The sequence below is a fragment of the Heteronotia binoei genome, chromosome 1, assembly GCF_032191835.1.
Source record: "Heteronotia binoei isolate CCM8104 ecotype False Entrance Well chromosome 1, APGP_CSIRO_Hbin_v1, whole genome shotgun sequence".
NCBI classification, from domain to species: Eukaryota; Metazoa; Chordata; class Lepidosauria; order Squamata; family Gekkonidae; genus Heteronotia; species Heteronotia binoei.
Genome location: NC_083223.1, coordinates 283,178,934 through 283,321,536, shown reverse-complemented (window position 1 = coordinate 283,321,536; position 142,603 = coordinate 283,178,934). Strand labels below are relative to the sequence as shown.

Sequence of the window (142,603 nt, the reverse complement as noted above, 5' to 3'; positions counted from 1 at the left end):
GTGGGGAATCCAACCCGGTTCTCCCAGATAAGAGAGCTCTGGCTGACCCAAGGCCATTCCAGCAGCTGCAAGTGGAGGAGTGGGGAATCAAACCCGGTTCTCCCAGATAAGAGATCTCTGGCTGACCCAAGGCCATTCCAGCAGCTGCAAGTGGAGGAGTGGGGAATCCAACCCGGTTCTCCCAGATAAGAGAGCTCTGGCTGACCCAAGGCCATTCCAGCAGCTGCAAGTGGAGGAGGGGGGAATCCAACCCGGTTCTCCCAGATAAGAGAGCTGTGGCTGACCCTAGGCCATTCCAGCAGCTGCAAGTGGAGGAGTGGGGAATCAAACCTGATTTTCCCAGATAAGAGAGCTCTGGCTGACCCAAGGCCATTCCAGCAGCTGCAAGTGGAGGAGTGGGGAATCAAACCCGGTTCTCCCAGATAAGAGAGCTCTGGCTGACCGAAGGCCATTCCAGCAGCTGCAAGTGGAGGAGTGGGGAATCAAACCCGGTTCTCCCAGATAAGAGAGCTATGGCTAACCCAAGGCCATTCCAGCAGCTGCAAGTGGAGGAGTGGGGAATCAAACCCGGTTCTCCCAGATAAGAGAGCTATGGCTGACCCAAGGCCATTCCAGCAGCTGCAAGTGGAGGAGTGGGGAATCAAACCCGGTTCTCCCAGATAAGAGAGCTCTGGCTGACCCAAGGCCATTCCAGCAGCTGCAAGTGGAGGAGTGGGGAATCAAACCCGGTTCTCCCTGACAAGAGAGCTTTGGCTGACCCAAGGCCATTCCAGGAGGTGCAAGTGGAGGAGTGGGGAATCAAACCCACTTCTCCCAGACAAGAGAGCTCTGGCTGACCCAAGGCCATTCCAGCAGCTGCAAGTGGAGGAGTGGGGAATCAATCCCGGTTCTCCCAGACAAGAGAGCTCTGGCTGACCCAAGGCCATTCCAGCAGCTGCAAGTGGAGGAGTGGGGAATCAAACCCGGTTTTCCCAGATAAGAAAGCTCTGGCTGACCCAAGACCATTCCAACAGGTGCAAGTGGAGGTGTGGGGAATCAAACCCGGTTCTCCCAGATAAGAGAGCTCTGGCTGACCTAAGGCCATCCCAGCAGGTGCAAGTGGAGGAGTGGGGAATCCAACCCGGTTCTCCCAGATAAGAGAGCTCTGGCTGACCCAAGGCCATTCCAGCAGGTGCAAGTGAAGGAGTGGGGAATCCAACCCGGTTCTCCCAGACAAGAGAGCTCTGGCTGACCCAAGGCCATTCCGGCAGGTGCAAGTGGAGGAGTGGGGAATCAAACCCGGTTCTCCCAGACAAGAGAGCTCTGGCTGACCCAATGCCATTCCAGCAGGTGCAAGTGGAGGAGTGGGGAATCAAACCCGGTTCTCCCAGATAAGAGAGCTCTGGCTGACCCAAGGCCATTCCAGCAGCTGCAAGTGGAGGAGTGGGGAATCAAACCCGGTTCTCCCAGACAAGAGAGGTCTGGTGACCCAAGGCTATTCCAGCAGCTGCAAGTGGAGGAGTGGGGAATCAAACCCGGTTCTCCCAGATAAGAGAGCTCTGGCTGAGCTAAGGCCATCCCAGCAGGTGCAAGTGGAGGAGTGGGGAATCAAACCCGTTTCTCCCAGGTAAGAGAACTATGGCTGACTCAAGGCCATTCCAGCAGCTGCAGGTGGAGGAGTGGGGAATCAAACCCGGTTCTCCCAGATAAGAGAGCTATGGCTGACCCAAGGCCATTCCAGCAGCTGCAAGTGGAGGAGTGGGGAATCAAACCCGGTTCTCCCAGGTAAGAGAACTATGGCTGACTCAAGGCCATTCCAGCAGCTGCAGGTGGAGGAGTGGAGAATCAAACCCGGTTCTCCCAGATAAGAGAGCTCTGGTGACCCAAGGCCATTCCAGCAGCTGCAAGTGGAGGAATGTGGAATCAAACCCGGTTCTCCCAGATAAGAGAGCTCTGGCTGACCCAAGGCCATTCCAGCAGCTGCAAGTGGAGGAGTGGGGAATCCAACCCGGTTCTCCCAAATAAGAGAGCTCTGGCTGACCCAAGGCCATTCCAGCAGCTGCAGGTGGAGGAGTGGGGAATCAAACCCGGTTCTCCCAGATAAGAGAGCTCTGGGTGACCCAAGGCCATTCCAGCAGCTGCAAGTGGAGGATTGGGGAATCAAACCCAGTTCTCCCAGATAAGAGAACGATGGCTGACCCAAGGCCATTCCAGCAGGTGCAAGTGAAGGAGTGGGGAATCAAGCCCGGTTCTCCCAGATAAGAGAGCTCTGGCTGACCCAAGGCCATTCCAGCAGCTGCAGGTGGAGGTGTGGGGAATCCATCCCGGTTCTCCCAGATAAGAGAGCTCTGGCTGACCCAAGGCCATTCCAGCAGCTGCAAGTGAAGGAGTGGGGAATTAAACCCGGTTCTCCCAGATAAGAGAGCTCTGGCTGACCTAAGGCCATCCCAGCAGGTGCAAGTGGAGGAGTGGGGAATCAAACCTGGTTCTCCCAGATAAGAGAGCTCTGGCTGACCCAAGGCCATTCCAGCAGCTGCAGGTGGAGGTGTGGGGAATCCAACCCGGTTCTCCCAGATAAGAGTCTGCAGACTTAACCAGCACACCAAACTGACTCTAAGGAGGAAAGGAGTCTCAGTTGGGTATAATGCCATGCAGTCTACCTTCCAAAGTGGCTCTTTTCTCCAGGTAATTCTGGGAGATCTCCAGGCCTTAGCTGGAAGTAGGGATGTGCAAAGAAAAAAAAATTCAGATTTACACGGATTCGGAATTATATGGGGTGGGGGGGAAATTCGGAATCCCCGTATACTCCTTTATACCGCATTCGGAATAGCCGCATATACGGTAGATGCACGGCTATTTCCGAATATACGGCCCTATTATACCCTATGGGCCATTGAAATCAAAGGCAAATAGGGTATATTTGAAGCCACCTGGAGGGGAGGGTATTTGAGGGAGAGCCGCCAAATTTGCAGGGGACCTGCAGGGGACTCTCCCCTCCAACCCCCCCAAGTCCCAAAACGATTGGGCCAGGGGATCCCATTCCAGGGGCACCCAAATAGGGTGCCCCTATTCCATCATTATACCCTATGAGCCATTGAAATCAATGGCAAATAGGGTATATTTGAAGCCACCTGGAGGGGAGGGGGTTTGAGGGAGAGCCCCTAAATTTGCAGGGGACCTGCAGGGGACTCTCCCCTCCAACCCCCCCAAGTCTCAAAAAGATTGAGCCAGGGGATCCCATTCCAGGGGCACCCAAAGAGGGTGCCCCTATTCCATCATTATACCCTATGGGCCATCCCTCTATCTACTCTATGAACCCTGCAGTGCAGGCCTGGAACCAATATAAACCCAGTTGCCAACATCACTGCTACACAAAACACAATCTGCTCAAGGTCTGCAGCAAACCCAGATGCCAGCTCTCCAGCCCTGCCCCAAACAACACGGGGAGAGCTGGCCAACCACAACAAGCCTGCTGGTTCTGGGTCTCTCACCCAGGTGCCAGCTTCCCTGCCACAGAACACACAATCTACAGATGCCAGCTCTCCAGCCCTGCCCCAAACAACACGGGGATTGCTGGCCAACCACAACAAGCCTGCTGGTTCTGGGTCTCTCACCCAGGTGCCAGCTTCCCTGCCACAGAACATACAATCTACTCTATAAAAACAAGAAAGTGATCCAGCCCACACACACCCTCACCAACCCCCACACCAACCTAAGGTAATTTAAAAAAACCAAAACAAAACCAGCCGAATCACAAAGGCCAAGTGTTAAAAAGTGGCCTTTTCACCAATAAGAAAGCTCAGGCCAAATCAGTCAGCAACACCCCCCCCCCCCTAAAACCAGAACCAGGAAAAGGGGGACAAAAGTGGCCTTTTAAACGATGGAGATTAGTAACAGCAGCAGCACAACACAGCAGCAACAAATCAAACACTGAATACTTTTAAAACAGTAAAAAAATTAACTTTTAACAATACAGGAACTTTGCCAACCCCTCCCCCCCAAAAAAACCCTTCACCTTAACCCCAAGAAATCCAAGCCACCAAAATCAGGAGAAGTAAAAGGACACTGCACTTTTAAAAGTCCTCTCACTAAATTAAGATATGGGCAAATTGGCAAAACCCCCCCACCCCAGGCCCCCTCCCCAAGCAGAAACCCCTAACCTCCTAACCCCAAATAAGCTACCCCACGACCACCACCACCCAAATCTGGATAAGTAAAGGGACTCTGAGTCTTAAAAAGTCCTTATACCAACAATAAATAAAAACAAGAACCCCAATACTGTCTTACCTTGTCTTCTCTAGTCCAGGAAAGTCTGGTAAGGCTGAGTGAGAGAGCAGCAGGCAGCAGCTGAAGCCAAGGGCCAGCCAGCCAGCAGCACAATCTCTCACACCAACCAACAAAGCAGCAATGGAGGAGTCCAGCCAGGAAGACTCCTTAAAAAGCCCTGCAAAGCATGCATTTGCAATGCATTGTGCAAATGCATGCTTTGGATTGGCTGCTGGGGCTCCTCTTGCCCCTCCCCCCTCCTGATCCCAGGGAGGCTATGGAAAAGGCAACTAAAGGCGGGAAAGTAGGCAAGCAGCTCCTTTGAGGCTGCAGAAGCTACTTTCCCGCCTTTTGAATTGACAGCCGTATACTTACGAATAGCTATTCGTAAGTATACGGCGAGCCGTATTCGGCTGCTGTATAATGGGCGCCTATGGGGATCGGCTGCAGCCTATTCCGTATACAGCCGAATCAGTGGTGATTCGGCTGTAAATACGGCTCGGCCGAACCGAATGCACATCCCTACCTGGAAGTCGGCAACCCTAGTTCTGTGAGGGCTTGCAATAGAGTCTGGTGTGCGCCACGTCCTTTGAAAGTACAAAGCGATACTAACCATTTCCCCTCCGTGCATCATCTGTAGAAGAGGAAGGCGGATTTATACCCCGCCCTTCTCTCCAAATCAGACTCAGAGCAACTTACAATCTCCTATATCTTCTCCCCCCACAACGGACACCCTGTCAGGTGGGTAAGGCTGAGAGAGCTCTCCCAGCAGCTGCCCTTTCAAGGACAACTCCTGCGATAGCTATGGCTGACCCAAGGCCATTCCAGCAGGCAGGACCGGATCTACATGTTTTTTGAAAGGGGGGGGGGTCAAAATTAAAAAATGGCAGAGACTTTTCTGCTGGGATTACAAATGGAAAAATTTCCAAAAGAAGATAGAACTTTAATATGGTACTTGCTCTCAGCTGCTAGGACATTGTATGCGCAGCTGTGGAAGCAAGAAAAAATACCAGAGAAATGGGATTGGATTACAAAAGTTATGTCATGGAGAAATGGACAAATTAACAAGAAAATTAAGAGACTATGATTTGGAACTTTTTAAGTTGGAGTGGAAGAAGTTCAGAAGATACGTAGAAAAAGAGTGGAAAATAAAAGGACATTGGACAATCTTTGATAATGATTAAGTTTTTAAAAATAAGAATATAACTTTTGGGGTTTTTTAACAGTTAAGGGTACCAAAGATTTCAGGTTTTCACATCATTAGGGTTTGTAGAACCTTTCGGGCTCAAGTGCCGTGTTCTACTGGAGAAAGTTTTCCTTCCAGACGTTTCGTTCTCAGCTGCGGAGAACATCCTCAGTGGCGTTGCAGCCGGAGCAGGCGCTCTGACCTTCTTGACTGCTGTGCATTGAGTGGGGCCAGGGCTGCTGGAGAGCTGCTATTTCTAGGCTGGAGGGGGTGTGGTGAAAGGGCAATTGGTTTGTGGATGTGCCCATTGTTTGGTGGGGCTTTCTGGCTCTCTAGGCGAGTCACCCACTAGCACTCCCGCCCTCCTCCCATGATAAAAAAAAAATTGTAGGGAAAATGAAGAGTGCCAGACTTGAAACTGCCCACATGTTTCATTTACATGATTTTTAATTTACCAAACAATGGGCACATCCACAAACCAATTGCCCTTTCACCACACCCCCTCCAGCCTAGAAATAGCAGCTCTCCAGCAGCCCTGGCCCCACTCAATGCACAGCAGCCAAGAAGGTCTGAGCGCCTGCTCCGGCTGCAACGCTACTGAGGATGTTCTCCGCAGCTGAGAACGAAACGTCTGGAAGGAAAACTTTCTCCAGTAGAACACGGCACTTGAGCCCGAAAGATTCTACAAACCCTAATAGTTAAGGGTACCTTTAATATTTGTTTCCTTTAAGTAAATAACACTGGTGGGGGTCAAGTAACGGGGGGAGGGGTGGGGGAAAAGTAAGATATGGGGTAGAAAAAAATTTTCTTTTTAAGTTTTTATAAGTTGCAGATATAGTTTTGCTACCATATGTTACTAATAAAAATTGTTTATTTGGAAAAAAAAATTAAAAATGGCGCCCCCTTGTGGGTCATTCTATCTTATGGTGCCATAGAATACAAGGACTCCATACCCAATTTGGCACCCCCCCTCCATCAGCACCCGGGACAAGCCCCCCTTATGCGCCCGAATTCCAGATCTGGCCATTCCAGCAGCTGCAAGTGGAGGAGTGGGGAATCAAACCCAGTTCTCCCAGATAAGAGATTGCACACTTCACCACTACACCAAACTGGCTCTCTACCACACCACTACACCACCACACCAAACTGTACTATGTAGCACCATTAGTGCTGTACGAAGGGAAAAACCTGAGTGGCCAGAATTCAAATCTTGTTTTTATCTTCTTAAAAAAAAAAAAAAAGGACGTAGGCTTACTATCTCAAGGTTTCTATCTCAGGAGGGCGCATGAGCAGCAGCCTCTGCTCACCGTGGGTGGACGGAAGGCCAGGAAATGGATCATCCTTCCCCTATTTTTGGTGTCACCACTTTCCTTCAGAGCACACACACACACAAAAAAAGAGCCACGCCTTTCCTCTCGCTCCCTCCCACATCGTTATGTATATAAGATCCTTTCGGGTGTGCGCAGACGACAACGAGCATCTTTCTGCTGCCAAACGTACAAGCCCAAACTGCAGAGATGTATCAGGAGACTGTGAAAGAGCTAGAGACCATGAAAGGAGCAAGTCCACAAACACCAAGTAAAGGTAAGGAAGGGTCCAACTTACAAGGGTTGGGGGGGTGGGACCAGCCACTGAGGCTAACCTGAACCATCGTACTCTGCTGGAAAAGAAGAAGATTAGGATTTCATATCCCACTTTTCTCTACCTGAAGGAGTCTCGGAGCGGCTCCAAAAATCTCCTTCCCTTCCTCTCCCCACAACAGATGGGGAGGTGGGACTGCGAGAGCTCCAAGAACAGCTGTGAGAGAACTGCGACTGGTTCAAGATCACCCAGCAGCTGCATGTGGAGGAGGAATGGGGAATCAAAACCAGTTTCCCCAGATTAGAGTCTGCTGCTCTGAACTGCTACCCCATGCTGCTGAAGAGCTTCGCAGACGCACTGCTTGGCCATTGTTGGCACAGGTGGACCCTCTGTCTGATGCACCTGGGGCTCTTCTCATTTGCCATCTTTTGAGAGATGCCCAAGACCTTGCAGGGCCAGATTCCTGAGGCCAGCAACAGGGAAAGCTCCTGTCCTTGCGCTGGGCCACTCACCTTCCCAGCCTCCGCATCTCGATTTATCTTTATCTGATTTACTTTGTTTAATTACTTTACTTATATCCCACCTGAGAGCCAGTTTGGTGTAGTGGTGAAGTCTGCGGACTCTTATCTGGGAGAACGGGGTCTGATGCCCCACTCCTCCACTTGCACCTGCTGGAATGGCCTTGGGTCAGCCAGAGCTTTCTTATCTGGGAGAACCGGGTTTGATTCCCCACTCCTCCACTTGCAGCTGCTGGAATGGCCTTGGGTCAGCCATAGCTCTCTTCTCTGGGAGAACCGGGTTTGATTCCCCACTCCTCCACTTGCAGCTGCTGGAATGGCCTTGGGTCAGCCAGAGCTCTCTTATCTGGGAGAACCGGGTTTGATTCCCCACTCCCCCACTTGCACCTACTGGAATGGCCTTGGGTCAGCCAGAGCTCTCTTATCTGGGAGAACCGGGTTTGATTCCCCACTCCTCCACTTGCACCTGCTGGAATGGCCTTGGGTCAGCCAGAGCTCTCTTATCTGGGAGAACCGGGTTTGATTCCCCACTCCTCCACTTGCACCTGCTGGAATGGCCTTGGGTCAGCCAGAGCTCTCTTATCTGGGAGAACCGGGTTTGATTCCCCACTCCCCCACTTGCACCTGCTGGAATGGCTTTGGGTTAGCCATAGCTTTCGCAGAGCTGTCCTTGAAAGGGCAGCATCTGTCAGAGCTCTCTCAGGCCCACCCACCTCACAGGCTGTCTGTTGCGGTGGGGAGGTAAAAGAGATTGTGACCACTCAGATTCAGAGTATAGGGTGGGATATAAATCCAATTATTTCTTCTTCCACAATAGAGACTAACCCAGGGGTGGGGAACGTAAGAACATAAGAGAGCTGTGGCTGACCCAAGGCCATCCCAGCAGGTGCAAGTGGAGGAATGGGGAATCAAACCCGGTTCTCCCAGATAAGAGAGCTGTGGCTGACCCAAGGCCATTCCAGCAGGTGCAAGTGGAGGAGTGGGGAATCCAACCCAGTTCTCCCAGATAAGAGAGCTCTGGCTGACCCAAGGCCATTCCAGCAGGTGCAGTTGGAGGAGTGGGGAATCAAACCCAGTTCTCCCAGATAAGAGAGCTCTGGCTGACCCAAGGCCATTCCAGCAGGTGCAGTTGGAGGAGTGGGGAATCAAACCCGGTTCTCCCAGATAAGAGAGCTCTGGCTGACCCAGGGCCATTCCAGCAGGTGCAAGTGGAGGAGGGGGGAATCAAACCCGGTTCTCCCAGACAAGAGAGCTCTGGCTGACCCAAGGCCATTCCAGCAGCTGCAAGTGGAGGAGTGGAGAATCAAACCCGGTTCTCCCAGATAAGAGAGCTCTGGCTGACCCAAGGCCATTCCAGCAGCTGCAAGTGGAGGAGTGGGGAATCGAACCAGGTTCTCCCAGATAAGAGAGCTCTGGCTGACCCAGGGCCATTCCAGCAGGTGCAAGTGGAGGAGTGGGGAATCAAACCCGGTTCTCCCAGATAAGAGAGCTCTGGCTGACCCAAGGCCATTCCAGCAGCTGCAAGTGGAGGAGTGGGGAATCAAACCCGGTTCTCCCAGATAAGAGAGCTCTGGCTGACCCAAGGCCATTCCAGCAGCTGCAAGTGGAGGAGTGGGGAATCAAACCTGGTTCTCCCAGATAAGAGAGCTCTGGCTGACCCAAGGCCTTTCCAGCAGCTGCAAGTGGAGGAGTGGGGAATCAAACCCGGTTCTCCCAGATAAGAGAGCTCTGGCTGACCCAAGGCCATTCCAGCAGCTGCAAGTGGAGGAGTGGGGAATCAAACCCGGTTCTCCCAGATAAGAGAGCTCTGGCTGACCCAAGGCCATTCCAGCAGGAGCAAGTGGAGGAGTGGGGAATCAAACCCGGTTCTCCCAGATAAGAGAGCTCTGGCTGACCCAAGGCCATTCCAGCAGGTGCAAGTGGAGGAGGGGGGAATCAAACCCGGTTCTCCCAGATAAGAGAGCTCTGGCTGACCCAAGGCCATTCCAGCAGCTGCAAGGGGAGGAGTGGGGAATCAAACCCGGTTTTCCCAGATAAGAGAGCTCTGGCTGACACAAGGCCATTCCACCTGGTGCAAGTGGAGGAGTGGGGAATCAAACCCGGTTCTCCCAGACAAGAGAGCTCTGGCTGACCCAAGGCCATTCCAGCAGCTGCAAGTGGAGGAGTGGGGAATCAAACCCGGTTCTCCCAGATAAGAGAGCTCTGGCTGACCCAAGGCCATTCCAGCAGGTGCAAGTGGAGGAGTGGGGAATCAAACCCGGTTCTCACAGATAAGAGAGCTATGGCTGACCCAAGGCCATTCCAGCAGCTGCAAGTGGAGGAGTGGGGAATCAAACCCGGTTCTCCCAGATAAGAGAGCTATGGCTGACCCAAGGCCATTCCAGCAGCTGCAAGGGGAGGAGTGGGGAATCAAACCCGGTTCTCCCAGATAAGAGAGCTCTGGCTGACCCAAGGCCATTCCAGCAGGTGCAAGTCAAGGAGTGGGGAATCAAACCCGGTTCTCCCAGATAAGAGAGCTCTGGCTGACCCGAGGCCATTCCAGCAGGTGCATGTGGAGGAGTGGGGAATCCAACCCGGTTCTCCCAGATAAGAGAGCTCTGGCTGACGCAAGGCCATTCCAGCAGCTGCAAGTGGAGGAGTGGGGAATCAAACCCGGTTCTCCCAGACAAGAGAGCTCTGGCTGACCCAAGGCCATTCCAGCAGCTGCAAGTGGAGGAGTGGGGAATCAAACCCGCTTCTCCCAGATAAGAGAGCTCTGGCTGACCCAAGGCCATTCCAGCAGCTGCAAGTGGAGGAGTGGGGAATCAAACCCGGTTCTCCCAGATGAGAGACCTCTGGCTGACCCAAGGCCATTCCAGCAGCTGCAAGTGGAGGAGTGGGGAATCAAACCCGGTTCTCCCAGATAAGAGAGCTCTGGCTGACCACGGCCATTCCAGCAGCTTCAAGTGGAGGAGTGGGAAATCAAACCTGGTTTTCCCAGATAAGAGAGCTCTGGCTGACCCAAGGCCATTCCAGCAGGTGCAAGTGGAGGAGTGGGGAATGAAACCCGATTCTCCCAGATAAGAGAGCTTTGGCTGACCCAAGGCCATTCCAGCAGATGCAAGTGGAGGAGTGGGGAATCAAACCCGGTTCTCCCAGATAAGAGAGCTCTGGCTGACTCAAGGCCATTCCAGCAGGTGCAAGTGGAGGAGTGGGGAATCAAACCCGGTTCTCCCAGATAAGAGAGCTCTGGCTGACCCAAGGCCATTCCAGCAGGTGCAAGTGGAGGAGTGGGGAATCAAACCCGGTTCTCCCAGATAAGAGTCTGCAGACTTAACCAGCACACCAAACTGACTCTAAGGAGGAAAGGAGTCTCAGTTGGGTATAATGCCATGCAGTCTACCTTCCAAAGTGGCTCTTTTCTCCAGGTAATTCTGGGAGATCTCCAGGCCTTAGCTGGAAGTAGGGATGTGCAAAAAAACACAATTCGGATTTACACGGATTCGGAATTATATGGGGGGGGGGGGGGAATTCGGAATCCCCGTATACTCCTTTATACCGCATTCAGAATAGCCGCATATATGGTAGATGCACGGCTATTTCCAAACATACGGCCCTATTATACCCTATGGGCCATTGAAATCAAAGGCAAATAGGGTATATTTGAAGCCACCTGGAGGGGAGGGTATTTGAGGGAGAGCCCCCAAATTTGCAGGGGACCTGCAGGGGACTCTCCCCTCCAGCCCCCGCCAAGTCCCAAAACGATTGGGCCAGGGGATCCCATTCCAGGGGCACCCAAAGAGGGTGCCCCTATTCCATCATTATACCCTATGGGCCATTGAAATCAATGGCAAATAGGGTATATTTGAAGCCACCTGGAGGGGAGGGGGTTTGAGGGAGAGCCCCTAAATTTGCAGGGGACCTGCAGGGGACTCTCCCCTCCAACCCCCCCAAGTCCCAAAAAGATTGAGCCAGGGGATCCCATTCCAGGGGCACCCAAAGAGGGTGCCCCTATTCCATCATTATACCCTATGGGCCATCCCTCTATCTACTCTATGAACCCTGCAGTGCAGGCCTGGAACCAATATAAACCCAGTTGCCAACATCACTGCTACACAAAACACAATCTGCTCAAGGTCTGCAGCAAACCCAGATGCCAGCTCTCCAGCCCTGCCCCAAACAACACGGGGAGAGCTGGCCAACCACAACAAGCCTGCTGGTTCTGGGTCTCTCACCAAGGTGCCAGCTTCCCTGCCACAGAACACACAATCTACAGATGCCAGCTCTCCAGCCCTGCCCCAAACAACACGGGGATTGCTGGCCAACCACAACAAGCCTGCTGGTTCTGGGTCTCTCACCAAGGTGCCAGCTTCCCTGCCACAGAACACACAATCTACTCTATAAAAACAAGAAAGTGACCCAGCCCACACACACCCTCACCAACCCCCACACCAACCTAAGGTAATTTAAAAAAACCAAAACAAAACCAGCAGAATCACAAAGGCCAAGTGTTAAAAAGTGGCCTTTTCACCAATAAGAAAGCTCAGGCCAAATCAGTCAGCAACACCCCCCCCCCCTAAAACCAGAACCAGGAAAAGGGGGACAAAAGTGGCCTTTTAAACAATGGAGATTAGTAACAGCAGCAGCACAACACAGCAGCAACAAATCAAACACTGAATACTTTTAAAACAGTAAAAAAATTAACTTTTAACAATACAGGAACTTTGCCAACCCCTCCCCCCCAAAAAAACCCTTCACCTTAACCCCAAGAAATCCAAGCCACCAAAATCAGGAGAAGTAAAAGGACACTGCACTTTTAAAAGTCCTCTCACTAAATTAAGATATGGGCAAATTGGCAAACCCCACCCCCACCCCAGGCCCCATCCCCAAGCAGAAACCCCTAACCTCCTAACCCCAAATAAGCTACCCCACGACCACCACCACCCAAATCTGGATAAGTAAAGGGACTCTGAGTCTTAAAAAGTCCTTTTACCAACAATAAATAAAAACAAGAACCCCAATACTGTCTTACCTTGTCTTCTCTAGTCCAGGAAAGTCTGGTAAGGCTGAGTGAGAGAGCAGCAGGCAGCAGCTGAAGCCAAGGGCCAGCCAGCCAGCAGCACAATCTCTCACACCAACCAACAAAGCAGCAATGGAGGAGTCCAGCCAGGAAGACTCCTTAAAAAGCCTTGCAAAGCATGCATTTGCAATGCATTGTGCAAATGCATGCTTTGGATTGGCTGCTGGGGCTCCTCTTGCCCCTCCCCCCTCCCTGATCCCAGGGAGGCTATGGAAAAGGCAACTAAAGGTGGGAAAGTAGGCAAGCAGCTCCTTTGAGGCTGCAGAAGCTACTTTCCCGCCTTTTGAATTGACAGCCGTATACTTACAAATAGCTATTCGTAAGTATACGGCGAGCCGTATTCGGCTGCCGTATAATGGGCGCCTATGGGGATCGGCTGCAGCCTATTCCATATACAGCCGAATCAGTGGTGATTCGGCTGTAAATACGGCTCGGCCGAACCGAATGCACATCCCTACCTGGAAGTCGGCAACCCTAGTTCTGTGAGGGCTTGCAATAGAGTCTGGTGTGCGCCACGTCCTTTGAAAGTACAAAGCGATACTAACCATTTCCCCTCCGTGCATCATCTGTAGAAGAGGAAGGCGGATTTATACCCCGCCCTTCTCTCCAAATCAGACTCAGAGCAACTTACAATCTCCTATATCTTCTCCCCCCACAACAGACACCCTGTCAGGTGGGTAAGGCTGAGAGAGCTCTCCCAGCAGCTGCCCTTTCAAGGACAACTCCTGCGATAGCTATGGCTGACCCAAGGCCATTCCAGCAGGCAGGACCGGATCTACATGTTTTTTGAAAGGGGGGGGGGTCAAAATTAAAAAATGGCAGAGACTTTTCTGCTGGGATTACAAATGGAAAAATTTCCAAAAGAAGATAGAACTTTAATATGGTACTTGCTCTCAGCTGCTAGGACATTGTATGCGCAGCTGTGGAAGCAAGAAAAAATACCAGAGAAATGGGATTGGATTACAAAAGTTATGTCATGGAGAAATGGACAAATTAACAAGAAAATTAAGAGACTATGATTTGGAACTTTTTAAGTTGGAGTGGAAGAAGTTCAGAAGATACGTAGAAAAAGAGTGGAAAATAAAAGGACATTGGACAATCTTTGATAATGATTAAGTTTTTAAAAATAAGAATATAACTTTTGGGGTTTTTTAACAGTTAAGGGTACCAAAGATTTCAGGTTTTCACGGCTGGTAACATCATTAGGGTTTGTAGAACCTTTCGGGCTCAAGTGCCGTGTTCTACTGGAGAAAGTTTTCCTTCCAGACGTTTCGTTCTCAGCTGCGGAGAACATCCTCAGTGGCGTTGCAGCCGGAGCAGGCGCTCTGACCTTCTTGGCTGCTGTGCATTGAGTGGGGCCAGGGCTGCTGGAGAGCTGCTATTTCTAGGCTGGAGGGGGTGTGGTGAAAGGGCAATTGGTTTGTGGATGTGCCCATTGTTTGGTGGGGCTTTCTGGCTCTCTAGGCGAGTCACCCACTAGCACTCCCGCCCTCCTCCCATGATAAAAAAAAAATTGTAGGGAAAATGAAGAGTGCCAGACTTGAAACTGCCCACATGTTTCATTTACATGATTTTTAATTTACCAAACAATGGGCACATCCACAAACCAATTGCCCTTTCACCACACCCCCTCCAGCCTAGAAATAGCAGCTCTCCAGCAGCCCTGGCCCCACTCAGTGCACAGCAGCCAAGAAGGTCTGAGCGCCTGCTCCGGCTGCAACGCCACTGAGGATGTTCTCCGCAGCTGAGAACGAAACGTCTGGAAGGAAAACTTTCTCCAGTAGAACACGGCACTTGAGCCCGAAAGATTCTACAAACCCTAATAGTTAAGGGTACCTTTAATATTTGTTTCCTTTAAGTAAATAACACTGGTGGGGGTCAAGTAACGGGGGGAGGGGTGGGGGAAAAGTAAGATATGGGGTAGAAAAAAATTTTCTTTTTAAGTTTTTATAAGTTGTAGATATAGTTTTGCTACCATATGTTACTAATAAAAATTGCTTATTTGGAAAAAAAATTTTAAAATGGCGCCCCCTTGTGGGTCATTCTATCTTATGGTGCCATAGAATACAAGGACTCCATACCCAATTTGGCACCCCCCCTCCATCAGCACCCGGGACAAGCCCCCCTTATGCGCCCGAATTCCATATCTGGCCATTCCAGCAGCTGCAAGTGGAGGAGTGGGGAATCAAACCCGGTTCTCCCAGATAAGAGAGCTCTGGCTGACCCAAGGCCATTCCAGCAGCTGCAAGTGGAGGAGTGGGGAATCAAACCCGGTTCTCCCAGATAAGAGAGCTCTGGCTGACCCAAGGCCATTCCAGCAGCTGCAAGTGGAGGAGTGGGGAATCAAACCCAGTTCTCCCAGATAAGAGATTGCACACTTCACCACTACACCAACCTGGCTCTCTACCACACCACTACACCACCACACCAAACTGTACTATGTAGCACCATTAGTGCTGTACGAAGGGAAAAACCTGAGTGGCCAGAATTCAAATCTTGTTTTTATCTTCTTAAAAAAAAAAAAAAAAGGACGTAGGCTTACTATCTCAAGGTTTCTATCTCAGGAGGGCGCGTGAGCACCAGCCTCTGTTCACCGTGGGTGGACGGAAGGCCAGGAAATGGATCATCCTTCCCCTATTTTTGGTGTCACCACTTTCCTTCAGAGCACACACACACACAAAAAAAGAGCCACGCCTTTCCTCTCGCTCCCTCCCACATCGTTATGTATATAAGATCCTTTCGGGTGTGCGCAGACGACAACGAGCATCTTTCTGCTGCCAAACGTACAAGCCCAAACTGCAGAGATGTATCAGGAGACTGTGAAAGAGCTAGAGACCATGAAAGGAGCAAGTCCACAAACACCAAGTAAAGGTAAGGAAGGGTCCAACTTACAAGGGTTGGGGGTGGGTGGGACCAGCCACTGAGGCTAACCTGAACCATCGTACTCTGCTGGAAAAGAAGAAGATTAGGATTTCATATCCCACTTTTCTCTACCTGAAGGAGTCTCGGAGCGGCTCCAAAAATCTCCTTCCCTTCCTCTCCCCACAACAGATGGGGAGGTGGGACTGCGAGAGCTCCAAGAACAGCTGTGAGAGAACTGCGACTGGTTCAAGATCACCCAGCAGCTGCATGTGGAGGAGGAATGGGGAATCAAAACCAGTTTCCCCAGATTAGAGTCTGCTGCTCTGAACTGCTACCCCATGCTGCTGAAGAGCTTCGCAGACGCACTGCTTGGCCGTTGTTGGCACAGGTGGACCCTCTGTCTGATGCACCTGGGGGTCTTCTCTTTTGCCATCTTTTGAGAGATGCCCAAGACCTTGCAGGGCCAGATTCCTGAGGCCAGCAACAGGGAAAGCTCCTATCCTTGCGCTGGGCCACTCACCTTCCCAGCCTCCGCATCTCAATTTATCTTTATCTGATTTACTTTGTTTAATTACTTTATTTATATCCCACCTGAGAGCCAGTTTGGTGTAGTGGTGAAGTGTGCGGACTCTTATCTGGGAGAACGGGGTCTGATGCCCCACTCCTCCACTTGCACCTGCTGGAATGGCCTTGGGTCAGCCAGAGCTTTCTTATCTGGGAGAACCGGGTTTGATTCCCCACTCCTCCACTTGCACCTGCTGGAGTGGCCTTGGGTCACCCAGAGCTCTCTTATCTGGGAGAACCGGGTTTGATTCCCCACTCCTCCACTTGCAGCTGCTGGAATGGCCTCGGGTCAGAGAGTGCTCTCTTATCTGGGAGAACCGGGTTTGATTCCCCACTCCTCCACTTGCAGCTGCTGGAATGGCCTTGGGTCAGCCAGAGCTCTCTCTTCTGGGAGAACCCGGTTTGATTCCCCACTCCTCCACTTGCAGCTGCTGGAATGGCCTTGGGTCAGCCAGAGCTCTCTCATCTGGGAGAACCCGGTTTGATTCTTCACTCCTCCACTTGCAGCTGCTGGGATGGCCTTGGGTCAGCCAGAGCTCTCTTATCTGGGAGAACCGGGTTTGATTCCCCACTCCTCCACTTGCAGCTGCTGGGATGGCCTTGGGTCAGCCAGAGCTCTCTTAACTGGGAGAACCGGGTTTGATTCCCCACTCCTCCACTTACAGTTGCTGGAATGGCCTTGGGTCAGCCAGAGCTCTCTTATCTGGGAGAACCGGGTTCTCCCAGATAAGAGAGCTCTGGCTGACCCAAGGCCATTCCAGCAGCTGCAAGTGTAGGAGTGGGGAATCAAGCTTGGTTCTCCCAGATAAGAGATACCAGATACCCTTCATTTCAGGGGCCAGGTGGGAGTGACCTATCCCTCTCTGGCAGGAGCCCAGCTTGCAGTGATACAAGAAAGCATTCACCGAGCGGCCAGTAGGTGATTTAAAACTAGTCGTTAACATTTTTATTATGGGTAATAATTTTCCAATGCAGTGTTTTAATTAGCTTAATGTATGCTCTGTTTGATGTCATGTGAACAGCTCTGAGCTCACTTGTTGGGTACGGAGGGATAGAAAATCCCCCAAATAAATAATAATTAAATAAATAAATAGGGTTGCCAGCTCCAGGTTGGGAAATTCCTGGAGATTTGGGGGTGCAGTCTGGGGAGGAGAGGGACTTCAGTGGGGTACAAGGCCAGAGAGTCCCCCCCTCCAAAGCATCCATTTCCCCCAGGGGAACTGATCTCTGCAGTCTGGAGAGGATCTGGAATTCCAGTGGATACCTAATATTTTCAGAGCTTTGGCTTTCAAAAACTCATAACCCCCCCAAAATCTGGTAAGTCCAGGAATGGGGAACCTTTTTTTCTGCCAAGGGCCATATGGATATTTATAACATCATTCGCGGGCCATAAAAAATTATCAACTTAAAAAACAGTGCTTCGCCAAGGGAGAATTATTCAGGCCAGCAAAATTCATGCAAATAATTGTTTTTCTATTTGAAGTCATGTGGGGCGAGCCTAATCTGGCACACACACACACACACACACACAGCCCGCCATCCTAGGCAAATGCATAGGTCCAGGCATTTTTTGTAGAAAAAGCCCAGCAGGAACTCAGTAGCATATTAGATCACATCCCCTAGTATTAGCATATTAGGTCACACCCTCATTAGCATATCAGGCCACACCCTCTGGGATCATCAAGTGCAAACTGAACGGTGACAGTAACTTTTCCAGGCCCTGCAGCAATTCTGGCTGGCCAGCCAGGCCCCGGGGAGGCTGCCGCACAGTACATCTGGGCCCTGTGATCCCTGCCTGGCCCTGGGGAGGCTGCTGCACAGCGCGGCTGGGCCCCACAATCCTCGATGGCCAGCCAGGCCCCAGGGAGGCTGCCACATGGCTCGGTTCGGCCCAGCAATCCCTGAGGGCTGCACCAAGTGACCTAGAGGGCTGCATTGGCCTGATCCAACATGGCTTCTCTTATGTTCTTACATTCCCCACCCCTGGGTTAGTCTCTATTGTGGAAGAAGAAGAAGAAGCAATAATTGGATTTATATCCCACCCTATACTCTGAATCTGAGTGATCACAATCTCTTTTACCTCCCCACCGCAACAGACAGCCTGTGAGGTGGGTGGGCCTGAGAGAGCTCTGACAGACGCTGCCCTTTCAAGGACAGCTCTGTGAAAGCTATAGCTGACCCAAGGCCATTCCAGCAGCTGCAAGTGGAGGAGTGGGGAATCAAACCCGGTTCTCCCAAATAAGAGAGCTCTGACTGACCCAAGGCCATTCCAGCAGCTGCAAGTGGAGGAGTGGGGAATCAAACCCGGTTCTCCCAGATAAGAGAGCTCTGACTGACCCAAGGCCATTCCAGCAGGTGCAAGTGGAGGAGTGGGGAATCAAACCCGGTTCTCCCAGATAAGAGAGCTCTGGCTGACCCAAGGCCATTCCAGCAGCTGCAAGTGGAGGAGTGGGGAATCAAACCCGGTTCTCCCAGACAAGAGAGCTCTGGCTGACCCAAGGCCATTCCAGCAGCTGCAAGTGGAGGAGTGGGGAATCAAACCCGGTTCTCCCAGACAAGAGAGCTCTGGCTGACCCAAGGCCATTCCAGCAGCTGCAGGTGGAGGAGTGGGGAATCAAACCCGGTTCTCCCAGACAAGAGAGCTATGGCTGACCCAAGGCCATTCCAGCAGCTGCAGGTGGAGGAGTGGGGAATCAAACCCGGTTCTCCCAGATAAGAGAGCTATGGCTGACCCAAGGCCATTCCAGCAGCTGCAGGTGGAGGAGTGGGGAATCAAACCCGGTTCTCCCAGACAAGAGAGCTATGGCTGACCCAAGGCCATCCCAGCAGGTGCAAGTGGAGGAGTGGGGAATCAAACCCGGTTCTCCCAGATAAGAGAGCTCTGGCTGACCCAAGGTCATTCCAGCAGCTGCAAGTGGAGGAGTGAGGAATCAAGCCCGGTTCTCCCAGATAAGAGAGCTCTGGCTGACCCAAGGCCATTCCAGCAGGTGCAAGTGGAGGAGTGGGGAATCAAACCCGGTTCTCCCAGATAAGAGAGCTCTGGCTGACCCAAGGCCATTCCAGCAGGTGCAAGTGGAGGAGTGGAAATCAAGCCCAGTTCTCCCAGATAAGAGAGCTATGGCTGACCCAAGGCCATTCCAGCAGCTGCAGGTGGAGGAGTGGGGAATCAAACCCGGTTCTCCCAGATAAGAGAGCTCTGGTTGACCCAAGGCCATCCCAGCAGGTGCAAGTGGAGGAGTGAGGAATCAAGCCCGGTTCTCCCAGATAAGAGAGCTCTGGCTGACCCAAGGCCATCCCAGCAGATGCAAGTGGAGGAGTGGGGAATCAAACCCGGTTCTCCCAGATAAGAGAGCTCTGGCTGACCCAAGGCCATCCCAGCAGGTGCAAGTGGAGGAGTGAGGAATCAAGCCCGGTTCTCCCAGATAAGAGAGCTCTGGCTGACCCAAGGCCATCCCAGCAGCTGCAAGTGGAGGAGTGGGGAATCCAACCCGGTTCTCCCAGATAAGAGAGCTCTGGCTGACCCAAGGCCATCCCAGCAGCTGCAAGTGGAGGAGTGGGGAATCAAACCCGGTTCTTCCAGATAAGAGTCCGCGCACTTAACCATTACACCAAACTGGCTCTCAAATCTTGCTGTAATGCCACAGACAATACTCTGAAACCCTCTCCTGTTTAAGTTCCTTAACAATTCTAGCAAGGCATCCATGCCTCTTGAATGGGTTTCACAATCCCTGACTTAGCATGTAAGCAGAAAGGATTTTTACGGCACCTCAAAGACTGACAGCTTTATTGCCACATCAATGATCGCTGAATACCTAATTGCTGAATTAAAAGTTAACAAAATGCTTTGCCCAGTCAGCAAGGGCTGAAGTGATGTTATGGGGAAAACCGACGTGTGTCACTTTTGGAGTTTATTCATCACCCTGAGCAAAATGACAGTCAAGACTGGGCTAGCCGAATTGTCACCTGAATGATGCGGTTTTGTGTTTCACAACATCCTGAAACACCCAGTGCCTGAGAGCATATGTTTGCTCCAAGTGGAATAATAAAGCAAATGTTTGAAGAACTAACCCAGGTTGGTTCTTTTCTGCTATTAAACTAGAAAGAACCAACATAAGGTTTTGCCTCAGGATATTAGATCGTCATCTGACAGCAATGAGGATCCTGTGAATTTAGGGGGAGGGGTTTGTGAGTTTCCTGCATTGTGCAGGGGGTTGGACTAGATGACCCTGGAGGTCTCTTCCAATTCTATGATTCTATGACTGTTAAGAGCGGTTCCTCAGTGGAACAGGCTTCCTTGAGAGGTGGTGGGCTCTCCTTCCTTGGAGATTTTGAAACAGAGGCTGGATGGCCATCTGACAGCGATGAAGGTCCTGTGAATTTAGGGGGAGCTGTTGTGAGTTTCCTGCATTGTGCAGGGGGTTGGACTAGATGATCCTGGAGGTCCCTTCCAATTCTATGATTCTATAAAATGCAGAATCCATGAAGGAAAATATCTACCAGTGAGGTGGTATTAGTGGCTTTATAAAGGACACAAACACAATTAAAGGACAATTAAAGGTGGTATTAGTGGCTTTATAAAGGACACAAACACAATTAAAGATTAAAAAAAACACCTTAAAATAAAACATGCTTAAAACATTAGCACTTGTTGGTCTTAAAGGTGCTTTCTTGGTATTTCTCCCAGGGGATCCAGGGAACTGGGCAATGGAAGCTCTGGCTCTTTCCTTCCTTCCCCAGGGGACCAGGAGGGGGAAGAGCCTCAGCTAATAGAAGGAAGAGAGGCTTGGCTCAGTAGCTCTGCTGAGCAATTGAGATAGCCTGGAAAAGGAAGCTCTCCCTCCCCCCCCCTCCTCCCCAGGGGAGGAGCCTCAGCCAATGGAGAACATAAAGACTTAGCTCTGTAGCTCCTGTGAGATTGAGCAAGCCTTGCAAAGCAAGCTGAGATGCAGAAGGAAGCAAGAGAGGGGGAGAAGGAAGCAGATGACAGCCAGTTGCTCAGGGGCCTGATAGGAGCCCTCCGGGGGCCTGATTCGGCCCCACCATGGCTCGTCTCACCAAGGTCTCATTTATGTCAAATCCAGCCCTCATAACATATGAGTTCGACACCCCGGGACTAGATGACCCAGGAGGTTCCCTTCGAAGTCTATGGTTCTGTTCTTCTAAGTGCAAGCCTCCTTGTGTTGCCATGCCCTTCCGTAACCTGATCGCAAACATTCCTGCCACGTACACATCGTATCAAGAGCAGGCGGGCATTCCCGCTAATAACACATCCGTGCTCGGTATTAGGTCAGGTCGATACCTTATCTACCCTACTGACGGCCGCAGGGATAAACAGCTTTAATAGAGGATTAGAGACCGAGCCCTGTAAGGAAAAGGTGAGAGACTTGGGAATGTTCCGCCTGGAGAAGAGGCGGTGAAGAGGGGTCGACATCTCTCAAGGGCTGTGTCACTTAGACAAGGGCAGGGAGGTGTTCCTTTGGGCAGCAAAGGAGAGGACTCACAAACACAGGTTTAAACGAAGGGTGGGAACACAGAACAATGGTCACCTTCAACAGCCAGTTTCCTTATCACTACCCTTCCAGGAAGCCCCACCAAACAATGGGCACATCCACAAACCAATTGCCCTTTCATCACACCCCCTCCAGCCTAGAAATAGCAGCTCTCCAGCAGCCCTGGCCCCACTCAGTGCACAGCAGCCAAGAAGGTCTGAGCGCCTGCTCCGGCTGCAACGCCACTGAGGATGTTCTCCGCAGCTGAGAACGAAACGTCTGGAAGGAAAACTTTCTCCAGTAGAACACGGCACTTGATCCCGAAAGATTCTACAAACCCTGATGATGTTACCAGCCGTGAAAACCTGAAATCTTTGATAAAGGGTGGGAAATTAGGAAAAGCTATATTAGGAAAAGCTTTTTTACGGTAAGAGTTGTTCAATAGTGGAAGCTGCTGATGGAGGCAGTGAGCTCTCCCTCACTGGCAGTCTTTAAGCGGCGGCTGGACAGACCCTTTTTAGGGATGCTCTAGGCTGATCCTGCGTTGAGCAGGGGGTTGGACTAGATGGCCTCTCTGGCCCCTTCCAACTCTGGGATTCTGTGATCCTAGATGCATGGAGGTTAAGTCTATCAGTGGTTATTAGCCCTGGTGACTGAGAGGAACCTCCGCATTGAGAGGCAGTCCCAGAGCCAGAAGGCAATGTCCAGTGAGATGGACCCTCACTGGTCTGACCCAGCAAGGCTCTTCTGATGTTCTTCTCAGGGGAAGGCCTTGGCCTCTCTGACCTGTTGTTGGCCTTCCAGAGGAACTGGTTGGCCACTAAGTGAGGCAGGAGGCTGGACTAGATGGACCCTCCCTGGTCTGATCCAGCAGGGCTCTTCTGATGCTCTTCTCAGGGGAAGGCCTTGGCCTCTCTGACCTGTTGTTAGCCCTCCAGAGGAACTGGCTGGCCACTGTGTGAGACAGGAGGCTGGACTAGATGGACCCTCCCTGGTCTGACCCAGCAAGGCTCTTCTGATGTTCTTCTCAGGGGAAGGCCTTGGCCTCTCTGACCTGTTGTTGGCCCTCCAGAGGAACTGGCTGGCCACTGTGTGAGACAGGAGGCTGGACTAGATGGACCCTCCCTGGTCTGACCCAGCAAGGCTCTTCTGATGTTCTTCTCAGGGGAAGGCCTTGGCCTCTCTGACCTGTTGTTAGCCCTCCAGAGGAACTGGCTGGCCACTGTGTGAGACAGGAGGCTGGACTAGATGGACCCTCCCTGGTCTGATCCAGCAAGGCTCTTCTGATGTTCTTCTCAGGGGAAGGCCTCAGCCTCTCTGCCCTGTTGTTGGCCCTCCAGAGGAACTGGTCAGCCACTGTGTAAGGCAGGAGGCTGGACTAGATGGGCCCTCCCTGGTCTGACCCAGCAGGGCTCTTCTGATCTTCTTCTTCAGGGGAAGGCCTCAGCCTCTCTGCCCTGTTGTTGGCCCTCCAGAGGAACTGGTCAGCCACTGTGTGAGGCAGGAGGCTGGACTAGATGGGCCCTCCCTGGTCTGACCCAGCAGGGCTCTTCTGATGCTCTTCTCAGGGGAAGGCCTCAGTCTCTCTGTCCTGTTGTTGGCCCTCCAGAGGAACTGGTTGGCCCCTGTGTGAGGCAGGAGGCTGGACTAGATGGGCCCTCCCTGGTCTGACCCAGCAGGGCTCTTCTGATGCTCTTCTCAGGGGAAGGCCTCAGTCTCTCTGTCCTGTTGTTGGCCCTCCAGAGGAACTGGCTGGCCCCTGTGTGAGACAGGAGGCTGGACTAGATGGACCCTCCCTGGTCTGACCCAGCAGGGCTCTTCTGGTGTTCTTATGGTCTTTTAAGATTCTCTCTCGGGAGTGGGGGGTAGTTTCCTCAATTATGTGATGTTCCCATTTGGCCTGGGAAGGTGCTTCCCGTTTCCAGTAATCAATGGCTAAAAGACACCTCCTTAAGGAAGATGGGTCACACAGCCTCATCTCCTCAACGTATCGAATCTTCAGGATCTTTCAGCACACATTTCCAGGTGATCTAATAGAGGCTGAAGGACCTGGTTGAACTGGTTCCCTATTGGCATAAGCCAACAATCCATGGAGGAAACGCCAGAAAGGATGCCTGGCGAAATTGCTCACCTTTATCTCTTGAAATGCTAATGGGGATATTGTTTTCCCCACTCTCCAAAGTTTAGATGAGGCCAAAGGTCTGCCTTTGCATCCGCAGCAGGTAGATGGCATTTCACCTGACAAACACGGAAGGTGGCTCAGAATAAGTCACGCATGTGGGCAGAGATGGGTGTTGGCATCCTGGATTAATGAATGGGTAGTTAATCAGGTTGACCTGCATGGCCCAGGCTGGTCAAATCTAGGGTTGCCAAGTCCAATTCAGGAAATATCTGGGGACTTTGGGGGTGGAGCCAGGAGACTTTGGGGGTGGAGCCAGGAGACTTTGGGGGTGGAGCAACAAGGTTGTGACAAGCAGAACTCTACTCCAAAGGGAGTTCTGGCCATCACATTTAAAGGGACTACACATGTTTTACATGCCTTCCCTCCATTGGAAATAATGGAGGATAGAGGCACCTTCTTTTGGGGCTCATAGAATTAGACCCCCTGGTCCAATCTTTTTGAAACTTGGAGGGCGTTTTGAAGACAGACACTGGATGCTATGCTGAAAATTTGGTGCCTTTACATCAAAACACAGCCCCCGCCAGAGCCCCAGATACTAGCAGATCAATTCACCATTATACCCCACATGGGAATCGAACTCCATGAGGAATGCACCCCCCCACTCGGCTTTCTGATGACCCTGAAGTGGGAGGAAGGCCTCCAAATCGGGGGATCCCCTGCCCCACCTGGGGATTGGAGAAAACAAGCCCGAAGGCATCCACAAAGACCAGCCTCAATTATGAAAATATAAAGTTTATCAAACGGTTTAAGCAAAAGCGCAAAAAATCACCCGGAAACCCAATGTCCTTTCAATTCATAATAGAAGTTCATAGTCTTTACGGTGGAGATCCGGGAAAGAAGTTGGCAAAGCCGGGAATGGAGAGTCCAATGCTCCAGAGATTTCTTTCAACACGTGCCGGTGTAGGGACAATTGGCAGCCCAGCACGAGAACGCAACAGAGAGGCGCGTATCTCCTTGTTTCACCTGAGGTTTTGACAAGCTTCGAAATACATTCAAAAATGTACAAGAGGCACAAAGCTCAAATATTCTGCAGAGTACGAACGGCCACCTGGGGACTGATAGCCTTAGTTGCATCTCATCCTATCTCAGAACCTCAGCCGGGTCAACCCCGGCTAGCACTTGGACGGGAGACTGTGCTAGAGGTTTAGGATTGCTCCGCAAACCACCTCTGAAGCTCTCTTGCCTCTCTGATCAGATCCTGCGAGCTAAGCAGGGTCAAGCCTGGCTAGCGCTTGGGTGGGAGACCAGCTAGGAGGTCAGGGGGTGTGATGGAGTGCCCGGCAGTCGCAAACTACCTCTATTCATCATCTGGGATCTTGTCAGATCTCAGAAGCTGATAAGGGGCAATATTTGGATGGGAGACCACCAAGGAAGGCCAGCGTTGCTATGCAGAGGCAGGCAAGGGCAAACCCCCTCTGCTGGTCTCTTGCCTTGGTTGGAAGACCACCCTGCCAAGGCAGGCAATCCACAGGCACCTCTGTCCTCTGTTACCCACACTGGACCCAGAGAAGGGGAAATTAGCTTTAAAAAAAGGTTCCAGGAAGATATAACACAGGACCCTGTTCTATTAATACAGATCTCGCTAGAGGTACCCCAAAATAAAATAAGAAAGAAAGAAATAATAATAATAATAATAATAATAATAATAATAATAATAATAATAATAATAATAATAATAATAATAATAATAATAATAATAATAATAATAATTTTATTCTTATACCCCGCCCTCCCCCGCCAAAGGCGGGCTCAGGGCGGCTCACAGACATGGAATCCCATGATTCAGTAAAACAATACAAACAATCTCAGTACAATCAATGACAAATAAATTATATAAAATAGATAAAATATATAAAATAGGTGCTAAAATACTGAAGTCGTAATATCCACAAGATGGCTAGGTGGCCGCATGTCAAGTTAATCAGGTTCTGTTTCAAAGGCAAGCTGGAAAAGAAATGTTTTGCAAGCCCTGCGGAATTGATTCAGGTCCCGCAAGGCTCGTATCATCTCTGGAAGGTGGTTCCACCAACGCGGGGCCATTATAGAGAAGGCTTGCTCCCTAGTAGCCTTCAACCTAGCTTCTCTTGGCCCAGGGACTGTTAGAAGGTTCTGAGAGCTAGATCTCAGTGCTCTCTGGGGAACATATGGGGAGAGGCGGTCCCTTAGGTAGGAAGAAAGAAAGAAAGAAAGAAAGAAAGAAAGAAAGAAAGAAAGAAAGAAAGAAAGAAAGAAAGAAAGAAAGAAAGAAAGAAAGAAAGAAAGAAAGAAAGAAAGAAAGAAAGGAAGGAGTGACTTTCATAGAATCCTAGAATTGGAAGGTATCTCCAGGGTCATCTAGTCCAACCCCCTGCACAATGCAGGAAACTCACAAACACCTTCCCCTAAATTCACAAGATCTTCATTGCTGTCAGGTGGTCATCTAGCCTCTGTTTAAAAACCTCCAAGGAAGGAGAGCCCATCACCTCCCAAGAAAACCTGTTCCACTGAGGAATCGGTCTAACGGTCAGGAAGTTTTTCCTAATGTTGAGTCGGAAACTCTTTTAATTTCAACCCATTGGCTCTGGTCCTACCTTCCAGGGCTGCAGAAAACAATTCCACACCATCCTTTAGATGACAGCCCTTCAAGTACTTGAAGATGGTGATCATATCACCTCTAAGTCGCCTCCTCTCCAGGCTAAACATGCCCTGCTCCTTCAACCTTTCCTCATAGGACTTGGTCTCCAGACCCCTCACCATCTTCGTCGCCCTCCTCTGGACCCCTTCCAGCTTGTCTATATTCTTCTTTAAATGTGGTGCCCAAAACTGAACACAATACTCCAGGTGAGGTCTTACCAGAGCAGAGTAAAGCGATACCATCACATCACATGATCTGGACACTAGACTTCTGTTGATACAGCCCAAAATTGCATTTGCCTTTTTAGCCACCGCATCACACTATTGACTCATGTTCAGCATATGATCCACTAAGACCTCTAGATCCTTTCGCACAGACTACTGCTAAGACAAGTCTCCCCCATCCTATAACCATGCATTGGATTTTTCCTACCTAAATGCAGAACTTTACATTTATCCCTGTTAAAATTCATTTAATTAGTTTTAGCCCAGTTTTCCAGCCTGTCAAGGTCATCCTGTATCCTGTTTCTGTCTTCTCCCTTTTGCATAGGCACAAAGAGACTGGGTGAGGCAACACAATTAGCATACTTTAATTAAGTTGAAGTGAGCCAAATCTGCATTGAGACAAACGTCTGGGTGAATCCAGATAGCTCCTGAAACAGGGATGGAGACTAAATTCATGATTGGAATGCTCTTTGCGATTGAGCAAAAAAAAAAACAAGGGTGGAGGGGGAGATGAACCAGCGTTGCGAAGTCCAATTCAAGAAATATCTGGGGACTCTGGGGGTGGAGCCAGGAGCAAGGTTGTGCCCAGCATAACTGAATTGCAAACAGAGTTCTGGCCATCACATCTAAAGGGTCTGCACACCATTTCAATGTCTTCCCTCCATTTGAAAAAACGAAGGATAGGAGCACCTTCTTCTGGGGCTCATAGAATTGGACCCCCTGGTCCAATCTTTTTGAAGCTTGGGGAGTGCTTTGAAGAGAGGCATTGGGTGTTATGCTGAAAATTTGGTGCCACTGTGTGAGACAGGAAGCTGGACTAGTTGGACCCTCACTGGTCTGACCCAGCAGGGCTCTTCTGATGTTCTTCTCAGGGGAAGGCCTCGGCCTCTCTGCCCTGTTGTTGGCCCTCCAGAGGAACTGGCTGGCCCCTGTGTGAGATAGGAGGCTGGACTGGATGGCCCCTCACTGGTCTGATCCAGCAGGGCTCTTCTGATGTTCTTCTCAGGGGAAGGCCTCGGCCTCTCTGCCCTGTTGTTGGCCCTCCAGAGGAACTGGCTGGCCCCTGTGTGAGACAGGAGGCTGGACTAGATGGACCCTCACTGGTCTGACCCAGCAGGGCTCTTCTGATGTTCTTCTCAGGGGAAGGCCTCGGCCTCTCTGCCCTGTTGTTGGCCCTCCAGAGGAACTGGCTGGCCCCTGTGTGAGACAGGAGGCTGGACTAGATGGACCCTCCCTGGTCTGACCCAGCAGGGCTCTTCTGATGCTCTTCTCAGGGGAAGGCTTCGGCCTCTCTGCCCTGTTGCTGGACCTTTAGAGGAACTGGCTGGTCACTGTGTGAGACAGGAGGCTGAATTAGATGGACTCTCACTGGTCTGATCCAGCAGGGCTCTTCTGATGCTATTCTCAGGGGAAGGCCTCGGCCTCTCTGCCCTGTTGTTGGCCCTCCAGAGGAACTGGTTGGCCACTGTGTGAGACAGGAGGCTGGACTAGATGGACCCTCCCTGGTCTGACCCAGCAGGGCTCTTCTGAGGTTCTTCTCAGGGAAAGGCCTTGGCCTCTCTGCCCTGTTGTTGGCCCTCCAGAGGAACTCGTTGGCCCCTCTGTGAGACAGGAGGCTGGACTAGATGGACCCTCCCTGGTCTGACCCAGCAGGGCTCTTCTGATGTTCTTCTCAGGGGAAGGCCTTGGCCTCTCTGCCCTGTTGTTGGCCCTCCAGAGGAACTGGCTGGCCCCTGTGTGAGACAGGAGGCTGGACTAGATCGACCCTCCCTGGTCTGACCCAGCAGGGCTCTTCTGATGTTCTTCTCAGGGGAAGGCCTCGGCCTCTCTGCCCTGTTGTTGGCCCTCCAGGTCACTATGTGAGACAGGAGACTGGACAAATGGACCCTCCCTGGTCTGACCCAGCAGGGCTCTTCTGATGTTCTTCTCAGGGGAAGGCCTCAGCCTCTCTGCCCTGTTGTTGGCCCTCCAGGTCACTATGTGAGACAGGAGGCTGGACTAGATGAACCCTAACTGGTCTGATCCAGCAGGGCTCTTCTGATGTTCTTCTCAGGGGAAGGCCTCGGCCTCTCTGCCCTGTTGTTGGCCCTCCAGAGGAACTGGGTGGCCACTGTGTGAGACAGGAGGCTGAACTAGATGGACCCTCCCTGGTCTGACCCAGCAGGGCTCTTCTGATGTTCTTTTCAGAGGAAGGCCTCAGCCTCTCTACCCTGTTGTTGGCCCTCCAGGTCACTATGTGAGACAGGATGCTGGACTAGATGGACCCTCACTGGTCTGCCCAGCAGGGTTCTTCTGATGTTCTTCTCAGGGGAAGGCCTCGGCCTCTCTGCCCTGTTGTTGGCCCTCCAGAGGAACTGGGTGGCCACTGTGTGAGACAGGAGGCTGAACTAGATGGACCCTCCCTGGTCTGACCCAGCAGGGCTCTTCTGATGTTCTTCTCAGGGGAAGGCCTCAGCCTCTCTGCCCTGTTGTTGGCCCTCCAGAGCAACTGGTTGGCCACTGTGTGAGACAGGAGACCAGACAAATGGACCCTCCCTGGTCTGATCCTGGAGGGCTCACCTTATGTTCTTGTGCTCTTTTGGAAATAATATAAATCTCCTTTTTTTTCTCCTCCCTTTACAATGCACAGGAGACTGTGGATGTGGAACTGGGCCTGGGTATGCATCTCCTCTGGATGCCATGAAAGGTAAGCGCTTTTGACCACCGAGGTCGCTTGAGCCTCAGCCGAAGGGTGCTTTCTAGAGAAGGGGGTCCCTAATCTTTTTGAGCCTGTGGGGTCCTTTGGAAATCAGACACGGCATGCTGGGTGCAGCCACAAAATGACGACCGCAGGAGGCATAAAATGGCAGCCACAGGAGGGTTGAACCAGCCACAAAATGGCTGCCGCAGCTTCTCTTCAGTCGCACAAGAATAAGCCTCATGCTGTGGTGGCAGCTGCTGCCAAAACAACATTTTAAAACAACTGCACAGCCAATCAGAAACCTCGTTGGGCAAAAGCCCCACGTGGCCTCGCCCACTTTCAAAAAACACTTCATGACCACAAGGAAAGCTGTTGGTGGTTGCCATGGCACCCATTGGTGCCACGTTGAGGTCCCCTGTTCTAGAGAGTGCCCTCCTTCCCACAATGCACCTGTTCTGGAAAGTTTTTCTCTGGCATCAGCTCTCCTGGGAACTTTCTGTCTTCTCACCCTGAGGAGAAAAAGGGTGATAGTCAAATGAAGCCGTTATTTCATTCGTCACCTGCCTGGGGTTTGAGGGAACATCAAAGAGTTCTGGAATCGAATGCTGAGTCTGCTCTGCTACCTTATGAAAAAGGATCCTGGGGTCAAAATTCCTGGCGCTTCGGTTACTTGCCAGGAAGACATCTGTGAGATTCTGGGTCAAAACAACCGGTGGCCCGTCTTCCCAGCAATTTCAAAAGAGCTGCTTCAGCCGTTTAGACCGGCAAAAGAAAGCCCATCTTTAAGTTCTCTGAAGGTGTAATAAGGACCAGCAAACAGTCCCCAGTTCTGGTGAGGGAAATTACACTGAAGGACAGTTAGATCTGAGTCCAGAGGATGGGGAAAGGCCTAGTATCACCCAATCCCATCAGATGCTGGAAACTAAGGAGGGTTAGTACTGAGATGGGGGACACCACCAAGGAAGGCTCTGCAGAGGAACCAGTGCTGGACTTAGGGTGCATGGGGCCACAGGCAGGCTCCATGCCTGGCGCCCTCCGCCCCCTTCATCTCCCTCCCTCCGCAGTGCCATACTCTGTTGCGCCCCCCCCCCCCCCGCTCACTGCGATGAGGCTGAGCTCTACTGGCTTCTAGGCAGCCAGCATCTGTGCGTTTTTTGAAGCGAGTGGTGGAGGAGGAAGAAGAAAAATTGCAGATTTATACCCTGCCCTTCTCTCTGAATCAGAGACTCAGAGTGGCACACAGTCTCCTATATCTTCTCCCCCCTCACAACAGGCACCCTGTGAGGTGGGTGGGGCTGAGAGGGCTCTCACAGAAGCTGCCCTTTGAAGGACAACTCCTGCCAGAGCTATGGCTGACCCAAGGCCATTCCAGCAGCTGCAAGTGGAGGAGTGGGGAATCAAACCCGGTTCTCCCAGATAAGAGAGCTCTGGCTGACCCAAGGCCATTCCACAGCTGCCAGTGGAGGAGTGGGGGAATCAAACCCGGTTCTCCCAGATAAGAGAGCTCTGGCTGACCCAAGGCCATTCCAGCAGCTGCAAGTGGAGGAGTGGGGAATCAAACCCGGTTCTCCCAGATAAGAGAGCTCTGGCTGACCCAAGGCCATTCCAGCAGCTGCAAGTGGAGGAGTGGGGGAATCAAACCCGGTTCTCCCAGATAAGAGAGCTCTGGCTGACCCAAGGCCATTCCAGCAGCTGCAAGTGGAGGAGTGGGGAATCCAACCTGGTTTCCCAGATAAGAGAGCTCTGGCTGACCCAAGGCCATTCCAGCAGGTGCAAGTGGAGGAGTGGGGAATCCAACCCGGTTCTCCCAGATAAGAGAGCTCTGGCTGACCCAAGGCCATTCCAGCAGCTGCAAGTGGAGGAGTGGGGAATCAAACCCGGTTCTCCCAGATAAGAGAGCTCTGGCTGACCCAAGGCCATTCCAGCAGCTGCAAGTGGAGGAGTGGGGGAATCAAACCCGGTTCTCCCAGATAAGAGAGCTCTGGCTGACCCAAGGCCATTCCAGCAGCTGCAAGTGGAGGAGTGGGGAATCCAACCTGGTTTCCCAGATAAGAGAGCTCTGGCTGACCCAAGGCCATTCCAGCAGGTGCAAGTGGAGGAGTGGGGAATCCAACCCGGTTCTCCCAGATAAGAGAGCTCTGGCTGACCCAAGGCCATTCCAGCAGCTGCAAGTGGAGGAGTGGGGAATCAAGCCTGGTTCTCCCAGATAAGAGAGCTCTGGCTGACCCAAGGCCATTCCAGCAGCTGCAAGGGGAGGAGTGGGGAATCAAACCCGGTTCTCCCAGATAAGAGCCTGCACACTTAACCACTACACCCAACTGGCTCTCTATTAGAGATATGGCTGACCCAAGGCCATTCCAGCAGCTGCAAGTGGAGGAGTGGGGAATCAAACCCGGTTCTCCCAGATAAGAGTCCGCGCACTTAACCACTACACCAAACTGGCTTCTCCGCGCTCCTTTCCGGAACCGGAAGTGAGGGAGCAAAGCCTCCCTGAAGCTAGTGCTAGCTTCAAAAAACATGTGGCTGCCGGCTGCCTCAAAGCTGGTAGGGCCCACCCTCATCCTGGCGAGCTTCGGGGAGAAGGGGAACGTGGCAGAAGGGAGGGGGGGGGGATGGCGGTGGTGGGAGGGAGAGGCAAACTGGGTGGTTGTCTTGAGCGCTCCCCTCCCGGTGTCCTAGGCAACTGCCTAGTAGGCGAGCCGACCCTGAGAAGAAGGCAATGGCCAACCGCCTCTACTTAGGGGCCTTGAAAACGCCTTTCTGGGCTCACCATAAGTCAGTTGTGACTTGATGCCATTTTCTAGGGATGCCAGTGTCCGGGTGGGACCTGGGGATCCCTTGGAATTACAGCTCGTCCTCAGATGACAGAGACGGAGATTGGGGAGAGACGGTGGCTCAGTGGTAGAGCATCTGCTTGGTAAGCAGAAGGTCCCAGGTTCAATCCCCAACTAGAAAGGGTCCAGGCAAGTAGGCGTGAAAAACCTCAGCTTGAGACCCTGGAGAGCCGCTGCCAGTTAGGGGAGGGACGGTGGCTCAGTGGTAGAGCATCTGCTTCTGAAGCAGAAGGTCCCAAGTTCAATCCCCGGCATCTCCAACTAAAAGGGTCCAGGAAAGTAGGCGTGGAAAACCTCAGCTTGAGACCCTGGAGAGCTGCTGCCAGTCTGAGTGGACAAGACTGACCTCGATGGACCGAGGGTCTGATTCAGTGGAAGGCAGCTTCAGATGTTCATGATCAGTTTTCCCTGGAGAAAATGGCTGCTTCGGAGGGTGGACTTTCTGGCATTGTATCCCCCTGAAGTTCCAGTCCTCTCAAGGCTCCATCCCCAAATCTCCAGGAATTTGCCAACCTGGAACCCAACCCACATCCCCTGCCGGTGGCGAGAAGGACCGGGCAACTCTCAGCTTCCTCTTCTCATAAGATTATCCCCTTGTGCTCTTATCTCTGGCCAAGGAGAACTACCTTGCAGATACTTTTCAGAAACGTTGACCTTGTTTGCAACCAGGGCTGGCGCTAGGCTTTCTGGCTCTCTGGGCGAGTCACCCACTAGCACTCCCGCCCTCCTCCCATGATAAAAAAAAAAAAATTGTAGGGAAAATGAAGAGTGCCAGACTTGAAACTGCCCACATGTTTCATTTACATGATTTTTAATTTACCAAACAATGGGCACATCCACAAACCAATTGCCCTTTCACCACACCCCCTCCAGCCTAGAAATAGCAGCTCTCCAGCAGCCCTGGCCCCACTCAATGCACAGCAGCCAAGAAGGTCAGAGTGCCTGCTCCGGCTGCAACGCCACTGAGGATGTTCTCCGCCGCTGAGAACGAAATGTCTGGAAGGAAAACTTTCTCCAGTAGAACACGGCACTTGAGCCCGAAAGATTCTACAAACCCAAATGATGATGCCAGCCGTGGAAACCTGAAATCTTTGATAACCAGCACATTCCAGAGAACAATCAGCACAATCAACAAACATCTTCCTTATCTTCACACCCCTTCCAACCCTCCCAGCAATCAACACAGAACAATGGGTTGCGGTTCAATGGGATGCGGTTCAATGTGGCCAAGTGCAAAGTAATGCACATTGGGGCTAAGAATCGCAGCTACAAATACAAGTTGATGGGGTGTGAACTGGCAGAGACTGATCAAGAGAGAGATCTTGGGGTCATGATAGATAACTCACTGAAAGTGTCAAGACAGTGTGCATTTGCAATAAAAAAGGCCAATGCCATGCTGGGAATTATTAGGAAGGGAATTGAAAACAAATCAGCCAGTATCATAATGCCCCTGTATAAATCGATGGTGCGGTCTCATTTGGAGTACTGTGTGCAGTTCTGGTCGCCGCACCTCAAAAAGGATATTATAGCTTTAGAGAAGGTGCAGAGAAGGGCAACTAGAATGATTAAAGGGCTGGAGCACTTTCCCTATGAAGAAAGGTTGAAACGCTTGGGACTCTTTAGCCTGGAGAAACGTCGACTGCGGGGTGACATGATAGAGGTTTACAAGATAATGCATGGAATGGAGAAAGTAGAGAAAGAAGTACTTTTTTCCCTTTCTCACAATACAAGAACTCGTGGGCATTCGATGAAATTGCTGAGCAGACAGGTTAAAACGGATAAAAGGAAGTACTTCTTCACCCAAAGGGTGATTAACATGTGGAATTCACTGCCACAGGAGGTGGTGGCGGCCACAAGTATAGCCACCTTCAAGAGGGGTTTAGATAAATATATGGAGCAGAGGTCCATCAGTGGCTATTAGCCACAGTGTATGTGTGTATATAACATTTTTTGCCACTGTGTGACACAGAGTGTTGGACTTGATGGACCGTTGGCCTGATCCAACATGGCTTCTCTTATGTTCTTATTGGTCACATTCCACAACCAGTTTCCTTATCACCACCCTTCCAGGAAGCCCCACCAAACAATGGGTACATTCACAAACCAATTGCCCTCTCACCACACCCCCTCCAGCCTAGAAATAGCAGCTCTCTAGCAGCCCTGGCCTCACTCAATGCACAGCAGCCAAGAAGGTCAGAACGCCTGCTCCGGCTGCAACGCCACTGAGGATGTTCTCCGCAGCTGAGAACGAAACATCTGGAAGAAAAACTTTCTCCAATAGAACACGGCACTTGAGCCCGAAAGATTCTACAAACCCTAATAATATTAATAATAAGACTTTGGATTCATATCCCGCTCCAAATCTCAGAGCAGCTCACAATCTCCTTTATCTTCTTCCCCCTGTGAGGTGGGTGGGGCTGAGAGAGCTCTCCCAGAAGCTTTCCCCCTTTCAAGGACAACTCCTATGAGAGCTATGGCTGACCCAAGGCCATTCCAGCAGCTGCAAGTGGAGGAGTGGGGAATCAAACCCGGTTCTCCCAGATAAGAGAGCTATGGCTGACCCAAGGCCATTCCAGCAGCTGCAAGTGGAAGAGTGGGGAATCGAACCCGGTTCTCCCAGATAAGAGAGCTCTGGCTGACCCAAGGCCATTCCAGTAGCTGCAAGTGAAGGAGTGGGGAATCGAACCTGGTTCTCCCAGATAAGAGAGCTCTGGCTGACCCAAGGCCATTCCAGTAGCTGCAAGTGAAGGAGTGGGGAATCGAACCCGGTTGTCCCAGATAAGAGAGCTCTGGCTGACCCAAGGCCATTCCAGCAGCTGCAAGTGGAAGAGTGGGGAATCGAACCCGGTTCTCCCAGATAAGAGAGCTCTGGCTGACCCAAGTCCATTCCAGCGGCTGCAAGTGGAGGAGTGGGGAATCGAACCCGGTTCTCCCAGATAAGAGAGCTCTGGCTGACCCAAGGCCATTCCAGCGGCTGCAAGTGGAGGAGTGGGGAATCGAACCCGGTTCTCCCAGATCAGAGTCCGTGCACTTAACCACCACACCAAAATAAAGTGCACAATTGTATCATCCCAAAACCATCACCCCTCCCCCCCTCCCGGTCCATGGAAAAATTGCCTTCCACAAAACTGGTCCCTAGTACCAAAAAGGTTGTGGACCACTGCCCTACTTGGAGGAGATGCCATGATTCTGTGCAGTTGGTAGGTCAGGCTCCAGTCAGCTGACAAAGAAAGGCATCTTTCATGCACAGTGCTGGGCAGGGGGGCACAACGGAGAAACATGAGATAGCACTTTAAAGCGAACAGTCTACACAAATTTTTCCCAGGGGTTAACCATTTAGTTCAGGATGCATCAAACAATCCCATAGCAAAGCATTCGCACGTCGAGGAGGGGGTGCCCAGCATCGCCCCCTAAGCCATGTGGCGCCCTAGACGGGTGCCTACTTTGCCTATTCCCACGCACTGGCCCCATTTGCAACATTTCTTGCTCTGGTCAAGGAATTGTCAAGCATAGTCAAATACCATCGATAATTGATTGTTTTAGGGTCCTGGTCTGTGAAGTATCATGGAGGATCCAACTGTTAATTTGTTATTCTTTCCCTCCCCCCCCCACTCCCGTCTTGCTTTATGGCTGTTAATTAGACGTAGTGAAAAGTGAAACCAAGTAATCAGCACCTTCCCATACATTCCTCTAAAGGAGAGCGAGACATCTGGGAAAGGCAAGGACGAAGTCCTGATAACACTATGGGAACGTAGACAGTTATGATAGTTTATGTGTGAATGCTACCCCGCAACCCCATCCCTTGGAATCCCTTTGAAGTAAGCCTTAAAAGTATTGTATCAATGTATCAGTTTCATTACTCTCAAGAATTTGCTATACCAAAGTATTGGTCTATCAATAAACGTAGTCTATGTATCAACTTCGACTCGTCATTGAACCCGCATGCTTGACAGGAATGAGAAGCAAAAAGGCTTGTGTTGAAGGAAAACAAAACCTGCTAACCTTCCTTACACTCGAGGAGGTAAGTCTTCCTCGGCGGGCTAAGGCCCACCTACCAAAGTGGCTGTTTTCTCCAGGGGAACCGATCTCAGTTATTTGGAGATCAACAGGAATAGCGGGAAATCTCCAGGTGCCATAGAGAAAGTGGCAACCCTAGGGGCCAGTCCTCAAAAGATGGGTGAGATCCTCACCTGCTTTTTTCTCAGAAAGCACGCTTTTGTTTTAGGTGCTGTTCAACCGGTAGGGCAGGCTAGCGGAGAGGAGAGATTTGGCACAGGAAGAGTTTAAATTGCCCCGTGAAGCGTTGCCAGAGCACGATGCCGGAAGCAAAAGGAACGCCTGACAGCCGCTTGTTCCAATCGTTGGTCTGTTTTCAAGGCGGCACAGATTCTAAATAGGTTCCAGGGTTGCCAATCTCCAGGGGGGGGCTGGAGCTCTCCAGGAATTATCCAGATGACAGAGATCGGATCTCCCAGAGAAATCAGCCACTTTGGAAGGTGGACTTCATGGCATTATATCCTGCTGAGGTCCTTCCCCTCCCCAAACCCCATCCTCCTATGCCAGGGGTGACCAACGGTAGCTCTCCAGATGTTTTTTTGCCTACAACTCCCATCAGCCCCGGCCAGCATGACTGTTGGCATTCACCAAATGCAGGACTCTTATTTGCACAAACCAAGGTTAGCCTTCAACCAAGAAAGCTGTAGTTGCTTTTCCAACAGTCTCGTTGCTTGATTGCTAATTGTCCTCTTTGCTTTCCAAGGTCCCAGAGAGAGAATCATCTACGTCCCCTGCATCTTAACTGGCACCGGCACCCAAGCGCCCGACTACTTGGCTACCGTGGACGTAGATCCCGAATCTCCAACTTATTGCAAGGTTCTGACCGGAGATCTTTTCATTTGGGAATGCTTTACTTTTAGGGTTGCCAATCCCCATGTGGGGGCAGGGGGTGCACCGGTTTGGAAGCCCTCCCCCCACTTAAGGGTCATCAGAAAGTGTGGGAGGGAGGAAACGGTCTACTGGGCACTCCATTATTCCCTATGGAGACCGATTCCCACAGGGTGTAATGGAGAATTGATCCATAGGTATCTGGGGCTCTGCGGGGGGCTGATTTTTTTTTAGTTAGAGGCACCACATTTGCAGAACTGCATCTGGTGCCTCTCCTCAAAACACCCTCGAAGTTTCAAAAGGATTGGACCAGGGGTCGAATTCTATGAGCCCACAAAGAATGTGCCCCTATCCTTCATTATTCCCAATGGAGGGAAGGCATTGAAAAACGGTGCTTCCCCTTTAGATGTGATGGCCAGAACTCCCTTTGGAGTTCAGTTATGCTTGTCACAACCTTGCTTTTGGCTCCACCCCCAAAGTCTCCTGACTCTACCCCCAAAGTCCCCTGATATTTGGACTTGGCAACCCTATTTACTTTGCCATTGCTGGATGGCCCAGACCAGTCTGATCTCATTCGATCTTGGAAGCTAAGCAGGGTCGGCTCCGGTTAATATTTGGAAGGGAGACCATTAAGGAAGTTTGGAGTTGCCATGTAGAGGCAGGCAATAGAACAAGAACATAAGAGATTCCAAGTTGGATCAGGCCAAAGGCCCATCCGGTCCAACACTCTGTGTCACACAGTGGCCAAAAAACCCAGGTGCCATCAGGAAGTCCATCAGTGGGGCCAGAAGCCCTCCCACTGTGCCCCCCCAGCACCAAGAATACAGAGCATCACTGCCCCAGACAGAAGAACATAAGAGAAGCCATCTTGGATCAGACCAATGGCCCATCCAGTCCAACACTCTGTGTCACATAAGAACATAAGAGAAGCCATGTTGGATCAGGCCAGTGGCCCATCCAGTCCAACACTCTGTGTCCCATAAGAACATAAGAGAAGCCCTGTTGGATCAGGCCAATGGCCCATCCAGTCCAACACTCTGTGTCACATAAGAACATAAGAGAAGCCATGTTGGATCAGGCCAGTGGCCCATCCAGTCCAACACTCTGTGTCCCATAAGAACATAAGAGAAGCCCTGTTGGATCAGGCCAATGGCCCATCCAGTCCAAAACTCTGTGTCACATAAGAACATAAGAGAAGCCCTGTTGGATCAGGCCAGTGGCCCCTCCAGTCCTACACATTGTGTCACATAAGAACATAAGAGAAGCCCTGTTGGATCAGGCCAATGGCCCATCCAGTCCAACACTCTGTGTCACATAAGAACATAAGAGAAGCCATGTTGGATCAGGCCAGTGGCCCATCCAGTCCAACACTCTGTGTCCCATAAGAACATAAGAGAAGCCCTGTTGGATCAGGCCAATGGCCCATCCAGTCCAACACTCTGTGTCACATAAGAACATAAGAGAAGCCCTGTTGGATCAGGCCAGTGGCCCCTCCAGTCCTACACATTGTGTCACATAAGAACATAAGAGAAGCCCTGTTGGATCAGGCCAGTGGCCCCTCCAGTCCTACACATTGTGTCACACAGCAGCCAAAACCCAGGAGCCATCAGGAGGTCCACCAGCAGGGTCAGGACTTCAGAAGCCCTCCCACTCTTCCCCCCCCCCCCCAAGCACCAAGAAGACAGAGCATCACTGCCCCAGATATAAATAAGAACATAAGAGAAGCCATGTTGGATCAGGCCAGTGGCCCATCCAGTCCAACACTCTGTGTCACATAAGAACATAAGAGAAGCCATGTTGGATCAGGCCAATGGCCCATCCAGTCCAACACTCTGTGTCCCATAAGAACATAAGAGAAGCCATGTTGGATCAGGCCAATGGCCCCTCCAGTCCAACACTCTGTGTCCCATAAGAACATAAGAGAAGCCATGTTGGATCAGGCCAATGGCCCATCCAGTCCAACACTCTGTGTCCCATAAGAACATAAGAGAAGCCATGTTGGATCAGGCCAATGGCCCATCCAGTCCAACACTCTGTGTCCCATAAGAACATAAGAGAAGCCCTGTTGGATCAGACCAATGGCCCATCCAGTCCAACACTCTGTGTCACATAAGAACATAAGAGAAGTCATTTTGGATCAGGCCAATGGCCCATCCAGTCCAACACTCTGGCCATTTTCCCACTGAGCTTACCTCGGAGCGACGTCCCTCTTCACCACGCAGTGTCTGCGCGGATTTCCCACCAGCTGCTCCGAGGAACTAGGAAGTTCCCGACCTTTTGTGTCGCAAATGGAAACTTCTAAAAACCAGTTTATGTTAGCAACGCAAAAGCCACGACTCTACTTGGTTACTCGGAGCAGTTGGTGAGAAATCCGCGCAGACGCTGCGCGGTGAAGAGGGACGTCGCTCCGAGGTAAGCTTAGTGGGAAAACGGCCTCTGTGTCACATAAGAACATAAGAGAAGCCCTGTTGGATCAGGCCAGTGGCCCATCCAGTCCAACACTCTGTGTCACATAAGAACATAAGAGAAGCCATGTTGGATCAGGCCAGTGGCCCCTCCAGTGCAACGCTCTGTGTCACATAAGAACATAAGAGAAGCCCTGTTAGATCAGGCCAGTGGCCCATCCACTCCAACACTCTGTGTCACATAAGAACATGAGAGAAGCCATGTTGGATCAGGCCAGTGGCCCATCCAGTCCAACACTCTGTGTCACATAAGAACATAAGAGAAGCCATGTTGGATCAGGCCAATGGCCCATCCAGTCCAACACTCTGTGTCACACAGTGGCCAAAAAACCCAGGTGCCATCAGGAGCTCCACCAGTGAGGCCAGGACGCTAGAAGCCCTCCCACTGTTGCGCCCCCAAGCACCAAGAATACAAAGCATCCCTGCCCCAGACATGAGAATATCAGAGAAGCCATGTTGGATCAGGCCAATGGCCCATCCACTCCAACACACTATGTTACACAGTGGCCAAAAACCCAGGTGCCATCAGGAGGTCCATCAGTGGGGGCAGGACACTAGAAGCCCTCCCACTGTGCCACACCCCCCCCCCCCCAAGCACCAAGAATACAGAGCATCACTTGCTCCAGACAGAGAGTTCCAACAATATGCTGTGGCTAATAGCCACTGATGGACTTGTTCCATATGTTTATCCAGTCCCCTCTTGAAGCTGCCTATGCTTGTTCTTATGAAGGCCTGGGCCTCTCTGCCCTGTTGTTGGTCCAAAAGAGGAACTGGTTGACCACTGTGTGATACAATATCCAAACCAAAATAACACAGACACTAGGCAATCAAAAAATGGAAATGAAGTCCCACGTGGATAATGTCTTTGCCCAAGTACTCCAAACGAAGACCTAGGTGCTTTAATTTCTCCGTTTCAGTTTCATATACAAATCTTCAACAGTGGTTAGGCTTACAATGATGTTGTAATTCACATCACAATGTGTAAATAATCAATTCTTCTTCTTGACTCTGTCTCCTAAGAGTTATACAGATGAGAGCTCAGAACATAGGAATTAATTTCCTTGGTGTCTACCAATGCAACAAGTAACATTACTGGATTGGAATAAGAATCAAGAAGAAAGGATTATTTACACATTGTGATGTGAATTACAACATCATTGTAAGCCTAACCACTGTTGAAGATTTGTAAAAGAAATTGAAACGGAGAAATTAAAGCACCTAGGTCTTCATTTGGAGTACTTGGGCTAAGACATTATCCACGTGGGACTTCATTTCCATTTTTTGATTGCCTAGTGTCTGTGCTATTTTGGTTTGGATATTATATTGTACTATTATGGACACTTCATATTGTTTTGGCCACTGCGTGAGATAGGAGGTTGGACTAGATGGACCCTCACTGGTCTGATCCAGCAGGGCTCTTCTGATGTTCTTCTCAGGGGAAGGCCTCGGCCTCTCTGCCCTGTTGTTGGCCCTCCAGAGGAACTGGCTGGCTATTATGTGAGACAGGATGCTGGACTAGATGGACCCTCCCTGGTCTGACCCAGCAGGGCTCTTCTTGTGTCCTTCTCAAGGGAAGGCCTCGGCCTCTCTGCCCTGTTGCTGGCCCTCAAGAGGAACTGGCTGGCCACTGTGTGAGACAGGAGGCTGGACTAGATGGACCCTCACTGGTCTGATCCAGCAGGGCTCTTCTGATGTTCTTCTCAGGGGAAGGCCTCGGCCTCTCTGCCCTGTTGTTGGCCCTCCAGAGGAACTGGCTGGCTATTATGTGAGACAGGATGCTGGACTAGATGGACCCTCCCTGGTCTGACCCAGCAGGGCTCTTCTTGTGTCCTTCTCAGGGGAAGGCCTCGGCCTCTCTGCCCTGTTGCTGGCCCTCCAGAGGAACTGGGTGGCCACTATGTGAGACAGGAGGCTGGACTAGATGGACTCTCCCTGGTCTGACCCAGCAGGGCTCTTCTGATGTTCTTCTCAGGGGAAGGCCTCAGACTCTCTGCCCTGTTGTTGGCCCTCCAGAGGAACTGGGTGGCCACTGTGTGAGACAGGAGGCTGGACTAGATGGACCCTCCCTGGTCTGACCCAGCAGGGCTCTTCTGAGGTTCTTCTGCCGTATTGTTGGCCCTCCAGAGGAACTGTGTGGACAGGATTCTGGACTGGATGGACCCTCACTGGTCTGACCCAGCAGGGTTCTTCTGATATTCCTATGTTCATGGCCCTTTTCTCAGAGATGAGTGGATTTGTTTTGATTTTACGTAGCCTTGTCACAATTGAGAGTGGATCTATGGGACTCTGAGAGCTTTTGAGATTCCCATCTGAGCTCCAAGGCTCTGAGAAGATGCTCTTCTTCTTCTCTTGGCTTTGAGCTGTTGTTCCATCTCCTGAGGCCAGTCTTCCGATTCTGCCGCTTGAAGTCTTTCTTAAAAGGTGTCTGGTTTCCCTCAAATCATACCTCCGAAGACAAGTTAGGCAAGAGCGTGATCCAAGGGCCTGAAGTGCTGACCTGTCTGACAGCAGTTGGTCTCATTAACTTACACATCAGGAGCCAGGGGTGATTGATGTGACAAGAGAACAACAGAAGGTGAGTTAGGGACTGTCAACTTCCAGGTAGGTAGCAATCAGATAAATAATCAAAAGCAATAAATACTCATCCCCAATACTTTAAACAAAATTCAAGAAGCAGCAGCAAAAATAATTTCATAGAAAATTTAGTAAATATACAAAGCGCTAATCACTACAGAATCTATAAGATCATACTCACAACAATACAATTAATAACATTACTCATAAATCGTTATAAACAGTTCATTAAAGTCCTAAAGTACGTCGTCGCTGCAGAAGACTTCCAAAAGTTTAGAAAGACGATCCTCCCGCTTCTCTTGCGGTGGATTAAAGTGCTCGTGTGCTCCAGCAGTCCTGTGGCCGATATTGATCTTAAACGTCAATAGATGTATCAATAAGAATTTCAATCCAGTCAAAATCAAGGATTTGAAATTCTTGTGGATACATCTTATCAACATATAAGATCGATATTGGCCACAGGACTGTTGGAGCGCACTAGCAGGAGAGCCAGTTTGGTGTAGTGGTTAAGTGTGCGGACTCTTATCTGGGAGAACCGGGTTTGATTCCCCACTCCTCCACTTGCAGCTGGTGGGATGGCCTTGGGTCAGCCATAGCTCTGGCAGGGGTTGTCCTTGAAAGGGCAGCTGCTGGGAGAGTCCTCTTCAGCCCCAGCCACCTCACAGGGTGTCTGTTGTGGGGGAGGAAGGGAAAGGAGATTGTGAGCCGCTCTGAGACTTTTTGGAATGGAGGGCGGGATATAAATCCAATATCTTCATCTACCTCACAGGGTGTCTGTTGTGGGGGAGGAAGGGAAAGGAGATTGTGAGCCACTCTGAGACTCTTCGGAGTGGAGGGCGGGATATAAATCCAATATCTTCTTCTTCTTCTTCTATTGCCAGCAAGTTTTTATAACCGGACAAATCCAACTGGTGTTATTTCATTTGTTCCTTAAAGGTTTGGAACTGGGGATTAGCAGTGTAGTGGCCAAGTTTGTTGATGATGCCGAATTATTCCGGAAGGTAAAACCCAAGGTGGATTGTGAAGAACTACAGGTTTTCTCTAAATTGTGTGAATGGGTGACAACATGGCAAATGCGGTTGCGTGAGTGAAAGTCATGTGCACTGGTCTGAAAAATCTTCCGAGCCCAGGGTGGCTGGGTGGTTGTTGTTGTTTTTTTGGTTAATTGACTATAACTTCTGCACCCCGACCTGGATAGCCCAGGCAAATGAGATCTTATTAGATCTCCCCCGACCTGCTCCCCCACCCCCCAAACATCAGTAATTTCTAAATTATCTTCGAGGGCAGCCCCCCACATGGTGTGTTGTAGTAATCTGCCCTGCACATTACCAATGCAACCACGTCAGTCGAAAAAGTGAATGGGAAAAGCCACCTCTTGAACATATGAAGCTGCCTTATACTGAATCAGACCCCCCCCCCCCACCCCGGGTCCATCAAAGTCAGTCTTGTCTACTCAGACTGGCAGCGACTCTCCAGGGTCTCAAGCTGAGGTTTTTCACGCCTACTTGCCTAGACCCTTTTGAGTTGGAGATGCCGGGGATTGAACCTGGGACCTTCTGCTTACCAAGCAGATGCTCTACCACTGAGACACCATCCCTCCCCATGAAGATATGAAGCTGCCTTATACTGAATCAGACCTTCTTGAGTCCATCAAAGTCAGTGTTGTTTACTCAGACTGGCAGCAGCTCTCCAGGGTCTCAAGCTAAGGTCTTTCACACCTATTTGCCTGGACCCTTTTTAGTTGGAGATGCCGGGGATTGAACCTGGGACCATCTGCTTACCAAGCAGATGTTCTACCACTGAGCCACCGTCCCTTCAGAATGTACCTTTGATCTGAGGCTGATTTCCACTCTGTGTTTAGCCCATGAGCAACATTCAGAGGAGGCCAAGAAAAGTTGTTTTTCAGAGGTCATTTTGAAGAAGGAAACAAACAAAAAACCATCCTCACGCTTCTTGGAAAGTGAGATCAGTAAATCAAGTTAAGAAAATTGCCCAGGTGGGCTGCAATTGCATACTTCCCGGGGGCAACTTTCATCTTAATTTTAAGAAATGCTTAGTAAGAGTTTGGGCAGCGTCCCTTCCAAAACAAGATGAACCTCCTCAAGGTAAAAATAGCATTGCTGGCTCTGCAGTCAAAGCAACGCGACATACCCAGAAACAAACCCCAACTTGTCAAGAATCCTCCAAACTCGTAATGCCAGTTTGGGTATTTTGATTGTTGCTGTGTCAGTGGATTAGATAGGAAAGGAAAAAAAGAAAATTAGCGTAACTCTGTCCACAGCTGTGTACGGTATAAGTAGACCGCAGTTGTCTTTGTTTATAACACAACAAAAACCAAAACCATTAAACAATAACTAATATAAAACTACAAATAAACAAAAGGGCAACTAGAATGATTAAAGGGCTGGAAAAGGGCAACTAGAATGATTAAAGGGCTGGAACACTTTCCCTATGAAGAAAGGTTGAAACGCTTGGGACTGTTTAGCTTGGAGAAACGTCGACTGCGGGGTGACATGATAGAGGTTTACAAGATAATGCATGGGATGGAGAAAGTAGAGAAAGAAGTACTTTTCTCCCTTTCTCGTGGGCATTCGATGAAATTGCTGAGCAGACAGGTTAAAATGGATAAAAGGAAGTACTTCTTCACCCAAAGGGTGATTAACATGTGGAATTCACTGCCACAGGAGGTGGTGGCGGCCACAAGCAGAGCCACCTTCAAGAGGGGTTTAGATAAAAATATGGAGCAGAGGTCCATCAGTGGCTATTAGCCACAGTGTGTGTGTATGTATAAATTTTTTTGCCACTGTGTGACACAGAGTGTTGGACTGGATGGGCCATTGGCCTGATCCAACATGGCTTCTCTTATGTTCTTAAAACAGCGAATTAAAAAAATTAATTGGGGTGTGTGTGAGAATTTTAGTCTGTTATTTAGCAGTCATTTCATCTTACATATATACAAATCCTCTTTTTACACAACCCCTCTTCCTCATTTTACGTAATTCTCCTTATCCAGCCAATCATACATAGGTTGCCATACTACTTTGCACTGGCTTATATTCCCATCAGTCAATTTTACTGAGAGAAAGTCCATTTCTGCTGTTTCAAGCAATTTCTGTACAAATTCTTCTTTTGGGGGCATTAATGATGTCTTCCAATGTTTTGCATACACAATCCTCGCAGCCGTAGTTGCATATACTAAAAATCTAGTTTGTAATTTGGAGATGGAATCTTGACATATGCTCAAAGGGTAAAATTCAGGTGAATGTTTTATGCTTACTTTAAGTATTTTTTGTAACCACATATGTATTTGGATCCAATATCCCTTAGCCTTCTCACATTGCCACTACATGCGGTAGAACAAACCAACAGCCTTCCAACATCCATTCGAGCTATTTGAATATATTTTTGATAGCTTCTCTGGTGTGACGTACCACCAATACACTATCGTATATACTTTCTTTGAGGGCGGATGCTCTAGTCATTTTTATGCTCATTTGCCATAACTTCTCCCAATCTGCTAGTGTTATCGTGTGTCCAATATTTTGCACCCACTTTGCCACGCTTCCTTTAACAATTCCTTCTTGCATTCTCATCCCTAATAATAAACTATATATTTTTGTAATCAATTTTGCCTCAGTCCCTGTCCATATTTCATCTCATTCATTCATTTTTCCCGCAAAGCCGAGAGTCTTATCTTTCGCATACTTGGATTGAATTTGCATCTTTGTCCACCAGTCTAATTGAACACTCCCGTCAATCTTCAATTTTCCTTGGTTATCTAATAATGTCTGATAAGTATAAGTTTCATCCCAATTAAATAAGTTGGGGTGGATCGAAGCTTCTATTGGAGACAACCATTTCGACACCTTGCTGTAAAGTTGCGGTTTAATTCATTGCCACGTTCTATAAAGCGCCTTCCTAATTTCATGCCTAACAAACATACTATTTTTTGCGGGGGGTTGATACCACATATAAGAGTGCCAACCTCTTGGAAGATCAGCACCTTCTATGACCAATGCTTTCTTTTTCTCTAGAGTAGCAAAATCTTTTGCCCTCACCAATGTGCAAGCTCTATGGTATAGCTGCCAGTCCAGGAGACCAATACCCCCTCCCCCCTCTGTTTAACATCCTGTAGGACTTTCAACTTAATTCTAGGCCTCTTATGTTGCCAGATGAATTTGGAAACTAAGGTATTTAGTTGTCGAAAGAAAGTTTCTTGGAGGATAATAGGAATCATTTGAAATGTAAACAATAGCCTTGGTAGAGCATTCGTTTTTATAGTCGCAATTCTTCCTAAGAGTGATATTTGGATGCCTTGGTATCATTCTAAGTTCTTTTTAATCTCCTTTAAAAGTTTATTGTAATTGTTGACTTTCAATTTCCTGATTTCAGCCGTGAGATAAATTCCTCGATACTTCACCTTTTTATCAAATTCGAAACCTGATTTACTTTCTAACTCCTTAATTTGTTCTTTTGTCATGTTCTTTGCCAAAAATTTAATTTTTTACAATTAGTCTTCAAACCAGCTACTTTACCATATTGAGTCAATTTTTCTTTAAGTATTTCAATTGAAGTGTTTGGATTTTCCAAAATAATCACCAAATCATCTGTGAAGGCCTGTACCTTATAATCTTTCCCTTTTATTTTTAATCCCTTAATCTCCGAATCTTCTCGTATTGGTTGGATAAAATATTCCAAAGATAAAATAAATAGCAAAGGTGACAGTGGGCATCCTTGCCTCATACCTTGTTGAATCTGTATTGGTTTTGTTAGCAATTCATTAATATTGATCTTTGCTAACTGTTTCATATAGATAGCTTGGATCATACATTTAAAATATGTCCCACATTCAATGTCTTCCAGACGTTTAAGCATAAAATTCCAATTAACATTGTCAAAAGCTTTTTCCGCGTCTACAAAAAAACAAGCAGCTTACTTATCTGGATGTTCTGATATTATTCCAAGATGTTTAAAATATTCCTTACATTTTGCCTCATCTGTCTTTTTGGTAAGAACCCAGTTTGATCTTTTATTACGTTTATCAAGACTTTTTAAAGTCTTTGTGCCAAAATGGTAGCGAAGATCCTATAGTCGGTATTTAAGAGCGATACAGGTCTATAATTTCTTATATCGGTTGGCTCCGATCCTTCTTTGTAAATCAGCAATATCATGGCCTCGTTCCAGGAGTCCAGTACTTTAGCTGTATGTTCTATACCTTCAATCACTTTTTTATATGGAAGCAAAATTTCTTACACAAAAATTTTATAAAGTTCCACCGGTAAACCATCCAGACCGGGAGCTTTATTATTTTTCTGTGTTCTTATCATATCAACAATTTCTTGAGCTGTTATCATTGTGGCTAAGGTCTCTTTCAATTTTGTGGGAATTTTCTTTACTTTGGCCATCTCTATATACTCCTCTTATTGTTCCACTACTATTTCTTGTTCTTTATATAGTTTTTGATAGAAGTTTCTAACAGTTTCTTCCATTTGGTCTCTTTTCCGTGTTTCTTCAAAGTTTTCATTCTTTAAACTCTTAATTATTCTTTTTTCCATTTCTTTTTTAGTCTAAGCACCAGCCATCTACCAGTTTTGTTGGCGCATCCAAAGAAATTTTGCTTGGCTCTTCGCAGTTTTTTTTCTAGTTCTTCACTTAATAATAAGTTAATCTGCTGTAAATTCTGCACATTACCAATATAATCAGGTCAGTCAAAAAAGTGAATGGGAAAAGCCACCTTTTGAACATATGAAGCTGCCTTCTACTGAATCAGACCCCCTTGGTTCCATCAAAGTCAGTCTTGTCTACTCAGACTTGCAGCGGTTCTCCGGGGTCTCAAGCTGAGGTCTTTCACACCTACTTGCCTGGACCCTTTTTAGTTGGAGATGCCGGGGATTGAACCTGGGACCTTGCTAAGCAGATGCTCTACCACTGAGCCACTGTTCCTTCAAAATGTACCTTTGATTTGAGGCTGATTTCCACTCTGTGTTTAGCCCATGAGCAACATTCAGAGGAGGCCAAGAAAAGTTGTTTCTCAGAAATCATTTTGAAGATGGAAACAAACAAAAAACCATCCTCACGCTTCTTGGAAAGTGAGATTAGTAAATCAAGTTAAGAAAATTGCTGAGGCGGGCTGCAGCTGCATACGTCCTGGGGGCAACTTTCATCTGAATTTTAAGAAATGCTTAGTAAGAGTTTGGGCAGCGTCCCTTCCAAAACAAGATGAACCTCCTCAAGGTACAGATAATGTTGCTGGTTCTGCAGTCAAAGCAACGCGACATACCCAGAAACAAACCTCAGCTTGTCAAGAATCCTCCAAACTCGTAATGCTAGTTTGGGTGTTTTGATAGCTGCTGTGTCAGTGGATTAGATAAGAGAAAAAAAAAAGAAAATTAGCGTGACTCTGCCCATAGCTGTGTACGGCAGGAGTGGCCAACGGTAGCTCTCCAGATGTTTTTTGCCTACAACTCCCATCAGCCCCAGCCATACTGGCTGGGGCTGATGGGAGTTGTAGGCAAAAAACATCTGGAGACCTACTGTTGGCCACTCCTGGTGTACAGTATAAGTAGACCGCAGCTGTCTTTGTTTATAACCCCTTGTCCTAATAGTGTCTTGATGCTCTGCTTAAGCGGGGTGGTGTAGAACCTGCTTTGCATGTGGCAGGTTCCTGATTCAGTTCCTGACACCCCCAGTTAAAAGTCTACCAGGTCTCAGACAGATCTTGTTGTGTTCATGAAGGGCAAACTGTGCCCCCTCAATTTGCCTCAGGGACATGCAGGAAGGGAAAGGAAAGGTCCCCTGTGCAAGCACCAGTTGTTTCCAACTCTGGGGTGATGTTGCTTTCACAACGTTTTCACGGCAGATTTTTTATGGGTGGTTTGCCATTGCCTTCCCCAGTCGTCTACACTCTCCCCGCAGCAAGCTGGGTACTCATTTTACCGACCTCGGAAGGATGGAAGGCTGAGTCAACCTCGAGCCGGCTACCTGAAAACACAGCTTCCGCTGGGGATTGAACTCAGATCGTGAGCAGAGCTTAGGACTGCAGTGCTGCACCTTTAACACTCTGCACCACGGGCTTGGGCTTAACCCTTCAAACTCCATCCAGGTGTGCTTCTCAAAACACTTTCCCTGCTTCACTAGCAATATGAATGAGAAAAAGCTCACCTCCTTTCAAAACTTGCGTTCTTCCCATTCACCTGCTAAAAAGGAAGGACAGTGTCCAGTTTTGAAGCAGAGGCTGAAGGGTTAAACCCCTTCTCGCTTAATAGAATCACAGAGCTGGAGGTGGTTTGCCCTTGCCTGCCCCTGTGTAGAAGAAGAAGAAGATATTGGATTTCTATCCCGCCCTCCACTCCGAAGAGTCTCAGAGCGGCTCACAATCTCCTTTCCCTTCCTCCCCCACAACAGGCACCCTGTGAGGTAGAAGAAGATATTGGATTTATATCCCACCCTCCACTCCGAAGAGTCACAGAGCGGCTCACAAACTCTTTCACCTTCCTCCCCCACAACAGACATCCTGTGAGGTAGATGAAGATATTGGATTTATATCCCTCCCTCCACTCCGAAGAGTCTCAGAGCGGCTCACAATCTCCATTCCCTTCCTTCCCCACAACAGACACCCTGTGAGGTAGATGAAGATATTGGATTTATATCCTGCCCTCCACTCCGAAGAGTCTCAGAGCGGCTCACAATCTCCTTTCCCTTCCTCCCCCACAACAGACACCCTGTGAGGTGGGTGGGGCTGAGAGGGCTCTCCCAGAAGCTGCCCTTTCAAGGACAACTCTGCAAGAGCTCTGGCTGACCCAAGGCCATTCCAGCACGTGCAAGTGGAGGAGTGGGGAATCTAACCCGGTTCTCCCAGATAAGAGTCCACACACTTAACCACTACACCAAACTGGCTCTCATTGAGATGTATTGAAACAGTTTTCCTCAAGCCTTATGTATAGGTAAGAGCTCTCTTGGTCCCACCCTGTGAGGTAGATGAAGATATTGGATTTATATCCCGCCCTCCACTCCAAAGAGTCTCAGAGCGGCTCACAATCTCCATTCCCTTCCTCCCCCACAACAGACACCCTGTGAGGTAGATGAAGATATTGGATTGGATTGGATTTATATCCCACCCTCCACTCCGAAGAGTCTCAGAGCGGTTCACAATCTCCTTTCCCTTACTCCCCCACAACAGACACTCTGTGAGGTAGATGAAGATATTGGATTGGATTTATATCCCACCCTCCACTCTGAAGAGTCTCAGAGGGGCTCACAATCTCCTTTCCCTTCCTCCGTCACAACAGACACAACAGACACCCTGTGAGGTAGATGAAGATATTGCATTTCTATCCTGCCCTCCACTCCGAAGAGTCTCAGAGCGGCTCACAATCTCCTTTCCCTTCCTCCCCCACAACAGACACCCTGTGAGGTAGATGAAGATACTGGATTTATATCCCACCCTCCACTCCGAAGAGTCTCAGAGCGGCTCACAATCTCCTTTCCCTTCCTCCCCCACAACAGACACCCTGTGAGGTAGATGAAGATATTGGATTTATATCCCTCCCTCCACTCCGAAGAGTCTCAGAGCGGCTCACAATCTCCTTTCCCTTCCTCCCCCACAACAGACACCCTGTGAGGTAGATGAAGATATTGGATTTATATCCCTCCCTCCACTCCGAAGAGTCTCAGAGCAGCTCACAATCTCCTTTATCTTCCTCCCCCACAACGGACACCCTGTGAGGTGGATGGGACTGAAACGGCTCTCTCAGCAGCTGCCCTTTCAAGGACAACCTCTGCCAGAGCTATGGCTGACCCAAGACCATGCTAGCAGGTGCAAGTGGAGGAGTGCGGAATCAAACCCGGTTCTCCCAGATAAGAGTTCACACACTTAACCACGACACCAAACTGGCTCTCCAGGGTGTAGCGACCCTGGACTTCCTCGGTGGTCTCTGACCCTGCTTAGCTTCTGATATGCAATAAGAGTGAGCTTACAAAAAGGCTCCGAACCTCCTGTGATGGACAGAAATCCCTGCTTTGCATCTCTCTCAGTGCTGAAGATAATATAAACCAGGGGTGGCCAAACCGCGGCTCAGGAGCCACATGTGGCTCTTTCCCACATATTGTGTGGCTCTCAGGGGCCCCCCTGCCCCATTGGCCAGCCTGGAGAAGGCATTTCTCTCTTTAAATCACTTCTCCAAGCCAAGCCAGCCAGCAGCTTGGAGAATGCATTTAAAGTTAAAGTTGCTTTCTTTCCACCTCTCTCTCCCTCCTCCTGGATTGATCTTCCTTCCTTCCTTCCTTCCTTGGAGAGCCAGTTTGGTGTAGTGGTTAAGTGTGCGGACTCTTATCTGGGAGAACCGGGTTCAATTCCCCCACTTGCAGCTGCTGGAATGGCCTTGGGTCAGCCATAGCTCTGGCAGAGGTTGTCCTTGAAAGGGCAGCTGCTGTGAGAGCTCTCAGCCCCACCCACCTCAGAGGGTGTCTGTTGTGGTGGAGGAAGGTAAAGGAGATTGTGAGCCACTCTGAGACTCTGTTCTTGAAAGGGCAGCTGCTGTGAGAGCTTTCTCAGCCCCACCCACCTCACAGGGTGCCTGTTGTAAGGGAGGAAGGGAAAGGAGATGGTAGGCCACTCTGAGACTCTTTGGAGTGGAGGGCGGGATATAAATCCAATATCTTCTTCCTTCCTTCCGTCTTGCAGCTCTCAAACATCTGATTTTGTGTTGCTCTTACATTAAGCAAGTTTGGCCACTCCTCCTATAAAGCATTACCTCTGCTTTGTGCTTAGACAAAAAAAAAGGGGGTGGGTGGGGAGAATGATTCCTAATTAATGCTTAATAAGGATTAATACTAATAAAGTTATTCAAATGAACTCTGAAAGCATTTCCATCCCTTTGGTGGTGCGAGCTTAAGGGGTCATTGTTTTTGGTCTGTTTGCTGAGCTCCGCAAAATGTGCAAAAGCCAATTTTGGGAAGAGCTGTGATGCCCAGTTGGGGACCCTTGGATTGGAGAGCAGTTAACTCCCCGCCTTCCTCCACAGGTGATCCATCGCCTGTGCATGCCTTACATCGACGATGAGCTCCACCACTCCGGGTGGAACGCCTGCAGCAGCTGTTTCGGGGATACCACCAAGAAGCGGAACAGACTGGTCCTTCCTTGCCTGGGCTCCTCGCGCATTTACGTGGTGGACACGGGGACCGACCAGAGAGCTCCCAGGCTTCACACGGTACGTCTTTATTGGAGAAGAAAACTCCCCCTGGGAATGGGGGGAGCTGGGGGAGAAGAAGGATGTGGGGATTGGGGAGGGTGTTCATAGAATCCTAGAGTTGGAAGGGACCTCTAGGGTCACCTAGTCCAACCCCCTGCACAATGCAGGAAACCCACAAATACCTCCCCCTAAATTCACAGGATCCTCATTGCTGTCAGATGGCCATCTAGCCTCTGTTTAAAAACCTCCAAGGAAGGAGAGCCCATCACCTCCCAAGAAAACCTGTTCCACTGAGGAATCGGTCTAACGGTCAGGAAGTTTTTCCTAATGTTGAGTCGGAAACTCTTTTAATTTCAACCCATTGGCTCTGGTCCTACCTTCCAGGGCTGCAGAAAACAATTCCACGCCATCCTTTAGATGACAGCCCTTCAAGTACTTGAAGATGGTGATCATATCACCTCTAAGTCGCCTCCTCTCCAGGCTAAACATGCCCAGCTCCTTCAGCCTTTCCTCATAGGACTTGGTCTCCAGACCCCTCACCATCTTTGTCACCCTCCTCTGGACCCCTTCCAGCTTGTCTATATCTTTCTTAAAATGTGGTGCCCAAAACTGAACACAAGACTCCAGGTGAGGTCTTACCGGAACAAAGTAAAGCGATACCATCCCATCACGTGATCTGGACATGAGACTTCTGTGTTGCGGGGGACGGGGGGCGGCAGAAAGTTCTGCATCAGAAGCAGTAAGCGACGGCTTCTAGAGCTGGTGCAGCGCAGCATTTAGAGGGATGGATTTGGATCTGCAGGATCCCAGGTTCGAATCCCCACTCTGCTGTGTAAGCTACTTGGGTAACCTTGGGCCAGTCACCCTAGAATCAGAGTGGGAAGGTCCCTCCAAGGGCCACCTAGCCCAACCCCCTGCACAAACTCACAACTCCTACCTCCCCCCCCCACAACCAGTGACCTCTGCTCCAACTCCAGAAGATCTAAAAAAACACAACCGTCTGTAGCCAAACTGGCCAAGAGACAAATTGCTTCTTGACCCAAAGTGGCAAGGAGCATTTCCCTGCGCATATAAGAAAAGTCCATGAGAACTAAGCACCAACACAGCCCTTCCTGGCATGAAGCATTCATTGCTCAGATATAGACGCTTCAAGCTCAGAACCATAACAGTGTCTGATGGGACAGATCTTGGGAATCTTCAAAGGTGCCATTGGACTCCCGTTTTAATTTATTTATTTAATTCATTTAGAAGACGACGACGACTGCAGATTTATACCCTGCTCTTCTCTCTGAATCAGAGACTCAGAGTCGCTTACAATTGCCTATATCTTCTCCCCCCACAACAGACACACTGTGAGGTGGGTGAGGCTGAGAGAGCTCTCACAAAAGCTGCCTTTTCGAGGACAGCTCTGCGAGAGTTATGGCTGACCCAAGGGCATTCCAGCAGGTACAAGCAGAGGAGCGGGGAATCAAACCCGGTTCTCCTAGATAAGAGTCCACGCACATAAAAAGAAGACTGTAGATTTATACCCACTCTTCTCTCTGAATCAGAGACTCATAGTGGCTTACAATCGCCTATATCTCCCCCCCCCCCGCAACAGACACCTGTGAGGTGGGTGGGGCTGAGAGGGCTCTGACAGAAGCTGCCCTTTCAAGGACAACTCCTGCGATAGCTATGGCTGACCCAAAGCTATTCAAGCAGGTGCAAGTGGAGGAGTGGGGAATCAAACCCGGTTCTCCCAGAGTCCGCACACTTAACCACTACACCAAATTGTCTTTAAAACATTTATCAGCCACTTTTCTTCCTTATGAAGCTCAAGGCAGCTTAAGGACATAGATAAAATACATAGGGTAAAAGACATTACAAACATAAAACCAAGATTTAAAATAAGTATTTTGAATTGCTACTGAACCTCACCCAATGCAGTCCTAAATAAAACCTGTTGTGTCCTAGGCTCAAATGGGAGAACTGTTACTTTTGGAGGGAACTGTTACTTTTGGAGGGAAGCCGAACAAGCCAGAGCTTGAACTCCACACCAGGGTTCCAGAGAAGGCCTAAGCGTGCCCAATCAGGGGAAGGATTGAAACATAAGTAGCCAATCAACATCCAGGCTCATACTGTACCCTGATAGGCCCTTAGGGCCCTGTAAATAGCCAATCCATGTAGATAGTTAAGGACCAATCAGAAGGGGGGAAGAATTGTATAAAGGAGCGGGAAGTTTGAACAGAGTTTAGTGTGTTATGTGTTCCTGAAGTAAAGCTTGCTGAAATCACTCTCCGACTCTGGTCCCTTACTGCGCCGATCCCAGTACATTACAAAATCTTTTTCAACTTCCAGCTAAACCCTGAAAGTGAGGGGGCCAGGTGCAACTCCTGAGGGAGGTTGTTCCAGAACTGTGGGGCTGTCACTGAAAAGGCCCTGTCTCATATGCCCATCACCAGATGAGCTTAGTGGATTGGCAGGGCTTTGGGAGGGCCTCTCCTTGTGATCTTCATTTCTGGCGAGGAACTTATGGGAGGCGATGGTCTTTCAGATACTTTGATCCCAAGACATGGAGGACTTTAAAGGTCAACGCCCACACCCCGAATTGGCTCGGGGATGAATTAGTAGCCAGTGCAATTATTGAGATTTTGGGGTCACATGCAGCCAACAGTCTAGCTTCCACATTATGTACTAGCTGCAGCCTCTGAACAGTCTTCCAGGGTAGCCCCAAGTAGAGCCACTTGCAGTAGTCCAGACCGACAAAAGCTTACAATTTTGTTGGTCTTTAAGCTGCTGCTGGACTCAGATGTTGTTCCTCTGAAAGAAGTAGGTCAAGCATGGAATCACAGGAGAGAAGCAGTGACAGAGGGAAAGGGTCACATCTCTTTCAGCTGCTCAGAGGTCTTGTGGGTCCGTCCTTTTGTGAACCAAGACAAGGGGGTCAGATGCAAGACAGAAGGATGTGAGAATCCACATTTTTTGGCTCCACAGAAGCAGAGGAGAACAGGGTTGGTGTCGTGGTTAAGAGTGGTGGACTCTAATCTGGAGAACCCGGTTTGATTCCCCACTCCTCTTCCACATGCAGCCATCAAGGTGACCTTGGGCCAGTTCTCTCATAGCTCTCTCAGCCCCACCTTCCCCATAAGGGTGTCTGTTGCGGGGAGAGAAAGGGAAGGAGATTGTAAGCTGCTCTGAGACTCTGAGTGAAGGGTGGGGTATACATCCAATTTCCTCCTCTTCCTCTCTTTCTCCTCCTCTTCCTCTCCTCCTCTTCTCCTTCTCCTCTTCCACTTTTCTTCCTCCTCTACTTCTCCTCGTCCAACTCTTCTTCCTCTTCTTCATCCTCTTCTGCTCCTCCTCCTCCACTTCTCCTCCTCTTCTTTCTCCTTCCCCTCCTCCTCCTCTTCTCTTCCTCTTCTTCCTTCTTCTCCTCCTTCCCTTCTCCTCCCCTCCCCTTCTCCTATCCTCACCCTCCTCCTCTTCTCCTCCTCCTCTTCTTCCTCCTTCCTTTCCTCTTCCTCTTCTCCTCCTTTTCTTCCCCTCCTCTTCTCCTCCCCTCCCCTTCTCTTCATCTCCTCGCCCTCCTCCTCCTTCTCCTCATTTTCTTCTTCCTCCTCCTCCCCCCTGTCTCCTCCTCCTCCAGCTGGGGGAACAGTTTGTCTCACGGCAGTTCTGAGTTTCAGTTTATGATTTCACTGGATTTCAAGTCCAGCAACAGCACCTTCGAGAGCCACACGATTTCCAGGGTGTGAGCTTTTGAGAGTTAAGCCTTGGGATCTAATGGCTCCTGATGGATCTGAGGGGAGTTTTGACTCTCAAAAGCTCATCCCTTGTAAATCTCGCTGGTCTTTAAGGTTCTTCTGGACTCAAATCCAGGTCTCCTTCTCCAGACCAACACTGCCGTCCTCCTGAAACGATCCTCGTGCTTTCAGACTCTTAGATGACGAGGGGGGGAAACGCCACGCATCAGCTCAACTTCATGGTGACTCCATTGCAAATGTACTTGCTTTCCCCTCCGCAGGTGATTGAACCAAGAGAAGTTTTCCAGAAATGCGACCTGGCTTTCCTACACACCTCTCACTGTCTGGGCAGCGGGGAAGTCATGATCAGTGCTATCGGGGACCCCCGCGGCAACGCAAAAGGTATTTCCTGAAACGGATTCCGACGGGGAGTCCCAGCTAAGGGGGTCTAGACTGGAGGTCTCCAACAGTAGGGGGATTATTGATTTAAGCAGTCTCAGGGCTGGTTACAGAATCACATAGAAATTTTGACTTTGTTGTTCAGTCGCAAAGTCGAATCCAACTCTTTGCAACCCCCTGGACCAAGTCCCGCCAGGCCCTCCTGTCTTCCATCACCCTCCGAAGTCCGCTCAAATTCGTGTTAGTTCTATCAGTAATGCTGTCCAGCCATCTCCTCTTTTGCCGTCCCCTTCTTCTTTGGCCTTCTGTCTTTCCCAGCATCAGGGTCTTCTCCAGGGAGTGCTCCCTTCTCATTGGGTGGCCAAAGGATTTGAGCTCCAGCATCTGCCCTTCCACGGAAGAGTCTGGGTTGATCTCCCTTAGGACTGACTGACTGGATCTTCTTGCAGTCCAAGGGACTCTCAAGAGTCTTCTCCAGCACCACAGCTCAAAAGCATCTATTCTTCTGCGCTCAGCCTTCCTTATGGTCCAGCTCTCACATCCATACATGACTACTGGGAATACCATCGCTTTGACCCTACGGACTTTTGACTAGATAACAATAAATAGAATTTAACAATAGAATTGATAAACCTTTACCTGAATAGGCCAGGCAAGCCCAATCTCATCAGATCTCAGAAGCGAAGCAGAGACAACTCTGGCAAGTACGGGGATAGCTCCTTGGAATACCAGCAGTTGGGAGGCATGGGCAGGCTCTATTCAGCCACCTCCCTGAATCTCCTCCAGACCCCCAGTAGAGATCACTCATCAGAGGTTGACATGACTTCCAGGTACACACACACACACACACACACACACACATGCAAATACAAAAGAAAAAAAGAAGAAGAATTAACATTAAAACACTATGAAACAAACCAGAGCAAATAGCCTTGAGAACAAGCTTAGAATCATAGAGTTGGAAGGGACCTCCAGGGTCATTGAGTCCAACCCCCCTGCACAGTGCAGGAAACTCACAAACACCTCCCCCTAAATTCACAGGATCCTCATTGCTGTCAGATGGCCATCTAGCCTCTGTTGAAAAAACTCCAAGGAAGGAGAGCCCACCACCTCCCGTGGAGGAAGCCTGTTCCACTGAGGAACCGCTCTTAACAGTCATAGAATCCTAGAGTTGGAAGGGACCTCCAGGGTCATCGAGTCCAACCCCCTGCACAATGCAGGAAACTCACAAAGACCTCCCCCTAAATTCACAGGATCCTCATTGCTGTCAGATGGCCATCCAGCCTCTGTTTCAAAACCTCCAAGGAAGGCGAGCCCACCAGCTTAGATGAAGACATTTCAGAGTGGGCAGCAGCACTAAATGATGCGTTTTGCAGCACAGTAAAAATCCGTTTGCAAAACGCATCGTTCAGTGCAGCGTGAACGCACCCAGAGCGTTGGACTAGATGGGCCATTGGCCTGATCCAACATGGCTTCTCTTATGTCCTTATGAAGATAAACTGCAGGAGCCGTTCTGGGACCCGTTCCACCTTCTGGGGCAGCCATTTTTTGGGGTGCACCCTTCACCCTGTGTCAGAATCCCAAAGGTGCCCACAGGCTCAAAAAGGTTGCGTGGAGGCGTGCGGGAATCGAGGGCAGTCCTTCTTCCAGGAAATCGCTTGTTGATTCGTTTGCATGCTACTTAATTCCTGCTTGCTACTTAATTGGAGACGGATTGGTGGAATGGATTGACTCAGTCAAGGACGCCAACAAGGCGCTCGGCTTGCAAGGCTTAGGCAAGGCGGTGAACGGCAGGGCGTTTCGGAAGGCATCCATTCACAGAGTTTTCGTAAGTCGGAAATAACTGGACAGCTCTGAAGTCACATACACTTAATTTGAAAGTTCAAACAGTTTCAATCAGGGCGTTGGTCTTGGTTCTTTTGGGAGCACCTTTTAAGTTGATTCAACAGACAGATGAATCACCTAATTGATATTGATTTCATTTTTACCCCACCCTTTGGACGAGGTCAGGACAAGGTGCATGTTTCTGATAGGGTTGCCAAGTCCAATTCAAGAAATATCTGGGGACTTTGGGGGTGGAGCCAGGAGACTTTGGGGGAAGAGCCAGGAGCAAGGTTGGGACAAGTATAATTGAACTCCAAAGGGAGTTCTGGCCATCACATTTAAAGGGACCGCACACCTAAATGCCTTCCCTCCATTGGAAATAATGAAGGATGGGGCACCTTCTTTTGGGACTCATAGAATTGGACCCCCAGGTCCAAATGTTTTGAAACCTGGAGGGTATTTTGGAGAGAGGCGCTGGATGCTATGCTGAAAATTCAGTGACTCTACCTCAAAACACAGCCCCCACCAAGCCCCAGATACCTGCAGATCAATTCTCCATGATGCCCTATGGAAATTGATCTCCATAGGGAATAATGGAGTTCCCAGCAGACATTTCCCTCCCCCTGACGTTCTGATGACCCTGAAGTGGGGGGGGAGGGGCTCCAAACCAGGGGATCCCTGCCCCCCCCCAGGGATAACACAACAAAAAATGGAAGCTAGTGACCAATTTACTAAGAAGTATATAGAAACCAGTCCAAATGTCCAAAACATGTTCATTCGAGTCCCAAAGTAGTGTGGTGACAAGCCAGTCGATTAAGTACTTGTTTCTTTCCAGTCTTCATCAGACCTGGGACCACTAACAAAAGAAAATATTATACAAAAATATCAGAAGGACATTCAGACACCACCAACCCTCTTCCAGTGGAAAAATATATCATACTTACATATTGATGCAATTATATAGATTCTTGACACAATTTTCAAAAAAGAGGGACGCAGGGCACCTCCAGCAGCAATTTCACCTCAGCTACAACTCAGTATGTGGTTTCTTGCGCACCCTAATGGTGCAACTAACATGTTTAAAAAGGCAAACATCTCATTCACAGCGGCCATTCCACAAACCTCTTAAAGGAAAAGTAACATATTTCTAATGCAACGTGCTAAAAGACGCAAACACCACAAACTATATCACAGCAGATACAACATACAAAATATTTCATACTCTCTCTCTCTCTCTCTCGGCTTGACTTTGCGAACGAAGATTTAAGAAAGGTGCAGTAGTCCACATCTGCTGCAGGCTCGCTGGTGGCTGACAAGACCAATGCGGGACAGGCAGGTCCGGCCACAGTGGCTGCAGGGAAAAGTCTGATTTGGGGTTGGTGCTGTAGCAGTGCGATTCTTCCTCAATCTCCTTTTGTCCTCAAGACCAGCTATGCGTGCGTTCTCAAAGGAAGAGACAGCCTGGTGGATGGTGTGCCTCCATGCTTTGCGATCTGAGGCTAGGTCAGACCACTGGTGATGGTTGATGCAACAGGTACCAAGGGATTTCTTCAAGGAGTCCTTGTACCTCTTCTTCGGTGCCCCTCTATTTCGATGGCCGGTGGAAAGTTCGCCATACAGAGCAATCTTGGGAAGGCGGTGGTTTTCCATCCTGGAAATATGCCCTGCCCAGCGCAGCTGCGTCTTCAACAGCAGTGCCTCGATGCTGGTAACCTCCGCCCTCTTGAGGACTTCAGTGTTGGTCACAAAGTCACTCCAGTGGATGTTGAGGATGGTGCAAAGGCAGCGCTGATGAAAGCGCTCGAGGAGTCGCAGGTGATGATGGTATAAAACCCACGATTCGGAGCCGTAGATGAGGGTTGTCATCACAACCGCTTTGTAAACATTGATCTTTGTGCCTTTTTTCAGACGCTTGTTGCTCCACACTCTTTCATTCCATACAAAGAATCTCAAATCCCATAATTTATACAGGCAAATTATTCACAGCACTCATAATATTATAAAGAAGACCATTCATAAAAAGCATGTCACCTCATTGGTCATATTCAGTCCATACGGAGAAATGCAATTCAACTGGTGCATCCAGTACGCCTCTTTTTGCAGCAGGATCTTGCGCACATCTTCATTTCTCTCTGTTTGTTCATATTTGTATAAGGTGAAAAAACAAAAATCTTCAGTCATGGTTCTTTTGCATAAAATGGCTGACCGTGGGCGCTTCAATCACATGGTTCCTAAGTCTGCTTCTGTGTTCCAGGATATATACTCTAAGGGCTCGAACAGTGCTGCCAACATACCTTAGGCCACACCCACAGATGATCACATACACAACACAGCGGGTAGCACATGCAGAGTAATGATTTAGAACCAATGGTCTAGTCTTTTCAGCAAAATAATACTCATAGATAAATGACAAACGGCACACCTTTTACAAGCAAAGTGCCCTTTAAGAGTATGATTGACCGATTGGTATTCTCTAGATTCTTACCAATTTATCTCTAATGGAATAAGTGCGACGCAATCCTATCTGTGGTGGCATTTCACAACCTCCAACATCACTTACAATGCGCCAATGCTTCTTTACCACATTACAAATTCTGCTAGACAGTCTACTAGATTCGAGTCCCCATTGTAATCTAGTATTTCTCATCCTGGGATTCTATTTTAGTAACTGTGTTCTATCTAGATTAGCAGCCCTTTTTCTAGCCATCCTAACATCTTTTTCTGGATAGCCTCTACCAACAAAATGAGATGCCAACTTATCACTATCCTCGAGATAATCAGACATTAGGATACTATTTCTTCTCAACCTTACAAACTGGCCGTATGGTATATTCTTTTTCAAAGCACGGGGATGGAATGATGAATACTGCATTTTTGGTTGTGTAACCCACCTGGGGATTGGCAACCCGAGTTTCTGAGCATGGATCTTGTTCTCATGCCAGGTGGCTTTGTCCTTCTGGATGCGGAGACCTTTGAAGTGAAGGGCAACTGGGAGAGACCCAGTCAAGCGGCCCCTCAAGGGTACGATTTCTGGTACCAGCCAAGGCACAATGTTATGATAAGCACCGAATGGGGGGTGCCGAAATTCTTCGTCACCGGATTCAACCCAGCTGACCTGGGGAAAGGTAAGGCAACGCTACACAGGAATGCATAGAAACCTAAGCCACAAGGTATAGATGGCAGACTTATTATGTCTGGGGCAGTGATGCTCTGCCTTCTTGGTGCTTAGCGAGGCAAGAGTGGGAGGGCTTCTGGAATCCTGGCCCCGCTGGTGGACCTCCAGATGGCCCCTGGGTTTTGGCCACTGTGTACCACAGAGCGTTGGAATGGATGGGGCATTGGCCTGATCCAACATGGCTTCTCTTGTGTTCTCATGTCTGGGGCAGTGATGCTCTGTCTTCTTGGTGCTTGGGGGGGCACAGTGGGAGGGCTTTTAGTGTCCTGGCTCAACAGGTGGACCTCTGGATGGCCCCTGGGTTTTGGCCACTGTGTGACACAGAGTGTTGGTCTGGAGGGACCATTGGCCTGATCCAACATGGCTTCTTTTATGGAGCAGAGGCCCATCAGTGGCTATTAGTTACAAGGTATAGATGGAACACTCAGTCTAAAGCAGTGATGCTCTGTCTTCTGGGAGCTTTGGGGGCAAGAGAGGGAGGGTTTCTGGAGTTGTGGCCCCACTGATGGACCTCTGGATGGCCCCTGGGTTTTGGCAACTTTGTGACATATGACACAGAGTGTTGGCCTGGAGAGACCACTGGCCTGATTCAGTATGGCGTCTCTTATGCTCTTATGTGTGAGGCAGTGATGCTCTGTCTTCCTGAGGGGGGGGGGCTATAGTGGGAGGGCTTCTGGAGTTCTGGCCCCACCAGTGGACCTCCAGATGGCCCCTGGGTTTTGGCCACTGTGTGCCACAGAGTGTTGGAATGGATGGGCCATTGGCCTGATCCAACATGGCTTCTCTTATGTTCTCATGTCTGGGGCAGTGATGCTCCTTCTTCTTGATGCTTGGGGGGGCACAGTGGGAGGGCTTCTAGTGTCCTGACCCCACTGATGGACCTCCTGATGGCACTCAGGCTGGATGGGCCATTGGCCTGATCCAACATGGCTTCTCTTATGTTCTCATGTCTGGGGCAGTGATGCTCCTTCTTCTTGATGCTTGGGGGGGCACAGTGGGAGGGCTTCTAGTGTCCTGACCCCACTGATGGACCTCCTGATGGCACCTGCGTTTTGGCTACTTTGTGACACAGAGTGTTGCACTGGATGGGCCACTGGCCTGATTCAGTAGGTGCTCTTATGTGTGAGGCAGCGATGCTCTGTCTTCTTGGTTCTTGTGTGGGGCTTCTGGAGTTCTGGCCCCACTGGTGGACCTCCTGTGGGCATCTGGATTTTGGCCCCTGTGTGACACAGCGTGTTCGACTGGATGGGCCATTGGCCTGATCCGACACAAATTATGTTCTGGTGCTGGTTAGTACTTCGATAAGAGACCACCAAGGAAGTCAGTTTTTCAATTCAATTCATTTCTTATGGTCTACGACCAGCACAGATAATTATACACACTGCTCAGAATTTTAAAAGTGGTTCATCAGTTAAATGGGATATAAAAAACCAAATTAAAATAGACAGTTACAAGTTTGATGAGTAATTTTAAGAAACTAAAGTATTACATAAGATATCCTTACGAACTTTACAGGCAGCAGCAAAAAACCCTGTGCAAGAAGCTTGTAGTCTGCACGTTAATGCCCGTGAGAAGGTTCCTTAAAAACTCTGACTCAGAATAGTCTGGAAACTTCCTGACCAGAGGGAGAATAAACTTAGCATGTCTCTCTCTCTCTCTCTCGGCTTGACTTCACGAACGAAGATTTAAGAAGGGTGCAGTAGTCCACGTCTGCTGCAGGCTCGCTGGTGGCTGACAAGACCAATACTTAGCATGTATTTCTTGGTAAAACTGAAAAGAAACAAAACATGCACCAAGGAAGTCCAGGGCTGTGATGCAGAGGCAAGCAATTGCAAAACCACCTCTAAATGTCTCTTGCCTTGAAAACCTTATGGAGTTATCATGAGTTAGCAGTGACTTCATGGCACTTTCCACCAATCCAAAAAGCAGAGACAGTTAGGCACTCGGAGAAGACTCTCGTGGACGTGCTAGATGAGCCCCGCTCTGAACGTGGCAGTCCTGTTGCTGCCAGGGAGCATGAGGGTCGAGAGGGAACAGGGCACCAGGCTGAGGACAAGGGGAATGCGCCCTCAGAAGGGACCTCTTCTTCGGTTGGTGAACGGGAATCCTTTCGCGCCAAGGAACCATCCCTGAGCAGGGGGAGAGGGGGGGTTTTGGTAGTTGGTGATTCGATCCTTAGGCAAGTAGACAGCTGGGTGGCAAAACCATGTACTGACCGTATGGTGACTTGCCTGCCTGGTGCGAAGGTAGCGGACATTACGCGTGTAGTAGATAGGCTGATAGACAGTGCTGGGGAGGAGCCAGTGGTCGTGGTGCATGTTGGCACCAACGATGTGGGGAAATGCAGTCGCAAGGTCCTGGAGGAAAAATTTAGGCTGCTTGGCGGGAGACTTAAGGCCAGGACCTCCAAGGTGGCCTTCTCAGAAGTGCTACCTGTTCCACGTGCAGGGCTGGAGAGAGGCACAAATCAGAAGTCTCAATGTGTGGATGAGACGATGGTGTAAGGAGGAAGGGTTTAAGTTTGTTAGGCACTGAGATGCTTTCTGGAACAAGCGGGAGCTGTACAAAAGAGACGGTCTCTACTTGTCCCCGGATGGAACCAGGCTGCTGGCGCTTAAAATCAAAAAGGTGGCAGAGCAGTTTTTAAACTAAATCTTGGGGGAAAGCTGACAGGAGATAAAAGGTCTCTGGTTTGGGAGACATTTAGCCACAGATGGACCTCTGCTCCATATGTTTATCCAATCCCTTCTTGAAGCTGGTTATACCTGTAACCGCCACCACCTCTTGTGGCAGTGAATTCCACATGTTAATCACTCTTTGGGTGAAGAAGTACTTCCTTTTATCTGTTCTAACCTGACCACTCAGCAATTCTTGTATTGTGAGAAAGGGAGAAAAGTACTTGAACATACGAAGCTGCCTTATACTGAATCAGACCCTGGGTCCATCAAAGTCAGTATTGTCTACTCAGACTGGCAGCGCTCTCCAGGGTCTCAAGCTGAGGTTTTTCACACCTATTTGCCTGGACCCTTTTGAGTTGGAGATGCCAGTGGGGATTGAACCTGGGTCCTTCTGCTTACCAATCAGATGCTGTAGCACTGAGCCTTCGTCCCTCCCCTAACTGGCAGCGGCTCCCCAGGGTCTCCAGCTGAGGTTTTTCACGCCTACTCAACTGGACCCTTTCTAGTTGGAGATGCCGGGGATTGAACCTGGGACCTCCTGCTTATCAAGCAGATGTTCTACCACTGAGCCACCTTCCCTCCCCTAACTGGCAGCGGCTCTCCAGGGTCTCAAGCGGAGGTTTTTCACGCCTATTTGCCTGGAGCCTTTTGAGTTGGAGATGCCGGGGATTGAACCTGGGACCTTCTGCTTCCCAAGCAGATGCTCTACCCCTGAGCCACCGTCTCTCCCCAACTCCCCTCCCCACAATCCCTACTTCTCTCTCTACCCTCTCTATCCTGTGCATAATCTTGTAAACCTCTATCATGTCACCCCTATCAACAAGGACAGAACAGTGCAGTGCTCTGCTGATACAAGGGTACAATATATAACCACTGTTGTCCAAACCAAATCTCCTTAATGCTTCCTCTTCACTTTGTAGTCCTTGGGCATGCTTGGCGGTGAAGCCAGGTCACAGTCTGCTCAGAGGCTTAGTAAAGGCAGCAGACCAGGCAGGCTCAATTGCAGCTTCTCATTGGCCCTCTGCCAGCAGCCCCAAAACAGCTAAGTGCATCCCTTAGTTGGGGAATGAGGAAAGGAGACACTTGACAACAGTAGATATTGTTGCTGTCGTTTGACTGAGCAGCTCCCAAGCAGAGACATTCTATCTCTGAACAAGGGGATTTTGGAATTTCATTAATCATTTGCCAAGTCGCCAACATGGATTTTTAAAAATTTATATGTAAAATGGGTACGCCTGGTGCTTGCTGGCCCCTCAGTATCAGAAGAGCCCTGCTGGGTCAGACCAGGGAGGGTCCATCTAGTCCAGCCTCCTGTCTCACAGAGGCCAACCAGTTCCTCTGGAGGGCCAACAACAGGGCAGGGAGGCCTTCCCCTGAGAAGAACATCAGAAGAGCCCTGCTGGGTCAGACCAGGGAGAGCCCATCTAGTCCAGCCTCCTGTCTCACACAGGGGCCAGCCAGTTCCTCTGGAGGGCCCGCAACAGGGCAGAGAGGCTGAGGCCTTCCCTTGAGAAGAGCATCAGAAGAGCCCTGCTGGGTCAGACCAGAGAGGGTCCATCTAGTCCAGCCTCCTGTCTCACACAGCGGCCAGCCAGTTCCTCTAGAGGGCCAACAACAGGGCAGAGGAATGGCCTTGGGTCAGCCATAGCTCTGGCAGAGGTTGTCCTTGAAAGGGCAGCTTCTGGGAGAGCCCTCTCAGTAGGGGTCCCAAATCCCCCGCTAGGCCTGGAGACCCCCGATTTGGAGCCTCCTCCCCCCGCTGGCCATAAAAGGGAAAGCGGGGGGGGAGGGGGAGAACGGCAGCCCTTCCCACCCAGCCCCGATCGCAGCAGCCAGAGCTCTTCCGTTTTCTCAGGCTGCTTCCCGCCCCCAGTCAGCTGGCCGGTGAAGGGAGGGGAGCCCAGCCACGCCCCCAAAGGACCATGTGCCTTTGCACCTCTGGAGGTGAGTGAGTTCTGTCTCCTGCATCAGATTTCCCAGAAAGGGGGGGGGGGGAAGGGGGTGGAGAGGGAAACGTCTTCTCATAGGGTATAATGGGGAATTGATCTGGAGGTTTCGGGGGCTCTGGGGGAGCTGTTTTTTGAGGTAGAGGCACCAAATTTTCAATATAGTATCTAGTGCCTCTCCCCAAAGTATCCCCCAAATTTCAAAACGATTGGATCAGGGGGTCCAATTCTATGAGCCCCAAAAGAAGGTGCCCTTATCCTTCATTATTTCCTATGGAAGGAAGACATTTAAAAAGGTGTGCTGTCCCTTTAAATGTGATGGCCAGAACTCTCTTGGAGTTCAATTATGCTTGTCACACTCTTGTTCCTGGCTCCGCCCCAATGTCTCCTGGCTCCACCCCCAAAGTCTCCTGGCTCCACCCCCAAAGTCCCCAGATATTTCTTGAATTGGACTTGGCAACCCTACCTCTCAGCCCCACCCACAAGGAGATTGAGGAAGAATCGCACTGCTACAGGACCAACCCTAAATCAGACTTTTCCCTGCAGCCGCTGTGGCCGGACCTGCCTGTCCCAAATTGGTCTTGTCAGCCACCAGCGAGCCTGCAGCAAACGTGGACTATTGCACCCTTCTTAAATCTTCGTTCGCGAAGCCAAGCCGAGAGAGAGAGAGACCTTCATCTACCTCACAGGGTGTCTGTTGTGGGGGAGGAAGGGGAAGAAGATTGTGAGCCGCTCTGAGACTCTTTGGAGTGGAGGGCGGGATATAAATCCAATACCTTCATCTACCTCACAGGGTGTCTGTTGTGGGGGAGGAAGGTAAAGGAGATTGTGAGCCGCTCTGAGACTCTCCGGAGTGGAGGGCGGGATATAAATCCAATACCTTCATCTACCTCACAGGGTGTCTGTTGTGGGGGAGGAAGGTAAAGGAGATTGTGAGCCGCTCTGAGACTCTTCAGAGTGGAAGGCAGGATATAAATCCAATATCTTCATCTACCTCACAGGGTGACTGTTGTGGGGGAGGAAGGGAAAGGAGATTGTGAGCCGCTCTGAGACTCTTCGGAGTGGAGGGTGGGATATAAATCCAATATCTTCATCAACCTCACAGGGTGACTGTTGTGGGGGAGGAAGGGAAAGGAGACTGTGAGCCGTTCTGAGACTCTTCGGAGTGGAGGGTGGGATATAAATCCAATATCTTCATCTACCTCACAGGGTGTCTGTTGTGGGGGAGGAAGGGAAAGGAGATTGTGAGCCGCTCTGAGACTCTTCGGAATGGAGGGCGGGATATAAATCCAATATCTTCATCATCATCTTCTTCTCCTGCTGAATCTGAGGTTTGACCACTACAAACCCCAAGATCTTTTCTCCTCTCAGTCTCCAATTTACCTCCATTTTATCCAGGTTAAGTTTTAGTTTCTTCAAGCCTGTCTAAGAACATAAGAGAAGCCATGTTGGATCAGGCCAACGGCCCATCAAGTCCAACACTCTGTGTCACACAGTGGCAAAAAATTTTATATACACACATACACTGTGGCTAATAGCCACTGATGGACCTGTGCTCCATATTTTTATCTAAACCCTTCTTGAAGGTGGCTATACTTGTGGCCGCCACCACCTCCTGTGGCAGTGAATTCCACATGTTAATCACCCTTTGGGTGAAGAAGTACTTCCTTTTATCCGTTTTAACCTGTCTGCTCAGCAATTTCATCGAATGCCCACGAGTTCTTGTATTGTGAGAAAGGGAGAAAAGGACTTCTTTCTCTACTTTCTCCATCCCATGCATTATCTTGTAAACCTCTATCATGTCACCCCGCAGTCGACGTTTCTCCAAGCTAAAGAGTCCCAAGCGTTTCAACCTTTCTTCATAGGGAAAGTGCTCCAGCCCTTCAATCATTCTAGTTGCCCTTCTCTGGACTTTCTCCAATGCTATAATATCCTTTTTGAGGTGCGGCGACCAGAATTATACACAGTACTCCAAATGAGACCGCACCATCAATTTATACAGGGGCATTATGATACTGGCTGATTTGTTTGTCTGGTTCTCTTTGGCCAGCAGTCACAGAGCAAACCCTGGCAAAGGCTTGGCTGTTTGCAGTCAGCTGTTTCCGAAGATCAAGCGGATCCTGGTGGGTGATGTCTGCACGGTGGCCTGAATTGTTTCTCAGTGAACGGAAGCCTGTTACCTCTGGTGGATTCGCAGTCGCTCACCGGCTGTCTGGCCTTGGTTTCCTTCTCTGTCCACCTTCAGGGCTCTACGGCCGCCGCCTGAACGTCTGGGACTGGACTACCCACTGCTTCTGCCAGTCGATCGATTTAGGGGAGGATTCCATCCCCTTTGAAATTCGGTTCCTGCACAACCCCGATGCGGCACATGGGATGGTGGTCTGTGCACTCCAGAGCTCCGTCTACCACTTCTACAAGACACAGGTGAATGTTTGCAACTAGGGTTGCCAAGTCCAATTCAAGATGTATCTGGGGACTTTGGGGGTGGAGCCAGGAGACTTTGGGGGTGGAGCTAGGCGACATTGGGGCTGGAGACAAGAGCAAGGTTGTGACAAGCACGACTGAACTCCAAAGGGAGTTCTGGCCATCAAATTTACAGGGACTGCGTACCTTTTAAATGCCTTCCCACCATTGGAAACAATGAAGGATAGGGGTACCATGTTTGGGACTCATAGAATTGGACCCCCTGGTCCAAACCTTTTGAAACTTGGAGGGTTTTTTGAGGAGAGGCATTGGATACTATGCTGAAAATTTGGTACTTCTACCTCAAAAAACAGCCTCCCCCCAGACATCTGCAGATCAACTCTTCATTATACCCTATGGGAATCACTCTCCATAGGGTATGATGGAGTGCCCAGCAGACATTCCCCTCCTCCCAGCTTTCTGATGACCCTGAAGCTGGGGTAGGGCCTCCAAACCGGGGGATCCCCTGTCCCCACCCCACCTGGGAATTGGCAGCTCTATTGGCAACTGTTTCTGCATGGCGATAAAGATGGCCAGCTGAGTTTTCTCGCCTGAAGTGTGGGGGGGCGGAGGGGGGGGCGGGGTGGACACTCCCAGTTTCCTAAGTTCACCAGCATTGAGGATTTCATTGGTGAACTTTACATAACAGAGATCATAAATCTTGTAGAGCTGGGGTTCCCAGCATGCCTGCCTGCACCTTTCCGGGCACCCAGTAAGTGTTTTGAGAAAGTAGGAGGGGTCAGGTGGGCCTTTTGCCCAGCAAGGTTTGTGATTGGCCATTAGAGATTTGATTGACTGTGCAGATATATATTTTTAAATAAACCTTGCTTTGGCAACAGCTGCCGCAAGCATCTTAAGTGCAAGACTGAAAGGAAGCTGTGGCAGCCATTTTGTGTTTCAACCGTTTCAGCATTCTAGTTGCTATCTTCCTAATGCTATAATATCCTTTTTGAGGTATTGTGACCAGAATTGCACACAGTACTCCAAATGAGGCCGCACCATCGATTTGTACAGGGGCATTATGATACTGGCTGATTTGTTTTCAATTCCCTTCCTAATAATTCCCAGCACAGCGTTTGCCTTTTTTATTACAATCACACACTGTCTTGACATTTTCAGTGAGTTATCCACCATGACCCCAAGATCTCTCTCTTGGTCAGTCTCCACCAGTTCACACCCCATCAACTTGTATTTATAATTAGGCTTTTTGGCCCCAATGTGCATTACTCTGCGCTTGGCCACGTTGAACCACATTTGCCACATAGACGCCCACTCACCCAGCCTCAACAGATCCCTTTGGAGTGCCTCACAATCCTCTCTGCTTCTCACCACCCTGAACAATTTAGTGTCATCCGCAAACCTGGCCACTTCACTGCTCACTCCCAACTCCAAAATCATTAGTGAACAAGTTAAAAAGCATCAGACCCAGTACCGAGCCCTGCGGCACCCCACTGCTTACCACTCTCCACTGCGAAAATTGTCCATTTATACCCACTTGTTGTTTCCTATTAATTAGACAGTTTTTGATCCACAAGAGCACTAGTCCTTTTACCCCATGACTCTCAAGCTTACTTAGGAGCATTTGATTAGGAACTTTCTGGAAGTCAAGGTAGACAACACCTATTGGGTTCCCTTTATCCACGTGTTTGTTCATCCCCTCAAAGAACACTAACAGGTTAGTGAGAGAAGATCTTCCCTTACAGAACCCATGCTGAACCCATCTTCCTCAAAAACTTTTCTTTACCAATGTGCCTACTAATTCTTTCTTTAATAATGATTTCCACCAACTTTCCCAGTATTGACGTCAGACTGACTGACCTGTAATTTTCCGAACATCCTCTGGAACCCTTTTTAAAGATGGGGGTGACATTTGCTACCTTCCAGTGCTCAGAAACGGAGGCAGATTTCAATGAAAGATTGCATATTTTTGTCAGGAGATCCACAAGTTCACCTATGGGAACTCTTGGATGTATGCCATCCGGGCCTGGTGACTTATCGGTTTTTAATTTGTCTGTCACCTCAATCTGACTTAGGTCTTTCAACGCCCCTCCCGAAATCAGCGGTTCTGGAGTGGGCAAACACTTCCCATCTTCCACAGTGAAGACGGAGGCAAAAAATGCATTCAGCTTCTCAGCCATTTCCCTATCGTCCTTCAGTAATCCTTTTACCCCTTGGTCATCCAAGGGCCCCACTGCCTCCCTGGCTGGTTTCCTGCTTCCAACGTAGTTAAGACATTTTTATAATTGGTTGTTATGTTTTTTACAATACACTCCTCCAGACTTCTAAAATCCTAACGTATTGGTTATTGTCCCATTTTACCATTTGTACCGACTCACTCTGAGTTACTCGCCTTGAGTCCCTGTGAGAAAGGTGGACTATAAAAAACATAAATAAATAAATGATACGTGTTTCCTCCACAGGATGGAAGCTGGACGGCAGACAAAGTGATCCAAATTCCGAGCAAGAAAGTGTCAGGCTGGTTATTACCGGAAATGCCAGGTGGGTCAAAAGGATGGAGTCTGGGACTGCTCTGTATACTTTCCTCCATAAGAACATAAGAGAAGCCCTGTTGGATCAGGCCAATAGCCCATCCAGTCCAACACTCTGTGTCACATAAGAACATAAAGAAGCCATGTTGGATCAGGCCAGTGGCCCCTCCAGTCCAACACTCTGTGTCACATAAGAACATAAGAGAAGCCATGCTGGATCAGGCCAACAGCCCCTCCAGTCCAACACTCTGTGTCTCATAAGAACAAAAGAGAAGCCGTGTTGGATCAGGCCAATGGCCCCTTCAGTCCAACACTCTGTGTCACATAAGAACATAAAGAGAAGCCCTGTTGGATCAGGCCAATGGCCCCTCCAGTCCAACACTCTGTGTCACATAAGAACATAAGAGAAGCCCTGTTGGATCAGGCCAGTGGCCCCTCCAGTCCAACACTCTGTGTAACATAAGAACTTAAGAGAAGCCATCCTGGATCAGGCCAATGGCCCCTCCATTCCAACACTCTGTGTCTCATAAGAACAAAAGAGAAGCCGTGTTGGATCAGGCCAATGGCCCCTACAGTCCAACACTCTGTTTCACATAAGAACATAAAGAGAAGCCCTGTTGGATCAGGCCAATGGCCCCTCCAGTCCAACACTCTGTGTCACATAAGAACATAAGAGAAGCCCTGTTGGATCAGGCCAATGGGCCATCCAGTCCAACACTCTGTGTCACATAAGAGAAGCCCTGTTGGATCAGGCCAATGGCCCCTCCAGTCCAACACTCTGTGTCACATAAGAACATAAGAGAAGCCATGTTTGATCAGGCCAATGGCCCCTCCAGTCCAACACTCTGTGTCACATAAAAATATAAGAGAAGCCCTGTTGGATCAGGCCAATGGCCCACCCAGTCCAACACTCTGTGTCACATAAGAACAGAAGAGAAGCCCTATTGGATCAGGCCAGTGGCCCATCCACTCCAACACTCTGTGTCACATAAGAACATAAAAGAAGCCATGTTGGATCAGGCCAGTGGCCCATCCACTCCAACACTCTGTGTCACATAAGAACATAAGAGAAGCCATGTTGGATCAGGCCAATGGCCCATCCAGTCCAACATTCTGTGTCACATAAGAACAGAAGAGAAGCCATGTTGGATCAGGCCACTGGCCCATCTGGTCCAACTCTCTGTGTCTCATAAGAACATAAGAGAAGCCATGTTGGATCAGGCCAATGGCCCCTCCAGTCCAACACACTGCGTCACCTAAGAACATAAGAGAAGCCATGTTGGATCAGGCCAATGGCCCATCCAGTCCAACACTGTGTCAAACAGTGGCCAATATATGTGTGTGTGTGTATATACGCACACACACACATATATACTGTGGCTAATAGCCACTGATGGACTTCTGCTCCATATTTTTATTCAATCCCCTCTTAAAGCTGGCTATGCTTGTAGCCGCCGCCACCTCCTGTGGTAGTGAATTCCGCATGTTAATCACCCTTTGGGTGAAGAAGGACTTCCTTTTATCCCTTTTAACCTGACTGCTCAGCGATTTCATTGAATGCCCATAAGTTCTCATATTGTGAGAAAGGGAGAAAAGGACTTCTTTCTCTACTTTCTCCATCCCATGCATCATCTTGTAAACCTCTATCATGTCACCCCGCAGTTGACGTTTCTCCAAGCTAAAGAGCCCCAAGCGTTTTAACCTTTCTTCATAGGGAAAGTTCTAGTTGCCCTTTTCTGGACTTTCTCCAATGGTATAATCTCCTTTTTGAGGTGCGGCGACCAGAACTGCACACAGTACTCCAAATGAGACCGCACCATCGACTTATACAGGGGCATTATGATACTGGCTGATTTGTTTTCAATTCCCTTCCCAATAATTCCCAGCATGGCGCTGGCCTTTTTTATTGCAACTGCACACTGTCTTGACATTTTCAGTGAGTTCTCTACCACGACCCCAAGATCCATCCCTGCTCTTTGCAAACTGCAGGTTTTAGCAAATCCCTTTGCTAGATTTGTTGAGGAGACAGGCAGCTGCGCCCCCTCCTGGAAGAATGGAGACTTGGCTTGTGTCATTCCTGCCTTGGTGTCTTCGCAGTGCACACCATTAGGGTGTGTCCGTTAGCATCCACAGCAGCACCGCTGCACTCTCCCTCGTTTTCGGCTTCACAACTCAAGTGGTGTTTTTCGAACCCTCCACAAGCTGCTGTCTTCCACTTGTCGACTTTTCAGGCAGTCCCCCAGTTTGCTCTGATCTTTCCCCTACCTGCTTGAGTGCTCTCTCTGTGGCAAGAATGTAATCCAAATGCATCTGGGTGGGAAGTGGGCCTTTCGAACCTCCTGCCCACGTTGGCCACCATTTCCCTTGCTGAGCCACCAGGGGACTTTTGACTGGCTTTTGAAGACAATGGAGAGCTGCAGTATTGCTATAGTGTTATAATGCTATAGCGATAGAACAGCTAGCATTTTTTTTAAAAGAATTCAGCGCTCCAGTGGAAAGGGGGAGGAACGGCAGCCATGAGGGGAGGAAAGTATGTAAGAAGGTTTCATCTGGATGCTCCATTGACACTGTTAATTATTCCTAGGGTTGTCAACCTCCAGGTAGGGCCTGGCAATCTTCAAATACAGCTGAAGTCCAGACTACAGAGATCTGGAGGGAATGACTGCTGGGGGGGGGGGGAGGTTCTATTGCATTGGACCCAGCCAAAGCCCCTCCCCTATCTAAACCTTGCCACTCCCCACGCTCCACCCCAATTCCTCAAGAATTTTCCATCCCATACTTAGTAACCCTACGTCTTTCACTGCAGCAATGCATTCGGAACACAGAATCAACGCAACTGTTTCTTTAAATCATTTATTTAAGTAAAAAAAGATTCAAGCATTTAAATATCAGATTGTTAGTTTTCAAAAAGAAACTCAGCTGAGTGCTCTCTTTCCCACGAAATCACTACAAAACCCATTGCGAGGTGGGGTTTTGATATCAGTCCTGAAAAGCCACTAGCGATTAGAATAAAGCAGGGGGTGACCAACGGTAGCTCTCCAGATGTTTTTTGCCTACAACTCCCATCAGCCCCAGGCATTGGCCACGCTGGCTGGGGCTGATGGGAGTTGTAGGCAAAAAACATCTGGAGAGCTACTGTTGGCCACCCCTGGAATAAACAAGATACCTTGGTGTAGTGGTTAAGTTTGGTGTAGCGGTTAAGTGTGCGGACTCTTATCTGGGAGAACCAGGTTTGATTCCCCACTCCTCCACTAGCACCTGCTGGCATGGCCTTGGGTCAGCCATAGCTCTGGCAGAGGTTGTCCTTGAAAGGACAGCTGCTGTGAGAGCCCTCTCCAGCCCCACCCACCTCACAGGGTGTCTGTTGTGGGGGAGGAAGGTAAAGGAGATTGTGAGCCGCTCTGAGACTCTCGGAGTGGAGGGCGGGATATAAATCCAGTATCTTCATCTACCTCAGAGGGTGTCTGCTGTGGAGGAGGAAGGGAAAGGAGACTGTGAGCCGCTCTGAGACTCTTCGGAGTGGAGGGCGGGATATAAATCCAATATCTTCATCTACCTCACAGGGTGTCTGCTGTGGAGGAGGAAGGGGAAGGAGACTGTGAGCCGCTCTGAGACTCTTCAGAGTGGAGGCGGGATATAAATCCAATATCTTCATCTATCTCACAGGGTGTCTGTTGTGGGGGAGGAAGGGAAAGGAGATTGTGAGCCGCTCTGAGACTCTTGGAGTGGAGGGCGGGATATAAATCCAATATCTTCATCTACCTCACAGAGTGTCTGTTGTGGGGGGGGGGGAAGGGAAAGGAGATTGTGAGCCCCTCTGAGACTCTTCGGAGTGGAGGGCGGGATATAAATCCAATATCTTCATCTACCTCACAGGGTGTCTGTTGTGGGGGAGGAAGGGAAAGGAGATTGTGAGCCACTCTGAGACTCTTCGGAGTGGAGGGCGGGATATAAATCCAATATCTTCATCTACCTCACAGGGTGTCTGTTGTGGGGGAGGAAGGGAAAGGAGATTGTGAGCCACTCTGAGACTCTTTGGAGTGGAGGGCGGGATATAAATCCAATATCTTCATCTACCTCACAGGGTGTCTGTTGTGGGGGAGGAAGGGAAAGGAGATTGTGAGCCGCTCTGAGACTCTTTGGAGTGGAGGGCGGGATATAAATCCAATATCTTCATCTACCTCACAGGGTTCTGTTGTGGGGGAGGAAGGGAAAGGAGATTGTGAGCCGCTCTGAGACTCTTCGGAGCGGAGGGTGGGATATAAATCCAATATCTTCATCTACCTCACAGGGTGTCTGTTGTGGGGGAGGAAGGGAAAGGAGATTGTGAGCCGCTCTGAGACTCTTTGGAGTGGAGGGTGGGATATAAATCCAATATCTTCTTCTTCTTTTACATATTTTATTTACCTTAAACTTACATCCCGCCCTCTCCGTAAACGGACTCAGGGTGGCTAACAACAACCAGGGATTACATATTAAAACCACTAAAACCATATAAAAAATAAATATTCCTACCTTCCTCTCTTCTCAGGCTTCTGCACCGACATGCTCATTTCCTTGGACGATCGGTTCATGTACATGAGCAACTTCATCCACGGCGACGTCCGTCAGTATGATATCAGTAACCCTTTCTGCCCCAGGCTGGTTGGCCGGGTAAGTGTCTTGAATCAAGCGTCCCTCTCTCTCTGGTGGGAGAGGCAGCCAGGCATATGTGGTTGTACATCAGAACTAAAATCCTCTGGGATAAGATGACATCGCCAAGGGGAGACCCAGGGCTCAGCCATAGAGCATCTACTTGGCATGTATAAGGTTCAGTCCTTGGCATCTCCAGCTAAAAGGACCAGGCAGGAGGTGATGGGAAAGACCTCAGCCTGAGACCCAGGAGAGCCATGGAGAGGGGCCATAGCTCAGTGTCAGAACCTTTGCTTAGCATGCAGAAGGTCCCAGGTTAAATCCCCGGCATCTCCAGTTAAAAGGACCAGGCAGGAGGTGATGGGGAAGACCTCAGCCTGAGACCCAGGAGAGCCATGGAGAGGGGCCATAGCTCAGTGTCAGAACCTTTGCTTAACATGCAGAAGGTCCCAGGTTAAATCCCCGGCATCTCCAGTTAAAAGGACCAGGCAGGAGGTGATGGGGAAGACCTCAGCCTGAGACCCAGGAGAGCCATGGAGAGGGGCCATAGCTCAGTGGCAGAGCCTCTGCTTGGCATGCAGAAGGTCCCAGGTTCAATCCCCAGCATCTCCAGCTAAAAGGACCAGGCAGGAGGTGATGGGAAAGACCTCAGCCTGAGACCCTGGAGAGCCATGGAGAGGGGCCAGAGCTCAGTGGCAGAGCCTCTGCTTGGCATGCAGAAGGTCCCAGGTTCCATCCCCAGCATCTCCAGTTAAAAGGACGAGGTAGGAGGTGATGGGAAAGACCTCAGCCTGAGACCCTGGGAGCTGCTGCCAGTCTGAGTAGTCGCAATGGATGGTAGACAATATTGGGGGGGAAAATACTGAGAGCCAGTTTGGTATAGTGGTTAAAAGCAGCAGACTCTAATCTGGAGAACCGGGTGTGATTCCCTACTGCTCCTCCTCAGAAGCCTCTCTGAGACTCCTTTGGGTAGTGAAGATAATGACATTGGATTCATATCCTGTCCTCCACTCCGAAGAGAGCGGCTCACAATCTCCGTTCCCTTCCTCCCCCACAACAGACACCCTGTGAGGTAGATGAAGATATTGGATTTATATCCCACCCTCCACTCCGAAGAGTCTCAGAGCGGCTCACAATCTCCTTTCCCTTCCTCCCCCACAACAGACACCCTGTGAGGTAGATGAAGATATTGGATTTATATCCCACTTTCCACTCCGAAGAGTCTCAGAGCGGCTCAGAATCTCCTTTCCCTTCCTCCCCCAAAACAGACACCCTGTGAGGTAGATGAAGATATTGGATTCATATCCTGTCCTCCACTCCAAAGAGTCTCAGAGTGGTTCACAATCTCCTTTCCCTTCCTCCCCCACAACAGACACCCTGTGAGGTAGATGAAGATATTGGATTTATATCCTGCCCTCCACTCCGAAGAGTCTCAGAGCGGCTCAGAATCTCCTTTCCCTTCCTCCCCCACAACAGACACCCTGTGAGGTAGATGAAGATATTGGATTCATATCCTGTCCTCCACTCCAAAGAGTCTCAGAGCGGCTCACAATCTCCTTTCCCTTCCTCCCCCACAACAGACACCCTGTGAGGTAGATGAAGATATTGGATTTATATCCCGCCCTCCACTCCGAAGAGTCTCAGAGCGGCTCAGAATCTCCTTTCCCTTCCCCCCCCCCCACAACAGACACCGTGTGAGGTAGATGAAGATATTGGATTTATATCCTGTCCTCCACTCCAAAGAGTCTCAGAGCGGCTCACAATCTCCTTTCCCTTCCTCCCCCCCCCACAACAGACACCCTGTGAGGTAGATGAAGATATTGGATTTATATCCCACCCTCCACTCCAAAGAGTCTCAGAGCAGCTCACAATCTCCTTTACCTTCCTCCCTCACAACAGACACCCTGTGAGGTAGATGAAGATATTGGATTTATATCCCGCCCTCCACTCTGAAGAGTCTCAGAGCGGCTCACCATCTCCTTTACCTTCCTCCCCCACAACAGACACCCTGTGAGGTAGATGAAGATATTGGATTTATATCCTGCCCTCCACTCCAAAGAGTCTCAGAGCGGCTCACCATCTCCTTTCCCTTCCCCCCCCCACAACAGACACCCTGTGAGTTAGATGAAGATACTAGATTTATATGCCGCCCTCCACTCCGAGAGTCTCAGAGCGGCTCACAATCTCCTTTCCCTTCCTCCCCCCACAACAGACACCCTGTGATGTGGGTGAGGCTGAGAGGGTTCTGAGAGAAGCTGCCCTTTCAAGGACAACCCTGATAGAGCTATGGCTGACCCAAGGCCATGCTAGCAGGTGCAAGTGGAGGAATGGGAATCAAACCCGGTTCTCCCAGATAAGAGTCCACACTTTACCACTATACCAAACTGAAGGGTGGGGGATAAAACCAAACCTTCTTCTGATTCATGATAAGGCAGCTTTTTGGGTTCATGTTGGGTGCTTACCTTGATAACATGAACACGTGAAGATCATTTCTACTGCATCAGGCCTAGGACCTACCTGACTGCAGGACCACTTTGCCCCACACGTTCCCCAGAGAGCACTTTGATCAAGCTCTCAAAATCTTTTGGCTGTCCCTGGGCTAGAAGGGTCCGGATGGCATACATCCGAGAGTTCTGAAAGAACTCAAAGTTGAACTTGTGCATCTACTAACAAAAATCTGTAATCTTTCATTGAAATCTGCCTCCGTTCCTGAGGACTGGAAGGTAGCATATGTCACCCCCATCTTTAAAAAAGGGTTCCAGAGGAGATCCGGGATATTACAGGCCAGTCAGTCTGACTTCAATACCGGGGAAGTTGGTAGAAACCATTATCAAGGACAGAATGAGTAGGCACATTGATGGAAACGGGTTATTGAGGAAGACTCAGCATGGGTTCTGCAAGGGAAGATCTTGCCTCACTAACCTGTTACATTTCTTTGAGGGGGTGAACAAACATGTGGACAAAGGAGACCCGATAGATGTTGTTTACCTTGACTTCCAGAAAGCTTTTGATAAAGTTCCTCATCAAAGGCTCCTTAGAAAGCTTGAGAGTCATGGAGTGAAAGGACAGGTCCTCTTGTGGATCAAAAACTGGCTGAGTAATAGGAAGCAGAGAGTGAGTATAAATGGGCAGTTTTGCAGTGGAGGACGGTAAGCAGTGGGGTGCCGCAGGGCTCGGTACTGGGTCACATGCTCTTTAACTTGTTCATAAATGATTTAGAGTTGGGAGTGAGCGGTGAAGTGGCCAAGTTTGCGGATGACACTAAATTGTTCAGGGTGGTGAGAACCAGAGAGGATTGTGAGGAACTCCAAAGGGATCTGTTGAGGCTGGGTGAGTGGGTGTCAACGTGGCAGATGTGGTTCAATGTGGCCAAGTGCAAAGTAATGCACATTGGGGCCAAGAATCCCAGCTACAAATACAAGTTGACGGGGTGTGAACTGGCAGAGACTGACCAAGAGAGAGATCTTGGGTTCGTGGTAGATAACTCACTGAAAATGTCAAGACAGTGTGCGATTGCAATAAAAAAGGCCAAAGCCATGCTGGGAATTATTAGGAGGGGAATTGAAAACAAATCAGCCAGTATCATAATGCCCCTGTATAAATCGATGGTGCGGTCTCATTTGGAGTACTGTGTGCAATTCTGGTCACCGCACCTCAAAAAGGATATTATAGCATTGGAAAAAGTCCAGAAAAGGGCAACTATAATGATTAAAGGGTTGGAACACTTTTCCTATGAAAAAAAGTTAAAATGCTTGGGGCTCTTTAGCTTGGAGAAACGTCAACTGCAGCGTGACATGATAGAGGTTTACAAGTTTATGCATGGGATGGAGAAAGTAGAAAAAGAAGTCCTCTTCTCCCTTTTTCGCAATACAAGAACTCGTGGGCATTCAATGAAATTGCTGAGCAGTCAGGTTAAAACGGATAAAAGGAAGTCCTTTTTCACCCAAAGGGTGATCAACATGTAGAATTCACTGCCACAGAAGGTGGTAGCGGCTGCAAGCATAGCCAGCTTCAAGAGGGGATTGGATAAAAATATGGAGCAGAGGTTCATCAGTGGCTATTAGCCACAGTGTGTGTGTGTGCATTTTGGCCACTGTGTGATACAGAGTGTTGGACTGGATGGGCCATTGGCCAGATCCAACAGGGCTTCTCTTCTGTTCTTATGTGACACAGAGTGTTGGACTGGAGGGGCCATTGGCCTGATCCAACATGGATTCTCTTATGTGACACAGAGTGTTGGACTGGATGGGCCATTGGCCAGATCCAACAGGGCTTCTCTTCTGTTCTTATGTGACACAGAGTGTTGGACTGGAGGGGCCATTGGCCTGATCCAACATGGATTCTCTTATGTGACACAGAGTGTTGGACTGGATGGAGCATTGGCCTGATCCAACAGGGCTTCTCTTCTGTTCTTATCTGACACAGAGTGTTGGACTGGAGGGGCCATTGGCCTGATCCAACAGGGCTTCTCTTATGTTCTTATCTGACACAGAGTGTTGGACTGGAGGGGCCATTGGTCTGATCCAACATGGATTCTCTTATGTGACACAGAGTGTTGGACTGGATGGACCATTGGCCTGATCCAACAGGGCTTCTCTTCTGTTCTTATCTGACACAGAGTGTTGGACTGGATGGGCCATTGGCCTGATCCAACATGGCTTCTCTTATGTTCTTAAGTGACAGAGAGTGTTGGACTGGAGGGGCCACTGGCCTGATCCAACAGGTCTTCTCTTATGTTCTTATGTGACACAGAGTGTTGGACTGGATGGGCCATTGGCCTGATCCAACATGGCTTCTCTTATGTTCTTATGTGACACAGAGTGTTGGACTGGATGGGCCATTGGCCTGATCCAACAGGTCTTCTCTTATGTTCTTATATGACACAGAGTGTTGGACTGGAGGGGCCACTGGCCTGATCCAACAGGGCTTCTCTTAAGTTCTTATGTGACACAGAGTGTTGGACTGGAGGGGCCATTGACCTGATCCAACAGGGCTTCTCTTATGTTCTTATGTGACACAGTGTTGGACTGGAGGGGCCATTGGCCTGATCCAACAGGGCTTCTCTTATGTTCTTATGTGACACAGAGTGTTGGACTGGAGGGGCCACTGGCCTGATCCAACATGGCTTCTCTTCTGTTCTTATGTGACACAGAGTGTTGGACTGGAGGGGCCACTGGCCTGATCCAACATGGCTTCTCTTATGTTCTTATGTGACACAGAGTGTTGGACTGGATGGGCCATTGGCCTGATCCAACAGGGCTTCTCTTATGTGACACAGAGTGTTGGAATGGAGGGGCCACTGACCTGATCCAACATGGCTTCTCTTATGTTCTTATGTGACACAGAGTGTTGGACTGGATGGGCCATTGGCCTGATCCAACATGGCTTCTCTTATGTGACACAGAGTGTGTGACTGGAGGGGCCACTGGCCTGATCTAACAGGGCTTCTCTTATGTTCTTATGTGCGCGTTGAGAGAAAGAAAAATATTACATGATCTGACTGAAGTAGCACCATTGCAATTTATTTGATTTTTGTTTTAATATTGCTTATTGTCTATGGTGCATTTTATGTTGTTAGCCGCATTGAGTCTGCATAGAATGGGCATGATACCTTGAACGCAGCCGCTGTGACCTGTTGCCTCTGACTGATCCTTTCTCTTCTGTGGGGCGTGGTGGGGGATCTTTTTGTGCACACAGGTGTTTGTGGGCGGCAGCATCCCCAAAGGCGGGGTGGTCACTGTCCTGGAAGACCAAGAGCTCGGCTGCCAACCTGATCCTTTCATGATCCAAGTGAGTAAACCACCAATGGAAGGGGAGAGTGGAGGCTGGGCGGGAAGGCAACCAACTCTGGCTTGGGAAGTTCCCGAAGATTTGGGGATGGGGGCTGAGGAGAGCGGGGGTTGGGGAGAGGAGGAAGCTCAGCGTGATATAATGTCATAATGTCCGCCCTCAAAGCAGCCAAAACAGCAACGGGAAGGAATATTGCCTCCCACTAGCGTTACCAACCTCCAGGTGGGGCCTGGAGTGTCCCCGGAGATCTTCAATATTCCTTCCCATTGCTGTTTTTAAGCTGAGGCTCAGCTACCTCAAATGAAGAAGAGGATGAGTTACGAGTCCTTGAAGACTCTGTTTGTTTATTGAATAATATTATATTTTTCTGCGTAATGTTACGGAACCCCAAGGTGGTTTACAGTCCAGGCAACCCCCAACAAAGCAATAAAACACAAAAACCACAAGCTAAAACCAACAACTTGAACGGCAGGCAGGCAGACTTGAAACTAACCTAACGCGATTATGGAACAACTGTTTTCACCTGCCTCCTAAAGGCTCAGTTGGAGGGAGCCAGGCACACTTCCTTAGGAAGAGGGTTGTTCCATAATCATGGGGCTGCCACCAAAAAGGCCCTATCTCATGTACCCACTAGACAAGTCAAGAGGGACTCTCCCTGGTGATCTTAGATCGGGGGTGGCCAAACTTCCTTAATGTAAGAGCCACATAGAATAAATGTCAGATGTTTGAGAGCTGCAAGACATGAAAGTCAGATGTTTGAGAGCTGCAAGGAAGGCAAATAGATGGGGGAGGGAGAGCAGGAAAGAAAGTAACTTTAACTTTTAATGCATTCTCCAAGCCACTGGCTGGCTTGGCGAAATGATTTAAAGAGATAAATACATTCACCGAGCCGGCCAAAGGGGCAGCGGGGGCTTTGAGAGCCACACGATATGTAAGAAAGAACCACGTGGGGTTCCTGAGCCACCCTTTGGCTACCCCTGTCTTAAATAATTATTAATTATTATTATTTATTAGATTTATATCCCGCCCTCTCTGCCAAAGCAGACCCTGGGCAAGAACTCTTGCATCAGAAGTCATTCACACCTCGAGGTTTTTTTTTTTGGGGGGGGGGGGGGTTGCCCTTAAGTCAAAGCTGATCTCTGATGACCCCTTGAGGTTTTGAAGGCAAGAGTCGTTCAGAGGTGGCCTGCCGTTGTCCGTCTCTGGGCACTGACCCTGGCAAGCCTTTGAGGTCTGCCATCCAAGCACTAGCCGCAAATTACCCTGTCTCACTTCCGAGATGTCACAAGATCAGGCCAGCGTAGGCTATCTAGGCTAGAGCTCAATAGGCTGGTTTTCATCCAAAACTGGCTGGGGCCCCAAGTATTCCTCCCAAACCAGTTGCCCCACGATGGCGGCACCATTGAACCTCACAGTACCGGCAACTCCGGCAGGCCCTAAGAGCCAAACACACGCCACGCAGCCATTCCTGCTCTTTGCCATCTGCTGCAGTCCTGCAGTCCTAAGCTCTGCTCACGACCTGAGTTCGATCCCCGGCGGAAGCTGGGTTTTCAGGTAGCCGGCTCGAGGTCGACTCAGCCTTCCCTCCTTCCGAGGTCGGTCCAATGAGGACCCGGCTTGCTGGGGGGAAAGCGTGGAGGACTGGGGAGGGCAATGGCAAACCACCCCGTAAAAAGTCTGCCGTGAAAACGTTGTGAAAGCAACATCACCCCAGAGTCGGAAACGACTGGTGCTCGCACAGGGGACGACCTTTACTTTTACAGAAAAGAGACCCATGACACAGAGTGGTAAAGCTGCAGTCCTGCAGTCCGAGCTCCCTGCTCATGACCTGAGTTCAATCCCGGTGGAAGCTGGTTCAGGTAGCTGGCTCGAGGTTGACTCAGCCTTCCATCCTTCTGAGGTTGGTAAAATGAGTCCCCAGCTTGCTGGGGGGAAAGTGTAGCTGACTGGGGAAGGCAATGGCAAAACCACCCTGTAAAAAGTCTGTCGTGAAAACGTTGTGAAAGCAACGTCACCCCAGAGTTGGAAACGACTCGTGCTTGCACAGGGGACCTTTCCTTTTCCCTCTCTTCACCCTCCCTCCTGTCTCCGGTCTCTCAGGGAAGACGAGTCTACGGGGGCCCCCAGATGCTTCAGCTCAGCTTGGACGGCAAAAGGCTTTACTGCACCAACAGTCTGTACACACCTTGGGACAAACAATTTTACCCCGAATTGGTCAGGTAAGAAACCTTTCCCCCACTCGATGAAAATATCAACATGTCAGAGTATTAAAGAGAACTGTTTTAAGATGATGTATAGGTAGTATATGACTCCGAAAAAACTGGCAAAGATGAGGAAAAAGATGTCCAATAGGTGTTGGAAATGTAAAAATCACGAGGGTTCTTTTTTTCATATGTGGTAGACTTGTGAAACAGCAAAAAAGTTTTGGCAGATGATACAACAAGAAATTTCTAAAATTTTGGGATACGACTTTAAGAAAGTTGCAGAGACCTTTCTGTTGGGATTACAAATGGAAAAATTTCCAAAAGAAGATAGAACTCTAATTTGGTATTTGCTCTCAGCTGCTAGGACATTATATGTGCAGTTGTGGAAGCAAGAAAAAATACCAGAGAAATGGGATTGGATTGTGAAAGTTTTATCGTGGAGCGAGATGGACAAATTAACAAGAACTTTAAGAGACTATGATTTGGATGTGTTTAAAAAGGAGTGGAAGAAATTTAGAGGATATGTAGAGAAAGAGTGGAATGTAAAAAGACATTGGACATTTTTTAAATATGAATATGAGAAAAGAAAGATATTGAACTTTGATTGGTTAAGGGTACCTTTATAACTGAACTTAAGTATATAACCTTGGCGGGAGTCTAGTAACGGAGGGAGGGGGGATTGGAAAATATCATATGGGTTAGAGATAGTAATGATATAATCAGAATTTGCTACCATATGTTATCAATAAAATTGTTTAAAATGAGAAACCTTTCCCCCTATTCCTGCAGCTAAGGTTGTCGAGTCCCCAACGGCTGCTGGCGGGAGGGTTTTTCTCGCACGTGCGCAGCACGCGGGACGCAATGATGTCACCTGGAAGTGACGTGTTGCACCAGGCACGTTGTGCGAGGATGCTCTCGGAATTTGCAGGAAACTGTGGTTTTGCATGGGGACGCTCTAGCAATTTTGGGGGGGGCACTCTATGGTATCGAGAGTCCCTTGGACTTCAAGAAGATCCAATCTGTCAGTCCTAAGGGAAATCAACCCAGACTGTTCACTGGAAGGTCAGATGCTGAAGCTCAATCCTTTGGCCCCCAAATGAGAAGGGAGCACTCCCTGGAGAAGACCCTGATGCTGGGAAAGACAGAAGGCAAAAGAAGAAGAGGAGGGCAAAAGAGGAGATGGCAGGACAGCAATGTTGATATAACTAACATAAATTTGAGTAGATTTCGGAGGATGGTGGAAGATAGGTGTGACTTTGCCCATGGGGTCGCAAAGACTGTGCGACTTAACAACTATGGTTCCATAGAGTTCCCCCCCAAATTGCTATATTGTCCTTGTATGAAACCATAGTGTTTCCTGCAAATTCCTAGAGCATCCCTGCACAACATGCCCAGTGTGATACGTCACTTCCGGGTGCCATACACATCGCGTAGCAACAGGATGCTCTGGGGGCGGCGATCCCCCCAGCGGCTTCCTCCCTGCCAGCGGGTTGGGGCCTGCCAAACCAGGGGATCCCCCGGCCCAGGCGGGAATTTGGGATCTCTACCTGCGGCTGGCCCTCTTCCCTCTAAATTCACCCCTTGCTCACCCGGACTCTGTTTCTTTCCTTCTTCAGGGAAGGCTCCGTCATGCTGCAGATCGATGTGGACACGGAACACGGAGGTCTGTGCGTGAATGAAGACTTCCTGGTCGATTTTGGGAAGGAACCCTGCGGGCCTGCCCGGGCTCACGAGATGCGTTACCCCGGGGGAGACTGCACCTCGGATATCTGGGTCTAGTTGGGGAGCATGCGAGCCTATTTCAACGCTAGCTTTGGGGGGAGTGCTCCAGAGAAGGCATGCACACAGTGGCTTGGGGGCTCTTCTCTACTCATCGGTTTTTAAAAATGTACATTTGTGGCAATTGTGGGCTGTGAAATTCCGGGAGATTTGGGTGTGGAGTCTAGGGAGAGTGGAGATTGGGGAAAGGAGGAAACTCAGCAGGGATGTCGCTCTAGGACTTCCATTCCTCCTAGACTCGATGGTATACCAGAGAGTCCGCCCACCAAAGCTATCATTTCCTCCAGGGGGACTGATCTCTGTCGTGTGGAGGTAGCTTGCAATTCTGGGAGATCTCCGGGCCCCTCGTGGAGGCTGGCATCGCAAAGCACTGGGTTTTTTCTCAAAGGAGTCAACCAACTCAGCCGCTGCTGAGAGAGGAAATAACTCCGTTTACTTCCCTTTCAAGGGCTCTAGGTTTTTACACACGCAGGGCTTATTGCAATTTAAATGTGACTTCCTTGGGACAAGGAAAAAATGGGTCTGAGTCACAGCTCTGACGCAAGCAAAACCAGGACAATAAAAGGTTTTCTTCCGTACTGCCTGGGTGCCTGTGTCTTTCTCAATTTTCAAAGCGGTTTCACTGACTTACTCTTGTCTCAATTGTCATCTCTCCAAGCTATGGAGCCCTAACCATTTTAACTTTTCTTCATGGGCAGCAGTGGCCTGAGGGTGCATGGCGCCCTAGGCAGACTGGTGGCCTGCCACCCCCCTCCACAGCGCCCCCCACGCCTCCCCCCCGTGGCAGCACACTCTCACCGTGTCTCCTCCTCCCTTCCCCACCCCAGGTCTATTTCAATAGCCAGAAGGGCAATCAAGCACGGCTCCCGGGCTGCCTAAAGGTTCCCTCCCCCCGCTGATAACAGTCAGCATTAGTTCCTGGAGCGAAGTCCTTGCAGGACCAGGACTGACAGGCTGTTGGTAAAAGACCTGCATCTGTAGGAAGTTGAACATGACTGTAAGAAGCAACATCAGCCCACAGGGAATGAGTCAGCAAAAGTTGTATGTAAAAGGAACACTCTGGCCCTGTTCACACAGCGTGTCGAGTCCATGTTAAACTGACCCAGTTCTGTTCCGAATATATTTGTTTAAACCACGCTGCACGCTCACTCAGCGCCGGGGCAGGTCAGCGGCAGCTGGAATGAACCGCGACCCGAAAAGGTGCCACCACTGCTCCCTCCTCCCCACTTCCTGGATGGGAAGGAAGTGGGGAGGAGTCAGCGGCGGCAGCACCCTTTCGGGATGTGGTTTGCTCCTGCTGCTGCTGGCCTCGCCTGGGCGCTAAGGGGTATTTGCCTGGAGGGAGGCCTAATTCGGCACACACACCCTGCCAGCACCCTAAACAACTGCCTAGTTTGCCTAGTGGGTGAGCCGGCCCTGTTCATAGGGAAGGTGTTCCAAATACTGTACACAGTATTTCATGTGCAAGCACACTTCTTCAGGTACAGCGAAACGGAATTTCCTCAACCATTATGTATAGGAAAAGAGAGGGTGGAGGGAGGGGAGGACGGTGGCTCAGTGGTAGAGCATCTGCTTGGGAAGCAGAAGGTCCCAGGTTCAATCCCTGGCATCTCCAAAAAAGGGTCCAGGCAAATAGGTGTGAAAACCTCAGCTTGAGACCCTGGAGAGCCGCTGCCAGTCTGAGAAGACAATACTGACTTTGATGGACCAAGGGTCTGATTCAGTAGAAGGCAGCTTCATATATTCATATATGAGGGGGGCGTTAGTTGCCAAGAAGGGCTAGTTAAGAGTCGAGAGCTGGGCAACTGTAGCTGAGATTGGATTAAGATGCTTGTGAATGGCAGTAAATTAGCACGCAAATACAAGAGTTAACGAACAGATGAACTACTGTTTTTATTTTTTTAAAAAAAGACGTCTGTGCAGTGGGGTTTTACATAGCAAAACAAGGGATGGAAAGGAAAGCGCGAGAAAGGAGGGAAGGAATCGCTGACATTTTCCAACTTAAATAACACAGAACAAAGCGGCCCCCAATTTTGCATGAAACAGAAGCTCAAGGGCAGAAGATGAAAACAAAATTCTTTGGGATGCTGGCTGTGACGATTGTCTAGATGCTCAGAGATTAAGGGGAGCGTGTGTGTGTGTGTGTGTGTGGTGGGGGGTGTTCCCTGTGAAAGACAAGTTGTTTTTTTCAAACTTTCACAAGAAAATTTGCAACCGAAGAAATGAAAACTCTTCCCTCCCCTCAAACACCCGTGCTGGCTCTGGAGAGGAAACTGCAAAAGCCTACATCCCAACGGGAGTGGTGCCAAACCCAAGTTCCGGCCTTCCTTCCGTACTCTTGGTGAATGATCTTTTGCCGGTGCAAGAAGCTGGAGGGCATTTAGAAATCTGCATCCTTTATGAGCAGAATCCACCAGCTCTGGAATATCAGGGACCCAACCTCGCTTCCTATTACCGATCATAAGTAAACATCTGTTTGGGGACACATCACCCGGGGAGAAAATGCTGGATGAAAAGCAGTTCGGCAGCCAATACTGTTTTGTGTTTTCCTCCGAAATGCGTGCATCACCAAAACGGACAGGAACAGGCGAGAAGCTGGGCTCAGTGATGCCAATGTGGTACCGGGATGCACACCCGAAACGGGGCCCGGGATGGGAACGTTACCGACTCGGGGCATGCGTGGAAGTCACTGGAGGGCTTGCCGTCCCCCCTTTGCCCCACTCAGCACTGTTCCGATGCAATTGCATGACAGATCCCCGCAAGCCAGCAGTGTCCGAATGACCCTTGGATGACGGCAAGCTGGATTTGCTGATGGAAAGGTCTTGGGGCTCAGATTCGGATTCTGACGAGCTGGATCTCTCTGACTGGGCGTCTTCAAGGGGGGAACGGGAGACTGAATCTGTTGCTAGGGTAGCTTTGGGCTCGACCCCTGGCCCTGTCGAGCCCTGACCCAACTGCCCAGGTTTGTGCGAGTTGCTTCCTGCCATCTTCAGAAGGCTCTGGATGCCAGATTTGTGGCCCTGGATGACACTCACCTGGGAAGGCAAGACGGCAGCTTTTGCAGGGTTGCCAACAACATGGCTGCTAGCTGCAGAGAGGCTGGCTCCGCCGGTGTCCCTGGGGGACGGTCCCTTGGTGCCTCCTATGGGGAGCACCTCCACTTCGGAACCCTCTTTTCGGAACCCCCGGTGGGTGGAGGATGAAGAGCAGTCTTCGAAATCCACAGTGACCACAATGATGTCAGAGTCTTCCTTTGCATCCGACGCCTCCTCTTCGGCGACAGCCTTCTCTGGCAGGCCCGAGTCCGGCTCATCCGGCTTCTTCCGGGGTCGCCCGCGCTTCCTCTTCACCATCGCTGCGTCCGTAGATGACTCTGCTGGCCGCTTGGTGGGAGTTTTGGCTTTCGGAGGGTCCGGAAGACTCCACTTGGGCTCGCTCACTGTCGAGCCTCCGCTGCCCGGTGCGTTTTTGGGTGGGGTTGGGATCTCGGCTACAGGGGGCACCGCCACGCTGGGAAGGATCATGTTGATGACCGGCACAGCGCTCTGCTGGGTGACCATCGCCCCGGGACCGTTCACAGCCGGCGCCAGGTTCAGGGGCAGCGGGGATGAAGTGGGGCCCACGGACAAGGCCATCTTGACTGTGCCCCCCACCGGGGTGGCCATGAGTTTGGGTGCCAAGACAGGCGGGGAGGAGTGGATGGCTGCCACCCCGGGAGACACCACCAGCCTCTCGACGGGCTGCACTCGGGGCAACAGCAAAGGAAGGCGGGCCATCAGTGCGCTCACTTGGGGGGCGCTGGCTGGCTTGGCTGGGGCTTCCGTGGGCTTCTTGGCCTCGCTCCTTTGGGGGGCTGTGGACAGCTTGGAGGGGTTCTCTTTTTTGGCCTGGAAAGCAGAGAGGACAGGAAAGGGCAGGAGAAAGGCGGCCACAACAGTTCCCGGAGACCTTGCTGAACATCTGGGCGAGATGCAATGTCAAGCCGACAGGTCTGCCATCAGATCTGCGGCAGAGAGGGCCACAGAACCCAAGAAGCCTCACCATAACACCCGAGTCCCTTCCCTCTGTCACACCCCCTTCACGCTCCATTCATAATTAAGAACTCACAAAGTTCTTTCATCCACCTGCCTTTGCTTGCATGCGTGGAGGGGATCCCAAGTATAGCCAACTTCAACAGGGGAATGGATAAACATCTGGAGCAGACGTCCATCAGTGGCTATTAGCCACAGCATATCGATGAAGCTCCCTGTCTAGGGCAAGTGATGCTCTGTATCCTTGGTGCTTGGGGGGGGCAAGAGTGAGAGGGCTTCTGGTGTCCTGGCCCCACTGATGGACCTCCTGATGGCACCTGGGTTTTGGCCACTGTGTGACACAGAGTGCTAGACCTAATGGGCCACTGGCCTGATCCGACATGGCTTCTCTTATGTTCTTATGTGACACAAAGTGTTGGACATAAGAACATAAGAGAAGCCATGTTGGATTAGGCCAACGGCCCATCCAGTCCAACACTCTGTATCACATAGTGGCCAATAATTTTTATATACATATGTATGTATGTATATATATACACATACACACATACACACACACACACACAGTGGCTAATAGCCACTGATGGACCTCTGCTCCATATTCTTATCTAACCCCCTCAAGAAGCAGGCTATGCCTGTAGCTGCCACCACCTGGGTATTTTTGGCCACTGTGTGACACAGAGTGTTGGACTGGATGGGCCACTGCCCTGATCAAACAAGGCTTCTCTTATGTTCTTATGTGATACAGTGTTGGACTGGATGGGCCATTGGCCTGATCCAAAATGGCTTCTCTTATGTTCTTATAGATTAAGAACATAAGAACATAAGAGAAGCCATGTTGGATCAGGCCAATGGCCCCTCCAGTCCAACACTCTGTGTCACACAGTGGCACAAGAGTGTTGGACTGGATGGGTCATTGGCCTAATCCAGCATGGCTTCTCTTATGTTCTTATGTGACACAGAGTGTTGGACTGGAGGGGCCACTGGCCTGATTCAACAGGGGTTCTCATGTTCTTATGTGACACAGAGTGTTGGACTGGATGGGCCATTGGCCTGATCCAACATGGCTCCTCTTATGTTCTTATGGGACACAAAGTTTGGACTGGATGGGCCACTGGCCTGATCAAACAAGGCTTCTCTTATGTTCTTATGTGACACGGTGTTGGACTGGAGGAGCCATTGGCCTGATCCAACATGGCTTCTCATGTTCATATGTGACACAGAGTGTTGGACTGGAGGGGCCATTGGCCTGATCCAGCATGGCTTCTCTTATGTTCTTATGTGACACAGAGTGTTGGACTGGATGGGCCTTTGGCCTGATCCAACATGGCTCCTCTTATGTTCTTATGGGACACAGAGTGTTGGACTGGATGGGCCACTGGCCTGATCCAACATGGCTTCTCATGTTCTTATGTGACACAGAGTGTTGGACTGGCGGGGCCATTGGCCTGATCCAACATGGCTCCTCTTATGTGACACAGTGTTGGACTGGAGGAGCCATTGGCCTGATCCAACATGGCTTCTCATGTTCTTATGTGACACAGAGTGTTGGACTGGATGGGCCTTTGGCCTGATCCAACATGGCTCCTCTTATGTTCTTATGTGACACAGTGTTGGACTGGAGGAGCCATTGGCCTGATCCAACATGGCTTCTCATGTTCTTATGTGACACAGAGTGTTGGACTGGATGGGCCTTTGGCCTGATCCAGCATGGCTTCTCTTATGTTCTTATGTGACACAGAGTGTTGGACTGGATGGGCCTTTGGCCTGATCCAACATGGCTCCTCTTATGTTCTTATGTGACACAGTGTTGGACTGGAGGAGCCATTGGCCTGATCGAACATGGCTTCTCATGTTCATATGTGACACAGAGTGTTGGACTGGAGGGGCCATTGGCCTGATCCAGCATGGCTTCTCTTATGTTCTTATGTGACACAGAGTGTTGGACTGGATGGGCCTTTGGCCTGATCCAACATGGCTCCTCTTATGTTCTTATGTGACACAGAGTGTTGGACTGGATGGGCAACTGGCCTGATCCAACATGGCTTCTCATGTTCTTATGTGACACAGAGTGTTGGACTGCAGGGGCCTTTGGCCTGATCCAACATGGCTCCTCTTATGTGACATAGAGTGTTGGACTGGAGGGCCATTGGCCTGATCCAGCATGGCTTCTCTTATGTTCTTATGTGACACAGAGTGTTGGACTGGATGGGCCTTTGGCCTGATCCAACATGGCTCCTCTTATGTTCTTATGTGACACAGAGTGTTGGACTGGATGGGCAACTGGCCTGATCCAACATGGCTTCTCATGTTCTTATGTGACACAGAGTGTTGGACTGCAGGGGCCTTTGGCCTGATCCAACATGGCTCCTCTTATGTGACATAGAGTGTTGGACTGGAGGGCCATTCGTCTGACCCAACATGGCTTCTCTTTTGTTCTTAAGTTCACTGTGAAGAGTGAACTGTAACAAAAAATTGTACCAAAGATATTCCGTTGATATCACATATTGGTTAGCTTCTTGTGGAAGATTCTTTACATTAATGACTAGTTGCTTAAATAGATCCAGGTGGGCATCCTTGTTTGTCTGAAGCGATACAACAAAGTTGGCGTCCGGTGGCACCTTTAAGACCAATGGAGCTTTATTCGCAATGTAAGCTTTTGCACGCTAGAAGCTTACATTGTGAATAAAACTTTGGTGCTCTTAAAACTGCGACTGGACTCCCAACTTTGTCCTAGTTCTTTAAATGACACATATGGATTTATATCCTCAAAAAGTTAAATATATAGAACGTATAACAAGCTATTACAATGTATGAGTAGCAACGTATGCCTGTTTTGTAGCTCATTCTGTGTGCTAAATGAAGATGATATTGGATCTCACCCTGCACTCCGAAGAATCTCAGAGCGGCTCACAATCTCCTTTACCTTCCCCGCCCCCACAACAGACACCCTGTGAGGTGGGTGGGGCTGAGAGGGCTCTCACAGCAGCTGCCCTTTCAAGGACAAGTCCTGCCAGAGCTCTGGCTGACCCAAGGCCATTCCAGCAGCTGCAAGTGGAGGAGTGGGGAATCAAACTCTGTTCTCCCAGATAACAGTCCACACACTTAACCACTACACCAAACTGGCTCTCCACTGTGTTCTGCATTTGTATTCATTCTTTTAGAAGCCCCTGTGCTAATGCAACTGTTGAAGTCCTTCTCTGCCCTATCTTCCCTGAATTTGTAGTCTATCTTTTGGGACAAGCCAAAAAGACTCCATATCTCACAACTCTTCCCTCAGCAGACGCACCATACGACGCAGCCCTTCAGCTGCCATCTGGGTCCTTGGGTCCTTTCCCCACCCCAAAAGGCAGCTGCTTTCAGCTTCTCTCTCGGCTCTCTCTCACCTGAGGCTGTGGTTTGGCTGCATTCTCTGGGGCTTCGGGTTCATTCTTCTTGGTGCTTGGGGGCAATCGTTTTTCCCTGGGAGCTTCTGCAGCTTCTGCAACCAGAAAGACCAAATCAAAAGGATATAGAATTAATTAAGAAGGATTTAGACAAGCTGGAACGGGTCCAGAGGAGGGCGACGAAGATGGTGAGGGGTCTGGAGACCAAGTCCTATGAGGAAAGGTTGAAGGAGCTGGGGTTGTTTAGCCCGGAGAGGAGGCGGCTGAGAGGTGATAGGATCACCATCTTCAAGGCCTTGAAGGGCTGTCCTATAGAGGGGTCTGGAGACCAAGTCCTATGAGGAAAGGTTGAAGGAGCTGGGGATGTTTAGCCTGGAGAGGAGGCGGCTGAGAGGTGATAGGATCACCATCTTCAAGGCCTTGAAGGGCTGTCCTATAGAGGGGTCTGGAGACCAAGTCCTATGAGGAAAGGTTGAAGGAGCTGGGGATGTTTAGCCTGGAGAGGAGGCGGCTGAGAGGTGATAGGATCACCATCTTCAAGGCCTTGAAGGGCTGTCCTATAGAGGGGTCTGGAGACCAAGTCCTATGAGGAAAGGTTGAAGGAGCTGGGGATGTTTAGCCTGGAGAGGAGGCGGCTGAGAGGTGATAGGATCACCATCTTCAAGTCCTTAAAGGGCTGTCCTATAGAGGGGCCTGGAGACCAAGTCCTATGAGGAAAGGTTGAAGGAGCTGGGGGTGTATAGCCTGGAGAGGAGGCGGCTGAGAGGTGATAGGATCACCATCTTCAAGGCCTTGAAGGGCTGTCCTATAGAGGGGTCTGGAGACCAAGTCCTATGAGGAAAGGTTGAAGGAGCTGGGGATGTTTAGCCTGGAGAGGAGGCGGCTGAGAGGTGATAGGATCACCACCTTCAAGTACTTGAAGGGCTGTCATCTCTAGAGGATGGTGTGGAATTGTTTTCTGTTGCCTCAGAAGAACAGACCAGAACCAACGGGTTGAAATTAAATCAGAAGAGTTTCCGGATCAATTTTAGGAAGAACTTCCTGACAGTTAGAGCAGTTTCTCAGTGGAACAGGCTTCCTTCTCTGGAGGTGGTGGGTTCTCCTTCCTTGGAGGTTTTTCAACAGAGGCTGGATGGCCATCTGACAGCAATGAAGATTCTGTGAATTTAGGGGGAGGTGTTTGTGAGTTTCCTGCATTGTGCAGGGAGTTGGACTAGATGACCCTGGAGGTCCCTTCCAACTCTATGATTCTTCTCTCCTCCACATTCCTTACCCCTTACTGCCTAAAGATACTCATCATATGCTCTAGAGCACGGGTGTCGAACTCATTTGTTATGTGGGCCAGATCTGACATAAATGAGACCATATTGAGCCAGGCAATGTGTGTTATAAAATGCAATGGCAGATAGCAAAAATATAAACTTTATAAAGGACACAGACACATATAATTAATTAAAAAAAACACACCTTAAAACCATGCTTAAAACATTAGCACCCATTGGTCTTAAAGGTGCTTTCTTTGTATCTCTCCCAGGGAACTGGGCGAAGGAAGCTCTGGCTCTTTCCTTCCTTCCCCATGGAGATCAAGAGGAGCCTCAGCCAACAGAAGGAAGAGAGGCTTGGCTCAGGAGCTCTGCTGTGCGACTGAGAGAGCCTGGCAAAGCAAGCTCTCCTTCCCCTCCTTTCTTCCCAAGGGAGGAGCCTCATCCAATGGAGAAAATAGAGGCTTTGCTCTGTAGCTCTGCTGTGCGATTGAGCGAGCCCGGAAAAGCAAGCTGAGAGGGAGAAGGAAGCAGGCGACAGCCAATGGCTCAGGGGCCTGATAGGAACCTTCCGGGGGCTTGACTGGGCCCCCAGGCTGCATGTTTGACTCCCCTGCTCTAGATGGGATACCCTGCTTCAACCATGAGAATCAGTATTGTTGCTGCCAGAATTAATTAAGCCATCAGCTAGTGAGTTTTGTTGTTTCCCTGTGCGTTAACGGCATCCACGAAACCGTGCGGTCTGTTTTGAAAAGGTTTCTTTGTATTTCTTTAGTGAAGCTTTCTACGCTTATCTGTGCGGGAGTCCCCAGGAAGCGACTCAAACGGAACCCAGGATGGGCTTGGCTACGTTAGGCCCCCGAAGGCCTAAGGGGGAAGGGTTCGCCCACCTGAGAGCACCATTGCCATGACCAGGTCGGCGTGGGCTGAGCGGGGGTTGATGATGTGCTGCTGGATGAGGAACTGCGCCACCTCCACGATATTGCTGAACGTCCGCTTGAGGATCTTCTCCGCCCAATCGCAGGTCAGAGCGCAAGCCGCCTCTGTCACTTCGTCGTTGTACGTCTGCACCAGGTCCGTCCTCTCGGTCTGTACGCGACAAGAGAGCCAGGGGGATCGTAACCATCAGAGAGTTTATTTTTATTTATTCGATTTATAAGATTAATAAATATTAACATACATATTCAATAATTTACAATAGCTAAAACAATAAAACAAGAAGAAACAGTCTAACAGTTCAGTGCTATTCTCATAGCCTTCCTTCACAGTTTTTAAAAACCAGTCAGTTATATGCCAACCGGAAGAGGCCCTCACCTCCTCCGGTAGCTGGTTCCACCAGCAAGGGGCTGTGATTGAAAAGGCCCTATCCGTGGTTGACTTCAGACGGGCCTCCTTCAGCCTGGGGCAGTTAGACTATGAACATATGAAGCTGCCTTATACTGAATCAGACCCTTGGTCTACCAAAGTCAGTATTGTCTTCTCAGACTGGCAGCCGCTCTCCAGGGTCTCAAGCTGAGGTTTTTCACGCCTATTTGCCTGGACCCTTTTTAGTGGAGATGCCGGGGATTGAACCTGGGACCTTCTGCTTCCCAAGCAGATGCTCTACCACTGAGCCACCATCCCTCGTGGGCAGGGGCCCACGAGCTTTTTGATCCTGTGGGGAGCTTTGGAACTCTGAAACAGGGTGATGGGCGCAGCCACAAAAATGGCTGCCGGAGGAGGCGGAGCCAACCCCGAAATGGCTGCCGTGAGAGGTGGAGCCACATACAAAGAGGAAGCCAACGTGCTGGGGAAAAGGGCGAATTTATATATATATATATATATATATATATATATATATATATATACACACACACACACACATACACACACATACTGGGAAAGAGCAGTAAGAATAAAACCAATCCTGAGGTGGAAGCTGCCAGTGACACAAAGTTATTTTAATTTGCCCAGCTGATTGGATCACTGGTGGCCAATCAGAAGCCCTGCTGGGCCCATCAGTTTTCAAAAAACACCTGGTGGGTACCTGGACTAGGACTATTGGTGCTTGGGGGGGCACAGCAGGAGGGCTTCTGGAGTTCTGGCCCTGCTGGGGGATCCCTGATGGCCCCTGGGTTTTGGCCACTGTGTGACATTTTAGAGTATCGGGCTGCATGGACCTCTGGCCTGGTCCAACATGGCTTCTCTTGTGTTCTTATGTCTTCCGCCCGAGACCCTGGAGAGCAGCTGCCAGTCTGAGAAGACAATCCTAGGGGGTGTGCATTTGGATCTTCCCGAGCTGAAAATATACCTGAAAAATATGCTTCTTTTTTTGGCATTTTCAAAAGTATCCAGGATTTTTTGGGAAAACTGGCTGAAAAAAATCTCAAAAAAAAAAATCCTGGATATTTTGGGGAACTGGGAAGATCGGGGGAAGCAGCTGAAAGGTGTAGAGAGTGCTCCCAGACCCTCAGTTGCTTCCCCCACTTTAAAGGGACTGCAAAAAAAAAAAAAAGAGTGGGGAAAACTGCTGCAATGTTGGGAAAATGCTCAGGGCCTCAGCTGTTTCCTCCACTTCTTCTGCAGTCCCTTTAAACCAACCTGGTTTAAAGGGACCACAAAAAAATCGGAGAAAAACAGCTGAAAGGTGGAGAGCTGTTTTCTCCTCTCCTTAGCTGCATTTTGCTGCCTTGCTGGTCCCCCCCCCCCACCTCCCATTTTGGGTCTACTGGATCGGAAAATAATCTCAGAATTTCTTCTTTTTCTTTTCTAAAAAATCCCTGCTCTGAATACCTTTCCAGTATTTGAAGCAGGGATTTTTCAGAAATCCCAAGATTTATTTATCAGAGGGGGGGGGGGGAGGTCCAATTGACCCAAACTGAGGTAAAACACTGGGGAGGGGGGGTTGAACACCCCTAGATGGACCAGGGCTCTGGTTCAGTATAAGTCTGTGTGCATTTTCTGGACTTCTATGCAGCTTACCATCTCGGCTTCTTTAAGATCTAGGCTGGGAAGAGGAGGCATGTGGACCACTGTCTTTCTCCGAATTCCGCTGTAGCAATACGTTGCAGTAGAGTTAAGGAGATAAACCAAACCCCAAAGATTCCTCAATCCAATTATGGGCACCAAAACCCATATTCAGGCAGCGTCAAAGGTTTGCTTTTGGCTTGCCTTCTCAGGAATGCGCCAGTTCCCCCAAATTACAGGTCTTCCCTGTAAATCAGGGTCCCCGACATTTTTGTTGAGTTTGTAGGCACCTTTGCAGTGTGCCGGGAACAGCGACAAAATGGCTGCCGCTGAAGGTGGAGCCAGCCACAAAATGGCTGCCACAGCTTACCTTCCATCATCCAGTGAAGAAGATGCTTGTGCTGCAGGGACAGCTGCTGCCGAAGCAACCATTTAAAAATCTGCACAGCCAATCAGAAGCCGTGCTGGAGAAAAGCTCCATCCGCCCCACCCACTTTCTCAAAAAACTTAGCGGACATCAGGAAACGTATTGGGGGATGTCATGGTTCCCACTGCCACCATTTTGGAGACCCCCTGCTCTGATGAGCGCTTTAGTTCATTTCTAAAAGGAAAGAGACGGAACTTTCCTCTAGTGCAATAAAAACCACCTGTTTTGGGACAGTTCACAGAATCACAGAGTTGGAAGGGACTGCAGGGTCACCCAGTCCAACCTCCTGCACAACGCAAGAAATTTAGAAATACCTCCCCCCCACACACACACCCTGTGACCCCGCTCACATGCCCGGAAGATGGCAAAAACCCTCCAGGATCCCCGGCCAAACACGCCCAGAGAAAACTTGCTTCTTGATGCCCAAAGTGGAAAACAGCATTTCCCTGGGTGTATAAAACAAGGGCCACAAGAACTAAGCACTGATGCAACCCTTCTGGCCAGTTTAGTGTGGAGAGCCAGTTTAGTGTAGTGGTTAAGTGTGCGGACTCTTATCTGGGAGAACCGGGTTTGATTCCCCACTTCTCCATTTGCACCCGCTGGCATGGCCTTGGGTCAGCCATAGCTCTGGCAGGGGTTGTCCTTGAAAGGGCAGCTGCTGTGAGAGCCCACTCAGTCCCACCCACCACACAGGGTGTCTGTTGTGGGGGAGGAAGGGAAAGGAGATTGTGAGTGACTTTGAGACTCTTCGGAGTGGAGGGCAGGATATAAATCCAATATCTTCTTCAGGATTTGCCTAATTCACAGGATCCTCATTGCTGTCAGATGGCCATCCAGCCTCTGTTGAAAAACCTCCAAGGAAGGAGAGCCCACCACCTCCCAAGGAGGAAGCCTGTTCCACTGAGGAACCGCTCTTAACAGTCATAGAATCATAGAACTGGAAGAGACCCCCCCAGGGTCATCTAGTCCAACCCCTGCACAGTGCAGGAAACTCACAAACACCTCCCCCTAAATCCACAGGATCCTCATTGCTGTCAGATGGCCATCTAGCCTCTGTTGAAAAACCTCCAAGGAAGGAGAGCCCACCACCTCCCAAGGAGGAAGCCTGTTCCACTAAGGAACTGCTTTGTCAAGAAGATCTTCCTCATGTTGAGCGAAAACTCTTCTGATTTAATTTCAACCCACTGGTTCTGGTCCTACCTTCTAGGGCCACAGAAAACAATTCCACACCATCTCTCTATGACAGCCCTTCAAGGACTTGAAGATGGTGATCCTATCACCTCTCAGTCGTCTCCCCTCCAGGCTAAACATCCCCAGCTCCTTCAACCTTTCCTCATCCCCAGCTCCTTCAACCTCTGCCAGAGCTATGGCTGACCCAAGGCCATTCCAGCAGGTGCAAGTGGAAGAGCGGGGAATCAAAGAAACAGTATGTGTAAGTCTAACTACTGAAGCTGGAAATTATTTGAACTATATACAAATGCATAAGGGTTCTTAATTCTAAGAGCATAATGTAAGAGTGCTATCTTACTTTTGCTATTCTATATATAGCCAAAGCACTGTCTTGAGAGAAAACTAGAGAATAATAAAGCTTATCTGTTGTTTTGAAAAAGTCTCTTGGTCTCATGTATTAGATCCTGGGAGCATCAGGTTTTTTGGGGAACTGCGGTAAGAGAAAGTGTTTATGAAATACATAAAGAGGAAATTCCTCAACACAGAGTAAAGGGAGTTCAAGTAGAGGCTCGTTGGGATCATTTGTGGATCAATTATGATTTTAACCTTTGGAACGCGTACCCAGGTCATAGAGAGCGGTAAGTTCACTCTACCCTCACTGGTCAGTCTCGTTTCTGTTCATCAGAACATATGAACATATAAAGCTGCCTTATACTGAGTCAGACCCTTGATCCATCAAAGTCAGTATTGTCTTCTCAGACTGGCAACAGCTCTCTAGGGTCTCAAGCTGAGATTTCTCACACCTATTTGCCTGGACCCTTTTTTGGAGATGCCAGGGATTGAACCTGGGACCTCCCGCTTACCAAGCAGATGCTCTACCACTGAGCCACCATCCCTCCCCTAACTGGCAGCAGCTCTCCAGGGTCTCAAGCTGAGGTTTTTCACACCTATTTGCCTGGACCCTTTTTTGGAGATGTCAGGGATTGAACCTGGGACCTCCCGCTTACCAAGCAGATGCTCTACCACTGAGCCACCGTCCCTCCCTCCTTTCAGGAGTTTGAACTCCTGAAAGCTTCCACCCTGGGTATCTTGTTGAGTCCCTAAGTGATTCCGGACTCACATCTAGGTCTTCCACCGCAGACCAATGCAGCTGGATGCCTGATACAGCTTTGAAGGTGCAGTTGATAAATATTTAAATAAAGGAAAGAGCATTTGCCATCAAGGAAGCGCCATCGAGTCAAAGCCAACTTATGACAACCCCAGAAGGTTTCCAAGGCAGGAGATGTTCAGAGGTGGTTTGCTGTTGTTTGCCCCTGTACAGGAACCCTGGACTTCCTTGGTGGCCGCCCATCCAAGAGCTAACCAGGGCTGGCCCTCTTTAGTTTCCAAAATCTGACCAGATAAGGCCAACCTGGGCTATCCAGGTCATGGCAAGAGATGAGCCGAGGTGGTTTTGCCATTACCTGCCTCTGCATATCAACTCCAGACTTCCTTGGTGGTCTCCCAAGGATAACATCTGGAGCAGAGGTCCATCAGTGGCTCTTAGCCACAGTGTGTTGTTGGAACTGTCTGGAGCAAGTGATGCTCTGTATTCTTGGTGCTTGGGGGGGGCACAGTGGGAGGGCTTCTGGTGTCCTGGCCCCACTTACGGACCTCCTGATAGCACTTGGGTTTGTTTTGGCCAATGTGTAACACAGAGTGTTGGACTGGATGGGCCATTGGCCTGATCCAGCATGGTTTATGTTCTTATGTGACAGAGTGTTGGACTGGATGGGCCACTGGCCTGATCCAACATGGCTTCTCTTAGGTTCTTATGTGACACAGTGTTGGACTGGATGGGCCACTGGCCTGATCCAACATAGCTTCTCTTATGTGACACAGAGTGTTGGACTGGAAGGGACATTGGCCTGATCCAACATGGCTTCTCTTCTGTTCTTATGTGACACAGAGCGTCGGACTGGATGGGCCATTGGCCTGATCCAACATGGCTTCTCTTATGTTCTTATGTGACACAGAGTGTTGGACTTGAGGGGCCATTGGCTTGACCCAACATGGCTTCTCTTATGTTCTTATGTGAGTGTTGGACTGGATGGGCTATTGGCCTGATCCAACATGGCTTCTCTTATGTTCTTATGTGACACAGAGTGTTGGACTGGATGGGCCATTGGCCTGATCCAACATGGCTTCTCTTATGTTCTTATGTGACACAGAGTGTTGGACTTGAGGGGCCATTGGCTTGACCCAACATGGCTTCTCTTATGTTCTTATGTGAGTGTTGGACTGGATGGGCTATTGGCCTGATCCAACATGGCTTCTCTTATGTTCTTATGTGACACAGAGTGTTGGACTGGAGGGGCCACTGGCTTGATCCAACAGGGCTTCTCTTCTGTTCTTATGTGACACAGAGTGTTGGACTGGATGGGCCACTGGCCTGATCCAACATGGTTTCTCTTAGGTTCTTATGTTCTCCCATCCAAGTAGGGCCCACCCTGCGTAGCTTCCAAGGTCTGATGAGATCCAGCTACCTTGGGTGATCCAGGTCAGGACCCATCTGTCAGTACTGGCGGGGGGGGGGGGGAAGAGCCATGTGACTTTTGGGTTGTATTGTGCTTTTTCAAGTGCTCCTCCCCACGGACAGGTGGATAGAACCAAGAGCCTCCCCCATCCAGAGAGAGGACCGGTCATGGTGCCCAGTCCAGAAACCTGGCAAATCTGCAATGGCCAATCATCCCATTTCAGCTGCCTCAACTCCCCAAGTCTCATCGCAACTCCTCCAGTCCCTTGCTGCCTTGACTTCAAGCATGGAAGGATATTTTGATTGTCCACGGCCGCCCAGCCTTCTTGCTTTGATGTTTGGGAAGATCTCCCGGATGATCTTGCCAAAATTCGCTGCGCTCAGAGACCGGCTGCAAAGGTTATCGCAGTACCTCCTGCAGCAGGGGTGGGGAGAAACAGAAAAATGGTTCTCATACTCCTCAGACTGTGCCATACCAAAGGGGTCCCCAACCTTTTTGAGCCTATGGGCATATCTGGAATTCTGATACAGCACGGTGGGCACAGCCACAAAATGGCATCCATAGGAGTTGGAGTCAGACACAAAATGGCTGCCACGGGAGGTGAAAACAGACACAAAATGGCTGCCATGAGAGGTGAAGTCAGATATAAAGTGGCTGCCATGGGAGGTGAAAACAGACACAAAATGGCTGCCATGAGAGGTGAAGTCAGATATAAAATGGCTGCCATGGCAGGTGGAACCAGACACAAAATGGCTGCCTTAGGAGGTGGAGCCAAATATAAAATGGCTGCCATGGGAGGTGGAGCTAGACACAAAATGCTGCCCTAGGAGATGGAGCCAGATACAAAATGGCTGCCCTAAGAGACAGAGACAGACACAAAATGGCTGCCCTAGGAGGTGGAGCCTGACATAAAATGGCTTCCCTAGGAGGAAGGGCCAGACGCAAAGTGGCTGCCCTAAGAGACAGAGCCTGACATAAAATGGCTGCCCTAAGAGACAGAGCCTGACATAAAATGGCTTCCCTAGGAGGTGGGGCCAGACGCAAAGTGGCTGCCACGGCTCACCTTCAGTCACACAGTATCGATCCTTGTGCTGTGGTGGCAGTTGCTGCCAAAGTAACGTTTTTAAAAATCCACACAGCCAATCAAATCTGCAATGGCCAATCAGAAGTCCTGCAGGGCAAAAGCCTTTCCTGGCCCCACCCACTTCCTAAAAACATTCGATGGGCACCAGGAAAAGTGTCGCCAGGCGTCACTACCATACTAGAACAGCACAGGGGACCGTATGCTCCGCCCCCCTCTCCGCACCAATCACCCCTTCCCCTGAAAGTGACCGATCCCAAACACATTCCCCAAACACACACTCACTTGTAGGCGTCGTACACGTCTTGTTTCGGCAGGCAGGTGTCCGGGTACTCCTCCAAGTGATTCCGGATCCACGTGCAGGCGTGCATGTGTTCCACCGAGCTCAGCGAAGCAAGATCCAGGCTGCTCAGACAAAGAGGAGGGTCACTGCCATGGGACTGTGGATCCACAGGCCTAATTGCACACCCACTTCCCCAGTGCAACACACGGGCCCACGTGTTTGCAAACTGCACTCCTGCTTCACACATCTTTTAAACAAACGGCTCCTCTCTCGGAGGCTAATCGATGGTCGCTGAAAATGAACCTCTGTTCTCTTCCTACTGCTAGAAGATTTGTATTACAACACTGTAAAGATAAAAAGCAGCAGCCCCGTGGCGCAGAGTGGTAAAGCTGCAGTACTGCAGTCCTGAACTCTGCTCACGACCTGAGTTCGATCCTGGCGGAAGCTGGGTTTTCAGGTAGCTGGCTCGAGGTTGACTCAGCCTTCCATCCTTCCGAGGTCGGTAAAATGAGTACCCAGCTTGCTGGGGAGGAAGTGTAAAAGACTGGGGAAGGCAATGGCAAACCGCCCCGTAAAAAAAAGTCTCCCAAGAAAATGTTGTGATGTGACGTCACCCCAGAGTCAGAAACGACTGGTGCTTGCACAGGGGACTGCCTTGACCTTTAAAGACAAACGCCCACCTCTGATAAATCAATAGACTGAAGGTCTTAGAACTTTAGAACTTAGCCCTATATGGCCGAGGACCTGCCTACCTGAGGGACCGTCTCTCCCCATATGAGCCCCAAAGAGCACTGAGGTCAGCAGGGAAGAACATGCTTACTATCCCTGGGCCAAAGGAGGCAAAATTACAGAGCACCCGGGCACGGGCCTTCTCTGTTACAGCCCCGTGCCTCTGGAACCAGCTCCAGGAGGAGGTGCGGGCTCTGCGGAATCTGGACCAATTCCGCAGGGCCTGTAAGACCATTCTTTTCAGGCAGGCCTTTGTAGACCGCTGACAAGATGGCTGTTCAACCCACCAAACGATTCCATCTAGCGATCTCTGCCATTATATAAATGGACAGAATAACATCAGGAACACCACCGCCGCTGTTAAATTATGGAATGGCTTAGACAATCGGAGCTGGTTTTAGATATTGTTGTTTTAAATTATTGTATCATTTAAATGCTGTTTTTAAACTTATTATATATTGTATAATTTTATCGAACTTGTTGTTAGCTGCCCTGAGCCTGCCTAGGCGGGGAGGGCAGGATGTCAAGTCTGCTGTATTGTTATTAACGTGTTGTCTAACTCTGGTTCAGAAGCAAGGGATTCTGGGCTCTTACTGAACACCGATGCTGCTAGCTACCTCTCCTCCCCCCCTCCTCCTCTTAGCTATGCCTTTGTTGTGTAGTCTGCTTTGAAATGCTGATATGTGAACAAGATTGTGGAGCCTTCTCAGGCCGGGTGTCTGTGGGAGTACGAAGCGCCAAGGCCTTGGCTTGGGAACGAGGGAGTAACATCCTTGTGCGAAAATATACTGCATAGAGTGCCCCGCCCGTAGGAATCCTTTGATCTACACCTTAAATGCTTGGTTACTGTCCATGTACCCCAGTCCTTCAATCTCTATCATGGTCTTCAGTTCTGCTTTCAATAAACTAGAAGCTTTGTTTTAACCAAAGACTCGTTATTGAATTCAGCTGACTTGACACAAGATATAAATAAAATTTATTATTATTATTATTATTTATCAGTATTTGAACACAAGGCACAAACAGAACAAAGCAGGAGTCAAGTATCACCTTTAAGATCAACAAACTTTTATTCAGAATGTAAGCTTTCGTGTGCATGCATGTTAATTTGACTATTCTGCTATTGGGTTTTAACTTTGTACCACTTTGCATTCTAAACCCCACCAGCTGTATGTAGCTCTGCTCACTGTACCTCATTCCTCGTCTGAAGAAGCGGGCATGCACACGAAAGCTGACGTTCTGAATAAAAGATTGTCGGTCTTAAAGGCGCTTAAAGGACTCTTGCTTTGATCTACTGCTTCAGATCAGCACGGCTGCCCACCTGGATCTATCTACAAGGCACAAATGTCCATTCATGGTATTTTTGAGGTGGGCAAAATCCAAAGCATTTTCTGGGATCAAAAAGTGTGTCCTAGAAACTGATTATAGCAGGCTGATGCCAAGAAGCCCACCGTTTGTTCACCCCTTTCTACTTTCCCAAGATCTTTACCCCGCCCCCCACCACCATCTTACTATTCCACATTACTGTAGGGCTGTTTTGTTTGCAAGACTGAATATTATACGTAGAATGGTCTTACAGGGGAGATTTTTGAATAGGTCCTATTTGGACAGAATCTGCCCTCGCGGCTTTAATAGGCTAGATACGTCCTTCCGTGTCCTGCTTGAATGCAGGTTCTTTGAGAATATAAAAGATCATCATCTTAATCCTTGGTTTCTTTCCGGCCCAAATAAAGTCAGAAATCTTCCTTTGCCATTTTGTTAAATTGTTTAGCATCTTTTACAATCGGGATGGTTTGGAACAAATACATTATTCTTGGCAAAATGTTCATCTTAATTGCAGCTATCCTGCCCAGTAAGGACAAGTTAAGTCTGTTCCATTTCATCAAATCCTTGTCCATCTTACACCACAGATTTTAATAGATGCCAAAGAGAGAGGTGGTTTTCAACTCCCAGATTTAAGATTGTATCATGATGCGGTTTGTTTGACATGGATCAAAGATTGCATAATGCTGGTAGATAAAAAACCTTTATGGTTAGAAGCTCATGGGAATAAATTCGGCTGGCACGCGTATTTGTATTACGGGAAGAATAAAATGGACGGTTTTTTCTCTCACCATTATATCAGAAACAGTTTACTAAATACTTGGATAAAATATAAGAAATATGGAGGCGAGAGAAAACCGCTGTGGATAGTGCCAGCAGAAGTAATAAAAATAACAGCTGAATCCGATGAAGAAAGAGAGATGTCATATAATCAACTGCTCAAGATTCAAGGAGACAAAATTGAATTAAAATCCTCAGCAGAGTTAAATAATAAGTACGACTGGTTTCAAATGCAACAAATCAAAAGCTTGATGGAAAACGATATTAAATTGGAGGGAAAAAGACGAGAGCAAACAGAACTGGAAAGGGTCCTGCTTGGAGATAATGAAAAATTGATATCGAAAGTATACAAATTATTATTGAAATGGTCTACAGAAGAAGTAGTAGTAAAGTCTCAAATGGTCAAATGGGCAATCAATGTGAATAGAGAAATACAAATGGATACCTGCGAGCACCTTTGGAAGAACTCGATGAAGATCTCAACTTGTCAGAGCATCAAAGAGAACTGTTTTAAGAAGATGTATAGGTGGTATATGACTCCGAAAAAGCTGGCTAGGATGAGCAAAAAGATGTCGGATAGATGTTGGAAATGTAAAAAACATGAAGGTTCTTTCTTTCATATGTGGTGGACTTGTGAAAGAGCGAAGGAGTATTGCAACATGATACAACAAGAAATCTCCAAAATTTTGGGTTACGATTTCAAGAAAACTGCAGAGACTTTTTTGCTTGGATTACAATTAGAAAAATCTCCAAAGGAAGACAGGACTTTAATTTGGTACTTGCTCTCAGCTGCTAGGACATTGTATGCGCAGCTGTGGAAGCAAGGAAAAATACCAGAGAAATGGGACTGGATTATGAAAGTTTTATCGAGGAGTGAGATGGACAAACTAACTAGAAGTCTAAGAAACTATGATTTAGATATATTCAAAAAGGAGTAGAAGAAATTTAAAGGATATATGGAGAAAGAGTGGAAAGTAAAAAGACATTGGACATTTTTTTAGTATTAATGGGAAAAAATATATATATTGAACTTTGATCGGTTAATAGTACCTTTAGTATTGAACTTAAATCTATAACTTCGGGGAAGTCAATATTGGAGGGAGGAGGGATTGAAATACCATATGGGTTAGTACAGAGAATTTATAATTAAGTTTTGTAACCATGTGTTGTCAATAAATTGTTAAAACACGAGAATATAAAAGATCATGATATTAAAGTAAACTGCCCCTCCATACTCTGGAAACCCGAGCTCTTTGGCTCAGCAATAAGCCCTTTTGCTCAGTGATAAGTTTACTCTAAGCGCCCCGTGGCGCAGAGTGGGAAAGCTGCAGTCGGAGCCCTCTGCTCACGACCTGAGTTCGATCCCAGCAGAAGCTGCTTCAGGTAGCTGGCTCCAGGTTGACTCAGCCTTCCATCCTTCCAAGGTCAGTCAAAGGAGTCCCCAGCTTGCTGGGGGGAAAGCGTAGATGACTGGGGAAGGCAAGGGCAAACCACCCCGTAAAAAGTCTGCCGTGAAAACGTTGTGAAAGCAACATCACCCCAGAGTCGGAAAAACTGGTGCTTGCACAAGGGACTACCTTGACCTTTTTAAAAGTTTACTCTAACAACTGCCAAATCTGTCTTAGTCATTTTGACCCTTGCATAAAGAAGGATGAGGAGAGGGAGCAAGTATCTTCTGTTGCTCAAAATCTGTGATTTAATGAGCTTCGAAGGGAAGGGAAAGGATCTACATATGAGTTACTGTATAATGTATATACCAAGGATGGCCAAACTGTGGCTCTTCCACACATATTGTGTGGTTCTTGAAGTCCCCACCACCCTGTCAGCTGACTAGGAGAAGGCATTTGTCTCTTTAAATCACTTCTCTAAGCCAAGCCATCCAGCAGCTTGGAGAATACATTTAAAGTTAAAGTTGCTTTCTTTCCACCTCTCCCTCCCCCATCTTCGGTGTAGCGGTTAAGTGCATGGGCTCTTATCTGGGAGAACTGAGTTTGATTCCCCACTCCTCCACTTGCAGTTGCTGGAATGGCCTTGGGTCTGTCATAGTTCTGGCAAAGGTTGTCCTTGAAAGGGTAGCTGCTGTGAAAGCCCTCTCCAGCCCCACCCACCTCACAGGGTGTCTGTTGTGGGGGAGGGAGATAAAGGAGATTGTGAGCCACTCTGAGACTCTTCGGAGTGGAGGGCGGGATATAAATCCAATATCTTCTCTTCCTTCCTTCATCTAATGTTCATGTCTCATGGTTCTCAAACATCTGACGTTTATTCTATATGGCTCTTACATTAAGCAAGTTTGGCCACTCCTGGTATATATAAAAATCTTATTTAGTTGCTTGATTTTAAGTTTCCCCCTCTGAAAAGCAGTGGGTCAGATGCTATAGTGATTCCAGCACAGCTCTTTTGTTTGTGAAAACCCAACTGAAAACACATGTGGTTAGCTGCAACTATATACACAGAGATGCCACCCAAAACATATCTCCGGCAATAACCAACCCAATAGAAAAACAGATGCTTGGAACCCTCACTTGCATAGGCTTCATTCAAATAGATATTACCTGATTGGCTGGCTCAGCAAGGGCAGCCACTCTGAGTGTAGCTGCAAGGAGCCTCTCCAACAATGGGCTTAATTCAAATGGATATTACCAGATTGGCTGGCTCAGCAAGGGCAGCCACTGAGAGTAGCTGCAAGGAGCCTCTCCAACAATGGGCTTCAGTCAAATGGATATTACCTGATTGGCTGGCTCAGCAAGGGCAGCCACTCTGAGTGCAGCTGCAAGGAGCCTCTCCAACAATGGACTTCAGTCAAATGGATATTACCTGACTGGCTGGCTCAGCAAGGGCAGCTACTCTGAGTGTAGCTGCAAGGAGCCTCTCCAACAATGGGCTTCATTCAAATGGATATCACCTGATTGGCTGGCTCAGCAAGGGCAGCCACTGAGTGTAGCTGCAAGGAGCCTCTCAAACAATGGATATCGCCTAATTGGCTGGCTCAACAAGGGCAGCCACTCTGAATGCAGCTGCAAGGAGCCTCTCAGACAACACGTCTTTGTTTAAAGCCCCCAGTACACTACGCCCTCCATGTTCTTTATTTTTGAAAGACAGATTTTTTTTTAAAAAAAATTATTTTTTGAGCCCATCAACGGCCACAAGGACTGATGGTAAAAAGGGCTGTCAAGTCACAGTTGGCTTATGACGAGCCTCTCGTGGAGTTTTCATGCCAAGAGACATTTCAGAGGTGGTTTGCCATCAAAACCCCGGTATTCCTGGGAGATCTCCCTTCCAAAAACTGACCAGGGTGACCCTGTTTGGCTTCCAAGATCAGACTAGCCTGGGCTATCCAAGTCAGGCCCCATGAGGACTAGAAACCTCCCTTTTTCCTCCTCAGGAAGTTGGATCTTCTGGCTGGCATTCAATCTTGCCAACACACTGGACCAGAGAGTAAGCGCAATCCCATAAGGAACAACACCCTATTGTCACATTGCTAATGCAGAATGCTTCCCTTCCCGTGGTTCACTCCCCTCTTGCCCGTGCAACATGACAAGACCACAAATCACATGACAAAGGGGCCAGCCAAAGCAAGGCCACGCCTCCAAAACCGGTCAACAAGTATCGCTGCCATAGCTGCCGATCGAGTCCCCCCCCCCCCCAATTATTCTACACTGAGAAAGAACGATCCATATCCTTCCGGCGGTGATGCCCCTTCCCTGTGTCCCCCCCACCACCCCAAAACCACCAGTGGCAATCTGCAAATTTTCCAGCCAGGCTCCATTATTCACCTTTTCTCTCCCGAACTCGGGCCAGAAGGCAGCTGCAGGTAGAGGTAAAGCTTGGCATAATCCGAAAACTTCTGGACGTCTTGCTGTTATCGGGGGGAATAAAGAAAAAGTGACATGCTAGTGTTGTTTGCAAACTGAAAACAAATAAGCTTGTGCTCTCAGTTCTACTGGACGGATGTTGGCTGAACCTATGAAGTGTTTTTCTGGAGAAAGTCCAGAAAAGGGCAACTAGAATGATTAAAGGGCTGGAACACTTTCCCTATGAAGAAAGGTTGAAACGCTTGGGGCTCTTTAGCTTGGAGAAACGTCGACTGCGGGGGTGACATGATAGAGGTTTACAAGATAATGCATGGGATGGAGAAAGCAGAGAAAGAAGTCCTTTTCTCCCTTTCTCCCAATACAAGAACTCGTGGGCATTCGATGAAATTGCTGAGCAGACAGGTTAAAACGGATAAAAGGAAGTACTTCTTCACCCAAAGGGTGATTAACATGTGGAATTCACTGCCACAGGAGGTGGTGGAGGCTACAAGCATAGCCAGCTTCAAGAGGGGATTGGATAAAAATATGGAGCAGAGGTCCATCAGTGGCTATTAGCCACAGTATGTGTGTGTGTATGTATGTTTGTATGTGTGTATATATATATATATATATATATATAAACATAAAAAATTTTTGGCCACTGTGTGACACAGAGTGTTGGACTGGATGGGCCATTGGCCTGATCCAACATGGCTTCTCTTATGTTCTTATGTTGCCTTTCACCAAACTGACTCCTTGTTCCGACCAGTCCAACATTGTCTGCTCTGACGGGCAGCTGCTCTCCAGGGTTTCAGGCAGAGAACAACCCTTCCAAGACCACACGAACGTAACAGAAGCCAGAACATCAGGCCAATGGCCCCAACCAAGTGCCATCAGGCGGTCCACCAGTGGGGCCAGGACACTAGCAGCCCTCCCAAGCACCAAGAATACAGAGCATCGCTGCCCCAGACAGAGTTCCAACAATCTGCAGTGGCCACCTTGAGTCAAACCGTGAACAAATATCAATATCACCAAGGAACGTCCAAGAGCGGACATGGCAGGGAAAGTAGCAGCTTGATTTTCCAGGCTGGAAAACTGGGCTAAAGCCAATAAAATGAATTTTAACAGGGATAAATGTGAATTTTTGCATTTAGGTTGGAAAAATCCAATGCATGGTTATAGGATGGGAGACACTTGTCTTAGCAGTAGTCTGTGCGAAAAAGATCTAGGGGTCTTAGTGGACCATATGCTAAACATGAGTCAACAGTGTGATGCGGCGGCTAAAAAGGCAAATGCAATTTTGGGCTGTATCAACAGAAGTATAATCTCCAGATCACGTGATGTGATGGTATCGCTTTACTCTGCTCTGGTAAGACCTCACCTGGAGTCTTGTGTTCAGTTTTGGGCACCACATTTTAAGAAGGATCTAGGCAAGCTGGAATGGGTCCAGAGGAGGGCAACGAAGATGGTGAGGGGTCTGGAGACCAAGTCCTATGAGGAAAGGCTGAAGGAGCTGGGCATGTTTAGCCGTGAGAGGAAGCGGCTGAGAGGTGATAGGCTCACCCTCTTCAAGGACTTGAAGGGCTGTCCTATAGAGGATGGGGTGGAATTGTTTTCTGTGGCCCCAGAGGGTAGGACAGACCCAATGGGTTGAAATTAAATCAAGAGTTTCCGGCTCAACATTAGGAAGAACTTCCTGACTGTTAGAACGATTCCTCAGTGGAACAGGCTTCCTTCTGGGGAGGTGGTGGGCTCTCCTTCCTTGGAGGTTTTTAAACAGAGGCTAGGTGGCCATCTGATAGCAATGAGGATCCTGTGAATTGACTAGATGACCCTGGAGGTCCCTCCCAACTCTAGAATTCTATGACGGGAACTATTTTGTGTGCACCAATGGGAGGTTCAGTGTATTGGGCCTGCAAGAAGTATTGAGCTCCACCTAACCTACTCACCAGTATGCAGTCAACTTTGCTCTGGACGGATTTCCTGTTTAGGAGGAGAGAAGAAAAACATTTGTTACTCTCTTGGATATTTTGTCTCTCTCATCTCCAAATTGGGTTTTTATTGTTGGGATTTTTATGGTTAGAATTTTTGGCCCCAAATGCGCATCACTTTGCACTTGGCCACATTGAACCTCATCTGCCACGTTGACGCCCACTCACCCAGCCTCAACAGATCCCTTTGGAGTTCCTCACAATCCTCTCTGGTTCTCACCACCCTGAACAATTTAGTGTCATCTGCAAACTTGGCCACTTCACTGCTCACTCCCAACTCCAAATCATTTATGAACAAGTTCACCTCTTCAGCCCACTCTTTTTTCTCCGCAAGTGGGAACCTTTCCTTTCACGGAATCTGGGCTCTCCAGTTCAATGTGGTTTGATATCATCTACGCACTATCTCTCTCTACTAGCATTGCACTGATCTCATCTACCATTTCATTCCTATTCCCTCTCTCCTTAACCCCCTTCCCCCCACTTTTCTTCTGAAGTTGTTTGTTTGTCTCTTTGGGACTTTTTTTTTTTTAATGAGTGCACCCAGCACTATTGATGTGGTCACCGGAATAGATAATATTCATTTTGTTTGAGATTTTGGAAATGTACTTTGTTCTTACATTTGCCAATGTTTTGTATACGAAGAAAGATATGTATATTTTGGTATATTCTTTTCATAAAGCTTGATTTTTTTAAAAAAAGAAGACGACGTTAAAAAGCATGGGACCCAGTACTGAGCCCTGCGGCACCCCACTGCTTACCATCCTCCACTGTGAAAATTGCCCATTTATACCCACTCTTTGTTTTCTATTAATTAGCCAGTTTTTGATCCACAAGAGGACTTGTCCTTTTACTAAATGACTCTTGAGGTAAAAGAAGAAGATATTGGATTTATATCCTTACCTATACTCTGAATCTCAGAGTCTCAGAGCGGCCTACAATCTCCTTTTTCTTCCTCCCCCACAACAGACACCCTGTGAGGTGGGTGGGGTTGAGAGAGCTCTCCCAGAAGTTGCACTTTCAAGGACAGAGTCTCAGAACGCCTCACAATCTCCTTTCCCTTCCTCCCCCACAACAGACACCCTGTGAGATAGATGAAGATATTGGATTTATATCCCGCCCTCCACTCCAGAGTCTCAGAGCAGCTCACAATCTCCTTTCCCTTCCTCCCCGACAACAGACACTCTGTGAGGTGGGTGGGGCTGAGAGAACTCTCACAGCAGCTGCTCTTTCAAAGACAGTCTCTGCCAGAGCTACGGCTGACCCAAGGCCATTCCAGCAGGTGCAAGTGGAGGAGTGGGGAATCAAACCCAGTTCTCCCAGATAAGAGTCCTTTTACCTTTCTCTGCCACAACAGACACCCTGTGAGGTGGGTGGGGCTGGAGAGGGCTCTCACAGCAGCTGCCCTTTCAGGGACAACCTCTGCCAGAGCTATGGCTGTCCCAAGGCCATTCCAGCAGGTGCAAGTGGAGGAGTGGGGAATCAAACCCAGTTCTCCCAGATAAGAGTCCTTTTACCTTTCTCTGCCACAACAGACACCCTGTGAGGTGGGTGGGGCTGGGGATTGCTCTCACAGCAGCTGCCCTTTCAAGGACAACCTTTGCCAGAGCTATGGCTGACTCAAGGCCATTCCAGCAGGTGCAAGTGGAGGAGTGGGGAATCAAACTCAGTTCTCCATGATAGGAGTCGACACACTTAACCACCACAGAAAACTGGCTCTCTTGAGGATCAAAAACTGGCTAATTAATAAGAAGCAGAGGGTGAGTATTGGACCCTTCTTTGCTTCCGCCCAGCAGCTGCGTCAGACTCTGGATCCTCTCCCACCCTGGCTGCCCTCCCCTTTCAAAGAGAGGAGGGGGCAAGGCAACCCCCAGATCCCAGGCCCAAACCCGGCCCTTACGAGATGGCGCCTTTCAGCTTGTGAAGCAGTGTGCTGGGCTCAGTGGCGGCGCCCTGCGAATCCACATCCAAGCTTTCGCTCCCCTTTTCAGCGATCTCAGCAAACAGGTCGTTATCGTCAGCCATGGCATCAGGCACCCTGCGTTTAGACGAGAAAGAAGCCCTCCTCGCTTACTCCACCAACCATCCACGGGAGGAAGGCAAAGGAACAGACCTTAGAAGAAGATATTGGATTTATATTCCGCCCTATACTCTGAATCGCAAGAGTCTCAGAGCAGCTTACAATCTCCTTTACCTTCCCCCCTATCCCACAACAGACACCCTGTGAGGTGGGCAGGGCTGAGAGAGCTCTGACCAAAACTGCCCTTTCAAGGACAACTCTGCGAGAGCTATGGCTGACCCAAGGCCATTCCAGCAGGTGCAAGTGGAGGAGTGGGGAATTAAACCCGGTTGTCCCAGATAAGAGTCCACACACTTCACCACTACACCAAACTGGCTCTCCACTTGAGGGGCAACAAGAGAGCAGAGAGGCCGAGGCATTCCCCTGAGAACATCAGAAGAGCCCTGCTGGATGAGGATGATGATATTGGATTTATACCCCGCCCTCCACTCCAAATATCAGATTCTCAAAGCAGCTCACAATCTCCTTTTTCCTTTCCCCCCACCACAACAGACACCCTGTGAGGTGAGTGGGGCTGAGAGAGCTCTGACAGAAGCTGCCATTTCAAGGACAACTCCTGCAAGAGCTATGGCTGACCCAAGGCCATTCCAGCAGCTGCAAGTGGAGTAGTGGGGAATCAAACCCGGTTCTCCCAGATAAGAGAGCTCTGGCTGACCCAAGGCCATTCCAGCAGGTGCAAGTGGAGGAGTGGGGAATCAAACCCAGTTCTCCCAGATGAGAGAGCTCTGGCTGACCCAAGGCCATTCCAGCAGCTGCAAGTGGAGGAGTGGGGAATCAAACCTGGTTCTCCCAGATGAGAGAGCTCTGGCTGACCCAAGGCCATTCCAGCAGCTGCAAGTGGAGGAGTGGGGAATCAAACCCGGTTCTCTCAGATAAGAGAGCTCTGGCTGACCCAAGGCCATTCCAGCAGGTGCAAGTGGAGGAGGGGGGAATCAAACCCGGTTCTCCCAGATAAGAGAGCTCTGGCTGACCCAAGGCCATTCCAGCAGGTGCAAGTGGAGGAGTGGGGAATCAAACCCGGTTCTCCCAGATAAGAGAGCTCTGGCTGACCCAAGGCCATTCCAGCAGGGGCAAGTGGAGGAGTGGGGAATCAAACCTGGTTCTCCCAGAGAAGAGAGCTCTGGCTGACCCAAGGCCATTCCAGCAGGTGCAAGTGGAGGAGTGGGGAATCAAACCTGGTTCTCCCAGATAAAGAGTCCACGAACTTCACCACCACTGGCTCACTGACACCTTGGCTTGAGGGGCTCAGCATGCCCTTCTACACCAAGTGTTTTCAGAAAGTGGGTGGGGCCACATGGCGGTCTTACCCAACAAGGCTTCTGATTGGCCACTGGAGAGGACGGTCCACAAAGATTAAAATAACTGTTTCAGCAGCAGCAACCACCTCAGTGGTGGTTTTAAGGCTCTCCCACACAAACATTTCTTTTACTGTTTCTAATGTTTTATATTAATTTCTATTTATTATATTTCACTATTTTGTAAAGTTGTAAACTGTCCAGAGCAGGAGTGTCAAACATGTGGCTGGAGGGTCGAATCAGGCCCCCGGAGGGCTCCTATCAGGCCCCCGAGCAACTGGCTGCCATCTGCTTCCTTTTCTCTCTCTCTTGCTTCCTTCTGCATAACAGCTTGCTTTGCAAGGCTTGCTCAATCGCACAGGAGCTACAGAGCAAAACCTCTATTTTCTCCATTGGCTAAGGCTCCTCCCGTGGGGAGGAAGGGGGGAGGAACAGCTTGCTTTGCCAGGCTCTCTCAATCGCACAGCAGAGCTACTGAGCCAAGCCTCTCTTCCTTCTATTGGCTGAGGCTCCTCCCCCTCCTGGTCCCCTGGGGAAGGAAGGAAAGAGCCAGAGCTTTCTTTGCTCAGTTCCCTGGATTGCATGGGAGAGATACAAAGAAAGCATCTTTAAAACCAATGAGTGCTAACATTTTAAGCATGTTTTAAGTTTTTTAAAATATATATATTTGTTTGTTTGTGTTCTTTATAAAACTGATATCTCTGCTACCTAATCTTAAATAAGATCACACATGGCCCAACGCAACAAGGTCTCATTTGTCAGATCTGGCCCTCATAACAAATGAGTTTGCCACCCCTGCTCCAGAGTGTTGGAAGGGACCTCTAGGGTCATCTAGTCCATCCCCCTGCACAATGCAAGAAACTCACAAACACCTCCACCCTCCCCGTGAGTGACCCCTGCTCTGTGCCCAGAATATTGTGAGCCAGCCACTTCAGCTCCACACTGAAGGGGAAAGGGAAGTATAAGCAAAGCAAACAAAGTCATTTTTACTCTTTGCTTCAATTTCCTGCTCTCTGGTTGCAATCTTAAAAGCATTAAATCGGGGTGGCCCAGCAGCAGCTTTCACACATACTGCGTGGCTCTCAAAGGCCCCACAGCGCTGTTGGCCAGCAGCTTGGAGAATGCATTTAAAGTTAACGTTGCTCCCTCCCCACCTCACCCCATCTATCTGCCTTCCTCCCTTTGACATTCACGTCTTGCGGCTCTCAAACATCTGACACTATTCCATGCCACCTCTGCACTAAATAAATAAGGGGCATTCAACTCTTCATTTTCAATTCCCCACATTCCGGCTACAGCAGCAGCAACAACATTGCCTGGGCGCAGGTCTCCTTTGTAAGGCTTACTCCCAAGGAGCTCAGGATGCCTCCTTAAAGCAAGAGGGAAGTCGTTACGTATGTGAATCAAGGTTATGCTATTGTTACACATATGTGGACTCAAAAACATACATTTTATATATATAATCTCCCTGAGCAGGTCGGCTGCTCTCCGCAAGTCCCCCTGACTGTCTGTTTTTGCAGCTTCTGCCCGCGGGAAGGAGGGGGGGGGGGAGGATTTAGTTCTTCAAATGCATGCAAGCCCCCCTCGCCCCCCCCCCCCCAAACACATACTCCTGCTCGGGTGTCAAAAATAAAAGAAATGCATGCAACGCCCCTCGGGGCAGCACCGAGACGCGCATTGCACCGAGAGGGAAATTCAAATCCTCGTCACCATCTCCGCAATGCCTGAATTGCAGAGGTGGGGGGGGGGGGAGGAGGAGAGAGACTTAGTTTCCGCTTTAAGATGCCTTCTCGGAGCCAAAGCCAACCAAACAAAATGCTTGCAACGAACCCGTTCAGAAATCAGTCGCTTAAAAAAAAACAAAAAACAAATCCCATTTCTGCGCAGAATTGGAACCCAGGACTTTCTCCAAAATCGTAAAGCCTTTGTCAAAGTTCTTTGCATTCGCCCGCGCTCAAATGCACTTCTAGGTGGATGCAGAGAGAGAAAACCTGATTGCCTTCCTCCCCACTTTCCTTTTTTCTTAAGCAATAACGGATCCTCCCCCCCCCGCCCCCTCCGTATTACTTTAGGTTTGTTTCATACCAAAAAAGCTTACCTTAGCAAGACTTTGGTTTCTTCTGTTTCTTAAAAAGTGGGGGTGGAGGGGGAAGGAGGAAAAAGAACTCCAAACCTTCAAGAGTTAACAGATCCCCGAGGGCAATCTTGCAATCCCTGGATGCGGCGCAGTGTTGATAGTTTGGGGGGAAATCCGGTTGCATGGACGCTTTTGCCCTCCAAATTACAAAATAAAACAGAAAAAGAAAGTAAGGGGGGGGGGGAACGCTTGTTTTCTAGTAGGTTTATTCTCTGATTGGTCAGCCCAGATTGGATCTGCCCGGATACTCCGCCGTTCTTTAATGCAAATGGCTGCAGAACCTTTTTCCACCCGGATACAACCCCAGCTCGCCTCCTCATTGGCTGGAGCCATTGCGAAGTCTGCCTAGCAACACGACTCTGATTGGTGACGGGTCTGCCAGTTTAGAAGCAGGACAGGCAAGGGGGGGGCGGCAAAGAGGGCAAGCGGGTCTAAGGCGAATTCTTTGCTTGCAAAACTCGAGAGTCCTACCTTGCGGGGTTGCGAGGAAGGCGGCTGAGTCTTGGATTCTACAATTCTGGGCAAAAGACCCTGGCATAATGTCGCCATTGGAATATAGTCCAAAGAACTTTGCTCCATAAATGAGCAAGCATGCAGGAAAACTGTGCCGCGGAATCAGGTAGCCAGCCTCCAGGTGGCACAGGAGGAGAGAGCCGCACAGGCATTCCCGTTAAATCAACCTCAAATCCTTAGAAATGCAATTATTTATATAACAAATAATTCATAGAAAATACAGTGTATCACAAAGCGCAAAGGAAAACTACTCCTGAAACAACCAGTCCCATATTGAAGAATAAAAAGGATATTCTAGCATTGGAAAAAGTCCAGAAAAGGACAACTAGAGTGATTCAAGGGTTGGAACACTTTCCCTATGAAGAAAAGTTAAAACGCTTGAGGCTTTTTAGCTTGGAGAAACGTTGACTGCAGGGTGGCATGATAGAGGTTTACAAGATAATGCATGGGATGGAGAAAGTAGAGAAAGAAGTACTTTTCTCCCTTTCTCACAATACAAGAACTCGTGGGCATTCGATGAAATTGCTGAGCAGTCAGGTTAGAACGAATAAAAGGAAGCCCTTATTCACCCAAAGAGTAACTAACATGTGGAATTCACTGCCACAGGAGGTGGTGGCGGCTACAAGCATAGCCAGCTTCAAGAGAGGATTGGATAAAAATATGGAGCAGAGGTCCATCAGTGGCTATTAGCCACAGTGTGTATATATATATCTATATATATGTGTGTGTGTGTGTATATATGTATGTATGTATATGTGTGTGTATGTGTATGTATATACACACACACCTATATTGGCCACTGTGACACAGAATGTTGGACTGGATGGGCCACTGGCCTGATCCAACATGACTTCTCTTATGTTCTTATGGGTCACAGAGTGTTGGACTGGATGGGCCATTGGCCTGATCCAACATGGCTTCTCTTATGTTCTTATGTGACACAGAGTGTTGGACTGGAGGGGCCACTGGCCTGATCCAACAGGGCTTATGTGACTCAGAGTGTTGGACTGGAGGGGCCACTGCCCTGATCCAACATGGCTTCTCTTATGTTCTTATGGGACACAGAGTGTTGGACTGGAGGGGCCATTGGCCTGATCCAACAGGGCTTCTCTTATGTTCTTATGGGTCACAGAGTGTTGGACTGGAGGGGCCACTGGCCTGATCCAACAGGTCTTCTCTTATGTTCTTATGGGTCACAGAGTGTTGGACTGGAGGGGCCACTGGCCTGATCCAACAGGGCTTATGTGACTCAGAGTGTTGGACTGGAGGGGCCATTGGCCTGATCCAACAGGGCTTCTCTTATGTTCTTATGGGTCACAGAGTGTTGGACTGGAGGGGCCATTGGCCTCATCCAACAGGGCTTCTCTTATGTTCTTATGGGTCACAGAGTGTTGGACTGGAGGGGCCATTGGCCTGATCCAACATGGCTTCTCTTATGTTCTTATGGGTCACAGAGTGTTGGACTGGAGGGGCCACTGGCCTGATCCAACAGGGCTTCTCTTATGTTCTTATGGGTCACAGAGTGTTGGACTGGAGGGGCCACTGGCCTGATCCAACAGGGCTTATGTGACTCAGAGTGTTGGACTGGAGGGGCCATTGGCCTGATCCAACATGGCTTCTCTTATGTTCTTATGGGACACAGAGTGTTGGACTGGAGGGGCCATTGGCCTGATCCAGCATGGCTTCTCTTATGTTCTTATGGGACACAGAGTGTTGGACTGGAGGGGCCATTGGCCTGATTGAACAGGGCTTATGTGGCTCAGAGTGTTGGACTGGAGGGGCCACTGGCCTGATCCAACATGGCTTCTCTTATGTTCTTATGTGACACAGAGTGTTGGACTGGATGGGCCATTGGCCTGATCCAACATGACTTCTCTTATGTTCTTACGTGACACAGAGTGTTGGGCTGGATGGGCCACTGGCCTGATCCAACAGGGCTTCTCTTATGTTCTTATGTGACACAGAGTGTTGGACTGGAGGGGCCACTGGCCTGATCCAACAGGGCTTCGCATATGTTCTTCTGTGACACAGAGTGTTGGACTGGAGGGGCCACTGGCCTGATCCAACATGGCTTCTCTTATGTTCTTATGTGACACAGAGTGTTGGACTGGATGGGCCATTGGCCTGATCCAACATGGCTTCTCTTATGTTCTTATGTGACACAGAGTGTTGGACTGGATGGGCCATTGGCCTGATCCAACATGGCTTCTCTTATGTTCTTATGTGACACAGAGTGTTGGACTGGAGGGGCCACTGGGCTGATCCAAGATGGCTTCTCTTATGTTCTTATGTGACACAGAGTGTTGGACTGGATGGGCCATTGGCCTGATCCAACATGGCTTCTCTTATGTTCTTATGTGACACAGAGTGTTGGACTGGATGGGCCATTGGCCTGATCCAACATGGCTTCTCTTATGTTCTTATGTGACACAGAGTGTTGGACTGGAGGGGCCACTGGGCTGATCCAACAGGGCTTCTCTTATGTTCTTATGTGACATAGAATGTTGGACTGGATGGGCCACTGGCTTGATCCAACATGGCTTCTCTTATGTGACACAGAGTGTTGGACTGGAGGGGCCATTGGCCTGATCCAGCATGGCTTCTCCTATGTCCGACAGTTTGTTCCTTGAGATTGGAGTCAGGAAGTAGTGCGCAATGCCGTGAAAACAGAGTCCGATGCTCCAGTTCTTCTCTGTTAGCCAATATCTGGATGGAATGCAGCAAGGCTGTAAGACGCAACAGGGATGCGCTAAATGCCGGTTTCATGCGAGGCTTCAAGGAGCTTCGGCAGTGACTAAAACCATTCGTATTGGAGACCAACGCTCCTACATTCTACAAGATCTCCCGGAGGTAGAAATGCTACTGGGGTTGCCAGGTCCAGCGCAGGAAATATCTGGGCACTTAGGGGGTGGAGCCGGGAGATTTTGGGGGTGGAGCCAGGAGCAAGGTTGTGACAAGCAGTGGTGGACTGGGTCTTAAAATATTGGCTGCCAGGAGACAAAGGGGGCCCACCCACAACTATAAGGCTAACATTTAATAAGAAATAAATAAAATTTTCAAAAATTACATAAGTGGGGAAAAGGTACAATGAAAACTTGCGAAATAAATGTATATATATTTTTAGTCATTGCAGTGTACATATATTGTACATTTTACTGGCAGCATGAAGTAGATGTTAAATGTAAATCCAGGTTGCCCACAACAGACACCCTGTGAGGTGGGTGGGGCTGAGAGAGCTCTGACAGAAGCTGCCCTTTCAAGGACAACTCCTTGAAGAGCCAGTTTGGTGTAGTGGTTAAGTGTGTGGACTCTTATCTGGGAGAACCGGGTTTGATTCCCCACTCCTCCACTTGCACCTGCTGGAATGGCCTTGGGTCAGCCATAGCTCTGGCAGAGGTTGTCCTTGAAAGGGCAGCTGCTGTGAGAGCCCTCTCGAGCCCCACCCACCTCACAGGGTGTCTGTTGTGGGGGAGGAAGGTAAAGGAGATTGTGAGCCCCTCTGGGACTCTTCAAAGTGGAGGGCGGGATAGAAATCCAATATCTTCATCTACCTCACAGGGTGTTTGTTGTGGGGGAGGAAGGTAAAGGAGATTGTGAGCCACTCTGAGACTCTTCGGAGTGGAGGGCGGGATATAAATCCAATATCTTCTTCTTCTTCTTCTGAGAGCGATGGCTGATCTGAGGCCATTGCAGCAGTGGAGGAGTGGGGCAGCATGCAGTAGATATTAAATGTAAATCCAGGTTGCATTTTCTCCAGGGGAGCTGATGTCGGCCAGCTGGAGATCAGTCGGAAAAGCGGGAGATCCCCAGGCCCCACCTGGAGGCTGGCAACCCTAAACGCAATGCAGATTTTAGTTTGATTACAGTAATAATATTGGAACTTCTATTACATTTTCAAGCTACTAAAAGGGCATTCACATTTTTAACATATTGTCTAATGTTTAAGGGGGCCCGCTTCATCAGGGGCCCACTTGCCATCGGGCAAGATGACCCCCTGGCCAGTCCACCACTGGTGACAAGCATGATTGAACTCCGAAGGGAGTTCTGGCCATCACATTTAAAGGGACCATGCTCCTGTTAAATGCCTTCCCTCCACTGGAAATAATGGAGGAGTGGGGCATGTTATTCTAGGGCTCATAGAATTGGACTCCCCAGTCCAATCTATTTGAAATTTGGGGTTTGCTTTTTTTGAGGAGAGGCACCGGATGCTATGCTGAAATTTTGGTGCCCCTACCTCAAAAAACAATCCCCCAAGCCCCAGGTACCCATGGATCAATTCTCCGTTATACCTTATGGGGACCATTCTCCATAGGGTAGTGTCACGTTCTCAGGGTGCAGGCAGGCAGGCAGGAGTCCAAAGCCAGTCCAAGGTCAAAGTCCAGGAAGTCAGAATCACAAACCGGAATCCGAAGTCAATGTCCAAAAGCCAAAAGGTCAGGGTGCCAAGGAAATCAAGCAGGTCAGGATCAGGAATCAGGAGGGAGCGTGGATGCAAGCCAGAGAACAGACTTGTTGCTTCCACAAGGTTACCAGGTCCTGGGTGGGAGCTGTATGGGAGTCTCAATCAGCCTGCTCCCTGGGTGGCAGTGACTCTGCTAGAACTCAGGGCTGAAAGATCTGAAGCCTCGGTGTGCCTCACGTCTTCGCTCTGAAAGTTCTTTCCGGAGCCTGCTTTGAACTCTTGAGATGGGAGGAGGAGAGCTTGGAGGAGAATGATCGTCAACAGTTGACACCGGTGCCTGGAGAGTGATTGATGGGCCAGCTGCTGTTTGTTCAGCTGCGGAACTGGCTGGCAACTCTTCCAGGTCTGCTAACCCTTCCAGCTCCACCTCATCAGGGCTCATGACAGGTAGAATGGAGTGCCCAGTGTACATTCAACACCCCTCCCTTGCCCTGGTTTCTGATTACCCTGCAGCGGGGGGAGGGCATCCAAACTCCGGGATCCCCTGTCCCCAAGTGGGGATTGTCAGCTCCCCAGTTTTAGTCTCCGGATGACAGCGATCAGTTCCGCTAGAGAAAATGGCTGCTTTGGAGGGCGGAGTCTAGGGCGTTATACCCCACTGAGGTCCCCCCCTCCCCACTCCAACTGGAGAGCAGGAAAAAATTCTTTACAACACGAGTAACTGAGCAGCAGTCTTGGAAGCAGTGACTGAATAAACACTTCCAGTGGGGCAGCCGTGTCGGTCTGAAGCAGTCAGACAAAGCAGGAGTCAAGTCACACCTTCAAGACCAACCGAGTTTTATTCAGAACGTCAGCTTTCGTGCGCTTTCTAAGCACACTTCGTCAGTCGAGGGGATCAGGGATTGCAGGCTGAAATGCAAACGGTTTGTTGATTATAGGTTGCCAAGTCCAATTCAAGAAATATCTGGGGACTTTGGGGTGGAGCTAGGAGACTTTGGGGGTGGAGCCAGGAGACATTAGGGGCGGAGCCAGGAGCAAGGGTGTGACAAGCATAAATAAACTCCAAGGGAGTCCTGGCCATCACATTAAAGGGACGGCACACCTTTTCAATTCCTTCCTTCCGTAGGAAATAATGAAGGATGGGGCACCTTCTTTTGGGGCTCATAGAATTGGACCCCCTGGTCCAACCTTTTTGAAACTTGGGGGGTATTTTGGGGAGAGGCACTAGATGCTATACTGAAAATTTGGTGCCTCTACCCCAAAAAACAGCACCCCCCCTCCCAGAGCCCCAGATACCCGTGGATACTCCATGATTTTCTATGGGAATAAATCTCCATAGGGTTCCCAGCAGACATTCCCCCCCCCCCCCGCTTTCTGATCACCCTGAAGCGGGGGGAGGGCCTCCAAACCGGGGGATCCCCTGCCCCCACCTGGGGATTGGCAACCCTAGTTGATTAGGAGGGCAAACTAACTGATCACATGGTCACATAAAGCAGCGTGGCTTGGCCATTTGGTCTGGAGAGCCATAAAAAGGTAATAAAGTTCCCTGCCAAATGGTGTTTCTGCAAATCTAGGTGAATCAGGAAAGGACGTGTATTTCCTAGTTGATAAGTCGATTGGGTGGACTACAACTAGGAACTACACGTCCTTTTGTGATTCACCTGGATTTGCAGAAACACCATTTGGCAGGGAACTTTATTACCTTTTATGGCTATCCGGACCAAATGGCCAAGCCACGCTGCTTTATGTGACCATGTGATCAGTTAGTTTGCCCTCTTAATCAACAAACTGCTTGTATTCCAGCCACAATACGCGGTCCCCTCGTCTGATGAAGCGTGCTTAGAGAGCTTACGTTCTGAATAAAACTTGGTTGGTCTTAAAGGTGCCGCTTGATTCCTGCTTTGTTGAACAAAAAACTTGTCAGGGATGCTCCAGGCCAGGGGCGTCAAACTCATTTGTTATGTGGGCCGGATCTGACATAAAGGAGGCCTTGTTGGGTCGAGCCATGTCAGGTTGGGCCGAGCCATGTCGGGCCGGGTCATGTGTGTGCCAGTAGCAGTGCTATACATTTTATAAAGAACACAGACAAACACAAATATATATATATATATATATATATTAAAAAAACTTAAAACATGCTTAAAATGTTAGCACTCCTTGGTCTTAAAGATGCTTTCTTTATATTTCTCCCATGGGATCCAGGGAACTGGGCAAAGGAAGCTCTGACCCTTTCCTTTCTTTCCTCAGAGGACTGTGGGGGGGGGGAGCCTCAGCCAACAGAGGAAGAGAGGCTTGGCTCATTAGCTCTGCTGTGCCATGGAGAGAGCCTGGCAAAGCAAGCTATTCCTCCTCCCTTCCTCCCCAAGGACGAAGCTTCAGCCAACGGAGAAATAGAGGTTTTGCTCTTCAGCTCCTGTGCAGTTGAGCAAACCTTGTGAAAGAAGTTGTTATACAGAAGTAAGCAAGAGAGAGGGAGAAAGAAGCAGAGACAGCCAGTTGCTTGGGGGCCTGATCCTGCAAGGACAGGCGCTTGCACTAGGTGGCGCCTTTGGCCCCTTCCAGCTCTGTGGTTCTATATCAGGGGTGGCCAAACTGTGGCTCAAGATCCACATGTGGGTCTTTCACACATATTGTGTGGCTCTTGAAGCCCCCACCACCCCATCGGCCGGCTTGGAGAAGACATTTCTCTCTTTAAATCACTTCTCCAAGCCAAGCCAGCCAGAGGCTTGCAGAATGCATTTAAAGTGGCTTTCTTTCCACCTCTCCCTCCGTCCCCCTCCCCCTCCCTCTCTCCCTTCTCTTGCAGTTCTCAGACATCTGACATTCATGTCTTGCTGCTCTCAAGCAGCTGATGTTCATAATGTGGCTCTTACATTAAGCAAGTTTGGCCACCTCTGTTCTATATGTTTCCTAGGCTCAAAAAAATTGCCTACTCATTTTTATCTATCTATCTATCTATCTATCTATCTATCTATCTATCTATCTATCTATCTATCTATCTATCTATCTATCTAATCTATCTATTATTTATTATTATTATATCATCTATCATTTATCAATCATCTATCAATCTATCATCTATCTATCAATCTATATATCTATTATTTATTATTATTATATCATCTATCATTTATCAATCATCTATCAATCTATCTGTCTGTCTGTCTGTCTGTCTGTCTGTCTGTCTGTCTGTCTGTCTATCTATCTATCTATCTATCTATCTATCTATCTATCTATCTATCTATCTATCTATCTATCTATCTATCATATTCTGCCCTTCCCCATATGGGCCCATTTTAATGGATGTTGGATTGAGCCACGGTGCATTGCCTCCCTTTGACCACTAGGTGCCACTGCAGTGCCATGCAATGCCAGAGCGTGTCTGGAACTCTAGACCTTGCACTCCCTTACTGCAATTAAAAAGTGGCAAATAAAAATAGCAGACAGCTGTGTTGTTCCATTGGCGGGGGGAGGGATATCCAGATGTCTGATGAGCCATGACACAGCAGCAAACAGGAAACGATGACGTTCGGAAAAGATTGTGATCAAACCAGGGCCCATGCATAGAACTAACTCAGGGATGTCGAACATGCAGTTCGGGGGCCGAATCAGGCTCCTGGAGGGCTCCTATCAGGCCCCCAAGCAACTGGCTGTCGTCTGCTTTTTTCTCCCTCTCTCTTGCTTACTTCTGCATAACAATTTGTTTCACAAGGTTTGCTCAACTGCACAGGAGCTACAGAGCAAAGCCTCTGTTTTCTCCATTGGCCAAGGCTCCACCCTTGGGGAGGAAGGAGGGAGGAATAGCTTGCTTTGCCAGGCTCTCTCAATTGCACAACAGAGCTACTGAGCCAAGCCTCTCTTACTTCTATTGGCTGAGGCTCCCCCCCACCCAGTCTCCTAAGGAAGGAAGGAAAGAGCCAGAGATTCCTTTGCCCAGTTCCCTGGATCCCATGGGAGAAATACAAAGAAAGCATCCTTAAGACCAAGGAGTGCTAACATTTTAAGCATGTTTTAAGTTTTTTAAAATATATACATTTGTGTTTGTCTGTGTTCTTTATAAAATTTATATGTCTGCTACCTCATCTTAAATAGGCACACACATGGCCGGCCCAACCTACATGGCCTGGCTCAACAAGGTCTCATTTGTCAGATCCGGCCCTCATAAGAAATGAGTTCGACACCCCTGCTCTAACCGATGGAAAGGGCGGTGGTTACTCGGTTTAGATGCTGCAGGAAGACCTGGGTTCAAATCCATCCCATGCAACGAAACTTGCAGGATGGCTTTTTCAGACACAGGTTCTTTTGGTCTAGTCTTTCTGTGAGATGTGCTGGGGAACTGATCTTGGTTTCTCCCTTTTTCCACACCTTTGAACATATGAAGCTGCCTTATACTGAATCAGACCCTGGGTCCATCAAAGTCAGTATTGTCTTCTCAGACTGGCAGCGGCTCTCCAGGGTCTCAAGCTGAGGTTTTTCACACCTATTTGCCTGGACCCTTTTTAGTTGGAGATGCCGGGGATTGAACCTGGGCCCTTCTGCTTCCCAAGCAGATGCTCTACCACTGAGCCACCGTCCCTCCCTTCCAAGAGTAGGGTTGCCAGCTCTGTGTTGGAAAATGAACTGTCTCTCTCTGCTTGACTTCGCGAACGAAGATTTAAGAAGGGTGCAGTAGTCCTCGTCTGCTGCAGGCTCGCTGGTGGCTGACAAGACCAATGCGGAACAGGCAGATCCGGCCACAGTGGCTGCAGGGAAAAGTCTGATTTGGGGTTGGTGCTGATTTGGGGTTGATTTGGGGTTGGTGCTGTAGCAGTACGATTCTTATTTTTCAACCACAGGTAAGGATGCCCGTTGACCGTGGCTAGCCAACTGGGGGGGGGGGAGGGAGACGAGCTTTATTTAGGCCACCTTTTCTAGGCCCCTCTCCATACGGAGCAAGCAGTGCTGTCCCTAAATAAGGCTGCTTGGTCGTTCAGGGTGCTGCCGAAAAATGCTTTCGTCTCCGGGTCAGCATCAGGCGACCAATACCCTGAACCGCCTATATGCAGGATCGGGACTGCGGCTTCCAGTGGCATCTTCCACCTGCTGTTTCGCCCCTTGCCCATCGCTGCAGGACTTGGTATGTTGTGGGTTGTGGATGTGGATATGCCCTTCAGGCCTGCGCAGAGGAATTTTTAGGTGAAACGCAGTGTGCGCAGTACTGGCTCCACCCTTTCACCTTGGGGTCATCTGTCATGGCCCAGTAAGCCGGGACGCCGGCAGCGAGTCCTCCAGGTGGTAGGTGTTACATTAACGAGCTCTGTCTGCCCGGGCTTGATGTTAGAGTTTTCCTTCTCTTGGGCCGCGGTCAGACGTCCAAAAAACCCCGCTACGGGCATGAGTTGAGCCCGCAAGCATGTCGGATTTTACCCGGACGTTCACACGCCCACATCTGTGAAGCGTGCTTAGCCCGTGCCCGTCCCACGCTGATGCGCCTTGCTCGCGGATTAATTTGCTACTGCATTTAATCCGGAACAAGACGCTTCCTGAGCGCTTCCTGAGCGCTCTGGAGCATCTGAACGGGCAATCGTTGGTGAGTCGCAACAGCGCTTCCTGCCTCCTGCTTCCAGCCACAAACAAAATGCATATCACTGCGCCATCGAAGGAAGGAAGGGGGCCTTCCGAAACGGCCTTTTTTTTTTTTAATATTTAGTTTATTGCGTAATAGCGATATATCGATATATCGAAATATCAGTAATGGCCACAGACACAAGATTTATTGCTCGACAAATTGTTACTTCCTTCCCGCTCTCGGAGTTCCTTTCGCCTCTTGTAAATGACCGACGGCGAGGCTCAAGAGGCCGAAAGGCCGCGGCGGGCGGGCGGGGAGGGGCAGCGTTTTGGAAGCAGGGCGCCGGTGGGCACCAAAGGCCGAGCCCGAGCATGGCAAGATGAGCCAGACGGGCAACGAAACTTTCCCCTAAGCCGCCCAACAAGTCGAAAAGGGGCGCGGGGAGGGGGGGGGGCGGGCGGAGAGAGTTGCTATTTCCAAGAATCGCTCGACCACATCTGACGTCCCGCCCTCGGTTCGAAGCAGACCACATGAAAGGGCCTGCCGATATATCGATATATCGATAGAGCAGCCGGGGAAACAAAAAAAAAAAGGTTTAAATAGCTGGAAACCCCGCTATTGCAAACGCGGACCCACTGCAGCACGCATCAGTGCGCCTGCGCAAATAGAGAACCCGCCCAGCACTGCGCCTGCGCTTATCCGGATTGCCGCCATCTGAAAGAAGTTCCGGTAGAGCTGTGTGATCGAGCAGGGGACGGGATCAATACGGCATGCATCGGAACTCCATGCTGTCTGATCGGGAAACAGGATGCGGCGGATTATTTGAGATACGAAATAACGGCGCTTTAAAGATGGGTTGCTGATGGATTTAATGTAAGTGTGACCGCACCCTTGGCTGGCGAGGTTGGTGAGCCCAGCCTGCCCATCCGGTTATACCGCCGGACATTTGGTCGCACCATGATGTGGCAAACTCTGTGAAAACGGGGGTGGGGGGACCAGCGAGAAGGTGTTGCCACGGATGCAGTAATGCAGGAGAGGCCATTGCAGTCACCATCTGCCAGGCATAGCCAGACAGTGACCATGCAGCGTTCACGAGACCGGGAAAGGAGAGGCGATGTATTGTGCATGCACTTTCCCGGGGGGGGGGGGCAGGACACCCGGAGGGAGCCCCCCCCAACCCCCCCAAAATGAACTGTAACAGAAAGGGAATCACAGCAAATAGGACAGGCAATAGAAGCTGAACAACTACTGTGATAATAGACCAGGAATGTAAAAATCATTTAAAAACTTCCATGTATTTAAATACTCAGCATTCTAACTCTTACAAACTTCATGTCGTGATAAAGGTCCAATTTAAATGTCCATTCATATATTTTAAATTAGGCATACTTGATGTTATAATAGAGGTCCAATATTAACATTGCCATATTGCAAAAAAAAAATTCATATTTCATATTGTACATTAAGACATTTCCATGTTGCAAAAAAAGTCTATGAGCACCCGGATATAGGCCCGTTTCATCTGTAGACTTCCTCAGGAGTAATGCCCTTCTATGTTTTTTCAGGAGTAACAGCCATTAGTGCTGACCAATGTTCACGGTTCGTCTTATCACATCTTAACTTTCAATCTGGAATAAAGCAAGATAATAACAGCACAAAAACGTGTGAGCTGGAGACTAAAAAAAAGCACACGCTCGGCTTAGAGGGAACGCTGCTGGCAACCCTATCAGAGCGGCAGATTTCTCTGGTGGGAAAAACTCTGCTCATGCCCAGAGGCCTCACAAATGGCCGACCTCTGCTTTGAATTAATTTTCGCCAGGATCCTGGGCGAAGTGGAAAGTGCCCTTGTCTTGATTTGGCTGCCCTTTCTGCCTGTTCCTGGAGTCCTCCTCCAGACTGTGGGTGAAAGGTCCTTTAGGTCAGGCCCTCCTGACTCATCTCATGCCAGTATTTGTACAGCACCTCCCCGTGTACACAGTCGATAGACTATGAACACTGAATATGCTGATAAGACATGCTGGAATCCGTCTGGACTGGAAGGTACTCAGCGGTCATCTGTGTCCGCCCTCTTGGCAGTAAGATGTCCCTTGGGCTGTCTACCTTGCCTTCCCCAATGATGTGAAGCAGGAATTCATCTAGAATCACAGAGTTGGAAGGAACACCCAGGGCCATCTAGTCCAACCCCCTGCACAATGCAGCAAACTCACAAACACCTCCCCCTAAATTCACAGGATCCTCATTGCTGTCAGATGGCCATCTAGCCTCTGTTTGAAAACCTCCAAGGAAGGAGAGCCCACCACCTCCTGAGGAGGAAGCCTGTTCCACTGAGGAACCACTCTTCACAGTCATAGAATCATAGAGTTGGAAGGGACCCCCAGGGTCATCTAGTCCAACACCCTGCACAATGCAGGAAACTCACAAACACCTCCCCCTAAATGTAAGACCCCCATGGCGCAGAGTGGTAACGCAACAGTACTGCAGTCCTAAGCTCTGCTCACGACCGGAGTTCAATCCCAGCGGAAGCTGGGTTCAGGTAGCCGGCTCAATGTTGACTCAGCCTTCCATCCTTCTGAGATTGGTCAAAGGAGTCCCCAGCTTGCTGGGGGGAAAGTGTAGATGACTGGGGAAGGCAAGGGCAAACCACCCCGTAAAAAAGTCTGCCGTGAAAACGTGAAAGCAACGTCACCCAACTGGTGCTGGCACAGGGGACTACCATTACCTTTTTAAATTCAGAGGATCTTCATTGCTGTCAGATGGCCATCTAGCCTCTGCTTAAAAACCTCCAAGGAAGGAGAGCCCACCACCTCCAGAGGAAGCCTGTTCCAGTGAGGAATCGCTCTAATGGTCAGGAAGTTCTTCCTAATGTTGAGCCAGAAACTCTTTTAATTTCAACCTATTGGTTCTGGTCCTACCTTCCGGGGCCACAGAAAACAATTCCACACCATCCTCTATAGGACAGCCCTTCAAGTCCTGGAAGATGGTGATCTTATCACCTCTCAGCCGCCTCCTCTCCAGGCTAAACATCCTCCGCTCCTTCAACCTTTCCTCGTAGGACTTTGTCTCCAGACCCCTCACCATCTTCGTTGCCCTCCTCTGGAATGGAGAACGAAGGATCCAGGTGGCTCACACAAGCCAGCCAAGTTGCACAGAGATGGGGAAGCCCCTCCCCTCCTCCCAGATCTTCGTGTTGACCATAAAGGTAGCGATCAGTCAGAACTCATCTGTCACTAACCGGTTTATCCCCTCCTAACTTCAAGAACCATACGTAGTTTGTCTCATCCGCATTTCAGCCGCACAAAACCCCTGTGAGGTGGGCGAGGCAGAGTCCGATAAGTCAGAATGAGAACCAAAGCCATATGTCACAAACACATTTATCCTCTCCTAGCTCCAAGGAGCATACATCCTCATCTTTGGCCTCACAACAACCCTGCTAGGTAGGTTAGGCAGAGTCCAAATTTGTCCTGTGAGTTTCATGGCTGAGTGAGAATCTGAACCCAGACCACCCAGACCTGGTCTAACCAACAGCTGTATAATCCCACTGGCTCTGGATTTACCAGATTTTTCCTACAAAAAGTAGGGTTCAAAGGACTCAGTTGCCTGGTTCTGGGACTCTGTCTGGGCCCCAGTTGAAGCTGGCTTATACTTAATCTGACCCTGGGCCCAGTCTTGTTTACTCAGACTGGCAGCCGCTCTCCAGGGTCTCAGGCTGAGGGCTTTCCCGTCACCTCGGGCCTGGTTGTTTATGTGCTGATGCTGGGGACTGAACCAGGGACCTTCTGTACCACTGAGACTTGAAGATTCAATAGGGGTGAACCTCTGGAACATGTGAAGCAGGGGTATTGCTTGATTCAGAAAGAGGATTGGGGTAAGAAGAAGAAGTTGTTGTTCTCAACATTAGGAAGAACTTCCTGACCGTTAGAGCGGTTCCTCAGTGGAACAGGCTTCCTCCTTGGGAGGTGGTGGGCTCTCCTTCCTTGGAGGTTTTTCAACAAAGACTAGATGGCCGTCTGACAGCAATGAAGATCCTGTGAATTTAGGGGGAGGTGTTTGTGAGTTTCCTGCATTGTGCAGGGGGTTGGACTAGATGACCCTGGAGGTCCCTTCCAACTCTAGGATTCTATGACTGTTAAGAGCGGTTCCTCAGTGGAACAGGCTTCCTCCTTGGGAGATGGTGGGCTCTCCTTCCTTGGAGGTTTTTCAACAGAAGCTAGATGGCCATCTGACAGCAATGAAGATCCTGTGAATTTAGGGGGAAGTATCTCTGAGTTTAGAGCAGTTCCTCAGTGGAACAGGCTTCCTCCTCAGGAGGTGGTGGGCTCTCCTTCCTTGGAGGTTTTTAAACAGAGGCTAGATGGCCATCTGACAGCAATGAGGATCCTGTGAATTTAGGGGGAAGTATCTCTGAGTTTAGAGCAGTTCCTCAGTGGAACAGGCTTCCTCCTCAGGAGGTGGTGGGCTCTCCTTCCTTGGAGGTTTTTAAACAGAGGCTAGATGGCCATCTGACAGCAATGAGGATCCTGTGAATTTAGGGGGAAGTATCTCTGAGTTTAGAGCAGTTCCTCAGTGGAACAGGCTTCCTCCTCAGGAGGTGGTGGGCTCTCCTTCCTTGGAGGTTTTTAAACAGAGGCTAGATGGCCATCTGACAGCAATGAGGATCCTGTGAATTTAGGGGGAAGTATCTCTGAGTTTAGAGCAGTTCCTCAGTGGAACAGGCTTCCTCCTCAGGAGGTGGTGGGCTCTCCTTCCTTGGAGGTTTTTAAACAGAGGCTAGATGGCCATCTGACAGCAATGAGGATCCTGTGAATTTAGGGGAAGTATCTCTGAGTTTAGAGCAGTTCCTCAGTGGAACAGGCTTCCTCCTCAGGAGGTGGTGGGCTCTCCTTCCTTGGAGGTATTTCAACAGAGGCTAGATGGCCATCTGACAGCAATGAAGATCCTGTGAATTTAGGGGGAGGTGTTCATGAGTTTCCTGCATTGTGCAGGGGGTTGGACTAGATGACCCTGGAGGTCCCTTCCAACTCTATGATTCTAAACCTGGTTCTCCCAGATAAGAGTCCACACAGTTAACCACTACACCAAACTGGCTCTCTCATACCCATTGCGCTGGGTTCCCATCCAGGCATCTGTCAGCGTCCCTTATTACTATACAGTACTCGTGCGTTTTGCCAGTTCTAGCAATAAAGGGTGCCTCTGCGCATGTACAGGAAGCCTCTTTGCACAAGAGGGAAGCGGCTGCATCGCCTACGGAATGACAGCACCACATTTTTCCGTGAAGGAGGACACCCCTGAGGGAGGGATAGCTGTGGATTTGCCGGGCTGAATGTCTTCGGCTGGAATGTGGAAAAGTCGGCCAGACGGTGCCCAGATTACACCGCGGCTCCGGCCTTGGCTCCCAGGCCTGTTTTGAACACCCTGTCCTCACCAAGAGACATTCCAGAGCTCTGACTCAGCGCTGGCTTGCCCCAGCCGGCTCCAAGGCAAACAAACACGCCAGAAATCGGATTCCGGCTTGGCCTCTACCTGAGCATGCACACTCCAGTGGTTTGGGGAAAGGGGTGGGGGCGAGGAGACATGTTCTGACATGCACAGAAACTGCTGCTCTGTTCCACCCCCCACCCCCCCAATACATTCAAGTCCTTCTAAAAATTCTTCCGGAACGAAATCTAGCTCCTGGCCTCTGGGTTGTTGCTGCTTTATTTATTGTTCATCTGTACAGGGCTTTTTTTGTAGCAGGAACTCCTTTGCATATTAGACCACACACCCCTGATGTAGCCAACCCTCCAAGAGCTAACAGGGTTCTTCGTACAGGGCCTACTGTAAGCTCCAGGAGGATTGGCTACATCAAGGAGGTGTGGCCTAATATGCAAAGGAGCTCCTGCTACAAAAAATGCCCTGTGTACCGCACGCTCCAGACTAGCTTACCACAGTCTCCCTTTCTCCATTTTATCCTAACAACCACCCTGTTGGGTAGGTTGGGCTGAGACTCTGAGTCTCCAGCCCAAGGTCACTCAGTAGGATTGCCAATCCCCAGGTGGGGGCAGGGGATCCCCCGGTTTGGAGGCCCTCCCCCTGCTTCAGGGTCATCAGAAAGCGGGGGGAGGGGAGGGAAATGTCTGCTGGGAACTCTATTATTCCCTATGGAGATTTATTCCCATAGAAAATCATGGAGAATTGATCCGCGGGTATCTGGGGCTCTGTGGGGGCCTGTTTTTTGGGGTAGAGGCACCAAATTTTCAGTATAGCATCTATTGCCTCCCCCCAAAATACTGCCCAAGTTTCAAAAAGATTGGACCAGGGGGTCCAATTCTATGAGCCCCCCAAAAGGGTGCCCCTATCCTTCATTATTTCCTATGGAAGGAAGGCATTGAAAAGGTGTGCCGTCCCTTTAAATGTGATGGCCAGAACTCCCTTTGGAGTTCCATTATGCTTGTCACACTCTTGCTCCTGGCTCCGCCCCTAATGTCTCCTGGCTCCACCCCCAAAGTCCCAGATATTTCTTGAATTCGACTTGGCAACCCTATCACCCAGTAGGGTTGCCAAGTCCTCTTCAAGTCTCGGTGGGCGACTTTCGCATACGTGCTTTGCGCGCGTGTGATGCAACGACATCACCCGGAAGTGATGTCATCAAAATGGCGGCACAGGCCGCTCTAGGTGTCTCCGGGAAAACTCTACGGTTTCCCTGGATGCTCTAGCCATTTGGGAGGTTGAAACTCTATGGTACCTATTGCAGGGAACTCACAAACACCTCCCCTAAATTCACAGGATCTTCATCGCTGTCAGATGGCCATCTAGCCTCTGTTTAGACACTTCTGTTCAAAAACCTCCAAGGAGGTTTAAGACCAACTTAGTTTTATTCAGAACGTCAGCTTTCGTGTGCTCAAAGCACACTTCATCAGACGAGGAATCTGGCACAGTGAGCAGAGCCATACAGAGCTGGTAGGGTCTGCTGATGTTCTTAAAAGTGACTCAGAGGAAGGAAAGGCAGAATGCAGAGGCCTTCCAGCTTCTCTGCAGACGGACCTCCCCCCCCTCCACCGCCACCCCCCCACCCTCCCCAGGCAATGCGGGAGCCTTCCTGGCTCTTGGGCCCTTGCTGACCTCCGGGCAGTACACGCTTGCTGAATTCCTTTCTCCCTTCCTTGGAGGTCCCTCCCACCCCCACTGGAAGGAATTCTGAATGGAAGCAAATCAGCCTTGAGCCTCTCAGTCTTTCCAGAAAAAACACAATGAGTTAGGGTTGCCAAGTCCAATTCAAGAACTATCGGGGGGGGGGGGGCTTTGGGGGGCGAGCCAGGAGACTTTGGGGGTGGGGCCAGGAGCAAGGGTGTGACAAGTATAATTGAACTCCAAAGGGAGTTCTGGCCATCACATTTAAAGGGACGGCACACTTTTTAAATGCCTTCCCTCCATTTGGGAAATCATGAAGGATACAGGGCACCTTCTTTGGGGGCTCATAGAATTGGACACTCTGGTCCAATCTTTTTGAGACTTGGGGGGTATTTTTGGGGAGAGGCACTGGATGCTATGCTGCAAATTTGGTGCCTCTGCCTCAAAAAAACACCGCCCCCCAGAGCTCCAGACTCCAGTGGATCAATTTTCCACTATACCCTATGGGAATTGATCTCCATAGTGTCCAGCCGACATTTCCCTCCCCGCCCCCCCCCCCATTTTCTGATGACCCTGAAGCGGAGGGAGGGCCTCTGAACTGGGGGATCCCCTGCCCCCACCTGGGATTGGCAACTCTGTGATGAGGCCAGACTCATTGGAGGTTTTTCAACAGAGGCTGGATGGCCATCTGACAGCAATGAGGATCCTGTGAATTGAGGGGAGGTGTTTGTGAGTTCCTGCATTGTGCAGGGGTTGGACTAGATGACCCTGGAGGTCTCTTCCATTTCTATGACTGTTTGAGTGGTTCCTCAGTGGAACAGGCTTCCTCCCTGGGAGGTGGTGGCTCTCCTTCCTTGGAGGTTTTTCAGCAGAGGCTAGATGGCCATCTGACAGCAATGAGGATCCTGTGAATTTAGGGGGGAGGTGTTTGTGAGTTTCTCTGCCTTGTGCAGGGGTTGGACTAGATGACCCTGGAGGTCCCTTCCCACTCCTAGGATTCTATCGGTTCCTCAGTGGAACAGGCTTCCTGCTCGGGAGGTGGTGGGCTCTCCTTCCTTGGAGGTTTTTCAAACAGAGGCTAGATGGCCATCTGACAGTGATGAAGATCCTGTGAATTTAGGGGGAGGGGTTTGTGAGTTTCCTGCATTGTGCAGGGAGTTGGACTAGATGACCCTGGAGGTCCCTTCCAACTCTATGACTCCAAAGTGGCATTTCTGAATCCTGACCAAAAAAGAGTGGGGGGAAGAACCTCACCCCACGATATGGCTGTGCTATATGGGAGTCAGGCTGTCAAATTATTATTGTTTTATTTTTTATTACTGGTATTTGTGTCCTGTGCATCCCACCGAGGCAAACTCATTATTACAATATTACAGAATAAAAATGACAAAAGAACAAATATTTATTATGGTATACACGTTAGCAAAACAGGTTAAAAGAAATGGTCCAAATATCAGACTCTTAAGACTTTTTACATACAGAGATTACAGTTATACATATAGAATTGATGGGTGTATCTTATGGTCAATAGTGTCAAGCTCAGTAGTGATCTATGGTTTTAGGGCCCTCCATAAAGCTGGTCTGTGAAACATCATGGAGGGTCGGTGTAGTTTGGCTCTGTTATTCTCCCCCCCCCCCTTCTTGCTTTGTGTAATAGAATAGTGAGAAACAAAACTAGTAGCCGGAGAAGAAGGACGAACACCTTCCCATACATTCCTACATGGGAGTGTAAGCCATCTGGGAAAGCAAGGACAAGACACTGATAACATTGTGGGAACGTAGACATTTATGATAGTTCATGTGTTGGCTGGCATTCCTTACCCCCTCCTTTGAGGATCCTTTGAAGTATCTCTTAAAAGAATTGTATCAATGTATTTCTAGTATCACTCTCAAGGCCTTGAACCAGGAGAGCATCTCGATTTAGCAGTAAACGCAGTTTTGTATCTACTCGACTTGTTCTTTTGAAAATTGCATGCTTGACAAATAGACCATACGCCGGTGAGGGGGGGCGAACTTGCTTAACATAAGAGCCACACAGAATAAATGTCAGATGTTCGAGAGCTGCAAGACATGAATATCAGATGTTTGAGAAACGCAAGACAGGAAGGAAGGAAGGAAGGAAGGAAGGAAGGAAGGAAGGAAGGAAGGAAGGAAGGAAGGAAGGAAGGAAGGAAGGAAGGAAGGAAGGAAGGAAGGAAGGAAGGAAGGAAGGAAGGAAGGGAGGGAGGGAGGGAGGGAGGGAGGGAGGGAGGGAGCGTTTTAACCTGTCTGTTTGCTGAGCAGACAGGTTAAAACGGATAAAAGGAAGTATTTCTTCACCCAAAGGGTGATTAACATGTGGAATTCACTGCCACAGGAGGTGGTGGCGGCCACAAGTATAGCCACCTTCAAGAGGGGTTTAGATAAAAATATGGAGCACAGGTCCATCAGTGGCTATTAGCCACAGTGTGTGTGTATATATAATTTTTTTTGCCACTGTGTGACACAGAGTGTTAGACTGGATGGGCCGTTGGCCTGATCCAACATGGCTTCTCTTATGTTCTTATGAGGGAGGGAGAAAGGAAGGAAGGAAGGAAGGAAGGAAGGAAGGAAGGAAGGAAGGAAGGAAGGAAGGAAGGAAGGAAGGAAGGAAGGAAGGAAGGAAGGAAGGAAGGAAGGAAGGAAGGAAGGGAGGGAGGGAGGGAGGGAGGGTTTTAACCTGTCTTTTTGCTGAGCAGACAGGTTAAAACGGATAAAAGGAAGTATAAAAGGAAGAAGATGGGAAAGGAGAAGTGGAAAGAAAGCAAATTTAAATGCATTCTCCAAGCCCACTGGCTGGCTTGGCGAAGTGATTTAAAGAGATAAGTGTCCTGGTGCCAAATATTCAAAGTGTCTGGATGTGTGTTGCTTCCATCAAAAGGAGTGATCAAGTCCTTGTTGATCTTGAAGGTGCCTCCAGTCTCCAATTTAGCGGGTTGCCAATCCCCAGGGCAGGGGATCCCCTGGTTTGGAGTCCCTCCCTCACTTCAGGGTTGTCAGAAAGAGGGGGGAAGGAAATGTTGGCTGGGCACTCCATTATACCCTATGGAGTATCAATCCAGGGCTTTGGGGGGGTCTGTTTTTTGAGGTAGACCCCCCAAGTTTCAAAAAGATTAGACCGGGGGGTCCAATACTATAAGCCCCAAAACAAGGTAGGAAAAATCCAAAGGATGGTTATAGGATGGGGGAGACTTGTCTTAGCAGTAGTATGTGCGAAAAGGATCTAGGGGTCTTAGTGGACCATACACTGAACGTGAGTCAACTGTGTGATGCGGTGGCTAAAAAGGCAAATGCAATTTTGGGCTGTATCAACAGAAGTATAGTGTCCAGATCACGTGATGTGATGGTATCACTTTACTCTGCTCTGGTAAGACCTCATCTTGTGTTCGGTACTGGGCACCACATTTTAAGAAGGATTTAGACAAGCTGGAACATGTCCAAAGGAGGGCAACAAAGATGGGTGATAGGATCACCATCTTCAAGTACTTGAAGGGCTGTCATAGAGAGGATGGGGTGGAATTGTTTTCCGTGGCTCCAGAAGGCAGGACCAGAACCAGTGGGTTGAAATTAAATCAAAAGAGTTTCTGTCTCAACATTAGGAAGAACTTCCTGACAGTTAGAGCGGTTCCTTAGTGGTACAGGTTTCCTCCTCAGGAGGTGGTGGGCTCTCCTTCCATGGAGGTTTCTAAACAGAGGCTAGATGGCCATCTGACAGCAATGAGAATCCTGTGAATTTAGGGGGAGGTGTTTGTGAGTTTCCTGCATTGTGCAGGGGGTTGGACTAGATGACCCTAGAGGTCCCTTCCAACTCTATGATTCTAGGATTCTAAGGTACCCCCATTATCTTCAGTGAAGGGAAGGCATTTAAAAAGAGAGTGGCCCCTTTCAATGTGATGGCCAGAACTCCCTTCAGAGTCCAGTCGTTCTTGTCACACCCTTGCCCCTGGCTCCACTCCCAAAGTCCATGCCCAAAAGATGCCCCTCCACCCCAAAAAACCCCTCCAGGGTCTCTAGCCAAATTGGCCGGGAGAAAAATTGCTCCCTGACTCCTCATTTTTGGGGGGAGAGGTGAAGTTTGAGGAAGAACCTCAGCAGACTATAATGTCATAGAGTCCACTTTCCAAAGCAGCCATTTTCTCCAGAATTCATCTCTGTAGTCTAGCGATAAGTTGTCTTTCTGGGAGATCTCCTGGCCCCGCCTGGAAGTTGGTAACCCTGTTTGCTCTCCTGTCTGTTATGTGCACACCCAAAGGTGCGCCTGAGGTAGGGGTTGGCAAGTCCAATTCAAGAAATATCTGGGGACTTTGGGGGTGGAGCCAGGAGACTTTGGGGGTGGAGCCAGGAGACATTGGGGGTGGACCCAGGAGCCAGGTTGTAAGAAGCATCATTGAACTCCAAAGGGATTTCTGGCCATCACATTTAAAGGGACCGCACACTTTTTAAATGCCTTCCATCCATTGGAAATAATGGATAGGGGCACCTTCTTTTGGGGCTCACAGAACTGGACCCCCTAATCCAATCCTTTTGAAACTTGGAGGGTATTTTGGGGAGAGGCCTCAGATGCTATGCCGAAAATTTGGTGCCTCTACCTCAAAAAAACAGCCCCTCCAGAGCCCCAGATACTCACAGATCAATTCTCCATTATACCCTATACTCCATTTCCCTCCCCGCCACACTTTCTGATGACCCGGAAGTGGGGAGGCCCCTCCAAACTGGGGGATCCCCTGCCCCCACCTGGGGATTGGCAACCGTAGCCTGAGGCACAGCCCGGTTCCAGCTGCAGCCTCTGAAACCCACTGTGGACGATCCACCCCTTGCTGAGACCTCTGGGTGACAGCCAGCATTCTTGGCATAGCGAAATGTTGACCGCATGAATCAGCGGCACGAGGCGTCTGAAAGACCACAATAATATTTACACTTTCAGGCTCTCCGGTTTCCTTGGAAGGGCCTGGCTGCGATTCTTGGGGTCGGTTGGGCTTATCCCCTTTGAGAGAAAGCTTTCTGCTCCCGTCTGCCCAAGTTTAGGCCTTTGTGGGTTTAACGCCTCTTGCCTTGTGTCAGCGCGAGAGGAGAAGAGGCAGGCGATGTGGAGTTCATAGACGTTTTGCCCAGCTTCGACTTCTTCCACGACTATTGAACTGCGAGGAGTGAATTTCTCCTCACACGCAGCTGTTTAAATGTTCACGCAAAGACAGGAGCTGAAGTCTTCTCTGTCTCAAATATCTGGTTTAAAAACGCACCTACATTTCTAGCCCTTAAGAAGAGCATCAGATGAGCCCTGCTGGGTCAGACCATCTAGTCCAGCCTCCTGTCTCACACAGGGGCCAGCCAGTTCCTCTGCAGGGCCAATAACAGGGCAGAGAGGCCGAGGCCTTCCCCTGAGAAGAACCTCAGAAGAGCCCTGCTGGATCAGACCAGAGTCCATCTACTCCAGCCTCCTGTCTCACACAGTGGCCAACCAGTTCCTCTGGAGGGCCAGCAACAGGGCAGAGAGGCCGAGGCCTTCCCCTGAGAAGAACCTCAGAAGAGCCCTGCTGGGTCAGACGAGGGAGGGTCCATCTAGTCCAGCCTCCTGCCTCACACAGGGGCCAGCCAGTTACTCTGGAGGGCCAACAACAGGGCAGAGAGGCTGAAGCCTTCCCCTGAGAAGAACACCAGAAGAGCCCTGCTGGGTCAGACCAGGGAGGGTCCATCTAGTCCAGCCTCCTGTCTCACACAGGGGCCAGCCAGTTACTCTGGAGGGCCAATAACAGGGCAGAGAGGCTGAAGCCTTCCCCTGAGAAGAACATCAGAAGAGCCCTGCTGGATCAGACCAGAGTCCATCTACTCCAGCCTCCTGTCTCACACAGTGGCCAACCAGTTCCTCTGGAGGGCCAGCAACAGGGCAGAGAGGCCGAGGCCTTCCCCTGAGAAGAACCTCAGAAGAGCCCTGCTGGGTCAGACGAGGGAGGGTCCATCTAGTCCAGCCTCCTGCCTCACACAGGGGCCAGCCAGTTACTCTGGAGGGCCAACAACAGGGCAGAGAGGCTGAAGCCTTCCCCTGAGAAGAACATCAGAAGAGCCCTGCTGGGTCAGACCAGGGAGGGTCCATTTAGTCCAGCCTCCTGCCTCACACAGTGGCCAGCTGGTTCCTCTGGAGGGCCAACAACAGGGCAGAGAGGCTGAGGCCTTCCCCTGAGAAGAACATCAGAAGAGCCCTGCTGGGTCAGACCAGGGAGGGTCCATTTAGTCCAGCCTCCTGCCTCACACAGTGGCCAACCAGTTCCTCTGGAGGGCCAGCAACAGGGCAGAGAGGCCAAGGCCTTTCCCTGAGAAGAGCATCAGAACAGCCCTGCTGGGTCAGACCAGTTAGAGTTCATCTAGTCCAGCCTCCTGTCTCACACAGTAGCCAGCCTGTTCCTTTGGAGGGCCAATAACAGGGGAGAGAGGCTGAGGCCTTCCCCTGAGAAGACCCCTGCTGGATCAGACCAGTGAAGGTCCATCTAGTCCAGCCTCCTGTCTCACAGAGGGGCCAACCAGTTCCTCTGGAGGACCAGCAACAGGGAAGAGAGGCCGAGGCCTTCCCCTGAGAAGAACATCAGAAGAGCCCTGCTGGGTCAGACCAGGGAGGGTCCATCCAGTCCAGCCTCCTGTCTCACACAGAGGCTAACCAGTTCCTCGGGAGGGCCAGCAACAGGGAAGAGAGGCCGAGGCCTTCCCCTGAGAAGAACCTCAGAAGAGCCCTGCTGAGTCAGATCAGTGAAGGTCTATCTAGTCCAGCCTTCTGTCTCAAACAATGGCCAGCCAGTTCCTCTGCAGGGCCAATAACAGGGCAGAGAGGCTGAGGCCTTCCCCTGAGAAGAACATCAGAAGAGCCCTGCTGGGTCAGACCATCTAGTTCAGCCACCTGTCTCACACAGTGGCCAACCAGTTCCTCTGGAGGGCCAACAACAGGGCAGAGAGGCCGAGGCCTTCCCCTGAGAAGAACCTCAGAAGAGCCCTGCTGGATCAGACCAGGGAGGGTCCATCTAGTCCAGCCTCCTATCTCACACAGTGGTCAACCAGTTCCTCTGGAGGGCCAACAACTGGGCAGAGAGGCCGAGGCCTTCCCCTGAGGAGAACCTCAGAAGAGCCCTGCTGGGTCAGACCAGTGAGGATCCATCTAGTCCAGCCTCTTGTCTCACACAGTGGCCAACCAGATAAAGGAGACTGTGTGAGCCACTCTAAGACTCTGAGATTCAGAGTGAAGGGTGGGATATAAATCTAATATCTTCTTCTTCAGCTCTGGGTTGGAAATTATGTGGAGATTTTTTTTCGGGGAGGGGGGGCTGAGGAGGGGCAGGACCTCAGCAGGCCATGATGCCATACCGTCCTCTAAAGCAGTCCTCTAAAGCAGACCATACAGTCCTTTAAAGCAGCCATTTTGCTCCAGGGGGATCAAGTGTAACAGACGATCTCCAGGCAACACATGGAGGTTGGCAACTCTGTTGGGCTCTTTACAACCTAAAACAGTCGCTTCCTGCTGATTCTGTCACCTTTCTGTTTCGGGATGAGTCTAGAAGTTCCGGAGTCCCTCCGGGGTGAGAAAAACAGGGCCTCTCTACGTGCTGAGAAGGGGACTTTCATTTTCCCGTGTTTAGAGAGAACCTGAAAAGCCACGCCTGTCTATAATTAAACTCAGTTGACTTCCCTGGGGCTCATTCTTAACCTCGGACTTAGAACACTATAAAATGGCATTCTCTTCTCTTTATCTAGAAGTCTATCTTTTTAAAAAAACAAAGTCCAGTGGGACTTTGAAGACCAAACAAGTGTTCAGGGTATAAGCTTTCGTGCGCAAGCACACTTCTTCAGATACTTGAAGGACAAAGAGTCCGGGGGCAGCTTTGTAGGACTGCCAAACCCCCCCCGGTCTGGTAGGGATTTCCCAGCCTGGGAGGTTCTCGACCTTCCGGCCCACATTGGGCTGGCGGGGGAAACCTCTCCTATGTTGCCGGTGTGATGACATCACCCGGAAGTGATGTCATCACACCGGTGATGTCACACGGCAGCCACTCTAGGTGTTTCTGGGAAAACTCAATGGTTTTCCTAGACACTCTAGTCATTTGGGAGGGAAAACTCTGTGGTACAAACTCCAACCTGGAGTCTTGTGTTCAGTTTTGGGCATCACATTTTAAGAAGGATCTAGACAAGCTGGAACGGGTCCTTAGGAGGGCGATGAAGATGGTGAGGGGTCTGGAGACCAAGTCCTATGAGGAAAGGTTGAAGGAGCTGGGCATGTTTAGCCTGGAGAGGAGGCGGCTGAGAGGTGATAGGATCACCATCTTCCAGTCCTTGAAGGGCTGTCCTAGAGAGGATGGTGTGGAATTGTTTTCTGTGGCCACAGAATGGAGGACCAGACCCAATGGGTTGAAATTAAATCAAAAGAGTTTCCGGCTCAACATGAGGAAGAACTTCCTGACCGTTAGAGCGGTTCCTCAGTGGAATAGGCTTCTTCCTCGGGAGGTGGTGGGCTCTCCTTCCTTGGAGGTTTTTTTTTTTTTTTTTTACTGTTTTCAAAAG

At 49.5% G+C, this 142,603-nt stretch overlaps 2 protein-coding genes and 1 non-coding gene across 3 annotated transcripts; 2 read left to right on the top strand and 1 right to left on the bottom strand.

Annotated features, from left to right (window-relative positions):
- Positions 1-29,156: 29,156 nt before the first annotated feature.
- Positions 29,157-85,285, top strand: LOC132584634 (methanethiol oxidase-like). The gene is made up of 11 exons (XM_060256538.1): positions 29,157-29,210; positions 36,798-36,910; positions 51,984-52,169; positions 56,155-56,275; positions 61,039-61,221; positions 68,141-68,319; positions 70,779-70,857; positions 75,379-75,500; positions 81,177-81,269; positions 83,370-83,488; positions 85,090-85,285. Exons 1-11 carry the CDS (start codon positions 29,204-29,206, stop codon positions 85,250-85,252), a joined length of 1,365 nt encoding a protein of 454 aa, XP_060112521.1. The 5' UTR covers positions 29,157-29,203; the 3' UTR covers positions 85,253-85,285.
- On the top strand, positions 32,232-32,298 carry TRNAQ-CUG (transfer RNA glutamine (anticodon CUG)). Its single transcript has one exon. It is a non-coding gene; the product is annotated as a tRNA-Gln (tRNA).
- Positions 85,286-87,120: 1,835 nt separating the features above from the next.
- RFX5 (regulatory factor X5) lies at positions 87,121-116,646 on the bottom strand. Its single transcript, XM_060256521.1, has 10 exons — positions 116,439-116,646; positions 112,866-113,003; positions 110,927-110,960; positions 108,960-109,042; positions 102,357-102,476; positions 101,288-101,404; positions 96,893-96,974; positions 94,822-95,020; positions 92,670-92,764; positions 87,121-89,139 (listed from the first exon to the last, which is right to left on the bottom strand). Exons 2-10 carry the CDS (start codon positions 112,988-112,990, stop codon positions 87,913-87,915), a joined length of 2,082 nt encoding a protein of 693 aa, XP_060112504.1. The 5' UTR covers positions 112,991-113,003; positions 116,439-116,646; the 3' UTR covers positions 87,121-87,912.
- Positions 116,647-142,603: the final 25,957 nt, after the last annotated feature.

Excerpts from the sequence above, each read along its gene's own strand:
- LOC132584634 (XM_060256538.1), top strand. Across the intron at positions 68,320-70,778 it reads ACCACTTCTACAAGACACAG|GATGGAAGCTGGACGGCAGA; the intron begins GTGAATGTTTGC and ends TTTCCTCCACAG. Across the intron at positions 83,489-85,089 it reads TTTTACCCCGAATTGGTCAG|GGAAGGCTCCGTCATGCTGC; the intron begins GTAAGAAACCTT and ends TTCCTTCTTCAG.
- RFX5 (XM_060256521.1), bottom strand. The coding sequence starts at position 112,990 with ATGGCTGACGATAACGACCTGTTTGCTGAGATCGCTGAAAAGGGGAGC. Across the intron at positions 96,975-101,287 it reads GGCGGCCGTGGACAATCAAA|GTATTGCTACAGCGGAATTC; the intron begins ATATCCTTCCAT and ends CTCTACTGCAAC. Across the intron at positions 89,140-92,669 it reads CAGCCAAACCACAGCCTCAG|GCCAAAAAAGAGAACCCCTC; the intron begins GTGAGAGAGAGC and ends TCTGCTTTCCAG.